Genomic DNA, 144,179 nt, shown 5'->3' with positions numbered 1-144,179 from the left:
CTCTTGGTCCCCTATCGTAGCCTCTTATTTATAAAGTGTTATACCCACCTTCTTACCCAACCATTAGGTGGCCGACCAAGCAAGCTTGGATTCCAAGCTTGGGCCGGCCAAGCCATAGGTTGAGCCATGTATAGGTGGTCGGCCCTAGCTTGGAGCCCAAGCATGGTGTGACCGACCATGTAAAGAATAAAAAGGATTTTATTTAAAATCTTTCCATATGTGGATATTATGGTTTTAAAAGAGAGTTTAAAATTTAAAACTTTCCTTTTATAGCTTTCTACAAAAGATTAAGTGAAAGGTTTGATATCTTTCCTTATTTGTAGTTAAAAGGAAGATTTTAATTTTTGATAAAACTTTTCTTTTTTGTAATCATCTTGATGATATAAAAGAGAGTTATAAAATTAAATCTTTCCTATTATAGTTTAAACAAAAGATTAAGAAAAGATTTGATATCTTTCCTTATTTGTATATTGAGAGGAAAATTTTAATTTTAAAGATAACTTTTCTTTTTGAAAATCATCCACATGTTTTAATAGAGAGATTTTAATTTATAAAATTTTCTTTTATAACCAACCATGAAGGGAAAAATTATTAGAGAAACTTTTATTTTAAAAATTTCTGGAAACAAATAAGGAAGTTTTAATTTTGTGTTTAAAACTTACCTTATTTGGAGCATGTGATATGGTCGGCCATGTAAAGGGTTAAAAGTAATTTTTAATTAAATTTTCCTTATTAACCAATGGCAAGGAGAATAAGGGAATTTTAATTATAATTAAATCTCCTTATACGCTAAGACCAGCGAATATAACAGAGGGGGTAGAGGTGTCTCACCTCACAACATATCTTCTATAGTTCTTCTCTCTTCCTTGGTGTGTGGTCGACCCTATTCTTCTCCTCTTCTCTTCTTCTTTAATGGCCGGTGCATCCCCTTCTTGGAGTTCTTGTGGTGGCCGGTTCTTGCTAGGAGAAGATGGAGAGAAAAGAGGCTTTGCTCTTGCATCCCTTGGAGCTTTGTTGGTGGCCGAGAATTGCTATCTCTTTGAGAAAGGTGCTTGGCCGAAACTTGGAAGAAGGAAGAAGGAGGCTTGGTGGATTCTCATCTCGGTAGATCGTTGCCCACACAACGTCCGAGATAATAAGAGGAATACAATAGAAGATCAAGAGGTTGTTTCTTACAAAGAAATGTATAACTAGTAATTGTTTTCCGCATCATACTAGTTTTCTTTATATAGTTTTTGAAATACCAAATACAAGAGGCATATGATTCTAGTTTTTAAATTTGTGATTCGAGTTTGTGTTTTTTTTTGTTTTTTGAATTTGAGATTCGATTGTTCCTTTTGGTTAAACCTAGGGTTATATAAGGAAGTTAAATATTAGCTTTCATTGAAAGGTTTTGTCTAGGAAGTGGTGGATGCTCCCATACCCAAGAAGGCCTAGTGCCTCGCCATGTTTAACTTGGAAGCCGATTTCTAAAATTAATATTTAATTGAATTTGTAACATGGGTGGATTTGGATTAATAATGTTAAGCATCGTTTGCGATCCAAGTCTAAACCACTAAGAACAGATAAGTTAAATTTGGAATCAATAATGTTAAGTTTTGTTTGCGATTCCTAATTTAATTTTTAAAGAACACAATAGGTTGTTAGTAAAAGGTTCAGGACTTGTACAAAATTTTTGTACAGGGGAACCGGTATGATATTCCGCATAGCAACCAACATTTTCTCCCTACTTGGATATAATCGTGGATCAAGCTATTCGCTCTCCAACTTCATGGATACTCGAGTGTTGTGAGATCGAGTTTGCTATTTTTTCTGACTTAGATATAGTCATGAATTGAGCTATTCTTTCTCTGACTCATGGGTATTCGGGGGTTGTGAGATTAAGTATATTATTGTCTCTCGACTCATACATAGTTGCGGATTGGGCTATTCTCTCTCCGACTCCATCTATATTCGAGAGTCGTGAGATCGAGTTTATTATTCTCTCTCAACTCTGACATAGTTGCAGATTAAGCTATTCTCTCTGTCAGACTTCACAACTATTTGGGAGTTTTTAGATCGAGTTATTATTTCTCCTGACTCGAACATAATCGTGGATTGAGCATTTTCTCTATCGAGGACGAAACCACCGCTTATTCTGCTGACTGGGACTTAGTCATGGATTGATTTTTGTCCTAAGCTTCTGTTGGTTAGTCCTAGGAAAACGTACCGATTCCACTGTACAAAAATTTTTGTACAAGTGTCGAACCTTTCGTTAAATAACCTATTATATTCTTTAGAAGTTAAATTAGGAATCACAGACGGAACTTAACATCATTGATTCCAAATTTAACTTATCTATTCTTAATGGTTTAGATTTGAATCGCAAGCGGAACTTGACACTATTGATTCAAATCCACCTATGTTATTAATTCTATTAAATATTAATTTCCAAAATTGGCTTCCAGGACTGCATGGCGAGGCACATGACCTTCTTGGATATGGGAGCAACCACCACTGCCTAGACAAAGCCTTTTAAGGAAAGCTAATATTTAATTTCCTTAAATAACTCTAGGTTAACAAAAAAAAACAATTGAATCACAAATTCGAAAAAGAAGAAACACAAACTTGAAAAACTAATTCAAAAAACTAGATCTAATGCCTATTGTATTTGGAATTCTTAAAAAAAAATAACTAGCATGATGTGGAAAATAATTACTAATTATACCTTCTCTTTGTAAACTAATGACCTCGAGATCTTCTGCCGTATTCCTCGCCTTGCCTTGGACGTTGTGTGGGCGACGATCCTCCAAGATGAACACCACCCAAAAACTTTCTTCCTCTTCCTCTAAAATCGGGCTACCACCACCACCAAGGAGAGAGAGCAAAAGGGAAAAGAGAAGGGGAGAGGGAGGGCCGACCACCTAGAGAGACTCCACCACGAGAATAAGAATTGTGTCTCATGAAACTTCCTCACTCCTTCTTTTATAATACTTGCCCAAGCTAAATAAGGGAAGAACTTTTACAAAAAAATTAAAATCTTCCTCTAGTTTTTCCTTTTCCCTTTTTATTTTCCTTTTCTTTCCTCTTGATTGAATCAATCACCAAATTAGTTAGATGATGATTTTATTTTAATTTTTATTTTGGTCGGCCACCTTACTTGGGCACCAAGCAAGGGTGGCCGACCCCTATAAGAGGAAGGAAATAATTTTTTTTATAAAATTTTATAAGAAGAACAACTCTTATAAAATTTTACAAGCTCTCTTTCCTAAAGTAGGAGTCAAAAAAGGAAAGTTCTAAACCATGTTTTAAAATTTAAAACTTCTCTTATAAAATTTCCTTTTTTAATATGGTGATAGAAAATTTAAATTTTAAAACTTCTCTTCCTTTTTTTAAAACCATGAGGATGGTTAAAAAAGCAAAGTTTTAAAATTTTTTAAACTTTCTTTTAAAACATGTGACCTAATTCAAATAAGGAAAGTTTTTAAAATTAAAATCTCTCTTTTAAAACTTATAGTTTTCTACAAAGAGAAGATTTTAAAAATTCAAAACAACCTTCCTTGTTTGATTAATGTGGCCGACCCCTATTAGTTTGTTCATCAAACAATAGGGCCGACCCCCATGGAAGAGGATGTGGCCGGCCCTTGCTTGGTCACCAAGCATTGGACCGATCCCCTTCTTGGACACCAAGATGGGCTTATATTTGGATGGACTTGAGGCTTTAATGAGGCTACGACAGGGATCTAGAGGAGAAATTAGTTTTGGCCTTCCGATGAGCTTGAGTATCCCGTGCTCGCCCCGAACACACAACTTAAGTTCATCAATAATAACTCATTCCACTAGAGAGTTATTATCAAAATACCGCACCAATCCCAAATTACATTATAGGCTCCTTCTTATCATGAGTGTGCTAGTCTCCTTGTGTTTAAGATAACAAATGCTCACTAATTAAGTTAAGTTACTGACAACTCACTTAATTAATATTTAGCTCCAAGAGTAGTACCACTCAACTTCATTGTCATGTCGGACTAAGTCCACCTATAGGGTTTAACATGACAATCCTTATGAGCTCCTCTTGGGGACATTCTCAACATAGATAACTAGGACACAGATTTCTTCTATAATCAATAACACACACTATAAGTAATATCATTTCCCAACTTATCGGGCATATTGATTTATCGAGCTAAATCTCACCCTTTGATAAGTCAAATAAATAAATATTAAATATATGTGCTTGTTATTATATTAGGATTAAGAGCACACACTTCCATAATAACTAAGGTCTAGTTCTTTTACTAAGTCAGTACAAAAAGAACTTACCTAAATGGTCCTACTAAATACACTTAGAGTGTACCAGTGTAATTTATTAATCAAGATAAACTAATACTTAATTACACTACGACTATTCCGATGGTTTGTTCCTTTCCATCTTAGTTGTGAGCAACTATTTATAATTTATAAAGAACTGACAACATGATCTTTTGAGTGTGACACCACACTCCATGTTATCTACTATATAAATTAATTAAACAATTACATTTAATAAATAAATACAGATATTAACCAATGTGATTCTTTTTTTTCAAAAATAAATGTTTACAAAAGCTAGACTTTTAGTATACACTCCAACAGCCTCAACAACTCTCACTTGAGATACTCAGCCACATGGACTAGGAGACTGTTAAACAGAATACCTGTCTAGAAGCCTACACCATGTTGGTGTCTCTATGCACATTTATAATTTTTTTTTTGAAAACCATGCAACAGAAACATAATACTTTTTTAAATTATTATAATACACATTACACACAATCACAAGAATACACATGTGTAGACATAATCATAGAAAAGCTTTATTTATAAATTATACCTGTTGGATAATATTTAATAGGAACGACATCAACTAGCAACTCTCACAAACATTGTCTCTATTCATATCCACATGGGGATACCTTTGTAATGACTTCTCAAATCCATAAATTTCATCTTCATTTTTGTACTATCCAAATAAGGAAGACAACACGATCTGAGAGAGAACCCTAGCTTAATTTGATACCTGGTGGCAAGGGCAACCCGACGACACCAAATTGAGGGAGAGAGAGGACAACAACCTTTTGTTATTGTTCGGTGGCACAACAAATGCTGTTGGCAGCTTTAAAGGTCGACGGCAAGGGGCTTGTGGCCGTCAAGGGGCGGTAGCAGGTGGCAAGGATCCAATGGTGGTAGTAGATGGCGTCGATGGGGTTAGGAGGTGGCGACATAAAAAGGCATTGTTTCGGTGGCGGCACAAGAGGCAGAGAGAGAGAAGAGAAAATTCCTAATTCTATATCAATATTTTTCTCCTCGTGGTGGGGGTTTATACACCTCTATTAGGGTTTGATAAGCAAGATCAAACAGATACCCATTAAGCCAACCTGATTCATTATCATTGAGGTTTAAAACCAAACTAACTTGGTTTAAAATCAATCTAATTTTGGTTTATTAAACCTAATCAATTTGGTTAATAACTAAACAAAAATGGGTCCAACTCATATACAAGAGGCGTGACCACCATTGCTTCCAGCCCAATAACTATTTTTCATATTTTCTCCTTTGTTTGGTTCTATCAGACTTAATATATCTCAATCTGAGAATTCTATTCTCAAACTTATTTTACGTCTTTCAGATATACTCATAGTGCTTGTGATCCAATAGACTTTTGGTTATGTTGACCCTTCATAATTTACCATTAATTATGAATCGGTCATGAGTGATAACTATTAGTATATTATGACCCTCAATTGACAAAAAAATCACAGTTGATCCAAGAACAAATTCCGAATCCTTTAACAGCTACATTCATTAGTGCACCAATGTCTTTCACTCATCTTATACCAATTTGGTTCTGAACATGGTCCATGTGTTATTTCCCACTAGGCTGACTACATCACACTAGCTCAAGTAATAGTTTCGTGTCCTTTGAATTCAAATTACTCAAACATGTGTTTCATAAGACCATTCTCTTGATATGTTTTACTTTGGCTAAAAACTTACGAGTAATAATCCTGATAAGAGGGTATACGTCTCCTTTATCAAAGAAATGGTGAGTCCTCTGTATAATATTCAAACACATTCAGATATATTTACTTATACCCAATTATCCCAGATTTACACCTCCTAGTAGATGTCTTACTAAGATGTCAAAATATAATCCTCCATGACTAAGGTGACTTGAATACTTTAAGTCTAGGATAACTTACACTCTAGCTGCAATGAGATCTTCATCGACATGGTATAAGAATCATATGAAGTCTCGTAGCAAGTCACTTCTAATGAACTAGCTACCCTTAACTAGCATCCATATATTTACTCTTAACATCCCAATATTTCTTGCATACGAGGATAGATTGTTTGGATAAACCAAGGAGTATAACATATGCAAGTCTTATAGAATCGATAATATACAGTCTCAACAATTCATCTACTAAGTAATATTTCAATACGTATATAATTACATATAATAAGATATTCATTAATTGTGATTCAATTACAATTTCTTTCATGTTATGCATTGTATTATAGACTTTATTAATTAAGTTTAAAATCAAATCATATACATAGAGATTATACAATCAAATAGTGAATATTTATTTATCAAATAAATAATAATATATCTCAAATATAACATACTTCCACTCAGCATAATGTCAATCGTCTTGGTACCTAATATAGAGGACTCGACATGACTCTTAAACTTACTTTATGATAGAACCTTTGTCAAAAGACTCGTTGTATTTCTCTCCTACTTATGATCTCCCTGATTAAGTGATAGAAGCGAAGCACATGTTTAGATCATTGATAAGATCTAAGTTCCTTGACTCATTCAATGACCCACCCTATTGTTGTTATAGTAAATTGTTAATGCTACAACAATGCTCAAAATAACTCCAAATTCAGCAATAAACTTCTTGATCCAAACAACTTTTTTTGCTACTTTAAAAGCTGTAATGTATTCTGTCTTAATGATAGAATTAACAACGATTTAATGTTTAGAACTTTTCTAACTTATTACACCTCCATTTAAGGTGAATATGTATCTGGACTAGGACTTTTGAGTTATCCTTGTTCGTCTGATAGCTAGCATCAATATACCCTCGTATGACCATATCATCATCTCTATAAACCAAGAAGAAATCTTTAGTTTTTTTAAAGTATTTAAGAATTATCTTGACAACAACCCAGTGCTCCATTCCTAGATCAATTGATATCAGCTCATGACACTTAAAATGTACGATACATCAGGTATAGTACATAACATAATATACATGATCAATCCTATAGCTACCACATATGAGATTTGACTTATGTGCATCCTCTCATCTTTTATGCTAGGACACATAGACTTCGAAAGGTGAAACTCATGCCTCATGGGAAGAAAACTTTCTAAACTATTTTAGCACTTTATCTATATATGTAGACTGCAAAAATCAAGCAATTTTCTCGATCTATCTCTATAGATCTTAATCCTAAGGATATATATTGCTTCTCCCATGTCATTCATGGAGAATATTTTGGACAACCAAAATTTAACCAACTATAGAATAGATTATCATTTTCTACGAGCAATATGTCATCAACATATAATACTAGGAACACTACCACACTATCACTAAGTTTCATGTACACAAAAGGTTCATCTTGATTTTGGGATAAATCAAACTATTTGATTACTTCATCAAAATGTATATTCCAACCCTTAGATGCTTGATTCAGTCCATAAATGGACCGTTAGAACTTGTATATTTTATTTTTATCAACAGATGTGAAACCCTCGGGTTGTATCATATACACATCCTCAAATAGATTTCTATTAAGGAAATCTATTTTCACATCTATTTGTCATAACTCATAATCATAATGAGCTGTTATGACTAAGAGCATTTGAATGTACTTAAGTATGGTTATTGGTGAGAAGATTTCTTTATAGTCAATATCATATTCTTGACGGTATCCTTTCATCACCAATCTTGCTTTATAGCTAATCAAATTACCTTCTATGTCAATTTTCTTCTTGAAAACTCACTTGCATCCAATAGGTGTTATACCTTTGGGTGGATCTACCAAGTTCTAAACTTGGTTTTTATACATAGAATCAATTTTCAATTTCATGGCTTCTAGCCATAAGTCCCTTTTTAAAACTATTTAGAACTTCTTCATAACTAGTAGACTCCTCATTCTCATTGAGTAACACGTCTTTCGATTCACTCATGAGAAATCCATATATTGAGAATTAGACTATTCTACTAGATTTATGAAGAGATGGTGTAATAACAAGTTTAGCTGTTACCTCATCCTTATGAGTAATCGACTATGGTTCTTAATTATACATCTCTTTTATGTCTACTGGAGTTTCTTGAACTACTCCAAGTTTAACTCCACTCCCACTGTTTTTCTATAAGATAAACTCTTTCTCTAAAAGTATAATATACCTTGAAACAAACACCTTTTATTCCAAAGGATGATAGAGTTGGTAACTGATAAATAACATTTTGATGCATTATTTCTACCCTTAATTTTCATGTTTTAATCCTTTATTAATTGTTGATTCTTATCATATTTATTGAATTGCATTCGTATTATGGGTCTTGTTATATTTCTTCCTATGTTTATAGATTTCTATTTTTAATTATGCACTTTTATCTTCTAGGGATTGAGCTCAAGTTAAACCAAATTGAACCTAAAGGCTTGAGTCAAGGAGAAGTCCAATCTAAAGATATTTGAACCATTGGATCAAATCTGAAGTAAATTAAATAAAGGATTCAGATATGATTAATTCTAGTTGTTGATCAAGATCTAGTTGATTTTGTTCAATTTGTATAGATCAGGGATGATGTGAGCCGTTCATCTTGATCCAGCTATCCTAACCAATTAATAGGTTCCAGTTGATCTCGATCGTTCACTCAAATTTGATCTCAGCCACTCCATCAGATCTAGATTGATTAGGGTTGTCAGATCAGATTGGGAGATAAAACTCACGAAGCATAGTGGATATCTTCTTGGGGAGGCTTCTGACGCTGGGAACATCGGGGGCATTGCCACCTTTTCTTCCTCGCCATCCACTCCACTAAAGGCCTGGCGGTCCACCTCCACTCCACACCCGCCGACCCACAGTCTGTAGGATTGAAAATAATTTAAATATCTCTATAATGGTATGATATTGTCCACTTTGGACCTAAGCCCTCATGGTTTTGCACTTGGGTTCTACCCAAAAGGCCTCATACCAATGGAGATATCTTTTCTCTTATAAACTCATGATCTTTTTCATGTGTTTTCAATATGGGACTATGTTTGCAACCTTGCAACCTAACAATCCCCCCTCAAACAAAGGACCATAGGCTTCCCACGTCCGATCCTCGACCCACCAGGTCTTCCTGCCCCTCGGTCCACCCGACCTACTAGGACTTCCTGCCTGGTATCTGGTCCTCTTGATCCGAATATAGGAGCCCCCACTTTCTTTATTTGAGGTCAATATTGTACCCACATGGCTTAATCAGACCATAGCTCTTGTGCACAGTCGACGGTTAAACCTTCTGGCAGTCCGTCTCTGATACCAATTGTTGGATCGAAAGCACTAGAAGCCTATGACGACTCCTACTCCAAGGTCCGCGGTTGTTGACCGCTTTCGGTGAGCAAAAACTATAGAATCGATAAAGTTTATAAGTATAGCAATTACATCTTAAATTAAAATGATGATCTTATACCGACAACAAGAGATGAAGAAACGAAGCTCCGGGTCGTCGGGAGGTTGTCGCAGCACTTTGGGATCATGTCGTTAGCAGCTTTTCGCAAAAGGATCACTTGAATGATTATTGTTTGAGTGCTGCCTCGAACTCCTCTTTTATACTATGCTGGAGGTGCCTCCAAGCCTGTCCAAGGCGCCTCCAGGATGCCGAGTTGCACGGGTGGATCAGCACAAGCCTGGTCACACCTTATCTGGTTTAAGGTGCCTCCAAGCCTCTTCAAGGCACCTTCAAGCCTCTTCAAGGCGCCTTCAAGCCTTGGTCTAAGGTGCCTCCAGCTTCATCCGAGGCGCCTCCAGCTCCTCTGGACAGCTGGCTTCAGCTTGCACCCGAGGCGCCTCCAAGCTCCATGGAGGTGCCTCGGACACTGTTCATCCGAGGCTAAACTCTAGTTTTTGGCTCTGCAAAACATGTTAGTCTACAACTACAAACATATCCTGCAAAACCAAGTTAGCATAGATATTAATAGAATATTCTAACAGTCTTCGGACTGCCTGGGTCTGATTTCGGATTTCTGACCGGAAGTCCTAGGTCGACCCGACGCCTACTGTTCCCTTTGCAGGGAATGCGTCCCCACCTACTCCACTCAGGAGATTTACCTGTTGTCAGAACGATCCTCCAGATCGACTGGACTTTTGCTCGGCGCTTGATGCTTCCGGACTTTCTGTTAGACTCCCGCTTCCTGGCTCGTCCAGTCTTCCACCTGGTTCGCGACACCAGGACTTTCCACCTAGGGTTACCACCCCCTAGGACTTTTGCCTGAAGCCCTCGACCCGCCATGACTTTTCGCATAGGGTTACCACCCCCTATGACCTAGGGTTATCACCCCTTAGGGTTTTCCACCTGCCTAACCGCAGCTAGGACTTTTGCCTAAGTACCACTTAGGACTTTCCTGCAAGCTCCATAAACCTTGTTAGATAACAACATAACCTTAACTTTGAATTCCTTTGCCATTATCAAAATAACGGTTCGATCGTCGGATGCTTCCCGTACCAACACAGTCGACGCCCAGAAGTTCTTGCGATTTTTCTTCTTCCGGATGCCGCGCATCATCTTTGATCGGGATCTTGTTGATGCCTTCATCACTACCACACCACCAGCTTCCACATCTACCCTTCATTTGCCTCTTCATTAGCAGCCCTCCTCTTCGGGTTAGAAGAGGAGGATTCATCTTCTATCTGATCCATATCTGACCACCCTTAGTAAGCAACGGTAATCTTTCAGAGAGCTCTTCACTTCATTCATAGCACTTGCTTCCCACAAACATCTCCGACCTTCATCAGATTTCGAACACCACGCTTCCTCTCCAATTGTTAATGTGCCAGGTTGCTTATTTTAATGTTTCTTATTGAATGATTATATATCAAACTTGATCTTCCTGAATTAGATTGCTTGCACTTAATCTTAATTATTTTATGTAGACAACCTGATTGATGAAATGCTCCAATCGGAGTTAGGTTCATGCATGTCATGTGTTCGATGAAATACCTCTTTTAGTAGTTAGGTTGAAATTAATGCATCTTAGTTTGCTTAACTCTGGCTTTGCATTGCTCTTTCAATTACTCAATTTTATGTCTTCATTTAAATGTAATTAGGTTAGGTTAAATTAGATTTCTTTAATACTTTAGGTTTCATTACATGCTTTAGGTTTCATTCTATATTTAGTTTCGTTAATGCTTTACTTCATGTTGTCTTTTATTTTCTGCAATTGCAATTATGATAGATTAGTTTAGATTTCATTATTTTCATTGTCTTTCATTTATTAGGTTAGTTTTATATTCACTTTGTTATTTCCTTTATTAGTCTTAGAATCCAAAATCCAAACTCCAATTTCGTGTTAAAAATCCAAAGCAATAATTAATCCTGAAGTTATCATCTTATCGTTATATTTCTTGTGAGATGAACTGAGTGATCTCTATACTACCTTAGTGTAGAGGGGTTCAGTAACTTTAATTATAATTTGATAACCTCCCGTAGCACGACACTCGAGCTCGTATCAATAATCTCTTGTTTCTTTAGGATAAATAATAAATAGATACTTATCAAACTTAGCACATAACTTATTTGATATAATCCTCTTCACATAAGTAGGACAACCTCATATCTTCAGATAAGACAAATGAGGTTTCTTACCAGTCTATATCTCATATGGAGTAATAGAGACTGCCTTAGTTGCGATTCTATTTAATAAGTAAAAAACTATCTCAAGTGTGTAACCTCAAAAAGATTTGAGAAGATTTACATGATTTATCATCAACGTAATAATATCCAATAAGATTCGGTTTCACCTTTTTGACACATCATTGTATTATGACATATAAGGTGGAGTCCATTGGGATAATATGTCATTGTCTTTAATATAATTCTGAAACTCTTGGCTTAAGTATTCATCGCCACGCTGATCAAAGTATTTTAATATCTTTTTAAGTTATTTTTCTACTTCATGTCTATATTATTTAAACTTTTCAAATATCTCAGACTTGTATCTCAAGAGATACACATAACCAAATTATGAGTGATCATCGATAAAGGTGATGAAGTAGTTATAACCTCCTTGTGTATGAGTAGACATGAGTCTACATACATCGGTATGTATAAGACCTAACACATCATTTTCTCATTTACTTTTTTCTTTAAAAGGTAACTTAGTCATCTTTACTTTTAAGAATTAAGTACATATATCAAATGAATCCAATTTAAAAGATTTTAAAATTCTGCACTTGTGCAATTTAGACATGCATTTCTTATTTATATGACTCGGGCGATAATGTCACATATAGGAAGTTAATTGATCATCTCGTTTAGCGTGTTTGTTACTCATTTCAATATTGAATACACCATTAGATATACCTAATCCTTAGATACCATTGCATAATGTTACAATTTCATAAATAATACCATTCAAAGTTATATAATAATAATTATTATTAAAAATTAAATGGAAGTCTTTTCTATTTAAGAAAAAATTGGAAATAATGTTCTTTATTAAAGAAGAAACATAGTATCAATTATCTAATTCTAAACTAGTCCGGTAGAGAGTTTCAACAAATAAGTTCCTATGATTATAACTGCAACATTTGCTTCATTACCAACTCATAAGTTTGATTCTCTCTCGACTAGTCTTCTACTATTTCTTAGGCCATGTATATCATTATATATATGCGAGGTACATTTTGTATCCAATACTCAAGTGTCTGAGAAAATAGTATGACATTCAATAAGAAAGATACCTAAAGTAGATAGGCCATCAGATGCCTTCTTTTCCTTGATAGACTCAAGATAAATTTTATAGTTTCTTCTCCAATGTCCCATCTTGTCACAATAGTGATATAGACCCTTTGGTGTTGGTTCTTCTTTCTTAGCCTTTTTCTTTCCTTTAGCCTAACTTTTTGACTTTCTTTTAAAATCTTTTTTTAAAGAATCAAACAACATCATAGCTTTCGGTTCCTTCTTAATTGATGGATAGCTCCACTATCTTAAGCATATTGATCAACTCAAGAATTATGAATTCAAATTGGTTCATTCAATAGTTCATCACAAACTATAAATAGTTATCGGGTAAACTATGTAAAATTAAGTCAATACCTAACTCTTGATTTATGATAAATCAAAATGATCCCAACCGCTTAATGTAGTCATTCATGTTTCATACAAATTACATTACATATGAACCCTCCTTCATCCTTGAGCGAAAGGGAAGCTTGGAGACCTCAAACTATTTGGTTCTCACTTGCTCATTGAACAATTCATAAAGATGATAAACAATCATACAAGCATTCATATGTTTATATTATTTTTATAGTTCATGAGACATCAGAGCTAACATGATGCAACTTACAAGTTCAGGATTAGTCATATACTTCTAATGAGCCAACAATTGGTCAGAAGTTGCATCATTAGTCAGACTCATGGGAAGAGGCTCTTTAAAGGCATATGCTATCTTCTCAACCTTGAGAACAATTATTAGGTTTTCAAGTTAATCCAAGAAGTTTGGCTGATTAGTTTCTTTGTTTATGAAATCGAGCGCAAATTAACAGAAGATATTCTTACCTTATTAACTTAGAAATACAAAATTGAGTATATAAGAGAGATAAATTGAATATGTTGCAAACCATTCACATACATAAAAATGGTCTCACTTGCTTATTAAATTTAAGAGCCCTTACTTTGAATTTGGGAGATGGTAGATGATGTAGGGTGGATGCGAAGACACGTAGAGGAGAGGGCTTTTTGGGTCATTTTTTCTTAGGTTTAACCTTTGTGAAAAGGGGGGGGGGGGGGTGTTGCCAGAGAGGAGAGAGCTCCTTCGTCTCCACCTTACAGCTGCCAGGGGGGGGGTGTTGCCAGAGAGGAGAGAGCTCCTTCGTCTCCACCTTACAGCTGCCCACGGCCATCATTATTGCTACTCCGACCGATCTCCAGCCAACCATCAGCCCATCAACCACCCCTTCCTCATGGGATTCCTCACCATTGTTGCCCGCCCCTTCAGATATCATCTCATCTCCCTTTTCATTATCACCGCTAGCTCTCATCTCACCCTCACCATTGTGGTCAGTCATTTTTGTTGGAAGACTCGAATCTGAGTTTTCTTTATGCAGCCATCACCGAAGTTCCCTCCCAGATTTTGGAGCCATTTTCTTTGTTCCACAACCCTCTCTCAATTGGGAGAGGGGTCACTCCTTGCATTTTTATTCATCAGAGTTCTGGGCTGATTGGAGGAGATTTCTACTCGCTTAGCCAGAGTCTAGCAGCCCCTTCCTACAAATCAGCCACTGATCGATAGATTTACCCTTTGGTGGCAACTTTACCTCTACGAGCTCATTTACCTATTAATTGGTGCAGCATAGTCCACCTCAACAAACTCAAGGATTTCAGAGCTTCATTTTTGCAACTACCTCCACTCCGGCAACCCACCTCCTTCCTTGTTGACAGGTCTACCGTTGAAGAAGTTCCTATCCATCATCGGAAGCCATTGGGAAATATTTCGAAGGTTGCCTCCATCCTCTTCTCACACACCTACTTCTTGCTCAGGGATCTCCAATATTTCAGACTGGACAACAACTCCACCATTTTCTATCGATTTCACATTACTGCATCCAAAGGCTTCTAATGTTGGATTATTTCTTTTCTTGTGTTAGGTTATGGTTGTTGAAGTTGAATTGTAAAGGTGTGAGACTTCGATGACCTCATTGCTATTCGCTTTGAGGAAGATTTTGTTCACGACATTTAGAACTCAGCTCCTCCAACTTCATGCCTACTACTTTTGGGTCAGCGTTTTGATTGAACCCCCGACTTCATGCCTCTTGCTTTTGGCTCAGTGCCTAGTTCATCTCTGATTAGCCCTACCATTTAAAACACCCCAACTCATAGCCCACTCCTTCATCCTATAAAAAAGTCCTATCCCCACGGGCTAAGGTATGCGTATACTTTTATGTACGACAACGTATACGCATTTAGTATTGTTCATCTTCATCTCCTCCACTAGAGACTAACTTAAGCATGAGAGTGGAAGACTGGGGCAATCTGATCTCTATTCTAACCCTCTCTTGCGTAGCTTTACTCCCCCAGGCTCTCTAGATAGTCCAGTTCTCTTGTAGTGCATGATGACATCCTTCTATAGCATTGTAGGCATCTCTAAGGTTCATCCTCCTTCTAGCTCACAACGATTCCGTCAACACAAAGGATAGCCCACCCTCTCTTTCCCCTTGGTCATGGTGATTCGGTTAATATCAGTGACACCTCATCGATAGCCCCCGAGAATAGAGGTCCTTTCTTCAACTTCTCTAATGATCTCTGAGGAGTAACGCATGTTGGCAAGTTTGTTGAATGGTGGCTTGATCATCCACGGTATTTTAGCAGAAATAGTAGGTTTTCTCTAAGTGGATTGATAGCCACTATAGATAAGAATAACCTTAGAGTGAGTACAACAAGTCATTCTTAGTTCTAATGATAGATATCACATATATATAACTATTACATTATGCTATCGACAATTGATATTTGCATAAACATCAGGTTGTTAACTCATTAACATATATACATCATATGCATATCACCAAACTTCACCTCTTTCCATATTAACTTTGGAGTGAGTTCAACCATGGATTGTTGCCATATGAGGTCTTAGAGTCAAAACTTGATGCATTCGAGCATGTCTTTCCCTATGTCTTAGTCACCTGCACTAATGACTAGTAGCCACTCGTGATTTACCTCCTTCGTATTTGTCTCAGGACGGATTGATGGAAGTACTGGGGCAAGTGAATCACCTTTTTTTTAACCATATTTGGAATGAGTTCAACAAATTAATGATTTAGGTTAAAACTAACCCATTAATCATGAGATCATATTTCAATGGTCTGAATATTTATAATTTAAAGTTAAACTTGGAGTGAGTCCAACAACTAAAACATGAAATTAAACTCTAGTTTTTACCATATTAATGGAAGATGTAAGCTTTAAAATTTATAAAGGGGTTTTCTTTTATTTTTGGTCACATCAATTTCATGAAAAAAAAGGTATACAATAACTTGTAAGCTATCTATATAAATCCAATTAGCCTCATTGACTAGACTTGGGATGACCGACCCAACTTGATAGAATTTTTTCACTGACCACCAGGGTAAATCGAGAAGCGCACGCGATGGGCAGCCCAAAAACCTAGAATCCTTTAGTTGCATACCCCATTTGAAGGAAAAATTTCTACAAATATGCCATAGTTAGGGATCAAACCATAGGTATCTGGGTTACAATCTGGATGTGCTACAGTGACACCATAAATCATGACATCTAATATGACATAGTTTATGGCATAAATCATGACATAGTTGTCATAAATTAATTAGGAAATAAATATGATAAAAAATTTAATTCCATAAACCATGATTCCTTAATTAGATTTAGGAAACAATTTCCAAAACTAATTTCATATCTTATTAGGAAATAATTCCAAATAAGGAAGTTCCTTATTAAATTAGAGACAATTTCTTAAATTAGATTTTTCTAATAAATTAAGAAATAATTTTCACAATTAGATTTCCTAACAAATTAAGATATAATTTCTAAAATTAGAATTTTTATATCAAATTAGAAAACAATTTCCATATTCAAAATTTCTTAATTTTCCAAATTAAAATTTTATGACAACCTACGACATGTGAAACAAAGATCTATGTTCTATGTTGAAACGCAAATGGGCTCTGATACCACTGTCGTTGTCTCTATGCGCGTTTAAAATTTTTATTTTCAAAAAATATACAGCAGAAGCATAATAATTTTCTAAATTATTACAACATGCATCACACACAACCACAAGGATACACATGTGTACACATAAGCATAGAAAAACTTCGTTTAGAAATTATACCTATTGGATGGCGTTTAACATGAATGACATCTACTAGCAACTCTCACAAGGATTGCATCTATTCGTATCATGCCAAGATACCTTTGAGATGACTTCTCAAAGCCATGAGTTTCAGTTTCATCTTCGTTTTGACACTAGCCAAAGAAGATAGACGACACAATCCGAGAGAGAACCCTGGCTCGATTTGATACCCAGTGGCAAGGGAAACTAGCGACACCTAATCAAGAGAAAGGATAGTAAACTTTTGTTGTTGTCTAACAACACAACAGATGTTGTCAGCGACTTTGAAGGCTGACGGTAAGGAGCTTACAATAGGGGGAGCTGGCAATAGGTGGTTGAGATCTGACGGCAACATGTGGCATTGATGGGTCTGGGAGGTACTAGCATAAAGAGGTGGCATCTATTTGTTTTGCTTATTGCACAAGAGGTGGAAAGAGAGAAGAGAAAAGCCTTAATGCTATATCAAAATTTTTCTCCTCATGGAGGGGATTTTATATACCTCCATCAAGGTTTGATAAGCAAGATCAAAGTATCTTGATATTTTTACCAAGTTATTTCTCTATTTCATTTCTGAGTTCTCTAAACTTATATTTCATTAGATACACATACCCATAACGAGAGTGATCATCAATGAAAGCAATGAAGTAGTCATAACCTCCTAGTACATGAGTTGATATTGGTCCACAGACATTGATATGTAATATTGGATCAAAATGCACGTGAGGAGGGGCGAGGGGGGGGGGGGGGTGAATCACGTGTCTTTTGAAAAATAGTCTTCTAAAAAATTAGTACACAGAAGAAAACTAAAAAGAAATGAGAACATAAGAAAACACCAGCGATTTTACTTGGTTCGGAGCCTTCGGTGACTTCTACTCTAAAACCCAGGTCCCGCAGACCTATCAATGGGTAAGTTACTAAAAGCCTCTTCCGGTAGCTCTGGAAGAGGAAGTAGAATATAAGGAAGATCGTAGAAGTGTAACAGACTACACTTCCCGTTTACAGAATTTAAGTAGAAGAAAAACTTATTATGAACACATAAGAATTGAAATGGCTTGTTCGTATGTCGATATCGGTATGTCGGTTATGATTAAAAGTCCTCGGAGCAGCCGTCAGGCACAGCAGCTTTGTAGTAGAGTCATAGCAGGAGCTTGGAGCAGTCAAAACTTCAAATGGATCCTTAGTAGCTTATATATGTGTTATATTCTGAAGCCTTCTTGAGGATTACCTTATATAGGGCATGGAAGGCGCCTACGATGGGTTAAACTTTATCCCAAAGTTTATTGTAGCTTATCATCGAAGCAGTCAAGTTTTATCCCTTGAAGGGTGCCTTCTATAGCTATGGAAGGCGCCTTCCATGAATATTACGAAGACGCCTTCACTGCTTGAAGGCGCCTTCGGACATTGTTCATCCGAAGGCTTTTGCTTCTTTTTGCCCTGCAAAATGTGTTAGTCTAATAACTAAAATATCTGTAATGCTCGCCCTTCTATTAACCCTAACATGCAGGACAAACGTTACTCTTTCCTCGTATATCTAAATTCTCGACTTTCTTACCTATTACATGCTGCTTAGTCCATAAATCTATTCTAACCTGTTACGCCTGGTAGGACATGACTTGCAGCCAAGTAGGGCCAAAGGGAGTCTGAAGCTTCTAGTGGGTCTGGGTCATGTGACCCTGACAAGTATTGTACTCCCACTGGCGCAGGGCACGGTCGTGTGAGGGTCGCGCGACCGTGACCCTTGGCAGAGGATGGGAGGGGCACGACCATGTGAGCCCACACGACCGTGTCACTTCGACCGAGAGAAAGAGAGACACAGCCGTCTGGAATCACATTGTAGGAAGGGCACGGTTATGTGCTTCCACACGACCGTGTCGCCTTGGCTGAGAGGAGGCAGTGGAAGGCCGTGCGAACCCGCACGGCCGTGCCACGGGCCGTGCGAAAGATCCCCCTTCTCTACCGGAAGAGCTTGTTCTCCTCTTTTTCACTTTCACTTGCCATTCAAAATTCTGCCAAGCCATCAAATTCATTCTAAACCAATTAGTGCCAGTATTTTATGTAAAGCGGAGAGAAGAAAGGAATACTAAAGTTCTATATGTTTCCCATAATAACAAATTCTCTGATCTCTTTCCATTGTTCCGTCACACACACACACCCCTAAGCACTGCTCATGCTGCCTCCTCCTATTCAAGTTTTCCTTTTCCTTTATCTGCAGTACAAGGGAATACAAATCTATAAGCGGATGCTTAGTAAGTACCGTCTACTCACAAAATGATACATTAAAAGAGGACATGATTTTTTTTTTAAATTGCTTGAGGAAAATGCAACGATGTAAACATGCTTTTAAAATTGTTTAGGGAAACATAAACATGCACTTGACAGTAATTCACACGAAAACCGTACTTCGAAAATATGCACATGACTTGCACTTTTAAACCAGTTTATCATGCAATCTATTAACTTAAAAACCATGCTAATAAAGCAAGGAACACAGGATTCTTAGCATACTATAGAGTTCATCAATGCTACACGATATAAGTCAACTTCTCAACTTAGGGGACCTCCACTAGGACAAATCGTAAAGTTTGAAAATATTATATTACATAATTAGTGAAAATAGTAATCACTTGCTTGGGCCTGACATTGTACCACTTTGCGCGCATCCTTAATAAGATCTGAGGTAGCTAATCCCGAACCTATCAAGGTACTACTAGGCGGTCTAGGAGCCTAGGGGCGATCTAGGAGCCCACCTAGGGACCTTGTGTCCAGTACATACCTTTCTAAAGTAAAATACTTTCCTTTAACTATTAATTTATTATACTTGCACTTGCTTGACATTTAACCAAACACCTTATGTGCACTTAATTCCCTCATACTTAGAGGGAAACACTTTAGACACTTGATTTATACTTCTTAGTCCCAAAACCTAATGGGAAGCAAATCAAAATGATCTAAACATGATCTTAATCCCAAAACTTTAGAGGGCATCAAACATATCATAGCATCTATCTCCTTTAACATGCAACACACTTAAAACATATTGTAACATGTATTAATGAAGCTACTTATACTGCAGGTGAGAGATACTTACAACTTTTCGCTAGATCTTACTACTATAAGATGTAGGGAAGACAATCCTCTCTCTTGCATGCCTTATTCTCCAAGCCACCCTTCACCCGCGTACCAATCCTTGCAAAAAAACTCTCCTTTTAGATCCTCCCCTTGAAGAACTTAGAAGCTTGGACCTAGATCTCTTGATCTTGGCCGAAACTTGAAAAGAGGAAGGAGAAGTTTCAGCTAGAGGATAAGAGGAGATGAAAATCAGGTTTTTAATCTCATCCATCTCCTTTTATACTAAGTGAAAGTTGGATCATCTCTTCGTATATAATCTACATATAATGAATTATTTCATATTGCTCATGTGATGCTTTACCACCATCCTAATGGTAACTTAAACTAATCTCAACTAAGAGGTCTCGGGTTCAAATCCTAGCCTGGGCCATTTATGAATATATTTTTATTTCTTTTCTCTGCTTTTATTTCTTTTTGTCTTTTTTGAATAGAGGAAATTTACGAGTGTTACAATTCCCCATACCTTATAAAAAGTTCGTTCTTGAACTTAGAACAGTTGCGGATACTTCCGTCTCATATCTTCCTCACGTTCCCATGTTGCTCCTTCATTCTGTTGACTTTGCCACAACACTTTGACTAATGGTATCTCTTTGTTCCTTAGCTTCTTAACTTCTCAATCTATTATCTGAATAGGTCGACTCTCATAACTGAGGTTCTCTTGAACTTGTATCGTCTATGGCTCAATCACTTGATTTACATCGGGAATATGCTTCTTCAGCATTGAGACATGGAATACGTTATGAATAGCTGACATTTCCTGAGGTAGTTCCAGCTCATAAGCTACCTTGCCAACTTTTTTAGTAATCAGGTATGCCCCCACATAACGTGCACTCAACTTTCCTTTTTTTTCAAACCGCATCACTCCTTTCATAGGAACTATTTTGAGGAATACTGAATCCCCGACCTCAAATTCTAGCAGTCTTCGACGCACATCCGTATAGCTCTTCTGCCGGCTCTGAGCAGTTTCTATTCTCTGGCGAATGTTCTGAATGGTTTTGGTAGTGTCCTCGATAAGGTCTATCTGGAGTCCCATTTATTTCTTTTGGCCACCTTCATACCAATAGATAAGAGATCTACATCTCCTCCCATATAGAGCCTCGTAGGGTATCATTCCGATAGTAGCTTGATAGCTGTTATTGTATGCGAATTCTGCTAAGCATAGGTATCGACATCAGCTTCCTTTGAAATCTAAGGCACAAGCCTGTAGCATATCCTCCAGAATTTGATTTACCTATTCTGTTTGCCCATCTATTTAAGGATGAAATGCTGTGTTAAACCGCAGCTTAGTGCCAAGAGCTCTCTGGACACTCTCCCAGAAGTGTCAAGTAAATCGACCATCTCTATCAGAAATTATGATTTTGGGAACTCCATGCAATCTGATAATCTCTTTAACATACAGTTGCACTAGTTGTTCTATAGAGTAGGATGTTCTGATAGCTAGAAAATGAGCGGATTTGGTCAATCTATCCACTATTACCCAGATAGCATCATAGTTCTAGGTAGTCCTACTATGAAGTCCATATATATATCCTCCCACTTCCATTCTGGAATCTGGATAGGCTGTAGAACTCCGCCTGATATCTGATGTTCTGCTTTAACCTGTTGACATGTCAGGCAGGTACTGACATATCTTGTAATATCTCTCTTCATTCCTGACCACCAGAAGCGTCCCTTTAAATCTTAGTACATCTTGGTGGAACCAAGATGTATAGCATAGGGTGTTCCATGGTGTTTCTCTAAAATTTTCTGTCGTAGTTCTTCTTGATTAGGGATACAGAGGCGCTCACCATAATATAGTATCCCTCTATCTGATACCCGGAACTCCCCATTTTCTCATTTCTGTATTCTCTGCTTGATCTTCTGAGTATTTGGATCTTCATCTTGCCCTTTCTGTATATCATCAAGTAGGGTTGACACTAGTGTCAAGGAAGAGAGCTGTCCAGTAATAATTTCAAGCCCAAAATTTACTATTTCTTTCTGTAGGGGATGAGGCATAGTAGCTAAGGATAATGAAGTTACGCAAGATTTCCTACTTAGTGCATCTGCCACTTTGTTAGCTTTCCCTGGATGGTAGAGGATTTCACAGTCATAGTCTTTGACCAGCTCCAGCCATCTCCGCTGTCTCATGTTTAGGTCTTTCTGAATGAAGAAATACCTAAGACTTTGGTGGTCTGTGTAAATCTTGCACTGAGCTCCGTATAAGTAATGCCTCCAAATTTTGAGAGCGAACCCTACCGCTGCTAACTTAAGATCATGAGTAGGATAGTTCTTCTCATAATCCTTGAGTTGTCTCGAGGCATAAGCGATGACTTTGCCATTTTGCACCAGTACAGTCCCGAGTCCCAATTTAGAAGCATCACTGTAAATATCGAAGCTTTCGTTATTCTTTGAGAGAGTCAGGATTGGAGCACTGGTCAGTCTCCTTTTTAGTTCGATGAAACTCTTCTCACAATCCTCTGTCCATTCAAACTTTTGGTTCTTCTTGGTAAGTGCTGTCAGTGGTGAGGCGATCCTTGAGAAGTTCTCTACAAATTTCTTGTAGTAGCTTGCTAACCTAAGGAAACTCTTGATTTCACTGGCATTCTTAGGTCTATTCCAATTACTCACAACCTCTATTTTTGTCGGGTCTACTATAACCTCATCCTTGGAAATAATGTGGCCTAGGAAGGACACTTGCTAGAGCCAGAACTCGCACTTGGAAAACTTTGCATACAACTGGCTCTGCTGAAGAATCTGTAATACTGTCTTCAGATGTTCAACATGTTCTTCCTGAGTTCCGGAGTATATAAGGATATCGCCTATGAAGACGATTACGAACTTGTCCAGATACGCCTTGAATACCCTGTTCATCAGGTCCATAAAAGTGGCAGAAGTGTTTGTCACTCCAAAAGGCATAACCACAAACTCGTAGTGCCCATACCTCGTTCGACATGTCATCTTCGGTACATCATCCGCTTTCACTTTCACTTGATGATAACCAGACCGCAAGTCTATCTTGGAAAAGACTGTGGCTCCTTTTAACTGATCAAATAGATCGTCAATTCTCAGCAGGGGATAGCTATTTTTGATGGTAACTTTGTTTAGCGCTCGGTAGTCCACACACATTCGCATGAACCCATCCTTCTTCTATACAAACATCACCGGTGCTCCCCATGGTGAGTGACTAGGGTGAATAAAACCCTTGTCAAGAAGCTCCTGTTGTTGTCCCTGAAGTTCTTTCAATTCTACCGGAGCCATGCGGTAGGGTGCTTTTGAGATTGGATGGGTACCACGAATGAGTTCAATCTCAAATTCAATTTCCCTATCCGGAGCTAAGCTTGGCAACTCATCCGGAAACACTTCCGGGTAGTCACATACGACTCTAACTTCCTCTAACTTTTGTGTTCTTTCCTGCTGGGTGTTAACCACCTAAGCTAGAAACCCGGAACATCCATCGGCTAACATTTTCTAAACTTTTATGGCCGATAAGAATTTATGGCTTCTCTTCTTGGATTCTCCGATAAACTCAAACTTAGGCTCTGCCTCGGGCTGGAATAGGACTTTTCGCTTACGACACTCGATGGAAGCACCGTACTTGCTCAAAAAGTCTATCCCAAAAATAACATCATAGTCAGACATGTTCAGCATTATCAAATCACTGTACAGTTCTCTATCTGAAATTTCGACTGGCACAGCACGTAGCCAGTGCGTAGATGTCATTATCTTTGTCGAGGGTAGTGTCGTTAAGAATTGTCTGCGTAGGACCTCCGGGGGTATACCTATACTTTCAGCAAATATTATGGAGACAAACGAATGGGTTGCCCTAGTATCAAATAACACAGTCGCATATACATTAAAAATACGTATATGACCTGTGACAATGGTGGAGGTGTTTGCTACCTCCTCTCCGGTAAGGAAGAAAACTCGAGCATTTGTAGAACTTGGTGGAGCCTCCAGTCTGCCCTGGCTAATTTGTGGACTCTCCAATGTGACATACATCTGGTGTAACTACGCCTGGTTGCCTCCATACTGAACAAGTTGTGCTGGAGGTAGGTTGCTCTTGGTTGGGCAATACTTGGCTATATGCCCCTCTTGACCACACGTATAACAACCATTAGTGACCTTGCGATAAATTCCAGGATGCATCTTTCCGCACGTGGAACACGTGACATACTTATACTACTTGCTTACGGATCCTCACTTCTTATTACTCCACTGCTTTCTCTTGGAGCTCCCCTTCTAGGTTGAACCTTGGCCCTGAGTTTTCTGAGTGTCAGAACTCCCTTGACTTTTATTCTCAATCGATATTGGCTTCTGCTGCTTGATATTGTTCAGGTAATGTTCCGTGATCAGGGTACTATTAATCAGCTCTTCTGCAGTCTGTGGTCTATTTATTCTTCTAGCTATATTCAGAGCTATCTTTGGCCTTAACATCTTGAGCATTAGCCTTACCCTTTCTCGTTCTGTGCTGACTAGCTCGGGGTATAGGCGAGCCAGTCTATTAAATTTCTTCACGGTTTCGTCCACCGATAAATTTCTTTGTCGAAATTCCGTGAACTCGTCATAATGTTTATTCGTGACTCCCATATGGAAGAACTCTTCGAAGAAATCAGTCTCGAAGTCAGGCCAGGTCATTTGATCCACTTTTCATTTTGCCTTGACCCGTTCCCACCACATTCTTGCATCACCAGTAAAGCAGAAGGAAGCACACTTAATCTTTTCTACCTCCGGCCAGTCCAGTAGTTCCACTATGCTCTCCAGGGTTTTGAACCATGCCTGAGCTTCCCATGGTTCATTGGTGCCAGAGAAATTCTCTGGTTTCAGTTTCTGCCACTGGATGAGGTATACTTCTTCCCTCACTACCTTTGTGGGTGCTACAGGTGTAACTGATGGAACTTCGACTGTAGTAGGTGTCACCATAGTGGCTTCCGATGGGACAACAGGAGGAGTTTGCTGATTAGCAGTCAGGGTGGCAATAACCTGCTGTTGCTCCGTCAATTGTCTCTATAATTGAGCTACTACTTCTAAAAGGTTGGGCTGGGTTGCAGACTCATTTTCCACTGGTTGAGGTTCATTAACTCTCGGCTGTCTAGCCGGTCATCCTCTAGCCATTCTACATATCCATAGACCAACCAATGAGATATTTCGTCAACCTATCATCATTCTTATTTACTATTATTAGTACTTCCATGTATAAGCATGCTCTCATTCTTACTTTCTATCATTAGCACTTGATAGCATTTTCATGTATAAGCATGCTAAATCTTAACAAGCATTCTTAATAATCATAACAAAACTAGATGCACAAAAGTTATGAAAACGGTAATTTCTTACTTGGAAGCTGCAAGACCAATGCTTAAGGTGTATGACGGAAGGATGGAACTGGCTCTGATACCAAACTGTAGCGCCCGCCCTTCTATTAACCTTAACATGCAGGACAAACGTTACTCTTTCCTCGTATATCTAAATTCTCGGCCTTCTTACCTATTACATGTTGTTTAGTCTACAAATCTATTCTAACTTGTTACGCCTGGTAGGACATGACTTGCAGGCAAGTAGGGCTGAAGGGAGTCTAAAGCTTCTAGTGGGTCTGGCTCGTGTGGCCCTGACAAGTATTGTACTCCCACTGGCGCAGGGCACGACCGTGTGAGGGTCGCGCGACCGTGACCCTTGGCAGAGGATGGGAGGGGCACAGTCGTGTGAGCCCACATGACCATGTCACTTCGATTGAGAGAAAGAGAGACACGACTGTGTAGCATTGGCCGAGAGGAGGAGGTGCCCGGCCGTGTGATCCCACACGGCCGTGCCACCTCGGCCGAGAGGAAGAAGGGCACGGCCGTGTGTTTTTACACGACCGTGTCACCTTGGCCGAGAGGAGGAAGGGCACAACCGTGTACTTCCACACGACTGTGTCGTCTTGGCCAAGAGGAGGCAGTGGAAGGTCGTGCGAACCCGCACGGTCGTGCCATGGGCCGTGTGGAAGATCCCCCTTCTCTACCGAAAGAGCTTGTTCTCCCCTTTTTCACTTTCACTTGCCATTTAAAATTCTGCCAAGCCGTCAAATTCATTCTAAACCAATTAGTGCCAGTATTTTATGTAAAGCGGAATCCAAGACAGGGACATTGGACTGCCGTAAAACATAGAGATTATATGCTGATTTACCAAGCATATGATTTGATTCATGTGGGTTACACGGATTTTGACTTTCAATCAGATAGGGACAATAGTAAGTCAACCTCAGTATTTTGTGTTTACTTTAGGAGGTAAAACCATAACAATGGAGGAGTGATAAGCATAGATGCTTTTCAGACTCCACCATGGAAGCTGAATATGTGACAACCTCTGAGGCAGTCATAGAAGCTGTATGGCTTAGAAACTTCATGATGGACTTAGATGTGATTCCTGTTTTGCCCAAAAATTATTACATTGTATTGTGATAATAAGTGGTGCAGTAGCAAACTTGAATGAACTATGAGCCCATAAGGCAAGTAAACACATAGAGTGCAAGTACCACCCAATACGAGACATCGTATAACGAGAAGAAGTTGTTGCCGTCTAGATTGCATCAGATGATAACCTGGGAGATCCTTTCACTAAGGCCCTTAAGGCAAGAGCTTTTGATGGGCATGTTGAATGATTGGGAATCAGATGTATGGCAGGATATATATATGGCAGCATAGTCTTTTAGTATAAGTGGGAGATTATTAGAGTATATACTATAAGTCTAACTTTTTGTATAAACATATAAGAATCACATTGGTCAAATGCCTACATTTATGCTAAGTGTAGTTGTCAATTTAATTTGTATTATAGATAACATGGTGTGAGGAGATATACAGAAGATCATGTTATCAGATCCTTATAAATTATAAACAGTTGCTCACAACCAAGATGAAATGGGACAAACCATTGGAGTGGTTGTAGTGTAATTAGGTATCAATTTATCTTGACTAAAAAATTACACTAGTACACTATGAGTGTATTGAGCAGGACCAATTGAGGTAGTATCTTTTTATACTGACTATATAAAAGAATAATACCTCTGTTATTATGGAAGTGTGTACTCTTAATCATGATATAATAACAAGCACATATACTTAGTATTTATTTCTATGATTTATCAAAGGGTGTGATTTAGCTCGTTAAATCAATAGGCCCGATAAGTTGGAAAATGATATTATTTATATGGTGTGTTGTTGATTATAGAATGAAACTGTGTCTTAGTAATCTAGGTTGATGATGCCCCTTTGAGGAGCTCATAAGGATTGTCATATAAACCCTGCAGGTGGACTTAGTCCAACATGATGATAAGGTTGAGTGGTACTACTCTTAGAGCTAGATATTAATTAAGTGAGTTGTTAGTAACTCATTTAATTAGTGAACATTCAATATCTTAAACATAGAGAAACTAACACACTCATGATAAGGAGCCCATATAGTAATATGAGATTGGTGCGGCAATGCAATAATAACTCTTTAGTGGAATAAGATATTATTGATGAACTTGAGTTGGGTGTTCGGGGCGAACACGGGAAGCTCAAGCTCATCGGGAGACCAAAACCAATTCCTCCTCTCGGTCCCTATTGTAGCCTCTTATTTATAAAGTTTTATATCCACCCAAACCAAACTTCTTACCCACCTTAAGGTGGCTGGCCAAGCCAAGCTTGGAGCACAAGCTAGGGCCGACCAAACCAAGGTTAGATGGGTTCAAGTTGTGGGCGACCCTAGCTTGGAGCCCAAGCAAGGGTGGCCGACCACATTGAATTCAAAAGGAAGTTTTATTTTATAAAATCTTTCCTTTTATAGAGCTCCATTAAAAGGATTTAAAAGGATGATTTTAATATAAAACTTTCCCGTTTTAGATCGGTCATAAAAGGAAATAAAAGGAAGTTTTTTATTTTGTTGAAAACTTTCCTTTTATGTTGATTTTAAAAGAGAATTTTAAATTTTAAAATCTTTCCATTTATAGCTTTCTACAAAGGAATAAAAGAGAGATTTGAAATCTTTCCTTATTTGTAGTTATCTATAATGTGAAAGAAAGATTTTAATTTTTTGATAAAACTTTCCTTTCTTGAAACCATATTTTATTTTAAATCTTATCTTTTATAGATATCCATAAAAGGATTTAAAAGAGAGAGATTTTAATTTATAAAACATTCCTTTTAGAACTATCCACAAAAGGAATTTTTAAAAGAGAGATTTTAATTTTTGTTTAAAATCTTTCCTTGCTTGGAGAACAAGCATGTGGCCGGCCATGACAAGAAGAAAAGGAAGTTTTAATTTTTTGTTTTAAAACTTTCCTTTTTAGTCATTGACAACGAATATAAGGAAGTTTTAATTATGTTTAAAACTTTTCTTATTTGCCAAGACCAAGGAATATAAAAGAGAGGTTAGAGGTGCCTCGCCTCATACCAATACATCTTCTATTCCTCTCCTCTTTTCCTTGGTGGTGGTCGGCCCTTACTCTTTCTCTCTTCTCCTTTGTTTTCCCTCTTGGTGGCCGGCGGTATATTGGTGTGAAGATCCATTGATGGCCGATTGCTTGAAGGAGAAGAAGAAGAGAAGGAGGTTCTCTTGTCTAGCATCCCTTAGAGGAAAGTTGGTGGCCAAACTTCATCATCTCTTGGAGAAAGTTGGTGGCCGAAACTTGAAAGGAAGAAGAAGGCTTGGGTGGATTCTCGTCTTGGTAGATCGTCGCCCACACGACGTCCGAGATAAGAAGAGGAATACAATAGAAGATCAAGAGGTCTATAAGCTACATAAGGTATAACTAGTTATTAATTTCCGTATCATAACTAGTGCATCCTTTTGTATAGATCTTGTAAAACCAAACACAAGAGGTTATCGATTTTAATTATCATTTTTGTTATCGATTTTCGTTTTGATTTCATATTTCAATAATGTGTTTCTATTGAGGTCTCTATTGTTAAACCTTGTTTATTGTGAGAAGTTTAAATATCCGATTTCTTTGAAAGGCTTTGTCTAGACAGTGTTGGATGATTGTTAGAGTGTATACTAAAAGCCTAGCTTTTGTAAACATTTATTTTAAAATAAAGAATCACATTGGTCAAAAATGTCTACATTTATATACTGAGTGTAGTTGTTCAATTAATTTATATTGTAGATAACATGGTGTGTGGTGTCACACACAGAAGATCATGTTATCAGTTCCTTATAAATTATAAACAGTAGCTCACGACTGAGATGGAAAGGAACAAACCATCAGAACAGTCGTAGTGTAATTAGGTATTAGTTTATCTTGACTATATAATTACACTAGTACATTTAGAGTGTATTGAGTAGGACCATTGAGGCAGTTTTTTTATACTGACTAAATAAAAGAATAAAACCTCAGTTATTATGGAAGTGTGTGCTCTTAATCCTAATATAATGACAAGCACATATATTTAATATTTATTTCTTTGACTTATCAAAGGGTGATATTTAGTTCGATAAATCAGAAGACCCGATAAGTTGGAAAATGATATTACTTATAGTGTGTGTTGTTGATTATAGAAGGAAACTGTGTCCTAGTAATCTATGTTGATAATGCTCCCAAGAGGAGCTCATAAGGATTGTCGTGTTAAACCCTGTAGGTGGACTTAGTCCGACATGACGACAAGGTTGAATGGTACTATGCTTGGACTAAGATATTAATTAAAATGAGTTGTCAGTAACTAAATTAATTAGTAGACATCTGATATCTTAAACACAGGGAGATTAACACACTCATGATAAGAAGGAGCCTATAATGTAATTTGGGATTGGTGCGGTAGTGCAATAATAACTCTCTAGTGGAATGAGTTATTATTGATGAACTTGAGTTGTGTGTTCAGGGCGAACACGGGATACTCAAGCTCGTCGGGAGGCCAAAACCAATTTCTTCTCTAGGTTCCTGTCGTAGCCTCATTAATGCCTCATATCCACTCATGAGAAGCCCATCTTGGTGTCCAAGATGGGACCGGCCTATGGCTTGGTGACCAAGCCAAAGGGGCCGACCACATAATTCAAATTAAGAGGGGTGTTTTGAATTTTTAAAATATTCTCTTTGTAGATATCTACAAGTTTTAAAAGAGAGATTTTAAATTATAAAACTTTCCTTATTTGAATTAGGCCACATGGTTTAAAAGAAGGTTTTAAAAGTTTTAAAACTTTTCTTTTTTAACCGTCCACATGGTTTTAAAAAGAGAGTTTTAAATTTGAAACTTTCCTTTTTTGTAACCATGATAAAAAAAAGAATTTTAGAAGAGATATTTTAAATTTTAAAACTTGGTTTTCATTTTTAGAACTTTCCTTTTTTAAACATCACATTAGGAAATTAAAAGAGAGCTTGTAAAATTTTATAAGAGCTTTCCTTCTTTGCTTATAAAATTTTTTACAAAATATTTCTTTCTTCTTTTAAGGGTCGGCCACCCTTGCTTGGTGCCCAAGCAAGGGGGCTTGCCATTCAATCAATTAAAAGGAGAAAAGGAAATTAAAAGGAGAAAAGGAAAACAAGTGGAAGATTTTATTTTTTGTAAAAAATCTTTCCTTATTTGTCTTGGGCAAGTATTATAAAAGAAGGGGAGGAGAGGCCTCATGAGGTATCAATTCTTATACTATTGCTTGTGCTCTCTCTTGTGGTCGACCCTCTCCCTTTTCCTTTCCCCTTGCTCTCTTTTTCCTTGGTGGTAGTGGTTGTTGGGACCGAAAATGGAGCTAGAGGGGGGGGGGGGGTGAATAGCTCGGCACGATCTCGTGCATGTCGTTGTTTGTTTCTTCAAAGATATGCAGCAGAAAATACAAAGAAATAAACACACAACGCTAACTCTAGGATTTACTTGGTATCCACCTCAACAAGAGGTGACTAATCCAAGGATCCACACACTCACGCATCCTTCACTATGAAAACACTCCTTTACGGTAATTACCGAAGGTGGAGAAGCCTTACAACACTCTCAATACAAGAAGTAAGGAAAGGGAAAACAAAATACAAGCAAAAGCTTACAAGATATGCACTGAAAACACTAACCCTAACTTCTTGTTGTAGCCTGCCTCTTAATCTTGGATCACGAGCAAATCTTGCTCCAAGAACCCCTCAAGAACTGGCGGTAGAGTGGAGAAGAAACTGTGGAGAGCTGCTGTGTCGCTGGAGAAGGATCACAGAAGCAGTTGCGAGAGAAACGCTCGCCAATGGCTAAATACGACACCAACGGTCGAATCCCAGGCTTCTACATTTTTGTTTCGATCTAGATTACATATACATTCCTTTGTGGAATATAAGATCGATATATGTAAAATTTTATTTTTGTCGCGGATCGTATCCTTGCAAGGTGTGGTACTTTTTGAGGACCAGAGACGCAGCAGAAAAAGAAGCAAGACAGATGCGGTGACTAGACCCGATTGCGGTGGCTAAAGATGGTAGCAACTAGGGTTGGCAGCACATGGAGGACAGTGATGGAAAATGACATAATAGTTGGAAAATTATTTCTCCATATTTGTTGCTTTATTTGCTGTGATGTGTGCTTGTATAGTTAAAATTCCTCACCTTAAATAACTAAGTGGGAGAGAGATTAGTAAATAAATTCCACGATCTCCATTACTGGTTTGTAAGTGATGCAACAAACTTGCGTGTTGACTCTGAGTGTCTCCCTCCACAATGGATGAGTTTGTTTGCGGATCACTAGATCAAACTTCCTTTATGGATGGTTATAGGAAATTATTTAGGATGTGTGTGATCTTCTCCAACTGAAGGGGCACAGTTCTATTTAATGGACTAAGTATCAAGTAATGGTATACACTTAGGCACATTTAATAGTATTCTCCCTAAAGATGTCACTGCTATTATTTGTGTGACCAAAGGAATACCAACTATTAATTTTATTTGTCATAAAGTTAGGATGACAAGATAATAAAATTAATGGGTAAGACCCTCCTCTTACAAATGTTGAATTTGTATACGTCCACCCTAACGTGGCATGTAAAATTCACGGTGTTTTGATGTGTTGGTAAGTTTAAATAGTATTATTTCAGGAATCAATATTATTCTAAAGTTAGAGTCTTGACCAAAAGTGTATTTTGTGATTCATAGGATGACTTTCAACCCGCTGGCTATTATACTGAAAGAGAACAAACTTACTGGTCTCAATTACATAGATTAGAAAAGAAACCTAGATATTGTCCTAACTGCTGAAGGCTATAAGTTTGTACTATTAGAGGCCTGCCCTAATGTGTCTAATAGTGATTCTAGTGAAGAGGAGATTAAGTATCATAGGAAATGGGTCAAGGCAGATGAGATGGCGCGGAGTAACATTTGATTTTTATATCAAATGTGTTGCAACATTAGCATCAGATCATGCCTACTGGCCATGACATGATGTACAATCTCAAGGAACTCTTCAGACACTAGAATTGGGCTGACAGGCAAGACTGTATGATCTCTAGGTACTGGACTAAAAGCAGGAATGAAGAAATCGAAAGGTAAGTGCTTCATTTACAAGCAGTCTGGACATTTGTAGGCCGACTGCCCTCATAGGAAGAGAACAATATAAGTATATCTTATTCTCTAGTAGTTGGAACATGTTTAGTGGTATTATCTACTGGTACCTGGCGTATAGATATAATAACCACTGATCTTGTATGCAAATCATTACAGGGGTTCCAAAAAACCCGACAACTACATGAAGGAGAAATCACTGTTTACATGGGCAATGCTATAGAAGTAGCAGTTGTTGCAGTGGGAGATGTTTATAGGAATAAAATATTGGGTTTAAGAAATTGTCTTTACGTACTAAGTTTTAGAAAGAACTTGATTTCAATTTCTAAACAATACAAGGATGAATATTTTGTCTATTTATGATAGCAAAGGTGTTATCAAGATAAATAGGGAAGTTATCTATTCTGGTACGTTCATTGGTAATTTGTATACTCTAAATCCAATAACTCCCACGATGCAACAAATGGAAATTAATAACACCTCTTCTAATTCTAATAAGAGAAAGGAATATTTGGAAATGAACCAAACATATCTTTAGCATCTAAGGCTTGGTCATATTAACTTAAGTAGGATTCAAAGGCTAATAGCTGATGGACTCTTGGGTTCATTAGTGTTAGAAAACTTTCCAACTTACGAATTTTGCTTGAAAGGTAAAATGACCAAGAGACCTTTTAAGATCAAGGGGTATAGAGCCAAAGATGTGTTAGAAGTGGTTTATTCTCATTTGTGTGGTCCTATGTCTATCTAGACTAGAGGTGGTTACGAATATTTTATCTCTTTTATAGACGATTATTCGAGATACGGATACATTTACTTAATGCGCCGCAAGTCTGAGTGCTTTGATATGTTCAAAGAGTACAAAGTTGATGTAGAGAAACACCATGATAAAAGTATCAAGATACTACGGTCTGATCGTGGTGGCAAATACCTATTTGGAGAGTTTAGGAATTACTTATCAGAGGTTAGAATTTAATCCCAATTATCTACACCTGGTACACCCCAACAGAATGGTGTGGTAGAACGAAGGAATAGGACTCTTATGGAAATGGTTAGATCGATGATGAGTTATTTAGAATTACCAAATTCATTTTGGGGATATGCTCTGGAAACAACAGTGTACAATCTAAATATGGTACCTTCTAAATCAGTATCCTCTACTCCCATGGAATTGTGGAATGGGCGTAAGCATGGTCTGAGTCATATACGGATATGGGGTAGTCCAGTACACGTGCTGAAGGGAGATACTGACAAGTTAGAATCACGTACAGAAGTTTGTCTATTTGTGGGATATCCTAAGGGAATGAAAGGTGGTTTGTTTTATAATCCTAAAAATCAGAAGATCATTGTAAGCACCAATGCTCGATTTTTAGAAGAAGATTATGTAATAAACCATAAACCCATGAGTGAAATTGTTCTAGAAGAAATTAGAGAGGATACGTCTACTTTAGTACCAACAGTACAAGATGAAATATCACAAGAAGCTGCAACACGTATCACAAATGATACACAACCACAGACAGTGTCTCGTCATAGTGGGAGGGTTGTGAGGCAACCTGAAAGATTCATGTTTTTGGGAGAGTCTTCGGACTTAATCCCTGGTAAACATGAACCTGATCCTCGGACATATGAAGAAGCACTCCAAGATAAAGATGCAGTATCTTGGCAAAGAGTGATGAACTCTGAAATAAAATCCATGTATTCTAATAAGGTATGGGAGCTTGTAGAACCACCTAATGGTGTAAAAGTCGTTGGATGTAAGTGGATCTACAAAAGAAAAAGAGGGATAGATGGGAAGGTGGAAACCTTCAAAGCAAGGCTTGTTGCGAAGGGGTATACTCAGAAAGAGAGAATCGATTATGAGGAAATCTTTTTGCCAGTAGTTATGCTTAAGTCTATCCGAATATTCTTATCTATTGCCGCTCATATGGATTATGAAGTTTGGCAAATGGATGTCAAGACAGCTTTCCTTAACGGAAGTCTTGAAGAAAATATTCATATGAAGCAACCAGAGGGGTTCATTGAAAAAGGCAAAGAGCATCTAGTGTGCAAGCTAAATCGATCGATTTATGGACTGAAGCAAGTTTCAAGATCTTGGAATATCCGGTTTAATGAAGTAATCCAATCATATGGATTTATTCAGTGTCCGAATGAGTCTTGTGTATACAAGAAGTGTGACGAAAACGTGGTGACATTTCTTGTACTATACGTAGATGACATTTTGTTAGTTGGAAACAATATCAAAGTGTTGTCGGAAGTAAGGGTATGGTTGTCCAAACATTCGATATGAAGGACTTAGGAGAATGCGCACATATTCTTGGGATCAAAGTAATAAGGGATCGCAAGAAAAGGATGTTGTGCTTGTCCCAAGCTTCATATATTGATATAATTCTAGCTCGTTTTAGCATGCAAGACTCCAAAAAAGGTTTTCTACCTTTTAGACATAGAGTAGCTTTATCTAAAGAGATGTCTCCGAAGACATCAAAAGAGATAGAGGATATGAAGACAGTTCCTTATGCTTCAGCTATAGGAAGCCTAATGTATGCTATGCACGAGACCAGATATATGTTTTGCCATGGACATGGTTAGCAGATATCAAAGTAACCCAGGGTCGGGACACTGAACTGCTGTAAAGCATATATTAAAGTACCTTAGAGGGGCTATAAATTATATGCTAGTTTACAAGGCAGATGATTTGCCCCTTATGGGATACACGGATTTTGACTTCCAATCAAATAGGGACAATAGTAAGTCACCCTCGGGGTTTTGTGTTTACTTTAAGAGGTAAAATCATAATAATAGAGGAGTGATAAGCATAGATGTTTTTCGGATTCCACCATGGAAGCTGAGTATGTGGCAGCCTCTGAGGCAACCATAGAAGCTGTATGGCTCAGAAACTTCATGATGGACTTAGATGTGATTCCTGGTTTGCCCAACAATTATTACAGTGTATTGTGATAATAAGTGGTGCAGTAGCAAACTCGAAGGAACCATGAGCCCATAAGGCAAGTAAATACATAGAGCGCAAGTACCACCCAATACGAGACATCGTATAACGAGGAGAAGTTGTTGCTGCCTAGATTGCATCAGATGATAACCTGAGAGATCCTTTCACTAAGGCCCTTAAGGCAAGAGTTTTTGATGGACATGTTGAAGGGTTGGGAATCATATGTATGGCAAGGTATATGGAAGCATAGTCTTTTAGTATAAGTGGGAGATTATTAGAGTGTATACTAAAAGCCTAGCTTTTTGTAAACATTTAATTTTGAAATAAAGAATCACATTGGTCAAATTGTCTAAAGTTATGCTAAGTGTAGTTGTTTAATTAATTTATATTGTAGATAACAGGTGTGTGGTGTCACACACAGGAGATAATATTATCAATTCCTTATAAATTATAAACAGTAGCTCACGACTAAGATGGAAAGGAACAAACCATTGGAATAGTCGTAGTGTAATTAGGTATTAGTTTATCTTGACTGATAAATTACACTAGCACACTCTGAGTGTATTGAGTAGGACCATTTAAGGTAAGTTCTTTTTATATTAACTGCATAAAAGAACAAGATCTTTGTTATTATGGAAGTATGTGCTCTTAATCTCGATATAATAACAAGCACGTATACTTAGTATTTATTTCTTTGACTTATCAAAGGGTGAGATTTAGCTCGATAAATCAAGAGGTCTGATAAGTTGGGAAATGATATTATTTATAGTGTGTGTTGTTGATTATAGAAGGAAACTGTGTCATAGTAATCTAGGTTGGCAATGCCCCTAAGGGGAGCTCATAAGGATTGTCATGTAAACCCTACAGGTGGACTTAGTCTGGCATGTTGATAAGGTTGAGTGGTACTACTCTTGGACTAAGATATTAATTAAAGAGAGTCGTCAGTAACTCATTTAATTAGTGGGCATTCGACATCTTAAACACAGGGAGATTAACACACTCATGATAAGAAGGAGCCCAAAATGTAATTTGGGATTAGTGCGGTAGTTCAATAATAATGTTGGTGCAATATTCCCTAGGTCAAGGTTGACCTGGTTGACTGAGCTTGAATTGGGTCAAGCTCGAGTCTTGATGTTTGAGTTTCGATATTTGACAATACATGAAGACAGTACATGGAGATTGCAAGTGCAATTGTTCATGTGGGGAGAGTATGAAGGAAAGTCAAGTAAGTCAAGGTTGACTGGATACTTGATTGGAAAATCCTGGTGAGTGAAGCCAGGTGAAAGACCTAGTGAGTGAAGCTAGGCAGTATGGAAAATCCTGGTGAGTGAAGCCAGGTGAAAGTCCTAGTAAGTGAAGTCAGGCAGATGAGAAGTCCTAGTGAGTGAAGCTAGGCAGAAGAAAAATCCTAGTGAGTGAAGCTAGGTAAAAATCCTAGTGAGTGAAGCCAGGCACAGGAAATCCAGATGGATCAAGTTTGATCAGACATCTGGTGTTGGGAAGCCTAAGTAGGTCAAAGGGATTGACAAGATACTTGGCACGGGAAATCCAGGTGGATCAAGGTTGATCGGACACTTGGTGGAGATAAGTCCAAGTGGGTCAAGGATGACCGGACACATGATACGAAAAGAAAAGTCCAAGTGGGTTAAAAGGATTGACCGGACACTTGGTGAGGGAGTTCTAGCAGGTCAAGGGTGACCAGATGCTAGGCATGATGTACCAACAGGTCATAGTTGACTGGATGTTGGTCTAGGGGACTTTAGACTTGTTTTTGGGCAAAAACAAGAGCTGAATCGATCAGCCGATCAATTGGCTCACGCCCAATCGATCGGCTGATCAATTGGATGAGTCCCCACAACAAGCCTTCTCCCAATCGATCAGTGGATCGATTGGGGAGAAGTGTCGCGCGAACAGAAAGCCTCCCAATCGATTAACTGATCGATTGGGAGCCTCCAATTGATCGGGCGATCGATTGGGAGCTGCGATTTTGCGCGATAAGCCCTGGATCGATCAGTCGATCGATCCAGACAATTTCCAAGAGCACAGAGGCGCTCTGGATCGATCAGTCGATCGATCCAAAGACTCCCCAATCGATTGGGAGCAATCCAATCTATTGGGATCCAACCGTTGGTGCAGGATATAGTCGTTGTCGAACTCTTTCTTCGCCAACGCTTGCACTGTTCAACTCCGATCTTCACAGTAGTTCTCCACAGCAATCTTCTTCACTCTCATTCCAGATCTTGAAGGTTCTTGGAGGCATTTCCAAGTCAAGAGACGAATCTATAATAAGAAGAAGAAGCTAGGGTTAGGGTTTCTTGTGTAAACCGTGTAAGCTTTCCCTTGTATTTGCTTCTCTTTGTTTCTTGTTGTATTGAGAGTATTGTAGGGCTTTTCCGCCTTCGGTAGTTACTGTAAAGGAGTGTTTTTATTAATGGAGGGTGCGTGAATGTGTGGATCCTTGGACTAGTCACCTCTTCTTGAGGTGGATACCAAGTAAATCTACGAGTTAGCGTTGTGTGGTCGTTTCTTTGTATTTTCCACTGCATTTCATCATAAGAAACAAGCAACGATGAGCACGAGATCGCGCTGAGCTATTCACCCCCCCTCTTGTTAGTTGCTACTCGGAAAACCTAATGGTTCCACTGTACAAAAATTTTGTACAAAGGTCTGAACCTTTTCCTAGCTACCATGTGTTCTTTTAAATTAAACTCGATCGCCTGCGGAACTTAACACGTTTGATCCTAAGTTTAATTTATTTGTTCTTTTAGGTTTAGACTTGGATCTCCTGCGGAACTTAACACGTTCGATCCAAATCACCTAGGTTATTAATTCCATTAAATATTAATTTCCAAAATTGGCTTCCAGGACTGCATGGCGAGACACATGGCCTTCTTGGATATGGGAACAACCACCACCGCCTAGACAAAGCCTTTTAAGGAAAGCTAATATTTAATTTCCTTAAATAACTTTAAGTCAACCAAAAGGAACAATCAAATCACAAGGAAAAGAAAAATAAAAGAACACAACATCGAAAACTAATTCGAAATACTAGAATCGCATGCCTCTTGTATTTGACATTTTTACATGGAGATAAAACTAACATGATGCAGAAAACAATATTAGTTATACCTTACTTAGTAGATAATGACCTCTTGATCTTCTACTGTATTCCTCTTCTAATCTCGGACGTTGTGTGGGCAACGATCTTCCGAGACGAGGACCACCAAGGCACCTTCTTCTTCCTTCCTTTAAGTTTCGGCCAAGCATATCTTCTAAAGGATGAAGAACTTTTTTCACCAACCAAGCTCCAAGGGATGCATGCTTTCTCTCCTTCTTCCTCAACCTAGATCCGGCCACCTCCTCCAAGCTCCAAGAGATAAAGGATTTCGGCCACACAAGAGGAAGAGAGAAAAGGAGAAGGGTCGGCCACACCAAGGAATAAAAGAGGGAGAAAATAGAATAGAGTCGTTCGTTATGAAGGCACCTCTACCCCCTCTTTTACAATCCTTGGTCTTGGCAAATAAGGAAATTTAAATAAAAACTTCCTTAATTCTTTTGCCATGAAAAGGAAAATTTATTTAATTAAAAATAATTTTCTCTTCTCCAATTTATTTGGTCGGCCACTCTTTTCCCCAAAACAAGGAAAGTGTTAATTAATTAAAACTTCCTAATTTGTCTCCAGAAATTTATAAAAAATTCTCCAATAATTTTCATCCCTTCATGATTGGTTAATAAAAAGGAAATTTTATAAATTAAAATCTTTCTTTTTAACATGTGGATAAAAAGAAAATTATCTATAAAAATTAAAATCTCTTTTAATCTACAAATAAGGAAAGATATCAAATCTTTTCTTAATCTTTTGTAGAAACTTATAAAAGAGAATATTTAATTTTTTAAACTCTCTTTTAAATCATGAACATGGTTAAAAAGGAAAGTTTTCTTAAAATTTAAAATCCACCTTTTAATCAACAAATAAGGAAAGATTTCAAATTTTAAACTCTCTTTTAAACATGTAGATGATTTACAAATAAAGAAAGTTTTTACCAAAAATTAAAACCATCCTTTTAATCTACAAATAAGGAAAGAGATTAATCTCTTCTCTTAATCTTTTGTAGAAAGCTATAAAAGGAAATTTTAAAATTTTAAACTCTCTTTTTAAAACCTTGATATCTACATAAGAAATAATTTTAATAAAAATCTTTTTTAATATTCTAATGGTCGGCCACCTAAGCTTGGGACCCAAGCTTTGGCCAGCCACCAACTTGGCTCATCCACTTGGTCTTGACCGGTCCTAGCTTGGGTTCCAAGCTAGCTTGACCGGCCCCATTGGATGGGTAAGAAGGTGAGTATGTGGTGGGTATAAATCTCTATATACTAGAGGCTACGATAGGGACCGAGAGGAGGAATTGGTTTTGGTCTCCCGATGAAATTAAGCATCCCGTGTTCGCCCCGAACACACAACTTAATTTCATCAATAATAATTCATTCCACTAAAAAACTATTATTGAACTATCGCACCAATCCCAAATTACATTTTGGGCTCCTTCTTATTATGAGTGTGTTAGTCTCCCTGTGTTTAAGATGTCGAATGTCCACTAATTAAGTGAGTTACTGACAACTTATTTAATTAATATCTTAGTCCAAGAGTAGTACCACTCAGCCTTATCGTCATGTCGGACTAAGTCCACCTGCAGGGTTTAACATGACAATCCTTATGAGCTCCTCTTGGGGACATTATCAACCTAGATCACTAGGACACAGTTTCCTTCTATAATCAACAACACACACTATAAGTGATATCATTTCTCAACTTATCGGGCTTATTGATTTATCGAACTAAATCTCACCCATTGATAAATTAAAGAAATAAATATCAAATATATGTGCTTGTTATTATATTAGGATTAAGAGCACACACTTCCATAATAACTGAGATCTTTGTTCCTTCATAAAGTCAGTATAAAAGGAACGACCTCTAATGGTCCTACTCAATACACTCTAAGTGTACTAGTGTAATTATATAGTTAAGATAAACTAATACCTAATTACACTACGACCTTCCAATGGTTTGTTCCTTTCCATCTTGGTCATGAGCTACTGTTTGTAATTTATAAGGTACTGATAACATGATCCTCTGTGTGTGACATTACGCACCATGTTATCTACAATATAAATTAATTGAACAACTACATTTATCATAAATGTAGACATTTGACCAATGTGATTCTTATTTGTAAAATACGACAACAAATAATAATTAAATAATAAGGTTAATAGACGAAAAACCTTAATGAAATTTTTAGAAATTTTCTGGAATTTAATTGGAACTCGTATGATGCATTTGGATGGGGATGCACTAATGGGCCCGATAAATGCCGGTTAGGAATACCCGGAAGTAGGAGTTGATTAAGGAATAAACTTAGGGTTTAATCATACTAAACCTAAGTTTGTTTTATAAAAACCCCCCCAGCCCTAGATTTCCTACCCGACATCTCTTCGCGCCAAACCACCACCAAGCCTCTTCTCCTGAGCCCCTTGCGACACCGCCGATCCTCTGCTCTCTCGAGCTACGGGTGCTGGCCTCTCTTCCTCCCGCAAACGCCACAACCGCTGGTCTCCTCCCCACACACAGGCACCATCTTCACCGGCGGCCTCTCCTTCCTTCCCTCGCTCGAGCACCACCACACAGCCGCCGACCTCCTCTCTTTGCGCTGCGCCCTAATTGATCCAGACGTTGATTGAAGACGGTTGACACAATCTACATATAAAGGCGGGTACTTCTTACTTTGGTTCTCTAGTTCTACGAACTTAGTGCATGAGCTATTTTGGATAAGGATTGCTTTACCTTGACTCCACTCGAAATTTTTCCTATGCTTGATACTTCCACTCAAAACCTTTGAGTTACTCATTTTTATATCCATACAGTCTCTTGTTGTTGTCTATGCTCAGTAGCAGATATTGAATATCATATTGGTATGCTTTAACTGTTGTTTATTTATGTACTATATTGAACATGCTGCCTTCATGTAGCATACATGTTTCTGCCTATATATATATGATGACTGTTGCATTGATCGCATCATGTCATTGCATGCATGCCGCATCCTCGGCCACTCGAGAGGGTGGTAGCTAGAGTTGATGCCGCTTGTCCTGTCGTGCCGCACTCGGCCATTCGTGCGAGTGGTAGCTGGAGTACGAGCAGCAGGGACTCGTCGCAGATGTAGCTAGTTAGCTACTATGCAACTGTCCCCTCGGCCATTCGTGTGAGTGGTAGCTGGAGTGGTGTACAGTCTGTCACTGACCCGGCCTCTCGACCATACAGGGGTCATGGTGCAGAGAGGTGGGCGGGAGTGACCATCCGTGCATACGCTGTTATTATATTTGCTTGGGCTGCTGTTGTTTATATATGCTGTTATTGCTTATTTACTGCTGTTGTTTACATACGCTGTTATTGCTTGTGTATACCTTGCTTGTTGTCTCTGTAGTTATGAGTAGTACTGTAGCAGATTAGTACCAGTTCTGTCCTACTATACCTAGCCTAGGATATGGTTTCAGGTATGAGTGCTTATTTTGGTTCTATTGTAGTATCTGCTATTTCTTTTATGAGACTGTATACTCTTGGCTCACTTTCTAGTTATATGTTATGTTCATGCACTATCTCTTTCCTTACCCGCTGAGTTCCAATACTCACCACCTCGCAAATTGGTTTTCTTTCGCTAGGTAACAGATAGATGAGTCATCGATGCTTGGAGAGTCTCGGCTGCCGGTCCCACGTCACACTCGAGGATAGTTTCTTTTGGGTCTTGTCACTGTTTGGATGTATATTAGTTTTGCGTATTTTGGTTTTGAACAAGTCGATGTGTTTTTAGAGTCTAGTCTGGTGGTTGTAGGTAATTTAGTTAGTGACTTTGTCGGTCATACATTTGTTTTCTTTTGTGATTTCCGCTGCGTTTACATCCAGCCGTGTAGGCTGAGTATTTATCGTTCTGTCTTCCACTGTGTGTGTTTCTATTTTGTTACAGCCGTTTAGGCTGATGGTTATAGATGGTGGTTATGTGTTATTTCATTTTATCCAGTCGGGTAGGCTGAGTATATTAAACCGCGTGTTATATTGTTTCTATTTGTGCATATATTCCAGCCGAGTGTGGCTGATGTATATTTTGTATGTAGTAATGTTTCAGATTGTCACCCGTACATGGGAGATGCTGCCGAAATTTCTTTTGGCAGGGACCCCTCTGGGGGCGTGACAATTTTAGTGGTATTAGAGCTATTTTTTCGATGCCTGTTTTTTTTCGTGTACTGGATTTTTAGTTCGGGTCAAAAGTTGTGTTTGTGTTTTAAAATTTCGATCTTATTTCGATTTATGATTTTTGGTGTTCCGATTGTTTTGTTTTCCCTTTGTAATTTGATCCCTCGATGTGACTCTCGAGTTGTGGGACCAGGCAGCGGCAAGATATCTCCGAGCTATAGGATGTAAGTGGTCTATTGCTAAATCATTTTCCTTACCTACTTATTATATTCAGGAATGGCACGAAAAGGGTCGACTGCTATGCATCACCGTGGACAAGGTCGACCATGAAAACAACCCACGGTATCGATGGGTCCCAAACCTGCTGGCCAAGAGACGGAGGTTACAGGAAACCCGAATGAGGTTGATTCAGGTAGCAGTGATCGGAATCCTCCCACCTCTACTAGGGAGCATGAGTTACGGACGCCGGGAGTACCACCTTCTATACCTGCTCCAGACACTACTGGTTGGGTGATGGATAGAGCCCGGATACCCTTGTTGGCGAAGTCTGTGAAGGATCGAACTACGTGGTTCCATGGGGGTGCTGACCCTTGGGCAGCTCGTAGCTGGTTGAAGAACTTGGAGGGTACATTTTGGTACATGAAGTGTACAGATGAAGAGAAGGTGGAGTTGGCTGCATATCATCTTCGGGATCAAGCCGTCACTTGGTGGGACATGCAGAAGTCGATCTTTGGGGAACAACATATCACGTGGCAGATGTACCGGGAGGCATTTGAGAGACAGTATTTTTCGGTTACATTTTGTCTAGCCCGTCGTCAGGAGTTTCTGAACCTCAAGCAAGGCGACCGTTCTGTGATGGAGTATAATGCAGAATTCAGTAGATTGGCCGAGTTTTGTCCGCATCTGGTGGCTCAGGATTATGATCGGATGCATCAGTTTACTCAGGGACTGGCGGCATACATACGACTCAAGATGTCCGGATTTCCCGGTAGTTCTTATCGAGAGGTCTTAGATCGGGCGTTATTCATTGAGATGACTTAGCAACAGGTGAATATGGAAAAAAGTAATAATAAACAAGTGACACAGAAGAAAGAGAAAAGAGGTCAAAGCTCACAGGTTACTTCAGGAGGGTCCTCTCCACCTCAGAAGACAAGGCGAACCTTGGATGGGGGTTCTCGTTCCTCTCAGCGAGACCGGAAGAATAACTTTGGAGGGATCATGTGTTTTCAGTGTGGCTCCAAAAGTCATACTAGGAATGAGTGCCCGTTGGATCACGCTATATGCTTCTATTGTAAGCTTCCAAGGCACGAGAGTCGGAATTGCCCTCTGAAGGCTCAATTAGAGACGACTAAAGATACCACTCAGGGAGGGCAACACACCCAGCCACGACAGCAGAAAGGACCTCAGAGGACTCAGAACGCTTCATATCAGCCGCAACTGCCGGGACCCCAGGGAAAGGTATATCATATCCAGAGTCAGGAGTATCCAGTGATGCCAGCGACCACGCAGTACTCTACTGCGGCGTCCCCTTATCAGACATATCTGGTACAGCAAGATCCTGCACTTCCATCTCAGCCTTATTCGGCATTCCAGTCGCAGACTCAGCCTCAGTACCAGCAGCAGCAGCAGGGTGACGCTCCTCCGATTCCACGTCAGCCTACCTTAAGGATGCCACCATCAAGTGCAGAGGTGGGACGGGGTTATGCCGTCACACGGGAGGAGGCACAGCGAGCTGAGGGATTGGACTTCCGAGGTACTGGTTCACTTTATACATTGATGTAGATCTAGTGATAGATACTGGTAGTTCTCGTTCGTTCGTGTCTTGGGTACCTTTGGATAAGATTGGGGGGTTACCTACATGTCGGACGCATGAGTTAACCGTATCTGTACCATCTAAAGGGGTATTTATTATTAGTCAAGAAGTCAAAAATGCTCTTTGGACTTGGATGGTCAGACACTTGTGATGGATCTATAGGTGCGGGAAAAAGGTGGGGTTTGACCTCATCCTAAGCTTAGAGTGGATGGCTATAAAACATGTCGTTTGTGGTTTAACGTGGTTAGGTCGTAAATTTGGGGACCAAATTTTTATTAGTGGGGGAGAATGTAAAATATGATAACAAATAATAATTAAATAATAAGGTTAATAGACGAAAAACTTTAATGGAATTTTTAGAAATTTTCTGGGATTTAATTGGAACTCGTATGATGCATTTGGATGGGGATGCACTAATGGGCCCGATAAATGTCGGTTAGGAATATCCGGAAGTAGGAGTTGATTAAGGAATAAACTTAGAGTTTAATCATACTAAACCTAAGTTTGTTTTATAAAAACCCCCCCAGTCCTAGATTTCCTACCCGACATCTCTTCGCGCCGAACCACCGCCAAGCCTCTTCTCTCGAGCCCCTTGCGACACCGCCGATCCTCTGCTCTCTCGAGCTACGGGTGCTGGCCTCTCTTCCTCCCGCAAACGCTACAGCCGCTGGTCTCCTCCCCACGCGCAGGCACCATCTTCACTGGCGGCCTCTCCTTCCTTCCCTCGCTCGAGCACCACCACACAGCCGCCGACCTCCTCTCTTTGCGCTGCGCCCTAATTGATCCGGACGTTGATTGAAGACGGTTGACACAATCTACGTATAAAGGCGGGTACTTCTTACTTTGGTTCTCTAGTTCTACGAACTTAGTGCATGAGCTATTTTGGATAAGAATTGCTTTACCTTGACTCTACTCGAAATTTTTCCTATGCTTGATACTTCCACTCAAAACGTTTGAGTTACTCATTTTTATATTCATACAATCTCTTGTTGTTGTCTATGATCAATAGCAGATATTGAATATCATATTGGTATACTTTAACTGTTGTTTATTTATGTACTATATTGAGCATGCTGGCTTCATGTAGCATACCTGTTTCTGCATATATATATATGATGATTGTTGCATTGATCGCATCATGTCATTGCATGCATGCCGCATCCTCGGCCACTCGTGAGGGTGGTAGCTGGAGTTGATGCCGCTTGTCCTGTCGTGCCCCACTCGGCCATTCGTGCGAGTGGTAGCTGGAGTACGAGCAGCAGGGACCCGTCGCAGATGTAGCTAGTTAGCTACTATGCAACTGTCCCCTCGGCCATTCGTGTGAGTGGTAGCTGGAGTGGTGTACAGTCTGTCACTGACCCGGCCTCTCGACCATACAGGGGTCATGGTGCAGAGAGGTGGGCGGGAGTGACCATCCGTGCATACTCTGTTATTATATTTGCTTGGGCTGCTGTTGTTTATATATGCTGTTATTGCTTATTTGCTGCTGTTGTTTACATACGCTATTATTGCTTGTGTATACCTTGCTTGTTGTCTCTGTAGTTATGAGTAGTACTGTGGCATATTAGTACCAGTTCTGTCCTACTATACCTAGCCTAGGATATGATTTCAGGTATGAGTGCTTATTTTGGTTCTATTGTAGTATCTGCTATTTCTTTTATGAGACTGTATACTCTTGCTCACTTTCTAGTTATATGTTATGTTCATGCACTATCTCTTTCCTTATCCGCTGAGTTCCAATACTCACCACCTCGCAAATTGGTTTTCTTTCGTCAGGTAATAGATAGATGAGTCATGGATGCTTGGAGAGTCTCGGCTGCCGGTCCCACGTCACACTCGAGGATAGTTTCTTTTGGGTCTTGTCACTGTTTGGATATATATTAGTTTTGCGTATTTTGGTTTTGAACAAGTCGATGTGTTTTTAGAGTTTAGTTTGGTGGTTGTAGGTAATTTAGTTAGTGACTTTGTCGGTCATACATTTGTTTTCTTTTGTGATTTCCGCTGCGTTTACATCCAGCCGTGTAGGCTGAGTATTTATCATTATGTCTTCCGCTGTGTGTGTTTCTTTTTTGTTACAGCCGTTTAGGCTGATGGTTATAGATGGTGGTTATGTGTTATTTCATTTTGTCCAGCCGGGTAGGCTGAGTATATTGAACCGCGTGTTATGTTGTTTCTATTTGTGCATATATTCCAGCCGAGTGTGGCTGATATATATTTTGTATGTAGTAATGTTTCAGATTGTCACCCGTACAAGGGAGATGCTGCCAAAATTTCTTCTGGTAGGGACCCCTCTGGGGGCGTGACATTATTTCTAGATAAATGTTTATACCAAAAGCTAGACTTTTAGTATACATCCTAACACCTCTAGCTACATTTTGATTCCAACAAGTGGTATCAAAGCGAGACCGCTCTTCACCGGAATCATCGCCGGAAGGGGCAACAAAGTTAGAGGGTGAAGAAGTTGAAGCAAATTCATCAAAGTCAAAGAATTAGAGAAGCTCAACTTCAAATGGAATTCCAAGATGGACTTGGATTTGATACAAGGGCGCCTCCACCATATGTATATACAAGCTTTGATTCTTGAAAATCAAGAATCGAGAATTTTCTTATGATGGAGATAGAGCAATGGTTTGCTCTAATGGAAGGCTTCGAAGCTCCAACAAGTTCAAAGGGCAAAATTCTCAAGAGGAGCAAGTGGAGCCAAGAACAAATTCAAAGGAGCGAGGCCAATGATAAAGTGACCAAGCTTTTGGTCAATCTATTGCCTAGACACATTTTTGGAGCAAGTTGGAGAATTCAAGGATGCCAAGTAGCTTTGGAGAAAATTGGCAACGATTCATGAGATCCCCTCCACTGTACAAGATCAAGAAAAATCCAAAGAGGGCGACTCATTGGAGCAAGATCAAAAAGAAGAGGATTCCGAAGTTGAGAGATACTCAACTTTCGAAGAAGAGGTTCAAGAAGCGTCATCTTCAAAGAAATGCAATGAAAAGAGCAAAGAGGGAGCATACTCCTTGTTCCATGTACAAGATGAAAATGATGAGGACTCCACCTCTAGGATTGAGGGGGAGCAATTTTCATTGACACCGGATCAAGAAGAAAAAGAAGTCTGCTCATCCGGGTCAAGAGAAGAAGATGATGAAGAAGTTTCCACCTCCACAAATCGAGTCAAATCTATTGGAGGAGCATCATTGTTGAATAAAGAGGAAGTCTCTACCTCCGGATCCAAAGGAGAAAATGCCACCCTTACATGTGAAGGTAAAAATATTTCAATTAGAAATAAAAATCATATCATATGTTTCGAATGTAGGGAACACGAGCATTACAAGAGCAAGTGTCCTAACTTGGCCAAGAAAAAGGGCCAAGTGGCAAAAAAGGGCAAGGAGAAGCCCAAAGAGACTGCTCCCAGAACAAAGAAGAGCAAGGAGCACATTGTGTGCTTCTCTTGCAATCAAAAGGGGCACTATCGGAGTCAATGTCCCAAGGGGAAGAAAGCGGTCAAGACTCAAGGGGGAGTCTCCAAGGTAAAACGAAAGGTATCATTTATTGAGCGTACCCCTTTAAATAATGGTAAAAAGCATGCTAATTCCAACTTTTATCATTTTAATGCTATTTATCATAAAAATAGGGAGCATGATAGCATTAAATAAAAACATATGGCTCTCCATGCTAAGACTACCACACCTAGGGTTAGGAAGGTAGGTAAAAGTTTAGGAAATAACACTAAGGATCATAGTTATAAGCCTAGAAATAAAAATGCTCAAGGATTTAAGGAAAAATCAAAATCTAGGGATTTATGGGAAGAAAATCAAGTCTTAAGGTCAAGGCTTGATAAAATGGAAAAGACCCTAAAAAGGATGGAAAGTATCCTAAAAGGGAAAAATGAGCAAAACCTAGGTTTAGCACAACAAGGGTCATCCAAAGGCCATAGGGGTTTGGGATACAAACCTAAAACCAAAAAGGATGTGCCGTCTTACCATATGGTTCCATATAATTATGGAACCAACCCTAGGTCAAAAGGTCAAGTCAACAATACAAGGGAAGTTATCCCTAGAAGTATTTTTGCAACAACAAACGTGACTAAGACTTCTAAGAAGTCTAAGAAAGTCACTAAGAATGTCACAAGGGAAGCAATTCCTAGGGTTAACTTAGAAAAAATGACCAAAGCTTCTAAGAAGCCTAACAAGGTCACTAGGATGACATTTAGGGAAGTTATTCCTAGTGAATACCTAGAGCATCCAAGGAGCACCAATATGTTTTGGGTTCCTAGGAGCATTTTCTCTACCCCTTAGATGGGATAGAGAGTGTCAACTATAATTAGAAGGGTAGTTAACCCAACTTTGATGAAGTTGACACTCGGAGAACATTTTTAAGGTTATTAATAACCTTTGAAAATTAAAAGGATAAATGGTTACTCTTGGAAGAGTAATTAGTGCCAAAATTTGAGAAATATGCTTAATTTGAATTGGTACAAATTAAGAAAAGCAAAAGAAAAGTCAAAATTGGGTTTTGACATTTTCTTGAGAAATAGTGGGCAATCTAGGTTTTAAGTTTTAATTTAGCTAAGGATTAAAGATACTTAGATAGATAATCTAGGTATTTCATTTATGTTAATTTACCATGCATTGTTTGCCCATCATATGTCATGACATCATATTTATTCTTGCACTCATGACTTATTATGAAAAATACAAAAATACCACGTCATGCCATACATACATCATGTAGTTCTAGAAAATTTTCGTTTGAAAATTATTTATCTTTGATGTATGCCATAACACATCATGCATCGTTTTTAATTTCTTGCAAACTAAGGACAAATGACATTCATTAACAAGTAACATCCTTAGTGGATGTTCATAACCTCAAAATGCCTAGATAGATATGCATGATCCCTAGATTAGGGCAAAGCCAAAGTTTTCATCTCACTAAAAAACTATAAGATGACTTGTATATGGTTTCTACACATTAAATACAAGTGAGATGTTAGGATGATGAACAAAACTCAAGATGTTGATTTAGAGCATTCTTTTGAGTTTTAAATTCATCAAAACACATAGTTATGTGTTTTCCAATCATTGGAAAAGCTAATATACAAGTCATGTGCATTGAGCCCAAGGAATATGACTGGATATTGGTTTTGAAATGACTTTAAAATACTTTAGGAAAACCTTGGTGAAGACTATCTTTTGATAGTAATCATCATTGAATAGTTGAGCACAAACTTAAAAGAAAACACTAAAGTTTTTATAAGTTTTCAAGTTTGTGTCAATCTTGGAAAATGAAAGTATTTTCATAGAAAACTCTTTTTCCTTGATAATATATATTCTAAGGAATGTCTACATGAATTTTCATGATTTTTTAATTTTTGTAGAATTTTAGGGGAGTTTATGAAATTCACTGAAATAAATTTTCAGTGTTTCAGAGCTCCAATCGATCACCCGATCGATTGGAGTGCCTCAATCGATCGGGCGATCGATTGAGAGGAGTTTTCCCGCGAGCAGAAGCTCGCTGGATCGATCAGCCGATCGATCCACGTAGTCTGAATCGATCAGTGGATCGATTCAGCAGGGTTCAATCGATTGGGACCCAACTCCAATTGATTGGGGATGCTGATTTTGGCTAGGAAAGCTTATTTTCAACAATTTAAATCATTTTTAGTCTATAAAACCATTCCTAACCCCTCAAAACATATTTGTGTCCATTTAGGGGGAGTTTTCATGATGAAAGCAAGGATGGATTGGTCAAGGAAGACTAAGTAGAGGTTTGGTTTCAATATTGGATTTTTGAATCTTAAAACTTCTAAATTTGGGTTTCCTAAAGGTTTAGGGATTCCAAGTCATTGTTGGTGCAATGACAGAAGTTACGTGCATGTCTTTAGGGGGAGTTACTCTTTAAGGACATGAAAACTATTTTTCATACACCTTGGAAGGTGGTTAACCTTCTTTAGCGAAAATACTCAAGGTTGGGCATTTGAATGTAATGGAGAGTGGATATCTTCATGATTCAAGTGGTGTATCCTCACAGATGAGCATTTGATGACAATGAAGGGTATGAGACCTTCATTTGAATCGTGTATGAATATATCAAGTGGTATATGCTCAACGATGAGCGTTCAGAATAACGAAGGGTATGGGACCTTCGTTATTGTGTTGTGAACAACGAGTGAAGTTGTAAACAACGTTAGGTAACTCTTCAGGGGGAGAGTTTTTTATGTGTGCCAATAGGGGGAGAATGTGTGTTTAAGTTAGGCCTTCATTACCTAAGAGGGAGTTTGCCCTCTAGAGAAGGAGGAGAATGAAGGACATCCTCATTCATATTGGCATGAAGGGAGTTGAGGCTATGGGATTAGCCTAACTTAAATGAGGTATTGTCAAACATCAAAAAGGGGGAGATTGTTGGTGCAATATTCCCTAGGTCAAGGTTGACCTGGTTGACTGAGCTTGAATTGGGTCAAGCTCGAGTCTTAATGTTTGGGTTTCGATGTTCGACAATATATGAAGATAGTACATGGAGATTGCAGGTGTAATTGTTCATGTGGGGAGAGTATGAAGGAGAGTCAAGTAAGTCAAGGTTGACTGGATACTTGACTAGAAAATCCTGGTGAGTGAAGCCAGGTGAAAGACCTAGTGAGTGGAGCTAGGCAGTATGGAAAATCCTGGTGAGTGAAGCCAGGTGAAAGTCCTAGTGAGTGAAGCCAGGCAGATGAGAAGTCCTAGTGAGTGAAGCTAGGCAGAAGGAAAATCCTAGTGACTGAAGCTAGGTGAAAGTCCTGGTAAGTGAAGTCAGACAAATGAGAAGTCCTAGTGAGTAAAGCTAGGCAGAAGAAAAATCCTAGTGAGTGAAGCTAAGTGAAAGTCCTGGTGAGTGAAGCCAGGCATAGGAAATCCAGATGGATCAAGTTTGATCAGACATCTGGTGCTAGGAAGCCCAAGTAGGTCAAAGGGATTGACCGGATACTTGGCACGAGAAATCCAGGTGGATCAAGGTTGATCGGGCACTGGGTGGAGATAAGTCCAAGTGGGTCAAGGATGATCGGACACGTGGTACGAAGAGAAAAGTCCAAGTGGGTTAAAGGGATTGACCGGACACTTGGTGAGGGAGTTCTAGCAGGTCAAGGGTGACAGATGCTAGGCATGATGTACCAACAGGTCATGGTTAACCGGATGTTGGTCTAGGGGACTTTGGACTTGTTTTTGGGCAAAAACAAGAGCTGAATCGATCAGCCGATCGATTTGCTCACGCCCAATCGATCGACTGATCGATTGGGCGAGTCTCCGCGACAAGCCTTCTCCCAATCGATCAGTGGATCGATTGGGGAGAAGTGTCGCGCGAACTCAAAGCCTCCCAATCGATCAACCGATCGATTGGGAGCCTCCAATCGATCGGGCGATCGATTGGGAGCTGCGATTTTGCGCGATAAGCCCTGGATCGATCAGTCGATTGATCCAGATGATTCCTAAGAGCACAGAGGTGCTCTGGATCGATCGACTGATTGATCCAAAGCCTCCCCAATTGATTGGGAGTAATCCAATCGATTGGGATCCGACCGTTGGCGCAGGATATAGTCGTTGTCGAGCTCTTTCTTCGCCAACGCTTGCACTGTTCATCTCCGATCTTCACAGCAGTTCTCCACAGCGATCTTCTTCACTCTCACGCCAGATCTTGAAGGTTCTTGGAGGCATTTCCAAGTCAAGAGGCGAATCTACAGCAAGAAGAAGAAGCTAGGGTTAGGGTTTCTTGTGTAAACCGTGTAAGCTTTTCCTTGTATTTGCTTCTCTTTGTTTCTTGTTGTATTGAGAGTATTGTATGGCTTCTCCGTCTTCAGTAGTTACTGTAAAGGAGTGTTTTTATTAGTAGAGGGTGCGTGAGTGTGTGGATCCTTGGACTAGTCACCTTTTCTTGAGGTGGATACCAGGCAAATCTACGAGTTAGCGTTGTGTGGTTGTTTCTTTGTATTTTCCGCTGCATTTCATCACAAGAAACAAGCAATGAGTGTGCCAAGCTATTCACCCCCGCTCTAGCTACATTTCGGTCCCAACAAATAATTCTTTAGTGGTATGAATTATTATTGATGAAATTAAGTTGGGTGTTCGGGGCGAACACGGGAAGCTTAATTTCATCAGGAGACCAAAACCAATTTCTCCTCTCGGTCCCTATCATAGCCTCTTATTTATAAAGTGTTATACCCGCCTATACCACCTTCCTACCCAACCTTAGGTGGCCGACCAAGTAAGCTTAGAGTCCAAGCTTGGGTCGGCCAAGCCAAAGGTTGAGCCAAGTAAAGGTGGTCGGCCCTAGCTTGGAGCCCAAGCTTGGTATGGCCGGCCATATAAAAATAAAAGGGATTTTATTTAAAATCTTTCATTTTGTGGACGCTATGATTTTAAAAGAGAGTTTAAAATTTAAATCTTTCCTTTTATAGTTTTCTACAAAAGATTAAGAGAAAGATTAGATATCTTTCCTTATTTGTAGTTAAAAGGAAGATTTTAATTTTGAAGAAAACTTTCCTTTTTGAAAATCATCCACAAGTTTTAATAGAGAGATTTTAATTTATAAAATTTCCTTTTATAACCAACCATGAAGGGAAAAATTATTAGAGAAATTTTTATTTTAAAAATTTCTGGAAACAAATAAGGAAGTTTTAATTTTATGTTTAAAACTTGCCTTATTTGGAGCACATGAGGTGTCCGGCCATGTAAAGGGTTAAAAAAAAATTTTAATTAAAATTTTCCTTATTAACCAATGGCAAGGAGAATAAGGAAAATTTAATTATAATTAAATTCCTTTATATACCAAGACCAAGGAATATAAAAGAGGGGGTAGAGGTGCCTCACCTCACGATATATCTTCTAGTATTCCCCTCCTCTCTTCCTTGGTGTGGCCGACCCTATTCTTATCCTCTTCTCTTCTTCTTTAGTGGCCGGTGCATCCCTCTCTTGGAGTTCTTATTGGTGGCCTATTCTTGCTATGAGAAGAAGGAGAGAAAGGAGGTTTTGCTCTTACATCCCTTGGAGCTTGAAGGTTGGTGGCCGAAACTTGCAAGAAGGAAGTTGTCTTGGTGGTTCTCATCTTGGTAGATCGTTGCCCACACAACGTCCGAGATAAGAAGAGGAATACGATAGAAGATCAAGAGGTTGTTACTTACAAAGAAAGGTATAACTAGTAATTATATTCCGCATCATACTAATTTTCTTTGTATAGATTTTGAAATACCAAACACAAGAGGCATATGATTCTAGGTTTCGAATTTGTGATTCGAGTTTGTGTTCTTTTCTTTTCTTTTTCGATCTTATGATTCTATTGTTCTTATTGGTTAAACCTAGGGTTACTATAAGGAGATTGAATATTGAATTTCTTTAAAAGGCTTTGTCAAGGAAGTGGTGGATGATCCCATAATCAAGAATGCCTAGTGCCTCGCCATGTTTAACTTGGAAGCCAATTTTAGAAATAAATATTTAATCAACTTTATAACATGGGTGGACTTGGATTAATAATGTTAAGCATCGTTTGCTATCCAAGTCTAAACCTCTAAGAACAGATAAGTTAAATTTGAAATCAATAATGTTAAGTTCTGCTTGTAATTCCTAATTTAATTTCTAAAAAACACAATAGGTTGTTAGGAATGGTTCAGGACTTGTACAAAATTTTTGTACAGGGGAACCGGTACGATATTTCGAATATCAACCAACATGAAGAACTTAGAAGCTTGGACCTAGATCTCTTGATCTTGGTCGAAACTTGAAAGGAGGAAGGAGAAGTTTCGGCTAGAGGAGAAGAGGAGATTAAAATTAGGTTTTTAATCTCATTCATCCCCTTTTATACTAAGTGAAAGTTGGATCATCTCTTCGTATATAATCTACATATAATGAATTGTTTCATATTGCTCATGTGATGCTTTACCACCACCCTAATGACAACTTAATCTAATCTCAACTAAGAGGTCTCGGGTTTAAATCCTAGCCTGGGCCATTTATGAATATATTTTTATTTCTTTTCTATGCTTTATTTCTTTTTGCCCTTTTTGAATAGAGGAAATTTACGGGTGTTACAATATTTACCCTGTAAAATAAAGTTAGCACAATTATACTAAGTGGTAGCAATTAGTTTCTATCCTTCCTGGACCAGGAATTAGTCAAGGTCTCAGTTTAGGGATCCAAAATGAACCTAAATTTGACCGACGCCTACTGTCCCCTCAACCAGGACACGTCCTCACTTAGTCACTCTCCTCCAGTGACTTACCTTTACTTACCAGTTTGCCAATTGTCCGGTCCACAGATCCAACTTGACTTCCTGCCAGATATTTGGTTGGCCCATCGACTTAACTGGACTTCCTGTCAGATATCTGGTTGGCACATCGACTTAACTGGACTTCTTGCTAGATATCCGGTTGGCCCGTCAACCTATCTAGACTTCTCGCCAGATATCCGGCCGGCCCGTCGACTTATTTAGATTTGTTGCCAGATTTCCTATCGGCTCGTCGACCTATCTAGACTTTTTGCTAGATATCGGGTCGGCTTATTGACCTATTTGGACTTCTCACCAGATATCCAGTTGGCCCGTCGACCTATCTGATTAACTCCTGCACACTTGGTAAAGTGGTTAGATCACAATAATACCTAACTTAACTTCCTTGTCATTCATCAAAATCTGAGTTAGATCGTTAGTGCAAACTGCACCAACATGTACGAGCCCAAGTAACTCATCAACTCATTCACCCTTTCTAGAAAAAGGTAACTTTATCATCTTGTATTTTAAACATGAATCACATGTATCTAATTCAAATGATTCGATAACTGCAATCTTTTATAATTCGAACATGCATTTCTTACTTATATGACCAAAGCGACAATGCCACGAGTAAGAGGTTAATTGATTATCTAATCAGGCGCATTTATTACTCGTATCAATATTGAATGCATCACTAGATGTATCTAGCATGTAGATGTCATTGCATAAAGTTCCAGTACCATAAAGAACACCATTCAACATTATATAACAACAATTGTTACTAAAGTCAAATGGAAACCTTTTCTATTTAAGCAAGAATAAAAATAATGTTCTTTATTAATGCGAGAACAGAATAACAATTATCTAGTTCTAAGACAAGTCTATTAGGAAGCTGTAATAAGTATGTTCCAATGGTGACTGCAGCAACTTTTGCTCTATTCCCAACTCACAGACTTGTTTCTTCTTTAACGAGTCTTCTGCTATTCCTTAGCCTCTGTATGTCATTACATATATGTGAGTCACACATAATATCCAATATCCAAGTGTCTAAGGAAAATCATGACAATTAATAACAAAAATACCTGAAGAGGATGGGGCATCAGATGCCTTATTCTTCTTCATGGACTCAAGATAAATCCTATAGTTTCTTCGCTAGTGTCCCATCTTGCCACAATGATGGCATGGGCCCTTTTGTATCGGTTCTACTGTCTTGGATTTTTTACTCTTCCCCTTAGCTTGATGTTTTGGTTTTCTCTTAAAACCTTTCTTGGAAGAGTCTATTAACATCACAGTTTTCTGTTCACCTTTAATGAAAGGCTTTATAGTCTTGAACATATTAATCATCTCGAGAATGGTTGATTCCAAATTGTTCATCTGATAGTTCATTACAAATTGTGAATAACTTTTTGATACACTATGTAGAATTAAGTCAATACTTAACTCATGATCTATTGTAAAACTAAGTGATGCTAAATGCTCTATGTAGCCATTTATCTTTAGTATATGTTGTACTACGGACGAATCCTCCTGCATCTTTGAGGAAAAGAGAAGCTTAGAGACCTCGAATCTTTCAGATCTAGCTTGCTCATCAAATAGCTTATGAAGATTATAGATAATATCATAAGCATCCAAATGTTCATGTTGTTTTTGTAGTTCAGGAGTCATATCAGCTAGCATGATACAACTTGCAAGTATAGAATCATCCTTATGATTTTGAAGGGCTAATAATTGCTCCACAGTTACATCGGCATCAAGACTTGTGAGAAGAGATTGATCAAGGACATAAGATAGTTTCTCATCTTTGAGAACAATTCTCAAATTTCAAAACCAGCCCAAGAAGTTTGGCCCAGTCAATTTATTTGAGTCCAAAATCAAACGTAGATTAACAGAAGTCATAATCAAATAGTTAAGCTAGAAATACAAAAACGAGAATGTATGAGAGACATGATATTATTTATGTAAATAATTTACATAAAAGCTCGCTTATTTATCAAATTTAAATATCCTTATTTTTGAATTCGGGAGATGGTAGGTTTTCTCCAAGTGGCTTAATATCCACTACAGATAAGAATAACCTTGACTTTGGCCAACAAGTCATTCTTAGTTATAGCGGTAGGTAACAATTTTACAGATTGCATATCACTTATATGTAACTATCACATTATACTAGCAACTGATTGATCTACGCATGAACATCGGGTTGTTAACACATTAACAAGTATATATCAAATGCATATCACCCAACTTTACCTCTATCCACATTGATCATGACTTTGGCACAACAAATCAACGCTTCAAGTTTAAAACCGACCCATTAATCATGAGATTGTATCTCTATGGTTTGAACATATTTAATTTCAAATTTGAGCTTGACTTTGGCCAACAACTCAAGCAAGAAGTTAACTTTAGTTCTTATCACATTAACAGAAGGTGTAGGTTTTAATATTAAGGGATTTGGTCTTATCTACATCATGCAAATATTTTATCTATATGACATTATACGCATGACATAAATGAGGTCACAAGCATGATATAAATAATGACATGACACATCACACGCATGACACAACATGACATATCACACATATGGTAAAATCTAATCACATCACACGCATGACAAAATCTAATCATGTCATAATCAATGCATCTACATGACACACAATATGCTATGAACATGGCATAAATTTATATATGTTATAATTCTATTTTAGAAATAAAAATATATTATAAATATGATTTTAATAAATTAAAATTTATCTAATCAAATGAGGAAACCAATTTCTAAATTTAATTAACATATTTTATCTACAATCTTTCTATTTGGAAACAAAATTTTAAATTAATTTCCTAACAATTTAGGAAATAAATAATTAATATTTCTTAATTTATTACAAAATAATTCAAATCTGGATTTTTTATGATTTTCTAAATCTTTCTAAATTTGGTATTTTCTAATAATTTAGGAAAATTTCCAAAATAGAATATTTTAATAAATATAAAATTTTAGAAAAAAATAGTTCTATAATTTAATTTAGAATATCTCAAATCTATATTTTTAATGATTTTTCAAATATTTCTAAATTTGGTCTTTCCTAACCATTTAGAAAACTTTCCAAAAATGAAATATTTTAATAAATCTAAAATTCTAGAAAAAATTAATTCTATAATTTAATTTAAAATATCTCAAATTTATTTTTTAAAAAAAAAATTATAATCTTTCCATATTTGGTATTACCTAACAAAATAGAAAAATTTCTAAAATAGAATATTTCTTAAAATTTCAGAAAAATCTAGAAATAATAATTTCTAAATTAATAGAATATTTATAATTTTTTTTAAAAAAATTATATTAGAAACTTTTCAAAAATAGAATTTCCTAACAATTTAGAAAACTTCCTATAAGATACGGTAATTTTTTTTTTAAAAAAATGTTATAGGAGTAATAACCTTATTAGATTTTTCGAAAATTTTTTGGGATTTAAACGGAGGCTGTATGACACATTTTAAGGGGTAGAGTTATTGACCTTAGAGAAAGTCTGTTTGGAATATCCCTTAAGTGGGAGTTGATTGATTTCAATTAACATAAATTGTAATCAATTAACCTAAGTTTAATATATATAAACCTATGTTTGTTGTTCATCTCTCCCAACCCCGATATCATTTCTTCCTCCAACCCGATGTCGTCGACATCGCACTCGACGCCATAGTCGGTGCCACTCGACCAACGCTGGCCTTTCGCACGAGGCCTAGAGGCAATGCAACAACCATCATGAAAGGTGACACTATTAGTGCAAGTGAGAGCCCTCTCAGTCTCTCCTCTGCTTGAACCCCTCTCGTGGATTTCCGTCGCCACTTTCAAAGCTCGCGGCGCAGAGCCACCACTGCACCCTCTGTCCACTCGATCGTCATTGAAGCTGCTTCGCCGTCAGGTGCTGCTATCGCCGAAGGAAGGATCAGCGCAAAGGGGGGGGGGGGACTAGGGATAACTCTCTTTCTCACTCACGGACCTGAGCGACGCCAGCATCTCCTTTCCCCTCTCTGTTGCGGGACACCATCATAGGAGAGTGCTCGATGTTAGAATTGCGCGCCCAACTCTCAACCGGAGATATGTGTTTTCTTTGGTTTTGGAGAGGAGGATAGCCGTTGAAGACACCATCTCTTCTTCAGACTCAAAGAGGAGAGCTCCTTGTTCATCGCAGCAACACCTGGATTTTTCACCAAGCGTTTGTGTATTGATTGGCTAAGAATTCTAGTTAAGTTGGTTTATGTTAAATTAATCTTTGATTAATGATGATGTATTGTTGGGGTACTATATGGATAATTATTGGATGTCACAAGTGGAGCAAACCACAAGTTTAATCTTGCAAACGCAAATATTAAATTGGTAGTATGGTGATTGTTGGTTGTAATTGATTATAAATGAGATTGATTTGGTAATTGATTCATGACTGATTATAGTTGATTAGAATATGATTGATGCTTATTTTTGATGATTTAGTTGAAGTAGATGGTTACATGATCATTAATAGGATTGTGGGATTGATATTATGATTTGTTATGATGGATTGTTAATTAAATTGATATTGTGAGTAATATAATCATTAAATTGGTGTTGTAAGTTAATTGGGTGGATTTCCATATATGGATTAGTCGATGAAAGGGTGATTAATAGTTGAGTTTGACGAGTTCATGATCATTATCAAGGATCATTGGATTGATTATAAGATGTAGAGTGTTTTGAATGATGGATTTGTTATCCGATTGATTCAATTAGGGTTGATGATGGATTAAATCTGATTTAATTAAGGAAATTGGAGATTAGTAGAACTTAATCATTAATTGGGGTTAATCAATGATCGTATTACAATTGGTGTTACCCTAAATAGGTTTGGAGATTTGATTTAGCTAAATCTGTATATCATGTTATTGCAGGACGTTAATACGAGACGAGCGTCTCGACGTGGGATTGATTTATCATGATCGATAGACAAAATACCAATAACGATAAAATAGCCACATGACTAAATACCAAAACAATGCCAATATTATAAGGAAAACGTGTATGAAAACTAGAGTGAAGTAAAGACCATCTTCTGATGTGACGTGGGACTGGAAGACAGGATACTCCAAGAGACTCCATAATCATTTACCTAGTACTTGAGGAAAAATATAATACACAAATGTGGCGGTGAGTGCGGGCTATTCAGCGAGTAATAGATAAGATAGTACATGGTTTATATAAAATATGGGGATCAATGTATATAGTCTCAGTAGGGAAATAAGAACATAATCATATTGACATAATCAATGCATCTAAATATAACTATATAATGAATACACATACCCAATCTGGACCTGACACATAAGATAATGATCACCTATGACATAATAAACATACAATATTAATCTGGATCTAACACATAAGGTCAAGATTGAAAATGACATAATAAATGCACAGACCTAAACTGGAATAGATACATACAATATAATGATCAATAAACTCGCCGTGGATCAGCAATAGATCTGCTCATAACACCTGAGCAATACAGTACATACATGTATAATAAATGACATGTATGAAGCATGACAACCATATGCAACAATCATAGCTCAAACAGGTACAACATATCACAATCATATGTAGCCAGTAACTACTAGATATGTATGCAAATATATCTCCACAAGATGCACCGCGCATCATATGCACATGCATACCACATGGTGTCGCTCCCGCCGGTCCCTCCACCTACCACGACCCCTATGTGGTTAAGGGGTCGGGATAATGATAACTGTACAACCCTCCAGCTAACACTACTCTCGAGTGGCTGAAACGACAGTGCGCTAAGTAGTTATCTAACTACATAGCGATGGGTCCCTGACTGCTCACAACGTCGGATATCATAACGCCTAGTGACCGGGTGGCACGACATGACAAGCGGCAACTACTCCAGCTACCACTACTCAAGTGTGGCCGAGTGTGTGGTGCTAAAAATGATTGACAACCCGCTCAACCATAAGGAAGACATTTGATTGTCAGCATGCAGTGTAAATGATGGGCATAATGGAATAATCATGATATAGACACAGTCATCATCAATGCAATAAATACCAATAACATAAATACTTCCAGTACAATGATCCATCTAGCACCTATATCTATAGGTATAGATAGATCCAATAGGTGCCTACTAAATAACAATACAGTAAATAGTCACCACAAAACACGTACACACCATACATATATGCACCCTACTGTTAGTATTAGCCCTAGTACCAATTATGAGATGATTGTAAAGGGCACATTTTGTATCATATATCACTATTAATAAAAGGCAATAGTTTTGGTTATTATATTTATTTCAGTTCAGTGTCAATTGAATAAGTATAATAATGTCCTTGGGTAGTAGGTTCTTATCTACAGTATATCAATTGGTTGAATTGATAGTGAGATATTGTAGAGAACATTACTCTTAAATATTCCTAGTCAAGTATTAATATACAAGGACAATATTAATGCATTAAGACTATCATGTTGGTTAACGGATGACTTGATCTCACAAGTCATGGATATGAGATATCAGGTTGACACATGGATATATATTAGAGAATATATACTGAATGACCCGTCATAAGAATGTTTCATGGATCGTCGTATGAGTGTCATAAACATTCTCATGTGACTATTGATATGAATAGTCCTTAGACATGAAGTCACTACGGTTCCCTACATAAGGAGTTGTATACTTTGGTATCGTCAAACGTCACCCGTAACAGAGTGGACTATAAAGTCGATCACTGGGTATACAATGAATTATGCGGAGGGATGTGAGTGATGTAGATGGGATCTATCCCTTCCATATGATGGAAGCGATATATGTAGGCCCCTTGATTAGTAGGACACTATGACTATGCATAAATGAGTCAATATGAGATATTGAGCTTATTTGATAAGTGTGTCTACTTGGATATCAAGAAACACAAAGATTGATAAGAGGATGACACGGTCTATGCCTCATTGATCAATCTAGATATCAAGGATAGAGGGACCAAGTCATACATGATGATAGCCACGGACAGGTTAGGTTGGATCTCGACTTTCTTGTCACTTGGGTAGCAATGATGCCTTGCTAGATGCCACTCATTGTTTATGTATCACAAATGTTGATTTGGGTACATTGCCAACGTTAAGAGAGTCTATAGGGTCACACACAAAGAACAAGTTGATATGGAGATGAGTTCATGTGATGAATCAATGGATTAAGTGTAATCCGAATTTGACTCATTGAGTTAGACTCAAAAGAATCCAATTGTTGGATTAAGATCAATTGCATGGGAATCAATGGGTTAGACTCATTGGGTGAACTTGAGTTCACAAAGGAAGTTGAATGGTCAAAATTGAACCATTGGATTGAATGGTTAATTTTGAGCCATTAGATTAGAAGATGAAAGGGTGATTAGAAGATGAAAGGGTGGAGACTCTTGATATACCATAACATGGTTATAAATATCATTTGGATGATATTTTTCATAAGTTTTTCTTTGCTTGAAAAGGTGAAAAGTCCCCTTGATCTTCTTCTTCCTCCTTCCCTTTTCTTGGCCGAGACACACATATAGGTTGCTAGCACAATCTTGTGTGTTTTCCCTCTCCATCTTGCTTTGTTTGTGAGACAATCAAAGACAAGGCTTATTCGTGTGGATACCGTAGAGGCGCAGACGCTTGAACGCGCTGAGATCTTCATCTAAACAAGAAGAGGTTGCTGTCGGGATTGCGAAAGACACACATCAAAGGTATAATCCTATCATGTAACTTAGTATAGATTATGAATAGAAAATGTTTCTTCCCTTCGCATGGATCTGCTGGATAAGAGGATCTAGAACTTTCCCGTTGAGTTTTTGCGCCTTTGGGCGCGCTAGATCCCAACACCTATAATGTAGGTATAATTAACATGATACCTCCAATATCACACCAGACATATATGATCACTAACATAGTTAGTATCGACATATTTCTCCAAATAGTATACATCAGCCACATGTACACACAACATAGATAGAATCAATATAGTTCCTCTAATAGTAAACGCTAGACATGTGTATACACATAACATGCAAATGGACAGTCAACAATGTGACTCCTATAATTCATACCCAACATGTGTACGCTCAACAACATATGCATAATCAACACGTTAACATAGTCAACAAAATATCTCCTACTGTACATACTCTACATGTATATACATAACAAAGTATATATATCCAAAAGCTAAGACTGTATGTGAAATAACTAGATTATCTCTAAGGTCAGGCAGATAATTCTCAAGCAGGATAACAATCCACAGTCTAATCAATCGACAATCTATCATGAATCAAAATCAAATCCAATCATTCATATTCCAAAATCAATCACCACTAATCATTATGAATCAACTTCTAAACGTACCCTAAACCCAAGTGGGTTGCTGGTAGCTCACTGTAACGACCCGGCCCTCTTGGCCCATTTGGCAGCCCATTTGGCGACCCTCGGGTCGTCGACCGTCGGCCCTTATGTCGTCGGCCCATTTGGCGACCTCTCATGTCGTCGACCAACGACCCTTGGTCGTGTCGTTACTCACTAGGACTTTCCACCCCTGGTCAGTGGATTTTTGCCTCCCCCAGGATTCGAACTCTAAACCTCCAGGCTTAAGTATTAAAGTTTATGAATCCTGGTAACCAAGTGCCGACGGTCGACGACATGAGAGGTCGCCAAATGGGCCGCCAAATGGGCCAAGAGGGTCGGGTCGTTACAATAAAAAGGCACCTTTTTATTGTAACGACCCGACCCTCTTGGCCCATTTGGCGACCTCTCATGTCGTCGACCGTCGGCCCTTATGTCGTCGGCCCATTTGGCGACCTCTAATGTCGTCGACCGACGACCCTTGGCCGTGTCGTTACTCACTAGGACTTTCCACCCCTGGTCAGTGGATTTTTGCCTCCCCCAGGATTCGAACTCTAAACCTCCAGGCTTAAGTATTAGAGTTTATGAATCTTCGTCGACCGGCCCCTTGGTCCCAGCCGGCGGCCCATTTGGCGACTTCTCATGTCGTCGACCGCCGGCCCTTATGGCCGTGTCGTTACTCACTAGGACTTTCCACCCCTGGTCAGTCGATTTTTGCCTCCCCCAGGATTCGAACTCTAAACCTCCAGGCTTAAGTATTAGAGTTTATGAATCCTGGTAACCAAGTGAGTGTAAAACCAGGATTCATAAACTCTAATATTTAAGCCTGGAGGTTTAGAGTTTGAATCCTGGGGGAGGCAAAAATCCACTGACCAGGGGTGGAAAGTCCTAGTGAGTAACGACACGGCCAAGGGTCGTCGGTCGACGACATTAGAGGTCGCCAAATGGGTCGACGACATAAGGGCCGACGGTCGACGACATGAGAGGTCGCCAAATGGGCCGCCAAATGGGCAAGAGGGTCGGGTCGTTACACTCACGATCGAAGAGTAATTTTATGTTGGAAAGATGGTCGGAGCCATGGATCGTCCACAAACAGCGACAACCAGAGTTACAATGGTTGATCTACCACTATAAACATCCTAAAACAAATCACAATCCTCAATTCACATCAACAATCAAAGCAAAATCCCAAAATTCATATCCTACAGATTCCATTACCTCTATGGAAGAAAGCTTGGCCCCTTCTCCAGAAGTGATAGATCCGTCCAACAACCTAACCACCTCAGGGATGCTGGTCTACTGTGGTGGCCAGGACATGGTACGGGATGGGGTCACTGTAAATAAGGATCTAAAATCCAGAACATGCTGATCAGGTGATAAACTATGGGGATAATCGGACAAGAAAATGGAAACAAGAATCAACAACACCTCATAACTTCTTGGGGCCGAAAGAGGGGCGACCGACCAATGAGCGTTCGGTGAGGAGACACAGAGAAGGGCAGCCGTCGGTAACGCAAGGGAAGATAAGTGACTGCGGTGATAGAGCTTGTAACGATCTAGCGAGGTGGTGTAGCGATAGAAAGCTAGGGTACAAACTGTGATCGTTGACGACGATCAGGGCGGAAATGACCATCGCTCTAGTAACGGGGCAAGATCGCGAGAAAGAAGGGACGACGACCAGGGAAGATCGAAGGGAGGATCAGCCGAGGCTATGCTGAAAGTCGAGTGCGAATGGTGGCGGGGTTGGCGTCGCTGGGAGAGAAATCGCAGGAGAGGGGGTTCGGGTAGAGGAGAAGAGATCAAGATCGGGTAGGGAATGGAATCAGGAGAAGAAATGAAAACATTAAACATTAAATATTTAGGTTAAATAATTTCAACTATAGGCTAATCAAATCAATCAACTCCCACTTTAATTGGGTATTCCAAATAGGCCTTAACTAAGCGTAATCGATTCATCCCTTTAAACATGTCATACAGACTCCGTTTAAATCTAAAAAAAATTAAAATTTTTAAACAAATCTAATAAGATTATTTCTCCAATAACACTTATTATTTAATTTATCATATCTTACACAAAGAGCGGGAGAATTGTTGGTGCAGCGGGGACCGGCAAGAGGGGGGTGAATTGCCTGCAACTAAAAGTATACCTTTCTCAAAGCTTTCCAACTCTTAAAATAATGCAACACTTAATAACAAAACAAAAAGACAGAAAGGAAATAAAACTCAGAACTTTAACCTGGTTACAACCAAGAGGGTTGTTATCCAAGGCGATGAAAAAGCGCAGTAAGAAAACTCCTTCTCTGAAGGCGGAGAAGCCTTTTACACTTTGAAATCACAGCAGTTGCTTAAATAGGAATTACAGAGTTGCTTTTTCGTATCAATTCGTTGTACCTTAAAGCTGCCCGAGACCCACCTTTATATAAGGGTTCTAGAGCTTATTGGATGACCTGATCTTTGGGATCGGGTTTTGACTCAAGAGGGATCGGTCGACCGATCCCCAGGTTCGGTCGACCGAACCTGCTGTACCTATCCAGTTTTCCATCCAGATGCAGTCTCTATGGATCGAGCTTAGGTTCGGTCGACCGATCCTTGTGTTCGGTCGACCGATCGGCCAACGGTCTCCAGTTGAGTTGGCCCGATCAAATTGCTCGACTGAGTCTCTGGATTAGCTTCGGTTCGGTCGACCGATCAGGAGGTTCAGTCAACCGATCAGCTTCACCAACGGTCAGCTTTTGACGTGGCATTCGACGTGTCTGCTGCGGTTGGCTTTGGTTAAAGAAGGATTCGGTCGACCGATCAATATGTTCGGTCGACCGAACCGTTGACAAGTCAACTTCCAGTGGACTTGCTCCGGTTTAGCTCCTTGGGTGATCACGGCCATCCGGAATAGGGCTCACCCGAACCCAGTTCCCGGCCTTCTCCTCGAGCAGGCTTCCGTCCGGCTTCTCGTCCCTCGAACGCCGCGCACGTTCTTCTCGCTCCATCGGAGTACTCTTCCGCAGCTCTCTCGTCCTTCGGACGCACCGAGCCCGTCGGCTCCCTTCCCGTGCCGTCCTTCTCGCTAGCTGCGTCTTCCGCTCGACTTCCTGCGCTCCTAAGTTCCTGCACACTCAGACATAGGGTTCAGACAAAACACAGGACCTAACCAACTTGGTTGATCACATCAAAACTGCCACGGGGTCCAACAATCTCCCCCTTTTTGATGTGCATCAACCCAAGTTCAAGTTAGGGTTAAAAATAGACAAACGTAATTTTAAGAAAATTACTAAACTAACAAGTATAGCATAAATTTGCAATAAATAAAATTGCAACATAGTTTAGAGAGAAAACAGATATATTTTAATTTTCCTAACTCCCCCTAAACTTGTACTTTTCTCTCCCCCTTTGATCACAGCAAAAACGGGGAAGCAAGTTCTTAAGATAGAAAAAATTTCTAAGCAAAATAATTTCTTAGAATTTTCAAAAGGAATTTCTAAGTAAAAATGAAGAAACATTATTTGAATAATTTTTCAAAGCATTATTCAAGTGTTATGAGAATTTTTCAAAGTTAAAAATTTTCAAAAATCCAAAACTTAGTAAAGCCAATCAAAAAAAAATGTTTGTACACTTTCAAAGCATTTTAATTCTCCTTTTAATGCTTTTTCAGAAAGTTAATTAAATATTTTTGTTTCAATATTTCAGCTTCCAAGTCGTGGCGAGGCACTAGGCCTTCTTGGTTATTGGAGCAATAACCACTTCCTTAGACAAAGCCTTCATAAAGAAAATGTTTAATTTTCTCTCTATAAAGCTTTTAATTTTGAGAGATTAGTTTAGCACAGATTTTGGAACCCAATAGAGGTTCCTTCCTACTGAATTAATCAGGAATTTAGGTGGTACATAGTTTCTTGGTAATTTCCTAATTTGACCCTAAAGATGTTTAACATACCAGTTTAATTTTCCATATAACTTTATTTTTGATTTTGAAAAAATATTTACTTTTAAACATGCATCAGATTTCAGTTCTTGAATTTCATTTTTTAACTTTGCATTTTCTAATTTTAAATTTTCATTTTCCTTTTCAAATTTATCTAACTCTTTAGAAAGTGCTTTAATAAAGCGAAAGGACTGAGTAGGGGTAAGATTGTGTACCTGACTTACCTGATTTGGTGAGGCTCCCCCTTCACTGCAACTTTCCTCTTCTGATGTTCCTCCCCTTTCATTGATGCTCATCTCTGAGCTTGACTCTTCTTCTGGCTGATGGTTAGCTAGTAGAGCTAATCCTGAAAATTCTTCAACTTCTGACTCGGAGGATGAAGAGTCATCCCATGTCGCCTTCAGGTTTTTGTACTTGGGTCGAGCTAGCTTCTTGCTTCTTTCCTTACCTTTCTGTTTGCTCTTCAATTTTGGGCAATCATCCCTGATGTGCCCTTCTTCATTGCAATTGTAGCACCGGACTGTCCTTCCTTTTTGATGATGTTTACTTGACTGTGGTCTAAACTTGTTAGATTTAAAAAACTTATTAAAACGTCTTACCATTAACGCAGCTTCGTTTTCGTCGATTGACGCTTCGGAGTCGGGATCGTCCTTTTCAGCTCGTAGGGCAACGTTGAGGTTTGACTTCTCTACTGGTTTTTCTGCAAGTCGAGACTCGTGAAGTTCGAAAGTTTAAAATAAGTTTTCTAAACTACTTACCTCAAAGTCCTTAAAGATGTAGTAAGCATCTACTAAGGACGCCCATTCTGAAGTCCTCGGGAAGGCATTGAGCGCGTATCGGATGGAATCCTGGTTGGTTACTTCTTCTTCAAGGTTCGTTAGTTGCGTTATCAGCTCCTTGATTCTCGCTTGGAGTTGCGCTACCTTCTCACCGTTGTTCATCCGGAGGTTTGTTAGTTGTGTCCGGAGGATGTCGTGCCGAGCCAGCTTCGCTTCAGAGGTACCTTCGTGAAGCTCCAGGAATTTCTCATAGAGATCTTTTGCTGAGTCGTAGCTTCCGATCCGACTTACCTCCTGAGGTGGCAGAACGCTGAGGAGGTGGAATTCAGCTTTTCCGTTGGCGACGAAATTGGCTTGCTCCTTCTTGCTCCATGTGTTTTCTTCTTTGTCTTTAGGAGCTGCAAAACCATATTTCATAGTAATTAAAATATCAAAGTCTGTTTTAAAGAATACCTCCATTTTTCGCTTCCATGTAGCGAAATCTCCGTCGAACTTCGGGGGATGAATGTTCGCGCCGGCCATTGTCTTGATCTTAGTGTTTCAGACGGCGGTTAGTCCTTCTGAGGTTGTCAGGCTCTGATACCACTTGTTGGTGCAGCGGGGACCGGCAAGAGGGGGGTGAATTGCCTGTGACTAAAATTATACCTTTCTCAAAGCTTTCCAACTCTTAAAATAAAGCAACACTTAATAACAAAACAAAAAGACAGAAAGGAAATAAAACTCAGAACTTTAACCTGGTTACAACCAAGAGGGTTGTTAATCCAGGGCGATGAAAAAGTGCAGTAAGAAAACTCCTTCTCTGAAGGCGGAGAAGTCTTTTATACTTTGAAATCACAGCGGTTGCTTAAACAGGAATTACAGAGTTGCTTTTTCGTATCAATTCGTTGTACCTTAAAGCTGCCCGAGACCCACCTTTATATAGGGGTTCTAGAGCTTATCGGATGACCTGATCTTCGGGATCGGGTTTTGACTCGAGAGGGATCGGTCGACCGATCCCCAGGTTCGGTCGACCGAACCTGCTGTACCTGTCCAGTTTTCCATCCAAATGCAATCTCTGTGGATCGAGCTCAGGTTCGGTCGACCGATCCTTGTGTTCGGTCGACCGATCGGCCAACGGTCTCCAGCTGAGTTGGCCCGATCAAATTGCTCGACTGAGTCTCTGGATTAGCTTCGGTTCGGTCAACCGATCAGGAGGTTCGGTCGACCGATCAGCTTCTGACGAGGCATTCGACGTGTCTGCTGCGGTTGGCTTCGGTTAAAGAAGGATTCGGTCGACCGATCAATATGTTCAGTCGACCGAACCGTTGACAAGTCAACTTCCAGTTGACTTGCTCCGGTTCAGATCCTTGGGTGATCGCGGTCATCCAGAATAGGGCTCACCCGAACCCAATTCCCGGCCTTCTCCTCGAGCAGGCTTCCATCCGGCTTCTCGTCCCTCGAACGCCGCACACGTTCTTCTCGCTCCACCGGAGTACTCTTCCGCAGCTCTCTCGTCCTTCGGACGCACCGAGCCCGTCGGCTCCCTTCCCGTGCCGTCCTTCTCGCTAGCTGCGTCTTCCGCTCGACTTCCTGCGCTCTTAAGTTCTTGCACACTCAGACACAGGGTTCAGACAAAACGCAGGACCTAATCAACTTGGTTGATCACATCAAAACTACCACGGGGTCCAACAATCTCCCCCTTTTTGATGTGCATCAACCCAAGTTCAAGTTAGGGTTAAAAATAGACAAACGTAATTTTAAGAAAATTACTAAACTAACAAGTATAGCATAAATTTGCAATAAATAAAATTGCAACATAGTTTAGAGATAAAACAGATATATTTTAATTTTCCTAACTCCCCCTAAACTTGTACTTTTCTCTCCCCCTTTGATCACAGCAAAAACGGGAAAGCAAGTTCTTAAGATAGAAAAAATTTCTAAGCAAAATAATTTCTTAGAATTTTCAAAAGGAATTTCTAAGTAAAAATGAAGAAACATTATTTGAATAATTTTTCAAAGCATTATTCAAGTGTTATGAGAATTTTTCTAAGTTAAAAATTTCCAAAAATCCAAAACTTCATAAAGCCAATAAAAAAAAATGTTTGTACACTTTCAAAGCATTTTAATTCTCCTTTTAATGCTTTTTAAGAAAGTTAATTAAATATTTTTGTTTCAATATTTCAGCTTCGAGGTCGTGGCGAGGCACTAGGCCTTCTTGGTTATTGGAGCAACAACCACTTTCTTAGACAAAGTTTTCATAAAGAAAATGTTTAATTTTCTCTCTATAAAGCTTTTAATTTTGAGAGATTAGTTTAGCATAGATTTTGGAACCCAATAGAGGTTCTTTCCTACTGAATAATCAGGAATTTAGGTGGTACATAGTTTCTTGATATTTTCCTAATTTGACCCTGATGATGTTTAACATACCAGTTTAATTTTCCATATAACTTTATTTTTTATTTTGAAAAAATATTTACTTTTAAACATGCATCAGATTTCAGTTCTTGAATTTCATTTTTTAACTTTGCATTTTCTAATTTTAAATTTTCATTTTCCTTTTCAAATTTATCTAACTCTTTAGAAAGTGTTTTAATAAAGCGAAAGAACTGAGTAGGGGTAAGATTGCGTACCTGACTTACCTGATTTGGTGAGGCTCCCCCTTCACTGCAACTTTCCTCTTCTGATGTTCCTCCCCCTTCATCGATGCTCATCTCTGAGCTTGACTCTTCTTCTGGCTGATGGTTGGCTAGTAGAGCTAATCCTGAGAATTCTTCGACTTCTGACTCGGGGGATGAAGAGTACGTTGGTGCAACCTTAGGTCAAGATTAACCTGGTTGACCCGACTCGAGTTGACCTGACTCGAGTTGTATTTTGATGTTTGATGAGAACAGAAGAGTTGTATTTTGATGGGAGATTGTTGGTGCAACCTTAGGTCAAGGTTGATCTGATTGACCTGACTCGAGTTGACCTGACTCAAGTTGTATCTTGATGTTTGACAAGAACAGAAACTTGGGAGGTTGTGGGTGCAACCCTTGGTCAAAGTTGACCTGGTTAACCCAAGGTGAGTTGACTTGGCACGGAAAAGTCCAAGCAGGGAGCTTGGCACGGGAAAAGTCCAAGCAGGGAGCTTGGCACGGAGAAGTCCAAGTATGGGAACTTGGCAAGTGGAAGTCGGAGAGGGTTCGGTAGCTCGTTCTCCGGACTATGGTCAGAGAGGGCTCGGTAGTTCGTTCTCTGGACCGGATGTGCTAGTCGGAGAGGGCTCGGTAGCTCGTTCTCCAAACTAGGTCAGAGAGGGCTTAGTAGCTCGTTCTCTGGATCGGACAAAGTCGGAGAGGGCTCGGTAGCTCGTTCTCCGGACTAGATCAGAGAGGGCTCGGTAGCTCGTTCTCTAGACCAGGAAGGCAGATTGGAAATCCTGGTGAGTGAAACCAGGTGAAAACCCTAGTGAGTGAAGCTAGATGAAAGTGAAAGTCCTGATGAGTGAAGCCAGGCAGTTGGTGAAAGTCCTGGTGAGTGAAGCCAGGCAAGGGAAAGTCCTGGCGAGTGAAGCCAGGCAGTTGGAAAGTCCTGGTGAGTGAAGCCGGGCAAGGAAAAATCCAGATGGATCAAGGCTGATCGGACATCTGGTGTTGTGAAGGTCAAGTAGGTCAAGGGAGTGACTGGATACTTGGCACGAAGAGAAAAGTCTAAGTGGGTCAAAGGGATTGACCGGACACTTGGTAGGGAGTCTTAGCAGGTCAAGGGAGTGACCAGATGCTAAGCATGAGATACCAATAGGTCAAGGTTGACCGGATATTGGTTTGGAAGGCGTGGGATTTGGTTTGGGCAAAAACCAAGAGCTGGACCGATCAGTGGATCGATCCAGTGATACATTGGGTTATCTGATCGGTCTGGTGATCGATCAGTAACCAACAAGATGTATCAGTTATCGATCGGTCTGCACCGATCGAAGCAACGAAGGCAAAGAGAAAGGAGGATCGATTTGTGGACCGATCCATGCACTGATCGGTCCACGGACCGATCGGAGACGATCGTAGAGTTGGGCGAGTTCTTCATGAAGAGTGCTGATCGGTCCGGGGACCGATCAAGATAGGTCTGATCGGTCCCAAGACCGATCAGGGAGGTCTCGGACCGATCAGGGTGGAGCCTGATCGGTCCAGGTATATCCGTTGAGATTCAACGGGTATCTCCGTCTTCTTCGCTGTATGCTTTGCAGGTGCAGTTGCAGGTTCAGGCTATATAAAGGAGATCGAGGGCTGCTACAGAATACTTTTTCTTCTGGTTCGAAGCTTCTGCTTCTTCTTCTTCGCTGCTGTGATTTGAGCTTTGCTGAGCTCGCTTCTGCTTGAAGCTTCGTGTGAGCTTCATCGGTTGGTTCCTGCTATTGTAGGCGTCTTGTGAAGCTGTTGCTTCATCCAGTCGAAGAGAAGAAGGCAAGCTAGTGTTGTTACATTTATGTTCTTAGCTTCTTGCTGTACTTGTACTTCTGCTTGCTGTTGCAAAGTTTGTGGCGAGGTTTCTCCACCCAGAAGGAGTGTTCATTAGCCGGTTCTCCGGGGTCTCATCCACCGACGGATTGGTAGGCTTCGTCCACCTTACGGACACGCCGAGGAGTAGGAGTTTATCTCCGAACCTCGTTACATCGCTGCATGTTGAGGTTTGATCTTCTTTTCTTTGTTTTTTTGTTTTATTTTCCGCTGCGCTAACGTCAACTTGTAGAAAGAAATGAAGATTTGGGGTCGGCTATTCACACCCCCCCTCTTTAGCCGCGACCATCGATCCTAACAAATGGTATCAGAGCAAGGTCGCTCTTCGTTGGATCAACACCCGGGGGAGCACGAGCTAGAGAATGGAGTTATTTGGAGAAGACGTCACAATTCCACCTTTCTACGATCGCGACGACTTCGCGTTTTGGAAGGTAAGAATGAAGTACTTTCTTATGACTAACCTAGAAAATTGGAGGTGTGTGCAATTAGGTTTTACTCCTCCATTGGATAAAGAAGGAGAACTTTTGGAGAAGAAGAAGTGGACGAAGGAGCAAATCCACCAATCAACCATCAATGATGAGGTAACGAAAATCATTGAATTTTCTTTACCTAATGATGTTTTGTGTAGGATAGGTGGATATCGATGCCAAGGAGTTGTGGAATAACTTGGAAAAGTTCCATGAGGAGAACTCCACTTCAAGTCATGAAGAGGAGTCAAGTGAGCCAAGTAGCTCACATCATGGAGGCATGGATTTAGAGGTTGAGGGCTACTCAACATCTAAGGAAGAAGAGGAGGAGAGTTCCTCTTCAAGATTGGAGCAAGAAGAAGAAGCTTCTATCTCCGGAAGGGATGAAGAAGAGAGCTCACATCCATCCTCAACCCTAGGTAACTCAAGCCATTTAATTTCAAATAAATTACACATAATGTGCTTTGAGTGTAGGGAATTTGGGCATTACAAGAGTAAGTGTCCAAAGAGGGTTAGGAAGACTCCACCGGCGCCAAAGGTCAAGGAAGCCGGAGTCCCGACACGCAAAGGCAAGGAGCACGTGGTGTGCTTCCAATGCAAGCGAAAGGGACACTATAGGAGTCAATGTCCGAGGGGGAGGCAACCTCACAAGGACAAGAGACCGAGCACGTCAATAGGGGGAGCTAAGGCAAACCCTAAGGTAACATTTAAGTCTCATTCTTGTAATAAGACACATGCTAGTAGTTTTGTTACAATTGTTAATAATGATAAGCATGTTAATTATAGGAATCAATATATGTGCTTAGGTGCTAAACATGTTAGCTTGAATAAGGACAACTCTAGAAATGTCAAATTTAGGATTAACTCATCTAAGGTTAAGGGAAACCTAGATAGGAATCCCAAAACTACTAGACATATGCCTAGGAGTACCTCAAAGAACAATGACAAATTAAAACTTGAGGTATTAGAAAAGGAGAATCAAGTCTTGAGGTCAAGACTTGACACTTTAGAAAAGACCCTTAAAAATTTAGAGAAGTCAACTCTAGGGTCTAAGGGTCAAAAATCAAAGCCCACTTATCATAATGTTCCATTCGATTATGGAACAAGACCTAGGGCTAGAAATACCATCACCAAGGTCACAAGGGGAGTTACCCCTAGAGTTGATCTTGTTGAGTCCCAAATGACCAAGGCTTTAAAGCCTAGGAGGGTCATTAGGAGGATTGCTAGGGAAGTCATCCCTAGTGAATATTTAGTGAACCCAATGAACTCCAATAGGTATTGGGTTCCTAAGAGTGTGATTCCATCACGCTAGATGGTTTAGGGTGTGCCAACCTTACTTGAATAGGTAGTTAACCTAATCATGGCAAAAGGTGGCACTTTAGGAATTTTCAAGGTGTAATCAAGCCTTGAAAATGAAATGAAAAGTTATTCCTAAGGTGATTAGGATGTGTCAACCACATTTGAGGAGTTTTCTAGAGTCCATCTAATTGGCACATAGTGATCTAAAAATCTTTGGTATATAATTTTAGGTCTATTACACTTAGGAATATAGAACCTATGGCAAAATGATCAAAACTATCAAAAATGGCAACTAAGGCTAGAATTAGGTATCTTCTATACCTTTACATGTTATTTGTCATATATTGTTTGTCATATGCCATGTCATGACATCATATTTAATTTATTATTATTTGAAATGTCATGATAATGCTTAGGTTAGTTAAATGTCATGCTCTATTTAAGTTTCATACTTTATGACATGACATCATGACATTGGCACATGTTTTTACTTATGATATCATTATATGCCATGTCATCATCTTTTGCATTTAAAATCAATTAATTTGATTTAAGGACAAAAACATAATTTGATATGGAGATCAAATTGTTGTTTAGAAAATGCATGAGAACTTAGCCTAAGATGACCTAAACCCATATCTCACATCAAAATTGACTTGGATGTGTTTGATACACCTTAGATATGTGTGAAATATTAGGATCATGAGTTAGGATCAAGGTGCATAGTTCTTGTACCTAGATGAGCCTAATTCGAAATTGAGGATCATAGGGAAAGCTTGTGTACAAGTCATGTACATTTAGCCCTAAGATTGTGGTCCTAAATTAAAGGGTTTAAAATTATTTTAAAATTTATTTGAAAAACCTTGATGAAGCTTTTCTAGTGATAGCATTCATCATTGAGCAAGTTGAAACAAAGTTGAGTTAAACTTGAACTATTTCAAAGTTTTTCGAACTTTGTATCAAGTTTTGAAAATGAAAGTTATTTTCATCGAAAATTATTTTTCCGTGATAATATATGTTATGAGGAATGTATCCTCAAAATTTTACAATTTTTGAAATTTTATGTGATTTTTGAGAGGTTTCTGAATTTCGGAAGTAGAAAAATCAGAAACTTCTGATATCAGAGTTGGGGACCGATCAGAGGGGATTCTGATCGGTCCAGGGCACTTTGGATCGGTCACTGGACCGATCTAGGGAAGTGTGGATCGGTCAGGTGACCGATCAGCGCGTGCCAACTTGCTGATTTTCGACTGTTTTGTCTGAAATTTCAGCTGAGAGTTGGTGCTTTGGATTTCTAAAGGCTTGAAACTCTCCAAGACATTGTTGGTGCAATGGTCAAGGGGGAGTTGACCTTTAGGGGGAGTTTTACCTATTAGTCAAGGGGGAGTTTTACCTATTAGTCAAGGGGGAGTTGACTTTTAGGGGGAGTTGACTTTTAGGGGGAGTTTTTACTCCTAAAGACTTGAGTGATATGGGATTATCACTAAGTTAATTGTTGACCTTAGTATCAAGGGGGAAATTAAGGGTTTCAATGAAAGGTATGAGACCTTCATTAGAAAGAAACTCTTGACCTTGATTCACTCTTTTTGATGTGTGTCAAAAAGGAGGAGAGTGTAGGTTTGGGGAGAATGTTCAAGGAAGAACATTAGAAAACCTAAGTTAGGTTATGGTTTTGTCAAACATCAAAAAGGGGGAGATTGTTGCTGCAACCTTAGGTCAAGGTTGACCTGGTTGACCCGACTCGAGTTGACCTGACTCGAGTTGTATTTTGATGTTTGACGAGAACAGAAGAGTTGTATTTTGATGGGAGATTGTTGGTGCAACCTTAGGTCAAGGTTGACCTGGTTGACCTGACTCGAGTTGACCTGACTCAAGTTGTATCTTGATGTTTGACAAGAACAGAAACTTGGGAGGTTGTGGGTGCAACCCTTGGTCAAAGTTGACCTGGTTGACCCGAGGTGAGTTGACTTGGCACGGAAAAGTCCAAGCAGGGAGCTTGGCACGGGAAAAGTCCAAGCAGGGGGCTTGGCACAGAGAAGCCCAAGTATGGGAACTTGGCAAGTGGAAGTCGGAGAGGGCTCGGTAGCTCGTTCTCCGGACTATGGTCAGAGAGGGCTCGGTAGCTCGTTCTCTAGACCGGATGTGCAAGTCGGAGAGGGCTCGGTAGCTCGTTCTCCGGACTAGGTCAGAGAGGGCTTGGTAGCTCGTTCTCTGGACCGGACAAAGTCGGAGAGGGCTCGGTAGCTCGTTCTCCGAACTAGGTCAGAGAGGGCTCGGTAGCTTGTTCTCTAGACCAGGAAGGCAGATTGGAAATCCTGGTGAGTGAAACCAGGTGAAAACCCTAGTGAGGGAAGCTAGGTGAAAGTGAAAGTCCTGGTGAGTGAAGTCAGGCAGTTGGTGAAAGTCCTGGTGAGTGAAGCCAGGCAGTTGGGAAGTCCTGGTGAGTGAAGCCGGGCAAGGAAAAATCCAGATGGATCAAGGCTGATCGGACATCTGGTGTTGTGAAGGTCAAGTAGGTCAAGGGAGTGACCGGATACTTGGCACGAAGAGAAAAGTCTAAGTGGGTCAAAGGGATTGACCGGACACTTGGTAGGGAGTCTTAGCAGGTCAAGGGAGTGACCAGATGCTAAGCATGAGATACCAATAGGTCAAGGTTGACCGGATATTGGTTTGGAAGGCGTGGGATTTGGTTTGGGCAAAAACCAAGAGCTGGATCGATCAGTGGATCGATCCAGTGATACACTGGGTTATCTGATCGGTCTGGTGACCGATCAGTAACCAAACAGTATGCTACTATATGTTATCTGATCGGTCTACAGACCGATCAGAAAGCGAACAGAAGGCAAAGAGAAAAGGAGGGGATCGGTCTGTGGACTGATCCACATGCACCCTGATCGGTCCACAGACCGATCAGGAGACGATCAGAGAGTTGGGCGAGTTCTCTGTGAAGAGTGCTGATCGGTCTGGGGACCGATCAGCATAGGTCCTGATCGGTCCCCAAGACCGATCAGGGAGGTCTCGGACCGATCAGGGTGGAGCCTGATCGGTCCAGGTATATCCGTTGAGATTCAATGGGTATCTCCGTCTTCTTCGCTGTCTGCTTTGCAGGTGCAGTTGCAGGTTCAGGCTATATAAAAGAGATCGAGGGCTGCTACAGAATACTTTTTCTTGTTTCTTCTTCTTCGCTGCTGTGATTTGAGCTTTGCTGAGCTCGCTTCTGCTTGAAGCTTCGTGTGAGCTTCATCGGCTGGTTCCTGCTGTTGTAGGCGTCTTGTGAAGCTGTTGCTTCATCCAGTCGAAGAGAAGAAGGCAAGCTAGTGTTGTTACATTTATGTTCTTAGCTTCTTGCTGTACTTGTACTTCTGCTTGCTGTTGCAAAGTTTGTGGCGAGGTTTCTCCACCCAGAAGGAGTGTTCATTAGCCGGTTCTCCGGGGTCTCATCCACCGACGGATTGGTAGGCTTCGTCCACCTTACGGACACGCCGAGGAGTAGGAGTTTATCTCCGAACCTCGTTACATCGCTGCGTGTTGAGGTTTGATCTTCTTGTCTTTGTTTCTTTGTTTTATTTTCCGCTGCGCTAACGTCAACTTGTAGAAAGAAACGAAGATTTGGGGTCGGCTATTCACACCCCCCTCTCTAGCCGTGACCATCGATCCTAACAGAGTCGTCCCATGTCGCCTTCAGGTTTTTGTGCTTGGGTCGAGCTGGCTTCTTGCTTCTTTCCTTATCTTTCTGTTTGCTCTTCAATTTTGGGCAATCATCCTTGATGTGCCCTTCTTCGTTGCAATTGTAGCACCGGACTGTCCTTCCTTTTTGATGACGTTTACTTGACTGCGATCTAAGCTTGTTAGATTTAAAAAACTTATTAAAACGTCTTACTATTAACGCAGCTTCGTTTTCATCGATTGACGCTTCGGAGTCGGGATCGTCCTTTTCAGCTCGTAGGGCAACGTTGAGGTTCGACTTCTCTACTGGTTTTTCTGCAAGTCGAGACTCGTGAAGTTCGAAAGTTGAAAATAAGTTTTCTAAACTACTTACCTCAAAGTCCTTAGAGATGTAGTAAGCATCTACTAAGGACGCTCATTCTGAAGTCCTCGGGAAGGCATTGAGCGCGTATCGGATGGAATCCCGGTTGGTTACTTCTTCTCCAAGGTTCGTTAGTTACGTTATCAGCTCCTTGATTCTCGCTTGGAGTTGCGCTACCTTCTCGCCGGTGTTCATCCGGAGGTTTGTTAGTTGTGTCCGGTGGATGTCGCGCCGCGCCAGCTTCGCTTCAGAGGTACCTTCGTGAAGCTCCAGGAATTTCTCCCAGAGATCTTTCGCTGAGTCGTAGCTTCCGATCCGACTTACCTCCTGAGGTGGCAGAACACTGAGGAGGTGGAATTCAGCTTTTCCGTTGGCGACGAAATCGGCTTGCTCCTTCTTGCTCCACGTGTTTTCTTCTTTGTCTTTAGGAGTTGCAAAACCATATTTCATAGTAATTAAAATATCAAAGTTTGTTTTAAAGAATACCTCCATTTTTCGCTTCCATGTAGCAAAATCTCCGTCGAACTTCGGGGGATGAATGTTCGCGCCGGCCATTGTCTTGATCTTAGTGTTTCAGACGGCGGTTAGTCCTTCTGAGGCTGTCAGGCTTTGATACCACTTGTTGGTGCAGCGGGGACCGGCAAGAGGGGGGTGAATTGCTTGCGACTAAAATTATACCTTTCTCAAAGCTTTCCAACTCTTAAAATAAAGCAACACTTAATAACAAAACAAAAAGACAGAAAGGAAATAAAACTCAGAACTTTAACCTGGTTACAACCAAGAGGGTTGTTAATTCAGGGCGATGAAAAAGCGCAGTAAGAAAACTCCTTCTCTGAAGGCGGAGAAGCCTTTTACACTTTGAAATCACAGCGGTTGATTAAATAGGAATTACAGAGTTGCTTTTTCGTATCAATTCGTTGACCTTAAAGTTACCCGAGACCCACCTTTATATAGGGGTTCTAGAGCTTATCGGATGACCTGATCTTCGGAATCGTGTTTTGACTCGAGAGGGATCGGTCAACCGATCCCCAGGTTCGATCGACCGAACCTGCTGTACCTGTTCAGTTTTCCATCTAGATGCAGTGTCTGTGGATCGAGCTCAGGTTCGGTCGACCGATCGGCCAACGGTCTCCAGCTGAGTTGGCCCGATCAAATTGCTCGACTGAGTCTCTGAATTAGCTTCGGTTCGATTGACCGATCAAGAGGTTCGGTCGACCAATTAGCTTCACCAACAGTTAGCTTCTGACGTGGCATTCGACGTGTCTGCTGCAGTTGGCTTCGGTTAAAGAAGGATTCGGTCGACCGATCAATATGTTCGGTCAACCGAACCGTTGACAAGTCAACTTCTAGTTGACTTGCTCCGGTTCAGCTCGTTGGGTATCGCGGCCATCCGGAATAGGGCTCACCCGAACCCAGTTCCCGGCCTTCTCCTCGAGCAGGCTTCCGTCTGGCTTCTCATCCCTCGAACGTCGTGCACGTTCTTCTCGCTCCACCGAAGTACTCTTCCGCAGCTCTCTCGTCTTTCGGACGCACCGAGCTCATCGACTCCCTTCTCGTGCCGTCCTTCTCGCTAGCTGCGTCTTCCGCTTGACTTCCTGTGCTCCTAAGTTCCTGCACACTCAGACACAGGGTTCAGACAAAACGCAGGACCAAACCAACTTGGTTGATCACATCAAAACTGCCACGGGGTCCAGCAAGAATATGTTAAAAGTTTTCAAAAAAGTTCAAAGTATTTTCAAAAGTTTAAGGACATTAACTTCAGCTGAGAGGTTAAGTTAAGGGGGAGCTTTTGTAAAAGTTTTGTTTTGAAAATTTTTTACTTATGCTTTATAAGTTTTTTTCTTAACTTTAAATCATGTTTCTATAAATCAAAAATGGGGAGATTATTGGTGTTGGAAGTATTGGATAATCAAACCTGATTTTGAGGTTGGCAAAGGTTCAAAGTTAAGACTAATTTGTGATCTAACGAGCTTGATAAAGTATGCAAAAAAAATCCTAGTTGAGGCTAGGTAAAGAAGTCCTGATCAAGTGGGTTGGGCAAAGAAATCCTGGTCGAGTGGACTAGATTGAAGTCTTGGCAGATTAAGAACATCCAAAAGAAGTCCTATGGTCGAGGACACTAGGCGAGAAGCCTTGGGGGTCACAGATACCAGGCAAAAGTCTAAGCGGATCGAGGATCGGACGTCTAGCGGGAAGTCCCGAAGGTTAAGATCGGATGCTGAACAAAAGTTCACACAAGTTAGGAGGACCGGATGTTTGACAATAGGTAAACTCTCCTGATAAGAGTAGGTGATGATGCATTCCCTGTTGAGGGAACAATAGGAGTTGGCCCGACCTAGGATTTCAGTGAAATTTGGAAGTCAGGACTGGACAGTCCCGAGACTGTCTAAATATTTTGTACTTATATTTCATATCATGTCTATAATGCTAACTCTATGATATAGGAAATAAAAGCTGGAGTTAAGGCATTCTAGGCACTTAGAATGGATCTAGGCGCTTGAAATGAATCCAAACGCCTGGAGGTTCGGGTGACTAGAAAGGATCCAAGTGCCTGAATGACTTGAATCCCACCACACAAGTAGCTAAGTTGGCACACCCTAGTTGGCTGACACAAGTCAGACTTGAGGCACCTGAAAGGAATCCAGCAGCTCAGGAATGGATAGAGGCGACTTGGTTAGAGGTTCATCAAGGTGCAGCCATGTCAGCAACCCAAGCACCCGATCTAGTGGTCGAAGTTGGATAAGTCAGCAACAAAGGTAGATCATATAAGCCTCAATAGAGGTGCTTGGAGATGGTCCAGGTACCTAGAAGAGGATATAAAAGAAGGGTTCGACCAACAACTTTAGACACACATTCTATATGACTTTTATATTCGTCTGCTACTCCAAAACCTGCTCTACGATGCCAAAATGCTGCTTCGACAATCGATGCTCAAGTTAATACATTCTTTATTTGTCAATATTTTGTATTTGCACTTTGTATTTAATTCATCTATATTTGTATCGAGCTTGTGTGAATTATTCAACGAAAGCACTCAATGAGTGCGAGCCTTATACTAACAGTCGTCAGGTTGTGAACCAAGTAAAAATAAAGGTGTTAGCCTTGTGTTTATTTTCATTTCTTTATTTTTGCTGCGTATTCTCATGTGTTCTCAGAAAATAAAAAAGTGATGAGAGCTATTCACACCCTCCCCCCTCTAACACTGTTTTTAATCCTACAGTCAAAGTATAAGCTTCCATGATCAAAGGTGACTTGAATTCTTTAAATCTAAGGAAACTTGCACTCAAGTTGTAATAAGATCTTTATTGACGTAGTATAAAAATTATATAAAGTCTCATAGTAGGTCACTTCTAATGAACTTATTACCCTTAACTAGCATCCATATGTTAACTCTCAACATTCCAATATTTCCAGCCAGTAAGGATCGACTACTTGGATAAACCAAAGAGTATAACATATGTCAGTCTTACAAAATTAATGATGTCCAGTCTCATGAATTCATCGATTAGAGACTATTTCAATACGTACATAATTACACATGATGAGATACATACTAATTGTTGACTTTATTAATCGAGTTTAAGATCAAATTAAATCATATATGTAGAGAATGTACACTCAAATATTAAATATTTATTTATCAAATAAATAATATAATTTCTAAGGTGATTGACATATGATATCTCTTAAATATAACACTCTTATTCGATTAAACTTGAAGGAGATACTTGTGATATGGAGGTAAGTAAGGGTTCATGTGGCGGGCCCTTGACCCGGTCAATAGGGAAGCCATGTGGCAAGGTCAAGGTTTGGTTAATACAGGGACCATGTGGCGCGCTCCAAGACTCAATAACATAGCCTTCACATAGAGTATCAACAACCTTCGACTAGTCAAGCCAAGCTGATCTGACCAAGTCCCCGATCCCTCGACTTGTTGACTCACCGAGTTCCCAGCTTGTCGACTCATTGAGTTGTCGACCTTCGAACCATCCGTACATGATGACCTTTTAATGATCCTTTAATGAGAGAAGTCTCTAGAGCTTTCTTCTCTATAAAGGTAAGGGAAAAGAGAAGGTAAAAGGGAAGAGACTATACTTCTCATTTTCTATCTTCTTTTCGCTACTATTAAATCTCCATGCTAACTTAGGAATTAGAGTGGTCTCCCCGAGGCAACTCTCAGCAAACCTTTTGATGTTTGTTATTCTCGGTAGGAAATTACAGTACTACAAAAGAAATCTAAGAAAAGATCTCGACATCATCATTTTTTATGCTGGGATGAATTTCTGCCACCACATTATCGTTTTCAAATCAAAAGATTCATCAATAACATTTTTTTTAATACACTAAATAAATAAATAAATAAACTTTATATTTTTAAAGAGAATTTAATAACATTTACATGAATGAAGCTTAAATTTGTAAAAAAAATAAATTTAAATAATTACTTTGAACAATTTAATTCATTTAAAATCCGACTTAATTTATCTATTTACTTATCAAATAAATTTAAAGAATATAAAATTTGACTTGATTTGAATCCATAATTTTTATTAGCTAGACAATTTTATTGCACGTATGCCCTCTCTTCGCGAGTGGAAAAGTCCTGAGTATTTATGGTATATATGAAGTTCTTAATTATAGTATATTATGAAGATTTTTTTTCTATTAGATAGCAAATCTAAGGATAATCAGAATGAATTTCTATATGTATTATCCTAATTTATCGATGAAAATTTTTTATAGAATTGGATTAATTACTTTTAGAATTGACTTAAATAAAAGATTAAAAGTCTTAATGGGTTCCGAAGCTATTATCTGGTAAGATATGGGATAGACTTTTTAAGCCATGAGAATTTAAATTTTACTAATGTAGGAGTTTGGAAAATTTGTGACTATCTTTGATTTTTCCTAATATCGATAAAAAAATTTCATAAGGCTTCCGTATGGATCCGTTGATCCCTTTCATCGTGGTATATATAGGTCATTTTAGTAGAGGTCTAACTACATGCCGTAAAAATTTCAAATTAAGTCCTAATCCTTAACCAAATTAATTAATACTATATATATATATATATATATATATATATATATATATATATATATATAATCCTTGTTTCCACTCAGGGAGTTGGAGCTCCGTCTGCCTTTCACCTCTTTTGGTTCGATGTGTTTTTGGACAGCAAGGAGGAGAAGAATCAATCTAAGGGGGAGGGGAGGGAATTGTTCTTGTCATTCAAGCATTTGATTCGAATGTTTATAGGAAGTAGTTTTTCCTCGCCGATAACCTCCCTGGAAACTACTTTCATGAGAATATATAAAAGGAAAATGAAAGAAAGGGAGAGAAATTGCATTTTATTTTGTTTCTTCTTCTCTTCAAACCACCAGATCAAAAGAAGCATTTGGATTGTGTGGATTGATCCCTTTTAGTTCGTGATCGGTATCTGACTATTGAGGCATCGCCGCAAGAAAGGTTAGTAAACCAACTAGAAAAGATCCTAAATCGAATGGTGTTTTATTCGATTTATCAAGTTCATTGTCTGTCATTGATGTTAGAGCATAGGTTAGTTGAATTTCTAACTTGATTTTGATGCATTTAGAATGAAATATGAGTTGAAAAAATGAAATATGAATTTGAAAAACCTGAAACTCTCAAAAATCCCTCTGCTAAAAAAAATATGTAGCGTGCCTAAATGCACCTGTTCAATGACTAAGCGCCGCTGGAGTTCCCGAGCCACGGAGAAAGGCAGCCCTCTTGCGAACCCTTCCGGCTACGCGTCAAGCGAGACGCCGGAAAATCGCGACTGAGTGTTGCGTTTTCTTCCTGAGCCGAAGACGTCGCAAGCCGTGGGAACCGCGACCACGTGGTGGATATCTCCACGTCGCCGCCGGTTGATCACGGTGTGGTTGCAGAGAAAGAAAAAAAAACGTGCTACCGGCTGGTCACAGAGAAAGGAAAAACGTGGTCGGCAGGATGTCAGGCTTAGTTTAGGGATGAGAATGAAATAAAATAAAACCATGTATTTTTTTTAAAAAAATTTTAATTTCTTTCTTTTCTTCCCAATTGACGCATGTTGCCATGGAGAAAAAAAAAACAAAAAACACATCACTTTTTTTATATTATTTTTCCCCAATTAAAACATATCACAATTAATTGGAATTATTGATGGTGTAATATGCTAATGGGCAGTGAAATATTGCATGTTGTATCAATAGTGAAATATATGATTTAATGTTTCAATTAATTGTTTTTTTTTTGGGCTATTTGATCAAAATAGATGTTTAAGATTGGCCTGATGTCCAATTTTTTTTTTTTTTTTTTATCTCTCATGGTATAGATATACTTAGAATTAAGTAAACTCTTAGTATCTATTGAAAGTAGCCAAAGTCTAAAGTGCATGTCTCGGAAAGAATAGAAAAGTTACACATATTTAAGCATTATGAAATGGATTATATGCACACGATACCTCAACATCTTAGGTTTTGGGAGGAAAAACAATTATATCTTATACATTTGGGTCATTATTTTGAACATGATGATATAATTTAAATTCTATGAGATTCTTTGTCTGGACGTTGGAAGAGCATAATTAATGAAATACTTAACCAAAGCGGATCGACGATCTACCTTGATACGATAAAATCTTCATTAAGTATAAGATGGAGGAAAGAGATTGAACTCGAGATGAAAAAGTCATTATCCAAGAAGATAAATTCTTCTGGTGCTCATCTCTTACGGTTCACTTCATCATACATACTATACATACTCTTAAGAGGAATGACCAATATGATAATCTGCATAGTTAAAGAAAAGAAATTAGATTTTATTTAGAATGGTGATGAACTTGTAAACTTGTACCTATTTCTCCCACTTTGATTATAGCAAAAAAAAAAAAGGGGTAAAATAAAAAAAAATTATATTTAAAATATTTTCAAAATAAATTCTAAGTTAACAAAGGAAGTTTCAACTGATAGCATTAAATTTCTAAGTTTATCAAATTTTCAACTGATTGACAAAATTTTAACAGCATTATCTAATTCCTATTTTCATGCTTTATCAATACGTTAATTAAATATTTGATTTCAATATTTTAACTTCCGAGTAGTGCAAGGCACAAGGCATTATTGGTTATTGGAGCAACAACCACTTTCTTAGACAAAGCTTCATAAAGAAATTAACTATTTAATTTTTCTCGTCGAAAGCGCTAATTTTCAAAAATTTAATCTAGAAAAGATTTTAGAACCCAGTATAGATTCCTTCCTATAGGATTAATCAAAAACTTAGTGGGTACATAATTTTTGAGAATTTTTTTGAGTTGTCCCTGATGTTTTCTAATGTACCAGTTTAATTTTCCATACAACTTAAGTTTTGATTTTTGAAATTTATTTAAGCATGCATGATCATTTTTCAATTTTAATTTTCAATTTTTCATTCTCTAATTTTAGATTATTGTACATTTCTAGAGGGCATGCCTTTGCTAAGTTTAATTTTAACTCGTCATTTTCCTTTTCTAATTTAACTAAATCTTTAGTAAGCACTTTAATGAACTGAAAGGACTGCTTGGGAGTTAGAGCACGTACCTTATTTACCTCAATTTCTGATGCTCCCCCTTCATCACCGCTTTCTTCTTTTGATGATCCTCCCCCTTCATCTATGCTCATCTCTGAGCTGATTTCTTCTTCAATTTGATGGTTGGCCATCAGCGCTACTCCTGAGAAGGCTTCGACTTCTGATTCGGAGGATGATGATTCATCCCATGTAGCCTTCAGACTCTTGCGTTTAGAGGACGTCGGTCTTTGAGATTTCTCCTTGTCCCTTTTCTTTAATTTTGGACAGTCATCCTTGATGTGCCCTTTCTCGTTGTAGTTGTAGCATCGGACTGTCCTTCTGTTGCGTTGATGCTTTCTTGACTGCGATCTAAATTTAATAGTCTTAATAAACTTATTTAACATTCTTACCAATAGTGTCGCTTTAGTTTCGTCGATTGACGCTTCAGAGTCGAGATCGTCCATCTCGGCTTATAGGGCAACATTGAGATTTGACTTCTCTATTTGTTTAGGTTCTGCAATTCAAGATTCGTGAAGTTCGAAGGTAGAGAATAAATTTTCTAACGTACTTACTTCAAAGTCCTTTGAGATGTAGTATGCATATACTAAGGACACTCATTCTGGAGTTCTTGGGAAGGCGTTGAGCGCATACCGGATCGAGTCTTGGTTTGTTACCAATTCTCCGAGGTTGTTCAGTTGAGTTATTAGTTTCTTAATTCTTGCTTAGAGTTGGGCTACCTTCTCTCTATTGTTCATCCGGAGATTTGTAAGCTGAGTCCGGAGAATATCGCACCTTGCTAACTTTGCTTCTGAGGTGCTTTCGTGGAGCTCCTGGAATTTTTCCTAGTTGTCTTTGGTGGAGTCGTAGCTTCCGATCCGACTTACCTCCTAGGTGGCAGAATGCTGAGCAGATGGAACTCTGCCTTTCCGTTGGCCACGAAATCAGCTTGTTTCTTTTTCATCCAGTTGTATTCTTCCTTGTCTTTAGGGACTGCAAAACCATATTTCATAACTAAAAAAAATATCAAATTCTGTTTTGAAGAATACCTCCATTAGGCGTTTCCATGTAGCGAAGTCTCCGTCGAATTTCGGGGGATGAGTACTTGCACCGGCCATCGTCTTGATCTTGATGCTTCAGTCGGCGATCAGTCCTTCTGAGGCGGTTTGGCTCTGATACCACTTGTTGGTCCAGCGGGGCCGGCAAGAGGGGAGGGGTGAATTGCCTGCAATAAGAAAATACCCTCCTCGTGCTTTCAACTCTAAAAATAGCAACAATAATAAAATAAAATAACAGAAAGAAAGAAGAGGCACAACAATTTGATTTGGTTACAATCTAGATGGTTGTTAATCCAAGGCGGTTGAACAACGCACTAAGAATCTTTTACATACTTAGAGAGCTCAAGAGTTGCTAGGAAGTTAGAACAAGAGTTGAATGAATAATTCCTAGCTCCAGGGGCCTTTATATAGCTCCTGGAAATCTTATCTCAAGTCTTGAAGGCGCCTCCAAAGGGGTTGAGGGTGCCTCCAAGGGGATAAGCGGATAAACTTTTATTCGCTCGCAAACGGTCTGTTTGACCCAGTTGAGGGCACCCTCAATGTTGTTGAAGGCGCCCTCAATGTTGTTGAAGGCGCCCTCAAGATGAGAGGGCAGAGGCACCTCCAACGATTGTTGAGGGCACCTCCAGCTGCTTTTCCAGCATTTCTTCATCTTCTCTTTAGCTTATGAAGTTCTGATTGCTTGGGTGATTGCGGCCAACCGAAATAGGGCTCATCCGAACCCAATTTCTGGCCTTCTCCCCGAAAAGGCTTCCGCCCCAGCTTCTCATCCCTCAAACGTCACACACGTTCTTCTCATCCACCGGTGTACTCTTCCGCAACTCTTTCATCATTCGGACGCACCGAGCCTGTCGACTCTCTTCCCGTGTCGTTCTTCTCGCTAGCTACATCTTCCGCTCGACTTTCTGCGCTCTTAAGCTCCTGCATACTTAGACACAGAGATCAAAACCAAATAGGACCCAATCTAACTTGGTTGATCACATCAAAACCACCACAGGGTCCAACACCTCTGATATTGGTTTGGTCAAGGTAAATAGTGATGCCTCAAATTTGATACCCTCAACTGTGGGAAATGATCTGCCTGAAACAATCACATAATCATCTTTAGTCGCACAGGATGCAAGAAGTCAGAATCTACCAGGTCAAAACTCAATCAGATCCATTGATCCCTTTTGCACCAGTTCTTGTTGACACTTCCCAGCGGAGGGCCATGGATTATTCCAAATTCTTTCCTACATTTGTTGCTACCAGTCCACCAGTTCCATACTTGGTATTTCCCTTTGGTAGTTTCACTTCCAACTCTGGAAAAATAGAGGGACATGCAGAGCAATTGGATAGGGAAGAAGTTACAGATCAATTTCAAGAAAGTTTTTAACACCACATCGATTTACTGGAGAAACTTAGCAGTCTGAGGCTGTAGTGAGCCCAATTGTTTATATGAATTCTGAGTTCTTCAAGGAATCTACTTCTTATCATTAGCAAAATCTAGTATATAGACGGTTCTGCCAAAACCCTTATAATGGAACTGTATTCTACTCTTCACCTTATGTAGGGCCAGAAATTTATCTTCCCGGTCATTATATCCATGGGATGGTCCTGGAAAATCTCTTTTTGCTAATCTGAACTATGCACAAGCTATGGGATATAGTTATTGATTGATGCCTGTTATGTCACTCCAATCAGGTCTTGATGTAGTCTCTGTTACCTTTTCTGGCATCTAAAGATCGAGTCCCAACCTCAACAAATTAACGAGTGAATTTTCTTTAATGGGAAGTTGATCTAAGAATGTTGGACTGATGAGACATCTGTTGTAAGTGCTTCCTGATTTATTCTAGTGACTGGTGGAAAACTTCATGAGGCCGGACCAATCATCCCATGATTAGCCGGTACAAGCCAGATATCCGGTGTCAACTTAAAAAAAAATAAAGCTCCGAGGCCTTGTGTTGTCGTGTTGATATTAGAACTTACCTGCCAAATCCTGTAATATTCTCACAACATTTTGATACTATAAAAAAAATCTGTAAATTTATTAGAAACTTTTATATTTGCCATGAGATTATAATAGATGTTTTATTTGAGTTGTTCTACATCTTGCATTTCTTTATTCAATTTGTTGTGCTAACAGTTGAATTTTTGTTTTCACTTAGATTTTGCATATGATCTTTGTATTGCATTATTTTGTAATTGTTATTGCCAAGAATGATAAAGCATGAACATTTGTTGTACCCATAAGAGGTTATACTAGTTCTCGGACCAGTTTATAATTGATTACTAATTCTCGTTGAAAAGAATCTTCTAATTTGCTTTAAAAGAAGAATAAGTTTGTAAATTTTTGTCTCACTTATTTTTCTTTCTTTTTTGATGAATTCCAAAATTTCTTGGCTTTGTTTTGTTTTCCTAGTCACATATAATGGGCACTTTAGGTTGAACTGTATTTTTGTCTGTTAACTCTTCCTCAATATGATGTTTTAAATTAGCTACAATTTTATAGTTTGAAAGTTTATTGATGCTTGAATCTAAAGATAAGAATAGAGTAATTTATTAGTCTAATTTACTTACATAGAAGTTTTTCAATATGCATGGGTTCCATATGTACCTTTAGCCATTTTAATGCATTATCATTTGTAAGAAAATTTTGATACATAAATACCCCTGTCACCATGCTTGCTCTTTGCACCACAAGTACACTTAGACTTTTGATACCCTCCATAGACTTCTTTGCATTTTCTTGTGTTTTGTGGGCATTAGTTGATTTATCAGCTATTTGCCTATTAATGGATAAATTTCACCCTGCCTGTACAGGCAGTGCTCCAACTTCTCACAATGAGATGGTGGGACCCACTACTTAAGTATGGGTCCCACCATTCCAATGTGAGAGGTTGGGGCACTGTCTGTGCAGGCAGAATCGAATTAACCCTATTAATATTTTCTGAAAGTTAGGTTGTACGTGGCACTGTTTCTAAAGCAACAGTTATGTTGACAGTGATTGATTATGTGTTTCCTCAAAGTTATATTCTGGGCCCAGCTTGCATACTGGCATCAACATCATCCTTTGATCAATTTTGTTCTCCTATTTAACAGTCTACTTCCTGTGAATGATATTTTTTGATCTTCTATGATTTGGAAACATATTTGTGCTTTGTTCCAAAAAGGGACAAGGGAAGTTTGATAAATAATAAAACTGTATTTTGTACTCGTATTACATGATGTGATGTAAAGGAATTTCTTTATCATTGTACAGAAGGTTTCTTTTAGAGATCGACAAAGTAGTTTGAGGAATCGAGGGAGCCGGAACTATGATTGTAATGATGCTGGGGACAGACCAAGGGCTTTTGATCTCAGTCATGGCCGCAACCAATCTGACAGAGCAAGTGTCCGGACTGGCCGGCTTTCTGCAACCAGAAATCATGAGGATAAAAGGTGGGAGTCATACAAGCACGAACCTCTTGCCCACAGAGGTCATGACCTCACATTTGCATCTACAAAATTGTCAGGTAATCTAGATAATGCACATGGCATGCAGCTGCAATTTGCTTCCCGTTCAAATGGTGTTCTTCCAGCTGCTGACCAACAAATTCCTCCTGTTGTGCTCATGTACCCATATGATCAAAGAATTGCAAATGGTTCGCCTGCTGACCAACTTGTTTTTGATTCTCCGAGGGCTGTGAATATACCTAGTGGAAATGAAGCCCATAGGTTAAGAGTTACAGAAGGTGAACATTATGATCACAAGCATGATTCACGTCACAGAGTTTCTTCTCGGCCTTCTCCAGATCAACCTTCTTCGCCTTAACTAGAAATGTCGTTCTCATTCCAATTGTAGTTGTTTTCATAAATTTATTTTCTGTGTACATATTTGTGTTGTAGCTCATTTTTGAAGGTGGAAAAAAAAAATTGAGATGCTACGTTCAAATTTGTAGCTCATTCCAATTGAACTGATAAATGTTACTTTGAAAGTACATACTAGTGGATGGATACAACACCGATCAAATTTCTGTCAGGTATCATGTATGATCAATCTCCTGTTTCTTGGTCTAACGTTCGTGAGTTCATTTGTTTCCTTTATGAGATGCTACGTTCAAATTTGTAGTTAGCTTCAGTTGTTATCCTCAGTAGACGCTTGTCATGTTAAGGCTCATTGATGCAGATACCATGATGGATTTTTAGTTGCAGTAATATTTGATAGAGCTGTTCCTATAAGTGAATTATTTTTCAATAAAATTGTACAAATGGAAATATACTTGAGAAACTATTGGAAACGTGAGAGCTGTTCCTTTTTTTGTATTTAGAAACTATTGGAAACATGAGAGCTGTTTTTTTTTTCAATATTTCACTAATGGAAATATACTTGCTACAGTTGGCAATTTCTACTTTAGCTCTTTAAGCGGAGAAGATTATATGCATTTACTCAACCACAAACATCTTTTGAAGTTTCATATCTTCTGCTTCATTTCCGTTTCCTCTGAGATCTGATGAAGTCTTCAATTCTTTGTTTCAGCTCTGTGTTTGGTATTAGCATGTCTTGAGTCAGATGACAACGGGTGAATGGATCGTTCAGGGTCTACAAGACAATATTTTAGTTTTTTCATCATCAGATATGAGAAAGAAAATGGTTAATGATAGAAAAACTATACATTGCCATTCAGCAAGTGGCTTTGGATAACTGGCCGGTCTACTGACATTCTTGATGAAGGTAGAATGACAGGATCTCTCATCAGTGTATGCTAAACAAAAGTGATAATGTTAGTCAGCATGACAAGGAGAAAATTCGTAAACTCTTCACTGCATAAACGCTAGATTAAGATTTTTTTTTTTGCAGGGACACGAGGAGGTTATACCAGAATCGGATCAAGAAATTCATCTGGTATCTCTCCAAGAATGGCCTCAGCATTCGATGCTTCATTCAATGCTTCATAAACTGCTGATTTTACTTTGAGACCAAGCTCAACAAACTCCTGGATTATGTTACGATTTTCATGAATCTTCCAGAGATTATCAGCAACATATTTAAATAGCTGTGATGTAAGCAGCTGTTCCATTTATAAACATCAGAAAACAACACTATATGAATCATGGATGGAAAAGGTTGATTCACAAGGTATCCTTGTCTATACAAGACAACTATGCATAGGAGATACCTTCTCATTGTATGACTGTCCATCCTTCGAGATTGCAGCAGGGAACACATTCATCTCTTTGTCACCTCTTGCAATATAAACATAAATCTTGGTAATCTTTCACAACAAATTCATAGATATTAATCAATAATGAAATTAAGATTAAACAAAAAGTCAAATGGATATAACACTAACTTGTTTTATCAATTGTCTGGGTCTAAATTCATATTTTTCAGGATCTTTTATATTGAGAAACCTCCATTGAGAACCAGTAAGTTGCAAGAGAAAATAATTTAGCACGATAGCTACCCTTTCAACTTGAAAAAGACAAAAGAAAGAATTAAATTAATCCAACAGTAATATTTGCTGGTGACGATAAAATTGTAATAAACAACAATAATAGGTAGTTGAAACAGTTTAAAGATCTTTAGTTTCGACTTTTGAAAATGCTGGAACTTAGTCTTGAATAATCCAAAGCTCCAACTCAACTACAATAATATTACTCTTTGAGGATGTAATATAAAACATATTAGTTATAAATTTATATTGGTTTCTCTATAGAGGACAAAATTAATATTCTAAGAAAACAAGGCTGGAAGATGAGACAACAATCTTCCCATATGCAGATGTTGAATGCATTTTGTACTTATTTGAGTAAATATTAAAATGTCTAGAATAGAATAGATGTATCACCATTTCTGGAAGCAGGAAGGGTGCAGGAATTTGTTCAGATGTGAATGCAAGCATACCAACATTCCCATTTGCCAACTTCATATTAGATCTGACAATCTGAAATGTTAAGTTTCACAAAGTACATTAAAACTCACGTGCAACATATGGGGTTATATATAGGAGCAAGTTTGTGAGTGATAGTAATGATTCGGAATATGCAATAAATGAAGAAATCTCACATTTTCTTGTGAATGAAAAAGTCTCATTATCTCTACCCTCTCCTCTACAGATCTCTGTTCCCATTTTGTAGAATTTGTCATTTCGACTTCTATTTTTTTTAGTTGACTGATATTTTTGTTTAAGCACTCATCAAGAAGATACATGCTATCATTGATAAGCAAATTCAAAAAATTCAGATACATTCCCTTCTCCTCCCTAGCAATCTGCACCATAATTAGATGATATTAGTTTACTCTATAGGTAGCTGTAAAATGTTCTATTAGTGGTAAAAGTCTTATAAATAAAGAAAATAAAAAGTTCATAACTGCAAGGCATCTTTACCTGTTTCCATGCATTGAGACGGCTAGGAATATTCCACAAATACTCTAAAAGTTCATATATATTTTTACGAATAGTGAATTTATCAGATAACTGCACAACAAGGATAAATTCAAAAGACAACAAATGGAAAGTGATTTAGAAAAAATGTCTTAAATAATAAAACTAATAAAACAACTTCTGGAATATGAATATATATATATAGAAAAACAAAATGCTACCTGTATATGTGCCACATCAACTTTAAGAAGATTGCTAACTAGATAGTCAAGGGACAACGGGTGTCTTTCAAAAAGAGTAGCACTGTAGGAATTGAAAATTTTTAAATGGTGTTAAATTTTAGAAAAAAAAAATTGAAAAGATTGAATTTCCAACCCTTTTTTTTTTATCCAATGATTTAGTACTTCAACCATTTTAGCTCTCAGACATGGGTTCTTAACATAATTATCGTTCGCCATGAACATAATTATGAAATTCAAGAAATCCTGGCAATGATATAAACAATAATGGTTTTAGGTTTTTAATGTAAAGGTTAAATGTACAATGAATCAATTATTGAAAATTAAAGAATTAACTATGGAAGAAACTCACCAAGACAACCCCTTCAGAAACCTCTGGCACTCCAAAAGCTATCTCCAGAAAGTTCATAGCATCATCGACAAAATGTTCTGGAATAGATGCAAATTTCATAGGGCATGTTGATGGCAGAGGTATTTTAAACCCACCAACAAAATCCACCAACCAGATAATAACCAATTTGTAGAAGGTCGATGCCTGTCCTAGCAGTGTATAATCCTTAAGCACAATGATAAGAAATTGGCATTAAGATGTCTTCCCACGAACAGGTAAAGTTTTACTATGGAATAAGCTAAAGATGCAACTGTTAAGTCTTTACCAACAAAATTAAAGGGTGCGTTTAAACAAAAAAATCTAAAATCATTGCTAATTTTGAGCTTTGGTATTGGTAAGATAAAAAATTAAAAACAAAAGATTAATAAGTTTGGGAAGAACCCCAATAAAGAAACAAAATTAATCTCAAATAAAAAAATAGAAAAAATAACAACAAAGAAAACAACATTTAGTTAAATAAAGTTTCACTGACAGAAATGAATCTCTAAAATTTGAATGAACAGTGGTCTGTTTGTAAAGACCCATGTTAAGGATGAAAAATAATATAAATTTTCCTTCAAAGTTTGTCAATGGCTTAGCAACGATAAGTGAAATAAAAGAACAAATGCTAACATTTAAGATTATCTTTACTTGGCTGAGAGGAGAGGAGAGGGAGAAATAAAATATCATCCCTGCTAAAATCTTCTTTGTCAATGCAAAAGGGAGGATAGCAAGTGTAAATGGACAAATTAATCCTCAAATGTTGTTGACCTCGTCGGACCCTTGTTTGACACCTCAATAGCCTCACCTGCACCGTGCAAGCCCAATGGTTGTTCCCAACACAAAAGCATAGTGAGATTGCTTACACCTTGGACACACGTCAACAACTTGGCACTTGCCCCGCCTATGCCCATGGACAATGACCATCACCAGAGGCCCATGTCTGCCTAAACCAAGGGAAAATTAAACTTTTCCTTTTCTTTGGAAAAACATGTTATAATTTTGGGCTGACACGGTTTTGAGCTAAAATTGATACACAAAGGTTTCTCATCCTCCCCATAGAAATTATGTAGGTGCACAAGGGAGAGCTCTTCAATTTCAATGCTCTCTTCTACAATCCTCTCCTCTCCACCTGTGTAAATAGAACTTAAGGACATCTTTGCGCACAAACTCATTCCATAAAGAAGAACCATTGGTCATCCATTCCATTATTTATTTCAAATGAGGTAACAAAGGAAGGGTGAACCAAACCCTTTCATGAAGTCGTTTTGGGAGTGTTTTGGTTCTGTCCAAAATCGGGCAGAAACAAAGGATCACAACAGAAGAGACTGAAAATATTTGTCTACCCCTCCTTTCACTTCATCTGGTAACCTTGCGCCCCACGTCCCATGTCATCCATCCAACATTCATCCCAATCGCTTCCCATTGACATGTCATTCCACATCCAACACCTGACCCACATCTTGTGTACAGCCTTGTCTACCATCCCCCCGAGCTAAAAGGATTACTTAGTCAGAGTAGACAACGTAGTGGTGGTTGTACCACCATATGAGAAGGGCAAGGGAACCTCCTTTGTTGAACTCAAACAAAAAGGGTGATTAAGAAGAAATGATAGTGGTGAAAACCGCATCAACAAGGTCACAGTCACTAGCAACTAGAAACACGAACCTTGAACAAGAACAATTGCTCCTAGAACCATAGTATTTGAGCTAGAGCATGCTAAGGAAGTTTAAGTGGTCGCTATTTCAATGGAATCCAACAAAGAAGCAAAATGAAAAGGCAATGCAAGAACACACATGAATGATGTAAGATAGATGAGAAAGAGGAATGCTATCTCATAATTTATCTTCTTCCCGCCCACTTTCCATCTTCCTCTTACCCAAGATAAGAAATTTATTTTCTCCTCTCCCCACCTCCTCTGCCCCCTTTTCAATTTTCTCCTTTGCCTCCTTTCTATCCTGCTTCCTTCTTAGGGAGTAAACAAAGCTAGAAACTTGTAAAATATATAACAATCTCAAGATGAAAACAGGTTATTAATGCAGTTTATTTTAATGCAAATTATTTTCAAAGTTACTTCATGTCTACTCTAGTCCACCACATCTCAACTATGGGATATAACCTTACTCTAAACTTCATAGGAGGGAAGGAATTAACCAGGATGATTGACACTAGCACTTGACAAAGCCAACATGTCTCATTCTAACTGGGACTAAAACCTTGATAACAACTGTATATGTTGAATTTGCAACATATCTGCCCTTCTCTTTCTTCCTTTCTTTTTTCTCATCCTATTTGATCTTCTCTCAAAGGTTAAATGACAGTAATGTTCATTTTGATAAATTGTATTCTTTAGTTGTTAACATTAACTATTGTAGGCTATTGCTATGGTACTGTTGAATCAAAAGAATGAACTCCATCAGGAACAAACTACAAGATATGGTGGCAATCTTTTGTTAGAATCATTAACTATCAAGTGTAAATTATATGTATAAATCTAAGTGTCCTGAGTGGCATTCACAATTCTCTCCATTAGCTTCCCTTTTAATTTTATAAATTACTAGATGATATTAGATAAATGTTGTTGAACTTGCAACCAAATAATTGAATCCATCAATGAAGCCAGAAAATAGAAAAAAATAAAATTGTCAGAAGAAAACAAGGCAAAAGTTTGTCTACACAATAAATTTTATAGAAACTTGTGAAATAACAAACATTGTAACCAAACCTAAGGAGTTGATAGGTCAAACATACTTGAAAAATTTGAACTTCATAACATGACTTGGATTGTGTCAATATATCAATTTCTTTCCTCAGATGTTTTATATTTGCATCCAGCAGTGGAGAAGCTCCTTGTTACCTCATGGCTTTGAGGATAGACAGGTCTTCTTCATAACTTCTCAGTTTCTATAAAAGTTTAAGAGAGAGAAAGGTTACTTAATATCTTCACAAAGAAATAGAATAGAAATTCAATAGCTAGCTCAACCATTTTTGCTAGATTAGAGATGTGAACACAAATGCTTAAATGTACTTCCATATACTGGTACAACCAGAGCTTCGAAAAAAAAGCTTAGTACCTCACAATATTGATGATATTTATAGGTCCACTGGTGCATGAAATACCCAACTTTGGATAGATTGTGATTTAATAAATATGTATGTATGTTACAGTACCATACCAACACTTAGTATATAAATGCATAGTTTGTAGTTCATTTATTATTTGTTCTAAATAATATTTTATTGTTATAATTTTGGCATGCTACGATCCAAGCGAACTCTATCAAACTTTGTCAAAAATCATGAAGCATAGTGACTGCCAACAGGGCTTTTAAACTATATAGTAGCAACCAAAGATCCCACAAAAAAAAAAAAGATTACCTAACATCATCTTCGAAGCTGTTAAACCATGTAGGTTGATTCAGTGTTGCATGGATAAATATTCTTAATATACTAGAGCATTCAATTTTCTCCTAAAATATAGTCTCGATTCATCCAGATCAAAACTTAAATTTCTTATCTGCCTTGATGAGTCTATAATTAAATGTCTTTCCTATCACTTGCATGTAGACAACATTCTCAAGAAAAAGATATAACACAATGTAGGTCTACATGGAGTTCAAATAAGCAATATATGTCAAAATTAATAGGGTAAATTGCCAAACTTCAGGTTTGAGAATGCCCAAATGGCACATTAAAATTTTATTTTTCCCAAAAAGCACACCTGATTACCATTTTACCCTTCTGACAACTATTGACTTTTTCTTTTTTCTTTCCTCTCATTTATATGCAACATTTAAATGTATTCTCTTTCCTCTCTCACTTCCATGCAATATATTGTTGTGATGCTGGTTTCCGAAGCCTAGACACCTCTGCAAGTTTCAAATCATTTGAAGAACTATTGGAAAGGCTTTAAAATAGTAAACGAGGGCTTATTTGACCAAAACCCATTGATGGACCCAGACGACTTGATTTATGAAATTTTGCAATGAGATGGAAGTGTGGAGTGTGTAGAAGGTAGATTTGTTGTGAAATCTTGATTCTGAGTCTCCTACACAAAATTATAGGATTGTGTCAATTGGCACAAAGTCTAAAATTTTCTAAATCTTTTGAGTAATATTAGGAATCCTTTACGATGATAACGGAAGTCACCCTTGGATTCCAGGGCACTACAGAAACTTTTAGAAGTTGGAATGAGTCCGATCAAAGTTCTCAAAGTCCATCAATGGGTTTTGACCGAAATCCATTGATGGACCTAGACGACTTGGATTTTTGAAATTTTGCAATGAGATGGAAGTGTGGAGTATGTAAAAGCTAGATATAGTGTCCAATTCTGATCCTAATACACATAAGCGAAGTTATGATCATGTGCCAACTAACACATACTATGGTGCTAGTTTCCGAAACTAGCACCATAGCCAATTGACACAGTGTTTTCTTTTATCGCCCTTTTTCTTACTATTGTTCTATCCTCCTCTTTTTCTTGACCTGTATTTGTATCAAACTTTACTACTGTGTGATTAAATTATAGTTTGCTTTAATTTGTAGCTTATAGTGTGGTCATCTATGTTGATTAAACTAAGCAAAGAATTATAGCACTACTGATAAAGTCAGATAGGTGGATCACTTTAAGAAGCAAAAATGTTATTCGGGACAAAATTAGTGTGAGATCGAATATATTTTATAAACTATGTTCTCCAATATCCAATCAAACTTGAGAAAATGCATAATCATAATTATGGGTGTAAATAATTTCAATACAAATTACAAAATTTGAGAAAATGTAACACCTCATAGATTTTTGCAAATAATAAAAGAATTGATGCAAGCATGGTACTTTTGTCATAAGTTGGTTCAATATCCAAAGGAATAAAAAAAACACGATTAACAATTTATTCAAACTCTTTGCAAACTTGGAAAACATATTCTGAATCTAGCCTACAAATGACATGTGCAAAGACAGAAGTCAGAGGTCACTACAAAGTAGAACCCACAAATCGAAAAGAATGTATATTAGGTAACATTGTCAACAATCACAATAGCATTACAACTTCCAATGATAAAAAAGAAGGTTTCTAGATTCTGATATAAAAGAAATAAACATTTTCACAAACAGAGAAGGAAAGTATATAATAGGATACCTCAAAAAGATGTTCAAATTCCGATATTGCTTTCATCAATCCCAAGTTAAGTACTCTTGTAGTTATAAAGAAGCATTCACAAGTTAAAGAATACTCCTTTCTTGTACCACTACTCATGCCTTCTTGAGCCTCCAACTCATGAGTATCCTTTGAGGAATTTTCCTCCTCTAACCATGCCGAGACTTCTTCAGACGATGCGTGCATGGTTGTCAATTGTCTAGCACAACCAACTGAAATGATTAGATGCAAAATATAGACAAATCAACTAGCACAGTCAATTTTCTGGACTCACCTGAAATCTAAACGAGTATTATGAAATAAATATTTATGATCAATTTGTTCTCTCCATTTTGCAGCACCATCTAACAAAGGTTGACAGAGGCGAAGCATCACCGAACTAAGATTCACAAGCATGCCATAACTTGCAAATGATAATGGATCAACCTATAAACATGATTAACAAATCAATATCTATTAAGAACAAATAAATATAGGAAAAAAGCCAAATAAGAATAAGAAATATCCATACATGGAGAATTTACTTTTTATTGGGAAGATTACCTGCATGCACGACCTTGCTGAATTTTTCTTGATAACTTCTGCAAGATATTCTAAAACTCTTTCTTGTGTATCTTGATTATTAAGTAATTTGTGAAACACCGCAACGAGGCCATCGTACAAAATATTCATAGCTTTCTTAATTGTTGTAAGGGATGACAAATCAACCGACCGACGATTAGACGCTTCTGAGAAACATTGTTGTCTGTAATTTTTAGAAGGATCTCATTAAAGGTGAAGCAATTTATTTATCTATAGAAACAAAAAATTAAACAAGAAAAATAGTTACTGATGATAATTAGACACTTGGTCAATTGTGAAACAAAATACCAAAAATACTTCAAACAAGAGTGAACATATCATAGAAATTTTTTTAAGAAAAGTTTGCGAGAATAAAAGACCACAATCAACTTCTGGAGTTAGAAAAGCGAAAATGCTCTAAAACTATCAAGAAAGGGCACAAAAGAATAAAAAATAAAATACTAACACATGCACCAAATAATACATAGGAAAGAAACAATTTTAGACATTTCTTTGTATAAAAAATGGCAGTCCGGTGCACGAAACTCCAGCTAATGCTGAGTCTCGAGAAAGGGTTGGACCACATTGGATCTATTGTACGCAGTTTTATCTTATATTTTGCAAGAGGTTATTTCTGTGACCTCAAATCATCCCGTGACCTCAAGATCACATGACAACAACTTTACCGTTGCTCAAAAACTCCCCTTCTGCATTTCTTTATATAACATGCAATGATTTTCAAAACATGACATATACCACAACTGTAACTAAATATAAAAAGCAAGCATATTGGTAAACCTAAAATGTTTTGTTTCCAATAAATTTAGAATCTAAAACTTTTGAAAAACAGAGTAGAGGTTGTCCATTCAGATTAAATCAAATCAAAACTAAATTGAATTTCAAATGACACTCGAATTATGTTATGAATTTAACTATTTAATAAAACCAACTGATAAACCAAGTTAGGTGGTATTAATATCCATTTGCATGTAAGGTTCATGACTAAAATACAAAAGTAAAACCAGTACAAATATCCAAAAAAAATTGAGAGGCATGGAATCTAAATGTTATTTCCTATATATTGTTAGGTTAATTTCCATATAATATTAATATAGTCTAACTAACATATATATAATTGAGAAGGAAAAAGGAAAAGCAAAAAAAAATCGCAGCAAGCAGGTATATCAAAAGTTCAGAAATTTCACTAACCCGACATCTGGTGTACTCTTAAATTCCTTAGAATCAGGCAATGCACTAACACGAAGAAAGGCTCCTAAAATGCTTTCAATCTCAATCATCCTTCCTTCACCAATCGGCAAGTTAGTCTTCTTAGGTATCCACCTTGGGTGATTCACCAAAATTTTGGCATTGTTAGGGTATTCAATTAACCACAGCAGTGCTCTCATCGGCTGCTGAAAGTTTCCTAATGGTGATATTCCGTCCACACTCTGCCTCAGTTTTTCAAACAAATCCTGCACAACAAGTTCCAAATTGCCATCATCGCCATCCCTGAAGAACTCATTAATAAAACCTGGAGGGCTGTCGAAAGTATCATCTCCGAACTCATCTCCAAACTCATCCATATGGGTTGAGACCTTTGCGAAGATCATCGACATCAAATAAGACGCCCCTGAAACATGCCCAGAGGTCTTGAACATATTTGGATTCCCCACATATAACCTACAATACGAGATGACTAATTTCCGCGCTTGCTTGATTGTAAACACAATTTCCGATCTAAAGGAGGCATTCTTCACTAAGACAACCCTTTTCAACTCATCACAGGCACGGCGGTAGCAGCCAACTAAATAGCGGAAGGGAGGCTCTGCGGAGGGGAAATCACCAGATAGCCGATCGATGAGAACCCTGTCCATCATAGTGCAGGAAAGGACAAGAGTTCTGCCTTCACTGAGGATCTTGGCTGCCGTGAGCGCTAAAAAAACGATATTAGGATCATTCTTGGAGGGCTGTTGGAGGACGACGAGAAAGATCTTCCGGAGGATGATGTCAATGATATCCTGTAGAGATCGTTGCGTTTTCGCCGCCATTGCGCTATGAATAACGAGAGCTAGGAGGCGGGATGAAAGTGTCCGAGGAAAGAACCGGCGTATTTTCTATACATGTTTCTCTTACATAGCAGATAATATATATATATAGCGTATTAAGTTTTTTTTTTACGTTAAAATCGAACAACCGAATTAATCATAAACGATCGAATTTTTTTAATAAAAATTTAATAGATAAAATATCAATTAAATTAAATTTCGATAACTTTTCATTTTTATCCGATTAATTCAGAATTAGTAATTCCAATTTTTAAATTTAAAATTGATATATTCAGTTTATTTAATTTAATTGAATTAGACATTTTTAAATTGAATTAACTAAAATAACTGGTATTTTTTAAAAAAAAATAAATCTACAAAATAATCTAATTGAACTTTTAAATTTTAATCAGTATTTATTTATCTAAATTTTTGCTCCCTACTTATCCAGTAAATAATATATGGATAATGCTAAATGATGACCAGCTAGAAGGATTTTTTCAAAAAAAAAAAATTAGAGCCATTATTAAATATGCCTATCTTTTCTTATCTATTTTATATTTAATTTTTAAAATAATACTTAATTACTTTTTATTAATAATAATTAGTTAATTTTTTAATTAGCTTAATTAAATTTTTTAGTTAGATAAATTCAATTCTGGCCAGCCTCTGGCCAGACAGATTTACGATAATATATATATATACCTAATACACATCAACGAGAGCGGTGGAAAATGATGCAGTGCTGTAGGGGTGATAATGGACTCTAAACTGAATTAGAGCATGCCAATTAACCATGGCATCATCGTTAATTCTGTCTGCCATTCAAATTCCAACTTGCCCCCTCGCGACAACGTGAACGCCGCCATCGCCAGCTGGCAAAGCTCCAAAGAGTCACCTGATTTTAGCTTCTCCATGTCGGCTCAGAGATATCCTTTCAAAACCGTCTCAATCTTACCTGAAGTCCTAGATAATAATAATAATAATAATAATAATAATAATAATAATAATAATTAGATTTTTAATATATATTTTTTAAAAAAAATTCTTATCTTTTTTTTATTCGGATGTGGGATCGATAATGGTGGACTTAAATTTTTTTTAAAATAAATATTAATTTAAAATAATTTTTTATGTAAAATTTAGTTTTCTAATTTTGTTAGATGCAAAATTTTTAATTAAATCTTTATATTCGAGTTTAGAAAATATTTTTTCTAATTAATAAAATTATTAAATTATTTAATCTTTTTTAGAACATTGTTAAACGTAAATAAAAATTTATTAATTTTAATTTAAAAAAAAAAAAAATTCTGAAACTACACTAACACTAACAGGTATAATTAATAATATTCTATAAACTATCAATGCATTAAAAAAAGAATTTAATTTTTTTATAAGGTTCAATACAGCGGAGTTTTTAATTCTGGATTTATTATTTTTTTTATAATTTTTAATTCTAAAATAAATCTAAACCATCAATATCAAATAACATGTCATGTGTTAAAATTTTTTCAAAATTTAAATATTTTTTTTAAAAACTCATCATCAAGTAATTTTAACTTTTCTATGTCATATAAAAAATTAAAATTATCTTAATATATTTTGAAGTGAAGAAATGACATGGCCAATAATATAATTAAAGTAATTAATTTTAAAAAAAAAATTAGGTAAAAACTTCACTTCATTAATTTTATTTTTATCAAATCGTTTATTTCTTCTAATCACACATTTTTTAATGAAATTTTGGTTCTATATTCATTTCATTTACAATTTCTTTGACAAAAATCACAGCATATATAAATTCATTTTCTTTATAATCATTAAAAAAAACACCTTTTAACTTATCTAATGCAATTGCAATGTTCATATCTTTATATTATAAAAATTTCCTAACAGTATTAACCGCAAATAATATATCATACCAAATAACCATAACTAATAAAAATTCAAAATTTTCAAACTCATATGTTGCTAAAGAATTTGCTTCACTTTTTGTTTTAGGATGATCACTAGTTTTTACAAGTTATATAAAGTTTCTTTTATCTGTGGAACTTGATATTTTATTACTTTAACGCTTTCAAGATGACTTTCTCAATGTGTTTGTGATAATGGTTTAAGAGTTAAATTAGAAACATGATCTTGTAAAATTTTTCATCTTTTTGTAGAAGAAAAAAATAATGAGTAAATACGTTGTATCACACCAAAAAATGTTATAGCACTAGGACAAGAATTAGTCATATCACATAGTACTAAATTAAGACTATGATAACCACATGATGTATAAAAAGCCCTAGAATTTATATCTAACAATCTCTTTTATACACCTTGTTTACCTTTCATATTAGCCTCATTATCATATCCTTGTCCTCTAATGTTATTTACCTCCAATTCAATTTTCTTTATTATATTAATAAGCGTATCAAAAAGACTTTTTTCTGATATATCATCTACTTTTAAAAATTCTATAAAATATTATTTTATTTTGATTGGAATTTTTGAAATATCTACACCTTAATATAAGAGACATTTATTCTTAATAACTTACATTAGGAGTGCAATCAAGTATAACTAAAAAGTATTTTGCTTCTTTTATTTTTTTAAATTATAATACTATTTACTCTTTTTTTAATATATTTATTAACTCATTTTGTATATTATGACCAAGATAATGATTATAAATTTTATCATTTTGAATACGTTTAAGGTGTTCTTGCATTACAGGATCAAATTCTATCATTTCAATTAAACCTAAAAAATTACCATTGTTTTCTTGATAAATTTTCTCATTTGTACCATGAAATGCCAAATTATTTTTTGCAAGATTTTTAACTATAGCAATAATTATTATTAATACATTCTTCCAATGTTCTTTTCCCTTATTTATTGTTTCTTGTAAATTTTGATCAATGGTTTTATTTTTAAGCAATCTCATTTCAATATCAAACCAAATATTCATATTTATAATATGTTACTGCTTGTTTCATAACTTTTAAGCTTGGCACTAAGATTTTTCCAATCACGACACCTTTAGTTTGCTAATTAAATTGTAATTAATTTTTGACTAAATAATTTACAACAAAAACAAAATACATTATATAATTCTTTTGAATATATTAACTATTTTCTATCATGTTTTTCTCCATTTGGTAATTTTCAAATGTAATGAATCATAAAAAAATGTCTAGAATTTTCATCATTTGAAAAAGAATTATTGATTTCTCTAATTGGACTTTTTCAACTAATAAATCTATTAAATTTGTATTTATATTTTTCTATTGTATTGGAACATATATATTTTTGAATAATAGTTTCATCAATATTATTAAAAACTTATCTTCATGATTTATTAAGTCATCTTTATTTTCTTCTGAATTATAATTATTTTCTTCATTAATATTAATATTTGATGAATTCGATTTGTGATCATTAGAAAATTCTTGATAGATTTCTTTTTGTCCTAAAGTATTATCTTCCAGTAAAAATTCAATTAGTTTTTCATTTAAATTTTCAATTATATTATTTTCTGAGTTTTGATTTTGATTATTAATAATAAATCTATTGAGTGCGCCCTTTTGAAACTGAATAAATTCTTCTATTTTCTTTTTTTTATACGTTCATATATCCAAAATCATATTTTTTTTCCATAGACATATTTATATTAAAATAATAATAAAAATGAAAATATAAGTCCCTATTATTTTATCAAAATAAAATGACTTACGCCGTGTAGTTTTAATTTGATAATATTTCAAATTGATTGGCGAGTATTACCTGCACAAATATAATAAAAAATATATTAAATATTAAATTTGATTTAAATTGATAATTTAAGTAGTTTATATTTTATAATAAACTATACTTAACAAATATATAATAAATCAATTAAATTTGATTTAAATTGATAATTTAAGTAGTTTATATTTTATAATAAACTATACTTAACAAATATATAATAAATCAGATAAGTGCACTTAACGATTATTAAAAATATATGAATCATATTTTATGATTTTTTAAGTGCATAAATCAGGTTTGTGATGACAGTAATTTGTTTGCATCGAGAGAGGAAAAATGAGAAAAAAAAATTAAGAAAAAAATTTCATACAATTGCTAATAATATATTTTTCCAACGATACTTGGTCCATTTCATCCATAATTTATTATTTATACAGAACAATAAAGAACATTTCAAGAATGAAGAAAAATTGAAAAAATATTATCCGGCGATTGAGGAATGCAAAGGGCGTCTTGTCGCATTCTAAGACTGAAAGAATCATTGACGAGGCGATGAGGGACAAAAAAATACAAATTACAGAGGATGAGACTTAGAGAATGAGAATATGAGAAGAAGAATGTGATGAAAAAAAAACAAATTATGTAGTGGTAGTTTTATATAGGATTCTATGAGAATATAATAATTATAATTAATTGAAGTTTCTTTTCCTGTTGGAATAGATGGTTGTGCAGTGTGCATTACTGTGCATGGAAATCGAAGCAGCATTCTTAAAATCGAAACGTCAATACTAAATAGCGGTTCTAATTAGAATTAAGTTTCAATTATTAAATCTATTTTTAAAAAATTTAATACTAATGGCCCCCATTTTTATTGGGGTCCTAGGGATAAGCCTTATTGGCCTATGTCTTCAGCCGGGTCGGACTCCTTTGGAACACCCACCTCAACACCCTCTCTTCCTCTTCACGCCCTTACAAAGCCCTCACACTCTTCCTTCGCTTTTGCCGATGTCCATATTGACACTTTTACCTTATCCTTCATGTTAATAGCCTGCACCCGCTCTCCCCTTTCGCTGCTCCTCGCCCATTCCGTCCATGCCCTTGTTGAGAAGCTCGGCTTCTGCTTTGACATTTTCCCCTGAAAACCCTCCACATGTATGCCTTCCTCGGTGACACGACTTCCACGATGCTTCTCTTCAATGTCACTATAAAAATATCTTCAAATAGCGACGAAATTAGTGACGGGATGAAATTCGATGGCTAATTTTATGATCGATATAGTATTTCAGTTGATAAATAATGCTAATTTTAGGGGTAAAATCCCCCAACGAGCCCTGCCACCTCTCACCCTATCCCTAATCTCCCCTCTCCAATCTTCGATCTTCGGCTGTCTCTTCTCCTTCACGATCTCTTCTCCGATGCATGATCTCCTCTCTAGCGTGGTCTCCTCTCCAACCCTAGTAAACTTCTCTACCTCTCCTCTCCTCTCCATCTCGTCGTTGCAAGGTGGTTGGCAACGGGGCCGGCGGTAGGGCTAGCCATGGGACCGGTCGCAAAGTCAGCTCCAGGGCTACCGGTGGGGCCAACCACGGGGTTGGTCGTGGGGCCAATTGAGGGGCTTGCTGCGATATAAGGTCAAGTCAGTTGCATGGCTACCAGCATAGCTAATTGCAAGCTCGACCTTGACAGAAATGCTGAGCTTGAACATGGGTGCAACTATGTTCAGATGCACGTGCAGCCTTGCCATGAGACCGGGTGCGCAAACAGTCGTATATAATTAAAAGAATTTTATTGTTGTATTTAAAAATGTGGAACCGCCACATCAGTATCCTCCTAGAGTCGGTCCCACGAATTTGGAGGAAGGTAAATTAATTGTTGTATTTAAAAAATATGAAACCACCACATCAGCGATCCCCTAGAATCAGTCCCACGGATATAGAAGGAGGTAAATGTAAGTACACAACTGAAAAGGCATGGCTGGAACGCTAACCCCTGATATTTAAGACAGTATGTAATGTGAGTGATGCCAATTTTGGATTTTTTTTTTTTGTTATCTTCATGTATACTGCATTTTCTGAGCATTTATTTCCAGCCCGTTTGCTATATTCTCTTTCAGTGGTACTATTTATTTTTAGGTTCAAACTTCATATTTAATAGCTAGTTTAAGCGCTATTGATAATATTATGTTTTAATGATTTAATTAAGTTTATGTTATAATTATATGTGTGAGATATGACAAATTAAATATCAAGTGTTATTAGAGAAATAATCTTATTGAATTTTACAATAATTTTTAAAAAAATTTCAACATCTAAACGAAACCTGTATGATATGATTTAAGAGGATAAATCTAGAAAACATGTGTGAAATATTAATTAGGTTGGGAGTTTATTTACCTAATTAACCTAAGTATATTAATGAAAATCTAAGTTTTCATTTCCTTGGCCATTTTATTTCACCCGATTCTTCTCTCCCGATTTCCTTTTCTCTTCGCTTGCCGCCACCAATCCTCTCCTTCTCTTCATCGGCAACGTGGATTCGTGGTCACCTCTTCACAGGAGATCGGACAAGCAATGCTGGTACCGACCATCACCTCCTCCTATCCACTGAATCTCGTTTCCCCTTTCCCACATGTGAATATGCCCAACGCTACTACCTGATCGCGCCAGCGCCATTAGACTATCGTCATCTCCTCGTATCGGAGCATTGTCATCCATTCACAGTGCCAAGGCCGGCCTAGTAGCATGGTCAGTTTCCCCTGCTCCGAGCAGTCCCCTAACCTTCGCCGATTCTCCTCTTCATTGTCACTGACCCCTCTTTGGCCACGAGCAACCATTTGTCGGCTCTCTTGTTCGGCGACGCCATCTCCGCTGCTCTCTTGGTTGGCGCCGAGACTGTCGACTACATCCCTGCCTCACCTCTACTTCGACTGTCACAGCCACCCTGGCCAGCTTGCGGCCACCACCACTAGCCACCACCGTGGCTAGCCTCGTGAACATCAACAATGCTCCATCAGATCTGGATAGCAAATCTATCGCCGTTGAATTGCTACTTGAGAAGAGGAGAAACATGGGTAAGGAAACCTCTTACCTCCTATGCTTTGTCCATTAAATTCATTTTGGAAATCTAGGTTAACATGTGAACAAAATATGGGGAGATTAAATGGATTCAATTATGATTTTGTTTCATCTAATGTTGTAATCTGTGATTTCAATCAATTTGGTTAGGAAATTGACAGTTGATTTAATTACTATATTGAGAGGGATTAAAGGATTCGTAGATTGATTGGATACAATTGATATCCAGATTGGAAGAGTAGATGTGATCGAATAGGGGATTGATTGAAGTTAATCATTAATTAAGATTAATTAATGATCGTTTGATTAGGATTTTCTTCTAATTAGTTGGGTTTAACTAATTATTGCATATGTAGTTAGTTAAATTGTACATCATGTTTTTTGTAAGGCGTTGATTTGAGACGAGCGTCTCGACATGGAGTGTTTAACATGATCGACAGATAAAGGTGGGTACTTTCTGCCTTATTCCGGTGTAGATCCCGGCCCCGGTGCAGATCTGCCCGCTAACACGACCTCCGATGTATATCCCATCGCTACTGCTAGAAATCCCGATGTCGCCGATCTAGCCGTTCTCCGCCTCCCAGAACCCTCTGGCAGGGATTCACCTCTCAAAGCCCTCCGACTTTAGGAGCCCTTGCCACCGCTCGCCCCTGTCATACTCCTCCTAGATCCCTCAGCACCTAGCCATCCGTTGCCAAACTATCGCTCCGTCGATGCGTCTCGGACCAAGATACCCATATACTTTATTCCTCATCTCTTCTGTTTGAGATTGACTTGACCGTCGGAGTTTCCGTGTCGTCCATTCTCTATTGTAATCCTCTCTTGCGCTTCAATACTCCCCGTAGAGTCTTTCGAACTATTCGATTCTCCCTACGGCGCACGGTAACACCCTTTTATGGCTCCACAGACATATCTGATGGCCCCACCACCCTCTAGCTCATGGTGGCTTGGTCAACATAGACGATAGTTCAAGTCTATTTTTTCCCAGGTCATGACGACTTAGCCAATCTTGAAGCCATCTATGAGAACATTGAGTTAAAACCTAATTTGAGATGTTGAGATGGATGATATCAAAAAACTCCTCACCATAATCCCGGATGATTTCAACCAACTCATCACCGCCCAGCTAAAAGAACAAGTAAGCGGAATCTCTTAGGTAGAATCGACCCCGGGCTGGGTCCGACTCGGATCAAAGACCCCGTAAACAGGTCAACGAGTCGGTTGCCTATTGACCCACCCAATTCGCCAAGTTGAATCGAAATTGGCCTGGGAATCAACCCAGCTGGGTGTCGAGCCTGTTCCGATTCCAGGGGTCAAAAATTGGCGGACCGTCGGTTAACCGTCGTTAGTTCAGCCAACCAATTAATCGTCAATTCAGCCCACCAATTAATTGTTGATTCGGTCCGTCGATTCGCCCTAAAAAATATTTATTATTTTTTTTTTTTGCCTATTGGAATCGGCTGTTCCGGTGGTTCATAGCCGGTGAGGGGGGTGGGGATTTTTTTGGGTATTTTTTAACTGTTAAGATCATTTGATCGTTTTTTATCAATGACTATGATTATTTAGTGTTCGTTACTATCCAATGTGGCAAAAAAGTGATTCACTTGCCCCTAGCGCCCCTGTCAACTCGTCCCTAGGCCAATATGGAGAAGGTAAATTACGGGTTGCTACTAATCATTAGTGCAGCTGGCCAATGCATGGGGGAAGACATGCTTGGACGTGCCAAGTTTCGATTCCAAGACCTCATGTGACAACATTCCATGTCTCAACCACCGCATCACCCAGAGGGACATACTCGCTACTATCTAAACTCTATAAATAGAAAGTTAATTTCATCATTTTCACACATATTCCCCACTCATAATCTCAATTTCGCATTCTCTTATATGTTTTCATCTCCATTTCTATAATCTTTGATTTCCAATGTTCAATTATAATAGAAGGAAGTCATGGAGGTACATCATCTCGAGCTCGGAAAGAAAAAAAGAAATAGTGAATCTGTGCGAGGACCCCAACAATCAATCCACCGATAATGAGATCGAGCACCCTCTGAATCCAATACCCGAAACACAAGGAAGTACCGAAGCAATTACTTCTAAGATTCAGAAAATTTTCTTCTAAAATCTTCTATTTTCACTAAACATTTTGAGAATATCACTCTTTCGTCAGGAGAATTACGTGCAAATGTAAACATTGTAATGCTTCCTATAAATTCCAAGTCGTCATCAGTTATGGGTCGTTAAAATGACATGTAAAAATGAAGCATCCGATGGAATATAGACTTGACCATTCTCATATACAATTATCTAAATTTTCTTCAACTAACGGTAATACTGATTTCGATTTATTTTTATATTCAGATAATAAATTAAAAAAATCATTAGTTAAATTTGTCTTTGTAAAACATCTTTCTTTTAGTTTTAGATCTAAATGTATATTTGAAAAATTTTATAAAAAATCTCTTAATCCATGTGCTAAACGTGTTTCTAGAACTATACATACTCGTACAATTAAAAAATTAATAAAACAGTAGGAAAAATTTTAATTAATGAATTTAATAAATTATATAATAAAATTTCTTTATGTTTTGATATTTAGAATAATCATTGGTAAATACATTCGTATGTGACTTGTTATTGAATCGATAACTCTTAAAGTCATTAAAAAAATATTATTAACTTATAGGGTGTGTTTGGTTCAAATTATCATGTATAATCTTGGTTATGTGATTACTTAATAATTACATAATCAAGGTTATGGGAAATAAAATATAACCTAATGTTATTTGATCCAACCTTTATTTGTTTGAAGGCTTTAATGTATAACCTCGTTTAATATTTTACTATATTACTCTCCGTTACAAAACTAACCATTTACGTTTTTCCCTTTGTTTTTTTGTTTTATTTTATTTTTGATTTTTTTTTTGAACTGTACGTGTTTTTTTTTAACTCTACGTTTTAAGTTTTTTCGAACTTTTTTTTACTTTATGTATATCATATTTTTTAAAAAATACAATTTTATTTTCTAAATAAAATCTCACATATTTTCATTTTTATTTAATTTTTATAATTTAAAATTAATTTTTTATTATAGAAAAGTTTACGGGTGTTTTTGGTAAAAAAAATTCGTTAATCCTTGAATCAAGAAAAACCTCACTTTTCTAAGATTTTCCGATTCCCGGTTGCATGCCCCTTTTGCTGACATGTCGAGCATGTATCATTGCTCAAGAATCGTCAATTACCTAAACCAAACAAGGTTTTCGTTAATGACTTTTGATGGATAATCAAGGTAATCAAAGATAATCCCCAATAAAACGCACCCATGGAGTATTTGATGAATCACATAATGTTCAATACATCGCACAATTATTATATTTAATTTTAGAAAAATATAGATTAACTTATAAAATATTTTCAATAGCATTAGATAGTGCTAGTTCAAATTCTACTTGTATAGATGATCTTAAATTTATTTGTAGTATATTATTGGTAATTTATTTTTTCATATAACGTTTTAAATTTATGTATTCAAAATGAATTAAAAATTTTAGAAAATTATATTAAATCAATTAAAATTACAATTTCTTGCTTATGATTGCATCCATTTATAATAAAACAATAGGGTAGGTATTATAAAATTAATAGAATGAGACCTAAAAAAATTTTCATATGATGTACCAACACGTTAGAATTCAACATATCAATTATTACAAGATTCATTTTTATATAAAAAAGTATTATGTTCATTTTTTACACAATATATTAATACTAATATATATTTATTTTTAGAATAATGAAATATTTATAGCAGTATTTGTGAAATTTTAAAAATATTCAACCATGAAAAAATAATTTTTGATGTTTATTAAATTAATTAATAAATTTTAATTATTTCTAATATTTAGTTTGTAATAGAAATTAATAATAAATCTTTATATTCTTGCATATTAATTATGAAAACTAAATAGATTTTTTTTTATTTTTGAAATTTATTTAATTATATTTTTAAATTCTAAATTTAAATTAAAAGTTTTATCAGAAATATTAATTTTATATTATGATGCTTTAATTCCAATTAAATATTCTTATTAATAATAAATCTTTATATTCTTGCATATTAATTATGAAAACTAAATAGATTTTTTTTTTATTTTTGAAATTTATTTAATTATATTTTTAAATTCTAAATTTAAATTAACAGTTTTATCTGAAATATTAATTTTATATTATGATGCTTTAATTCCAATTAAAAATTATTCTTCTCTTAATCCAATTAATATTATATATAATGTTAAAATTTATTTATATGATAGTTATAATCAATATTATGTAAAATATAGAACACAAACTAATATTTCCGCAATACAACAAACTACTAATAGTAATTTAAAACTTATAAAAGCACAATTTTTATTGAATGAACAACACGTCCACGAGGATCTCAAGTTCCACATGTACTTGAGAATATTTTATAACTTCTTTTGATTTTAATGAAGCAGATAGCGAAAATTTCGATAATTTAAAATTGTGGTCACAGAACGCTCAAAGTTTTCCCGTGCTCTTTATGATCACGAAAGAAATTTTAGCTTGTACCATATCAACCGTTGATATGGAGCAAACGTTCAATGTCGGTGGTAACATAATAGATGAACGACGATGAACTTTATCTCCCGACTCATTAGAAGCTCAAGCATTACTCGACAATTGAACCAAAGTCAAGAAAAGAATCTAAGGAATGCAACTTTCAAATAACGAAGTTGAAAATTTTGATACCGAAGAAACAAATACAATAGGAACAGGAAATGGAAGTGAATGACAATGTCACTTTCAAAGGTATATGGGTAAAAATGTAAAAGAACTACGTGAGCTTTGATTCCCCTATACCCTAAAGGAATACGTAGGCAACTTAACTGAGCGAATCCCTGTTTTTAAATAAATTTAAAAAATTTTAATATAGTAATCTTGAACCGTAGTGAACCGTGTTAGAAATCGTCGAACCAGCAGTTCTGAAACGTCGAACCGTCGATTCTGAATGGTGGTCAGATTTACTCTTAGGTGTTATAGTTTTCTATTATATTCTCTCTCCAACTCCGTAGATAGTTGGGAGTCAAGGGATTGAGTTATTCTCTCACTCAGTGAAGTCAAGTCTTATTATATTATTTCCCTGTCTCCGCAGATGCTTGAGAGTCGAGGGATCGAGTTATCCTCTCTCTCAGCAGGATCAATCGGATTATCCTCTCTCAATGGGATCAAGCGTGTTATTATTCTCTCTCTCAACAAGATTGAGTTATTCTTTACTTCAATGGGATCGACCAAAATATTTTATCCCCAACTCCGCGGGCATTCGGGAGTTGAGGGATCGAGTTATTCACCTTCAGACGGATCAAATCGAACTATTCTCTCCCTCTGCAAGATCGAGTCCTATCCTATTATCTCTCCGACTATGTGGATACTTGAGTCGACGGATCGAGTTATTTTCTCTATGATTTATATTATTCTCTCCTCGACTCTGCGGATATTCAGAAATCATAGGATCGAGTTATTATCCCCCTCATCCGGATCGAGCTTATTCTCTCTCTCGAACAGTAGCAGGATCACCTCAAAACTATGTGTCATGTTTGAACACATCCAGCTAGTTCTATAGTTTGAATATAAATTGTATCTTGTCCTCGCAGCTTCACTCGAAGGTAATTCATTGTGATTGTTGACTATATCTCTTGGTCTCAAAGCAGCGATCTCCATCAGCAATTGTCCTTTTCAAGGCTCAAGCTCCTCCGACTTGGACATAGTCATTTGATAACTAATGTTTGTCCTTAATTACAAAGAATTAAAATAATACACGATAATTTATGACATACATCAAAATGAATATTTTTCAAAAGAAAAATTATTTTAACTACATGATATATGTAAAACATGACATAGTATTTTTGATATTTTCATAAAAATATGAATACAAAATATGATATCATGACATATGATGAACAAACAATCATGGCAATTTAACACAAAAATATACCTAGATTATCTAAGTATGCCTAATTAATTGCTAAACCCCCAAAGTAATCCTAAGTTGCCCTTTTCTTCTTTAAAAAAATGTCAAAATCTCAACTTGTAATTTTTTTTATCACAACTGTGTCAATTTAGTTTAAGTCCATATTTTAAAATTTTGACACATTTTACTCTTCCAAAGAGTAAACAATTAATCTTTTTTATTTTCAAGGTATAACAACACCTTGAAAATATCTCCAAATGTCAACTTTAACAAAGTTGGGTTAAAAACCCTTCCAATTCGAGTTGACACCCTCTACACTAATCTAAGGCGAAGAGAACACTCTCCTAAGAACCCAAAATCGATTGGTGCTCCTTGAGTGTTCTAGGTATTCACTAGGAATAACTTTCCTTGAAACATTCCTAATGACCTTCTCAGGCTTCTTAGAAGCCTTGATCATACTCATCCTCTTTAGGTCAATTCTAGGGATAACTTCCTGTATGACCTTCTTAGTGACTTTTTTAGGTTTCTTTGAAGCCTTAGTCACATTGGTCTTTGCAAGATTAGTTCTAGGGATGGTCTCCCTTATAACCTTGGTTTAGGAATAGTTTCATAATTATAATGGACCCTATGATATGAAGACATATTCTGTTGGATAGAGAAGTGCTAGAGGAGGGGGAGAATAGCGCTCGTGACTTTCACTCGTTTCAGAATCGTAAAACTCGAGTAATAAACGCAACATAAATTAAAATAACAATCACACACAAAGACACGAGGAGTTACTTGGTTCGGAGCCTGTGACGACTCCTACTCCAAGGCCCGCGATCGTTGATCACTTCTGGTGGACAACAACTATAAACTCGAAAAGTTATTACAAACTAATTACAATTTGAACTATAAAGAAAAGTAATACCGACAACAAGAATATCAAATCTGAAGCTCGGGGTTGTCGGGATGATGTTGTAGCACTTTGGGATCGTCTCGTTAGCAACTTGTAGTGTAAGGATTGCTCGGAAGTTGATATTTTGAGCTGCTGGTCGAGACTCCCTTATAAAGGGTGTTCAAGGCGTCTCCATCAAGATCCAAGGCGCCTTAAACCCTAAGTTTTATCCCGCTTCAATCGTTGTCGATCAAGCTTTGACCGCTGCTCATTATCCACCTGAAGGCACCTTCAATGCCGCTCCAAGGCGCCTTCGAGCAGTGATCTAAGGCGCCTTCAGTCCCCATGAAGGCGCCTCTAGCTCCTCTGGACAGTGGCTTCGACTTGCACCCGAGGCGCCTCCAAGCTCTATAGAGACGCCTCGGACACTGTTCATCTGAGGTGAAAGTTTGCTCCTTTGTTCCTGCAAAATGTGTTAGTCCCAAACACATACCCTACAAAACAAAGTTAACACACAATAGACATAGTAAATAAAATATTGATAGTCTCTGAACTATCCTGGGTCTGACTTCGGATTTTCGTCCGGAAACCCTAGGTCGACCCGACGCCTACTGTTCTCTCTACGGGGAACTCGTCCTCACCTACTCCACTCAAGAGAGTTACCTGATGTCAGTACGGTCCTCCAGACTTGACTGGACTTTCCGCCTAGGGTTTCCACCCCCTAGGACCTAGGGTTACCGCCCCTAGGACCTAGGGTTACCGCCCCTAGGGTTTTTCTCCACCTAGGGTTACCACCCCCTAGGATCTAAGGTTACCCCCCTTAGGATTTTCCTCCACTTAGGGTTACCGCCCCCTAGGACCTAAGATTGCCGCCCCTTAGGGTTTTTCTCCACCTAGGGTTACCACCCCCTAGGACCTAAGATTACCCCCCCTTAGGATTTTTCCTTCCCCTAGGGTTACCACCCCCTAGGACCTATGATTACCACCCCATAAGATTTTCCTGAAACCTCATTTAAGCACGTTAGATAATAAGGAATCCTAACTTTGAATTTCTTTGTCATTATCAAAACTTGGGTTCGATCGTCGGATGCTTCCCGCACCAACACATTCTTCTTGGCTTTAGGTTTGTAATTCAAACCTCTATGGTCATTGAATGACTCTTGCCTATCTATTCTTAAGTTTGACTTCTTTGCTCCTTTGACACTAATTGTCAATTTTTCTAAGGTCCTCTCCAATTTTTCAAGTCTTGACCTCAAAACTTGATTTTCTTTCCATAAGCCTCAAATTTAGATTTTTCCTTAAATCCTTGAGTTTTCTTTTTCTTAGACATATATTTAAAATTCTTAGAGTTATTGCCTATATTATAACCTACCTTCCTAGACTTAGGTATGGTAGTTCTAACATGATATAAAACATATTTTTCTTTAATGCTATCATGCTTTCTATTTTTATGATAAATTGTATTAAAATGATATAAATTAGACCTAGCATGTTTTTTTATCATGACTCAAAGGAATTGGGTCAATAAATGATACCTTTGGTTTGCTCTTAGGAGCTCCCCTTGAATCAATCTCCCTCCTTTATTCTTAACCGAATCTTTCCTCTTAGGACATTGACTCTAATAATGTCCTTTTTTGGTTAGACAAGAAACACACAATGTATTTCTTGCCTTTGCGTACTCCGGGACTGACTTCCTTAGATTTCTCCTTATCCTTGGATGTCACTTGTCCTTTCTTCTTGGGCATATTAGAGTATTTCCGATTATAATGCCTTTTCTCTCTACACTCAAAGCAAATAATATGATCTTTATTATTACAACTTGAAATTTTTATACCTTCATTGCTTGTAGGGTGGACATTTTCTTCTCTATTTGATCTAGATGAAAATGCTTCTTCTTGATCCAGCATTGATGATCCACACTCCCCCTCAATCCTTGAACTGGATGCTTCCTCCTCTTCACCCTTAAATGTTGTGCATCTCTCAACCTCCAAATCCTCATGTACATGAAACAAAGAGTATGCTCCCTCTTTGTCTTTATTGTTGCACTCCATTGAGGATGGATCTCCTTTGTTTTCTTCTTTATGATCCCGTGAGTTTCCCTCCTTGGATTCTTCTTGATATGGTGTAGAGGAGGGTTCTTCATAGATTCTTGTCAATTTACTCCAAAGCTCCTTGGCATCTTCAAATTCTCCTATTTTGCTCAAGATATGACTTGGCAATTAATAGACCAATAATTTAGTCACCTTGTCATTTGTCTCACATCTTTGAAATTGCTTCTTGCTCCAATTGCTTTTCTTGATGATTTTGTCGTTACAATCATTTGGAGCTTCAAAGACTTCTATTAGAGCAAACCATTGCTTTATCTCCATCATAAGAAAATTTTCTATCCTTCATTTCCAAAGATCAAAACTCTCAAATCCGTACGATGGAGGTGCTCATGCATCAAATCCGAGTCCATCTCGGAAATCCATTTGAAGTTAAACTCTTTTAATGAAGTTTTAACTTTGAAATTAGGCTTCAACTTCTTCCTCTAACTCGTTGCCCTTCCGGCGATGAGTCCGATAAAGAGTGGTCTCGCTCTGATATCACTTGTTGGGACACTTCGAAACTAGAGGGGGTGAATAACTTGTCTAGCTCGCTTGCTCGCTTCATAGATGTTGTTGCAGTAGAGAAAATTAAAGCGGCAAAACCCTCAATGCTAATACAGTAGATTTTCTTGGTATCCACCTCAAGAAGAGATGACTAATCCAATAATACACACCGAGCTCACTCTCCACTATGAAATGCTCCTTCTCGGAAACAACTGGAGGTACAAAAACCTCGTACAATACTCACACAAGCATATAATTCAAAACAAGAAGTAAATGCACACAAATACAAAAAAAAAAACCTCTCTTTCTTTGATCTCATATTGCTTGTGAATGCCTCTTATAAGTTTGGAAGTGCAACAACACTTCAGCCCTAAGCTTCCAAGAATTGGCGGAGAAGATGGAATGAAGAATTTTAACATTTGAACTCGTAGAAGGCTTGATATTTGTGCTTTTAGAGCTCTCAATCAATTGTCACGTCAGATCCCAGCGATTCCAGCTGTCCAAACCTCGCATCCTGCGCAACGATCATCTCCCAAGCGATCAGCCAATCGATTGGGAGCAGCTGGATCGATCGGCTGATCAATCCAGAAGCATTCTGTGCTCTCATAGAAAACCCCGAAATTGATTGATCAATTGATTCCGACCTCCTCGCGTCATCGCGAGAAAACTGAGCCCAATCGATCAACTTGTTGATCGGCGTGTCCCAACTAATCGATTGGGGAGCACACTGTGTTCATGAGAATCCTTTCAATCGATCACCCAATCGATTAAGCTCCTTGTGTCAAAAAGCGCTGCCCAATCGATCAATCGATCGATTGGTGCAGTTCTCAATTGATCGGTCGATCAATTGGATTGTCTTTGCTCGTAGTACTCACCCAATCAATCGGCTGATCGATTGGGGTTTGGTTCAATCGATCACTTGATCGATTGACCAACCCTAAACTTGCTCAACTCAAATCTAGGGTTCCCTTACCCAACATTCGATTAACCGTAATCTGTTAAGACTTCCTCATGCCTAGCATCTGGTCAACCTTGACCTGCTATGACTTCGTCATCAAGTGTCCGGTCAATCCTTTTATCCACTTGGACTTTTCTCCTTGTGTCAAGTGTCCGATCCTCCATGACCCACTTGGACTTCCAAACACCAAGTGTTCCGTCAACCTTGCCCCACCTGATTTTCACATGTCTGGCTTCACTCACCGGGACTTTTCATCACCTGGCTTCACTCACCAAGACTTTTATCTGTCTGGCTTCACTCACCAGGACTTTCCAACTGTCCGACTTCACTCACTGGGGCTTTCACACCAAGTGTCCGGTCAACACTGACTTACTTGGATTTTCATCTTCTATCAACCTTCCCGTTGAACTTGCCCTTACCTAACCTCCAGTTAGGACTTCACAATCAAATATCTGGCCAACCTTGACCTACTTGACTCTTCTTCACATCAAACTGATCAGGCCTTGACCAGAGTGGAATTACACCAACAATATCTCCAATCGGACAATTGTACCTGCAATCACCATATATTGTCAAACATCAAAATTCAAACATCACAACTCAATCTTGAGCCAACTCAGGCTTAGTCAACCTTTACCTAGGAAAATTGCACCAACATCTAGGAGTTGATTGATTCAATTAATTAAAGTTTTAATAAAAACCTAAGTTAAAAAAAAAACAACATCCCTGTCCCTCAGATCGTGCTCCCACCACCGTTGTCACATGTCACCTCTGCCCCAACGAGCCTTTCATACGAAGGAACGGCGACGACACCTAATCGGCATCACCCTTGCTACTCGTGCTCGACGATCGGCCCTTAGCGAGCCTTCCACATGAAGCAATGACGACGATGCTGAGCCGACACCTCCCTCACTACTCGCTTTCGACGACCAACCCCCAACGAGCCTTCAACACGAAGGAACGATAGCGACGTCAAGCCAGCACTGCCCTCACTGCTTGCTGCTCGCGCTCAATGACCGACCACGACTAGATTCTAGTAAACCTCGAAATCAAGAAAAATATCGCTCTTCCGAGGTAATCACATTCTAGGTTTATAAGCTATTTTGCTGACGTTTGCTAATGTCACGGGCATCCTTCATTACTCAAGAATCGCTCATTACCTAAACCAAACAGGGATAAATAATATATCCTTGGATAGATGACTAAGGTTATCAACGAACCAAACACCTCCTAAATGTAAAATGTTGGCTCTTGATAAGACAATAGGACCTCATGCAGTATAGGACCTTGATGCCTTAAAATGCCAAGCGCTTAAAAAAAAACTACATCTATGATGGTTATCCACCTATATGGTTGATGATTGAGGCATAGTATGAACTATATTTTTTTTAGTTGATATTAAGTATTTAATTGATGCCGATTAATCCTGGGAGTGATTGGTCTAGTCTCACAAAAAATTTTCACTAATCACTAAGATAAATCGTGAAACGTAGATGACGATCTAGCCCAATAACCAACGTTCTCGTATCCGTTACCTAAAACACTAGTATGGACTATGCTTCCTTGAAGTAAAAGAGGATCATTTACAATTGATATTGTCAAGAAAGACAACATAACAATGATGGAAATTATCACCCTTATCCATAACAATAGTGAGGTTACCATTTGAGGGAATCTAGTACCCTCTCTTAAAAGAGGTCTAATATAGTTTAATTCCTTTTATACTACATAATCTGAGGGGAATTTATCAATTGCCTCAAGAAAGCATGCTATAGTACTAAGAGCGAGTCCATTATTCTAAAGCAGAAAAAACATACCTGATGCTCATTGCTTCTCACGCAAGATAGAATAATGTAATCAATCTCTCTGCCTTGGAAGGAGTCGACACTTGTAGCCTGCAAGACTTAAATTTGTTACTAAAGATCAATGAAACAAAACAAACAGCCTATTCGATTAACTGCGATTGGCACCAACCTCAATTTCCTTGTAAAGCTGTTGTCTAAGTGCACCATTCCTTTGACATGTAATTCACAATATATGCCCGTTGCCCTTCATATGGAGTGATAACTCCTATCTGCATTATTCAGCCAAAAGTCAGCAGATAACTCCAAGTTATGAATAGGAGTACCTGACTAGGTATGACACCACTTCTTAGGAACGTAGTAACAATTTTTTCCACATTTGCAGCCTCAGTTATATTGAGATAAGATGTGCCACTTGCACTAATTTCTTCTTGTCCCATCTAAATAAACATCTTAGAACACAAATAAAGATAACAGACAATCGATTAAGTTTCCAAACTAGAAAAATAGGTTATTCAATTGACTAGTATACACATATATACATACATATATAATTTTTACGTAAATGGATGAATCAAAATAGCTAGTTGCATATGTATGATACCTGCAATAGAAGAACATAGGACAGTTGGGAACCAGCCAAGGAAAATAGATGCCAGACGATTGCCTCTCATTGATTGTCACTCCATTTGGAAGTGTGCCTTCATAGAAGCTATTAGAAGGGAATTCAGAGAGGGAAGGGTGCATTTAATACAAACAAAATCATAAGAAAAACTTCAAAAGACATCAGGCATGAAAAAATATTAATTTTCAACCATTGATCGAGAAAGTCTTTTTTGTTTTTGTTAGTGTTTGATGTTAATTTGTAATTCCACGACCAGTCATGACAGATCCCAAGCCGAAATAAAGGAAGAGGGTTGTATTAGGTTGCCAGTCAACGTTAAACTATGTCAAATGTTCAATGAATAGATCCATTAACCTATTGTATTAATGCTAGGTTGTTATCCTAAATGAATACGTTGTAGGATCCGACTCTAACATCTCGGCAAGAACCACTAAATATCTAGAATTCTAATATTAAATATGTAATAGTTCACATTGCAGGGTCCGACTGTAACATATCGGCAAGGACCACTACATCTCTAGACCTCGAATGTAGTACTAAATATGCAAGAGTTCGCGTTGCAGGATCCGACTGCAATGTATCGACAAGGACCGCTACATCTCCATAAGAACTTGGGTGTAGTGTTAAATATGCAATAGTTCTCGCACCATAGATTGGATAAGAACAAAAATTATAAAAAGATTAATAGCCTAAGATTTGAATCAAACAACATAGAAACCCTCACTATTAAAGCAATGGAGGCAGTAGATGTGATGATTAAAAAAAGAATTAATATTTTGTGTGTACAAAAGACAAAATGGATAGGCGAGAAAGCAAAGATGATAGAGAACTCGGATTTTAAGTTATGGTACAAAGAAAAGAGTAAAATAAGAAATGGAGTGAATATTTTTATAGATAGTTCGTTAAAGCATAAAGTTGTTGTAGTAGTTAGAAAAAAGATAGAATTATAATTCTCAAGATAGTAATAGTGAAAGAAATTATGGATGTAATTAGTGTATATGCATCTCAAGTAGGATTAGATAAAGATACCAAATTAAGACTTTGGGCGACCTAGATGAGTTATGATCCTGTCTGACGAACGCTTGTCCGATAAAGATGAGCTTCTGGAGACCTGGAGGAGTTCGTCCAAGACCCTGCACATAACGAGACGAACCAACAAAATGTCGATGACCTAAGACCGGGTGGGAATCCCTGACCAGGCCCTCCGACGCTCAAGTCAGTTTTTCTCTTAGGTGGAAGAAGAAGTACAGTAGTAACGAAGTGAAGTGGAATAGTGTTTCAACTGAATCACTTCCCCCTTTTATACTACCTCATGTAACCTCCACGATCATGAGGTGGTCCCCGGTTTGTTAGAGTTTGTTAGGAGATGGAGAAAGTGTAGCTTAGACGTTGTGTCATAATTCTCCGAGGAATCTTTTTTGTATCCCAGATGTACCTCTTTTTTCATTTATAACTTGCATTTTAGATGACATATGCAAAAGAATATATTTATACTTTTGAGGAAGCTTCGAGAGAATTTTTCTCACCAAACTTGTCAGGCTGTCATAAAGTTATCTACCATTTGAACGTTATATGTATCACGACCGGCCCTTCAAACCGATCTTGGGTATCTTCTGCTAACTATGTTTCGCTCGGTTATTTACTAGAAACTTTATAAGGCTTAGTGCCTTTATACTCCGTCGGGCTTGGCCGCTCGAGCATATACGAGTATTCTTGTGCTCGTCCGGCCTTCGCTTGACCGACCATATGCTAAACGTTTTATAAAACTTAGTGCCTTTACGCCCGATTGGACTTGGCTGCCCAAGCATATACGAGCATCCTTGTGCTCGTTCGGCCTTCATTCGGTCGATCATATACTAACAGTTCTATAAGGCTTAGTGCCTTTATGCTCGGTCGGATTTAGCTGCTGCCCGAGCGTATACAAGCATCCTTGCGCTCGTTCGGCCTTCACTCGGCCGATCATATACTAAGAGTTCTATAAGGCTTAGTGTCTTTACGCTCGATCGGACTTGGCCGTTCAAGCGTATACGAGCATCCTTGTGCTCGTTAGGCCTTCACTCGACCGTTCATATACTAAAAGTTCTATAAGGCTTAATGCCTTTATACTCGACTTGGATGTCCGACCGTATACGAGCATCCTTGTGCTCGTTCAGCTTTCACTCTGCCGATCATATACTAAGAGTTCTATAAGGCTTAATGCCTTTATACTCGGTCGGGCTTGATTGCCCGAGTGTATATGAGCATCCTTGTGCTCATTCAGCCTTCCTTCGGTCGATCATGTGTTGAACGTTTTATAAGGCTTAGTGCCTTAACGCGCCGGTTGGGCTTGGCCGCCCGAGCGTATACGAGCATCCTTGTGCTCATTAGGCCTTCACTCGACCGTTCATATATTAAAAGTTATATAAGGCTTAATGCCTTTATACTTGGTCGGGCTTGGATGCCCGAGCGTATACGAGCATCCTTGTGCTCGTTCGGCCTTCACTTGGCCGATCATATACTAAGAGTTTTATAAGGCTTAATGTCTTTATACTCGGTCGGGCTTGGCTGCCCAAGCGTATATGAGTATCCTTGTGCTCGTTCAACCTTCACTCGGCCGATTCTGTGCTAAACATTTTATAAGGCTTAGTGCCTTTACGCCCGGTTGGACTTGGCCGCCCGAGTGTAGACGAGCACATTTATGCTCGTTCGGCCTTTTCTCGGCCATTCATATACTAAAAATTCTATAAGGCTTAATGCCTTTATACTCGGTCGGGATTGGTTGCCCGAGCGTAGACAAGCATCCTTGTGCTCGTTCAGCCTTCACTCGGTCGATCGTGTGCTGAACGTTTTATAAGGCTTAGTGCCTTTACGCCCGATTGGACTTGGCCACCCGAGTGTAGACAAGCACACTTGTCCTTGTCCGACTCTTGCCCTACTGCTAATATATTTCCCTAACTATATTCACCTTCTTATCTTTCCATCCCTAACCTTCACCTTGCTTAAGGGACCCGATAATCATCACCCGTATAGGTATTACAAAACATTCCGCTAAATGAAATGTTTTTAATAGGAGATGATTTAAATGATCATGTCGGGATGAAAAATGAGGAATATGAGAGTGCATTGGTGTTATGGATTTGGAACAAGAAATGAAGAAGGGGTGTTATGAATTTTGCGATAACATCTGATCTTATACTAGCTAATACATATTTTAAGAAAAAAGAACACTTGGTCATATTCAAAAGTAAGAATAATAAATTGCAAATTGACTTTCTTATGGTTAGGAAGAGAGATAGAAAGATTAGTAAAAATTATAAGGTCATCCCTGGAGATAGTTTAACTACCAACATAAATTAGTAGCGTTGGATATACGCCTCAATCATAGTATCAATAAAAGGAAAATATATATAACTCCTAGAATTAAGTGGTAGAAGTTAAAGGATAGGAAGCAAAACATGTTAAGGAAAAAGTAGGATTACAGACATAGGTGAAATATAATGTGACTCTAATACGACATGGAATAAGATAGTATCAAAGTTGAAAATAATAACAAAGTGTACTCGGTGAATCAAAGGGGTATGCACCACCAAGTAAGGAATCTTGGTAGTGAAATGAGAAAGTACAAAAGAAAGTAAAGGAAAAAAACCAATAGCCTATACATCCTCAATTATCCAAAATTGAGCTAATAAACTAGAGCTCCATCTACCTCCATCTTTGTCCTTCCTCGTCTATCCTCAATCATCCACCACCGGAACTCCATCTTCATCAACCCGATGCCATCTCCACTGCGAGCCACCGCCAGAGAGCAAAGAGTTTTCCCTTCTTCAACCAGTTATCCATTGACCATATTTATCTTCTACCACCAGCAGTAATTGGGGGATCACCCGAGAGTTGCCTCCACTCTCCATCAGATTGACCATCTTATTCAACATCAGTCATCAATGAGCTGTCTTTTGCGGAGCTTTGGGGTTTCCCATCACTGGAAAGCAATCGGACATCCTGCAATGCCATCTTCTTCTATCCCTCAGCCACAGCTTCTTCGACTACAAAATCATCTTCGCTCATCATCATCAGAGTTGATCATCCCTCTGCCGAGCTTTCTTCCTCTTCGAAGTAATTACCACAAGCTTAGGGATGCCCTAGCTTGATTTGTGAGCATGAACTCTGATTAAGCATTTCCTCCATGATCAATTTGTAGTTCTTGTTCTCTTGAATCTATCGCAATTCATGTTGTTTCCATTTGAACTCTTGTATGCTTAGTTAACACATCATGGGTCACAATGATTGTTGTTCAAGTTAGTTTCTTTCAATGCAGTAGTTTAGGTTAGTTTAGATTCCTTGTTTTCAATTTCCATGAGTTGATTTGTGTTTGTAGTTTAGTTTCCTTAATTTTATATTCAATGCAGTAGGTTAGATTCGATTTGATTATTGTGCTTACATTTCCATGAATTCCCCTACAATCAAAGTGAGTTCGATTATGTCTCCATTAATTTCATCCTGCTTGTAGTTTCGTGAATTTCCATTTCTGTCAATTGCATTTGTTTCTCTTAAAGCACAACCCCAAAACTATTTATAATAACAATTCGATCCTAAGATTTATGCTGCATTCCATATGAGAGACGATCCAAGTTACCCTATACTGAACTAGTGTAGAGGGATTTCGGTAATTGTTTGATACCGCGGCATGACACAAAATGATATTTGTCAGGGATATCTAGCACCAAGACATGTACAACAAATAACATCAGCACTTTGCAATCTCTCTCTTTCAATAGCCCAAAATTTCTTCTCATCATTGCTTAATAATTCACTTGTAAAATTATAGCACACGATCACAGTGAGACAGAATTTAAATATTTAGAAATCACAATCATTCTTGAAAAGCAACCCTAAATACTAGAAATATTTAAGAATAAATTGAGTATAAAAACTCTAATATATCAAGGGAAAATGTCAGAATAATGCCCTTCAAACATCAAAAGAATAAACTTGGAATGAGAAGTTAAATAAAAATAAGGGGACGAGTTCTTAATTCATATATCATAGTGATTCGGTGGTATGTAATGAGACTTCATCTTAATTAAAATTTGGAATGTCAAATTTCTTTCTGATGAAACATAGCTCATTCAAATGGAGTGTGTTTGAAAGCACAGCCCTTCTTGGACACTAGGTATTCAAAAGAGAAAATTTCAAAGAAAGTGATGAAATAAATATTAAAATAAGAAATTCACCATCACAAGACACTCCATTATAAGAAAATTACTACATACCTTGTTCATCTTTTAACAGCTGCAGCTTATGAAGTTCACTTTTTTCAGATGGTTCAGGATGATGGACCTAAGACATTATATTATGCCCATGTTAAGATCAGAAGAATCTAGCAATGTATGTAAGAACAAAAAGGTCTGTTTATTTAACATAAAATGATTTATGTATATTTGTTAGTAAAATTTGCATAGGGAAAGACAATTATTTTCTATGTTTGGTCAAGGGGGATATATTTTTCCCTCTTCAATAACAAGGGCAGAGGGGACTCATGGATGAAGGCAGACGACACACATCCAAGAACAGAGGTTCGCTGATAAGCGCGTGGGTAAAAAGATGACTTGCCAACAAGGGGTGAAAGACAAAAGGAGGCTCACAAACAAGGGCAAAGAGTGGAGGAGGTTTCCCTGAGGAGGGAAGAGGGCTCAAGAATGAGGGTGGAAGGCTTGTAGACAAGAGACAAAGATGGATGGGGGACTCACAGATACAGATGTAGGAAGGACCTGACAGGTGGGAGAAAATGGCTTCTATTTGTTTTTGAGAGGGAGTCATTTTCCCTTAATTGGTCATATTTTCCATTGACCAGGAAAGGATTTTTCGTTGTCTATGATTTATCATAGCACCAAATGTTGAAAAAAAAAAAATCAAGAGAATAATTTATGTAAAATGAACAAACCCCAAAGCAATCATCCCTTTCAACATACCTGGAAATGAAGTGTTAGATGCTCAACAGGAGACATAACGGCTTGTCTTGATTTAGCACAGGGTCTGACGATCTGAGAATTTCCAGGAGTATAATATGATTCATAAATATAGTACCCATAACAAACAAAAAAAGTTCCTTAACACATTTCATGTAGAACATGCATAACACATGGGTATATAACTAGTCTAATGGTGCTAAAGGGAAAAAATGAGGCGTCCATGGTTTAGTTTCTTAAGAAAATGTCCATCTTTCCCTACCCAAGTAGTAGCCATTCTCATGTGACACGTCCAAATAAGATGGAATTGGTGTTTATATACACCTGAAATTTTCAATTAATATCACGCTAGTATTTTGTCATATCCAAAAGTGATCAATCAAAAACAATTGACTATAACACAACACTCTGCAAAAGGAACAGCCATATGACAATGGCAACATATGCCCATGAAATATACGTAAGACACAAGTTAAAGAGAAGTATAAGATCAATTCATGGTGCATCATGCAATTATGATTTAGAATACTTCACATATTTTCTTTCATAATGCTAGATATGCAAAAGGGTCAGATTGTGATTTCTTATGGAGAGTTTATAAGATATTCTGCAAAACTAAATCCCCAAAGAAAACACAATTGTATAAATCCCACCCATATTGTTCCATATAGTATATTGCACAGAAATATCACAATAATATCCTAATTAAAATACATCCATCTTCATAACCCTATAACATATCTACTATATAGTCCAAATCCAGAAAAACCCAAAAAAAATTAAGAAAATGATGTCATATAACAGAATCACACATATTAATCTTTCCGTTAAGCCGGATACCTTTAATATAACCCATGCAACCTAGTGGCAAGGAACCAATACTAAGGATTGTAAGGTAGATAGGTACATAGTAGACCAATAATTTACAATAATATACTTGTTAAAACATGTAAAGAAAATCAAAGACTAATCTGTTCAAAATAGGTTCATGAAAAATAGATTTTCTTACCTTCAAACCTGTGGAACTTATCCACCAGTTAGTCAACAGCAACATTGCTTGGAACACATACTAAGACCTGAAACAAATGAACTATAGATTTGCACAATGCACATACAATATGCTATTAAACATACTCTCGTACCTGTCCTTATCCTTGTCCTTGTTTAGACATGTGATATACAATTGCAGCAGATGTGACCGTCTTTCCTGTACCAGGTGGGCCCTGTATCAAACTTATTGGTTTCAGGACACTCTTAACAGCAAAAACCTGTCTGAGAAAGAAAGTGATTGAACAAAATTGACGGAAAATACAAAAGCATCTCAGCACAGATCGCAATGAAAAATGAAGAAACCAAATCTAATAACTGGCACCAATGCAAAAGAAAAATGTAGCGTTCAAAAATTTCACTACTAAATCGGATGCTCTAGTATTATTGTTAGTAGTAGTATTACAAATTTTATTCCATTATCATATTATTTGAATTATTTAAATTGTTTAATGACGAGTTTTTTAGAATTTTAGTTTTGATGATACAAGACTCGAAAGAAGAGGACGGGAACACCGAGGTAAAAGCTATTTTATAAAATGTATTCTTGAGCTTGCTTTTCTTGCCTTGGGGAATTTTAAAAGTAGTGGGGGTAAATTTAAGAGATTTTAGAGTTAATTTCACAAATTAGTGCTTAGAAGGGGGTTAATGGCTAGGCTTTTTGATTAGCACTCTTATAATTATCGTATAGCAACTTTATTTAAAAAAAAAAAAAAAATAGCAACAACAACCCCTAAAACCACTTAGTCACCTCTTATATACATCTAATTGATTGGCCATATAAAGGTGTACACCAAATCATTCCATTGGAAAGAAAAAAAAAAGAGAGAAGGAGCCAACCCTAGAACCTTTGGCTGCCCCCGCCCCCGGGAGCGATTTGGCTGTCTAGGGTCGTGTGGGTTCAAACCGGGAGCGATTTGGATTAGAAATGAATTAGTTATGAATTTTATAGTCAGAACATGCGCTGATTTGCTGCCTGTGCACGACCAGTGAGTTTGTTTGAGTCATACATGCTGTTTCTTAGGTCTGCACGGTTAGGATCAAGTCCAAGTGATAGCCCTTCAAGTTAGGATCGTGTGGGTTCAAACGGGGAGCGATTTGGATTAGAAATGAATTAGTTATGAATTTTATGGTCAGAACATGCGCTATTTTGTTGCCTGTGCACGACCAGTGAGTTTGTTTGAGTCATACATGCTATTTCTTGGGTCTACACGGTTAGGATCAAGTCCAGGTGATAGCCCTTCGAGTTAGGATCGTGTGGGTTCAAACGGGGAGAGATTTGATTTAGAAATTAATAAGTTATGAATTTTTATGGTGAAACCGCTCAAACAGCGTCTTGTCAGGGCAAAATTGAGCAAGTCGAGTTTTTTGGGTTCGTAGGGGCAGCCAATTGACTCGAAATGATTATTTTGATTTTAAGCATATTTTATGATGTTACAGTACTTATTTCAAAAATTTAGTTTGAGGCAAGAAAAGAGTTTTGAGATTTGAGGCGAGGAATTTTGAATGAGGTGACTTGACTGTGGTTGCTCTTTGACGGATATGGGGCCGAGAGAGGTCTCGTTTGGCCATATCAAATTGATGCGTAGTGGACTTCGGAAAAGTACCGAGGTGCCCTACACTTGACGAGTATGGATTCCAGATAAGGACTAGGATGCCATACCAACCTAGTACTATGGTTAGACGGAGCTTGATCAAGCGACTTAAGGTTGAGTAGCCACAGTTGGGTAGGTAACTTCCTAAGGAAAAAAAAAGAGATTCATTTGAGCAAGTCCATTCATATTTCTCTTTGCTTAAGAACATTTAATCAAGTGCACTCGGATTAAAACTACATATGTTTGCATATTTAGTTCTAGCTAATTACAAATTTTGTACTTGTTGAGTCATTAGACTCACTATGGTTATTATGTGCAGGTGAGCATGAGTCAAAGGCTGAGGGGCAGGATTCATGAGCAGACTGCATTACAACAAAAGGCACTCGACCCAATGACCGTTACGTTTCCGCATGATTTATATGGAGGTGATAAGGGAGGATTAAGAGTAATAATAATAATAATAATGAAACTATTCTTGTTGCAGGAAGATACTTTTAATTGTTTGGATTGATAGAAAATACTATTTTTATGGGTTGTAGCATTTATTTTGAGTTTTGACTATTTCATCCCTAGACTTGGTATTTATTGATTCGATGATTTATCTTATAAAATATTTAATTCCTTGACATTAATTTCACGATGCGAGATAACTTAAAATAATTTCATTTTTCTTTTATCCAAGTCACTATTCGCATGAATAGTGGCGTAAAAAAAATTGGAGCATTTACAAAAAATCAGTGTCCTCCTATGTTCAAAACTAATCTACTACTAACTAACATTTAACCTCTAAAATCAGCAACCATGCAGTTCATTTTAGAACTCATGGTGTGTATCAATCAACCCCTCTATCAGTATAAGGTTTAAAAGAAAAATTCCTTGCTGGTATCTCGGTTGCTAGCCAGAATGAGATATATATATATAAGGTATCAGTGCCAACTAACATAATGTTTGTCGTTATGAAGTAGTATTGTTCAGCACTGGTTAAGTGGAGGAGAAAGAAGAAAAAAAGAGACAGCTGACAATTATTCAAAATTCTACCATCAAATTTGCATTTTTTTTCTTCAGTTGAAACCTCATCGACTTTTCACCAGCCAGTGTTGAGTTCTCTAGCATCAATTCATCCTCTGGATAAAGATCATATGCACCTCCCCTTGCTCATCAATTTCATCTCCATACCAAAGATATCCCTTTGACAAAGATGTTATGGGAAAGAAATTACTAAAAGGCATAGCATTCGTCACTAGCTTTGACTTTTGCTTCCATTTCAACATCAAGGCCAGCAGAAAGATTTTCTAAATGAGCAGAACAGAATGAGAATTTGGCACACGGTATAGAGCACAAAAGAACATATATACTACAGGCCACGATTTCCTTGTCCATTTCCTTCATTCAAAATATCTTTATCCACCATCACTATCACTTTTTGTCATACATATGTGAAAAGCAAACAAGAGCACAAAGTACAACTTGAACCAACATTATCCAATCACAATAAGTGCAAATGCCAACAAACAAGTGCAAATACACATTATAAAAATTGAAATCATTTGGATTAATATATTAAGAAAATGGTAGTTGAAACCTGGGGTGTATTTAGTTCAGGAAGCCTAGGAGCACCAAAACTGCGAGGTAGAGTATTTCAAACTTTTGATTGTTCAACTTCATGGCCCAAAAGGTGATGATATATGTATCTTCATAAAAGGAAATAGATAATTTTCAGTTAACTGACTCTTAATAAGGTTGTGATTTATTCAAACTCAAAATACATGTTCTAATCCAGAAAAAGGGTGAAAAAGGTTGAAAACACCTTTGCAGGCAGAAATAACATCAGAGAATTATATCTTACCTAACACTTTTAGATAAATAAAAAGTTGTGCAGGTAATTCATGGACGACATTTTGCACATTATTGAGGCACTAAGTTACAACACCGATAACATGAGATACAATAGAATAACTCATAACATTCACTAAAGATGAAACTTACCCACAAACAGTCGTTACATCCACTGCAAAAGTCTTCATAGCACCTTGCATTTGGTCAAAGTTAGTAATTTTCCGGACAAAGTCCACGCTAAAGCCATGACTCAGATCAACAGGGACTCCATAACAATAATAAGATGGTATTAGCATGTTTCTCCAAGCAAACAACAATCATATACAATGGAAATTTGGTATAACATGGCTTGCACGAAGTTCAAGTGCAACCTCTTCTCAGGCAGTTAGCTCAATCTACATAGAAGAACAAGAAGCTGTAATACCCCAACTATAGGGGGTAAGCTCAATCTAAATAGAAAACATAAAATCTGAAACAGTTTTGAATAAGGGGTTAATAGAGATAAAAATGGTTTCATTTGAGCTAATAAATTTGGGCACTGACAATAAGAACTTGAATTCATGTAACACCTTCTACTTCTTAATCCATGTATACAATTTACTAGCATACCACATGTCCAACAGATTGCTATGCAGGATTAGCTATGTCACCAGAGCATTTGATAAGCTCGTGTGTCGTACCGCAAGTATCAAACATAATTAAGTATTGAATCCCTTCTACGCTAATATAGAATAGAGATGACTCAAGTCGTCTCTCACAAGGAATGTAACGGTAAAGTGATAAGCTTAGGATCCAATATTATTGCTTAGGGTTTTTTTATATGAAAATGGGGGTTTGGGTCAGAGCACTAAGACTACGAAATGAAATAGCAATGAAAGTAATAAATCTAACCATAATAAATGAAAGACAATGCAATTAAAGGAAATCTAATCTAACCTAAACTACGATTGCAAGAAAATGAACGACAACATAAAGTAAGCATTTAATGAAATGGAGCATTAATGAAACCTAATCTCATCTACCTAATTGCATTAAAATGAAAGGCATAACTATGAGAAAACGTAAACATTCAACTAATTAAGCATTGCATGAATTTAACGAACTCAAAGGCAACAATGACATAAATGGTTGGGGAATTTCATCGAACATGTAATGAGCATGAAGCAAGACAGCCTAAGTGCATGTGATTTGAAATATGAGGGGCTAATTCCATTACAATTCATAAATCAACAAAGACAAACAACACATGAAGAGAACCCAAAACATAAGAATTCCAACCAACACATCAAAAGGAGCTGCTGCCCGGTGGAGGCAGCTACCGAAGACAAATCTGCCTGAAGTGTGGAGGAGTGGATGTGGAAGACCGGGCTGCCGGAAGCAAAGGGGTGGACTCTCCTCTTGTAACCGGAAGAGGAGGATGGCCGAAGAATGGAAGAAGCTCCTTTTCTAACCCGAAGAGGAGACCCTTGGCTCTCTTCCCTGATAACCCGAAAAGAAGAGGTGGAGAGGAGAGGGAGAACTCCGGCTGGCGGATGGAGGAGACGGAAGTACGGCGGCTTCGTCGGGGTGTTCTGTGCGTCAGGATGAGAAGCTTGCCTTCGGGCGTCCGTATGCGTGAGGGATAAGGGGATGAGGGTGAGGGAGCTGGTCGGCCGGCTGTGGTGGAGTGGAGGTGGACCGCCGGCCGTTGCGAGATGGAGACGATGGCGGCGTAGAGATGGGCGTTGGACTGAAGGCTTGACCAGATCCCCTCGCGATCCGGTTGTTGTAGCTTTCTTAATAGGTTTAATAGGTTTGGGTTTTGGGTTGAGTGGAGTGGATGCTAAATCTGGATCCATTATGGAATGGCTTGTTTTGATTTGGATCCGGATTTTGGGTTGAGGATCCGGATTTTGATTCGATTCGTTAAGGATGAAGAGGATCCATTAGGAAGTAAAATTGAGATTGGCTTAACTCTGGCTCTGTTTACTTGGGAGAGTGGAAAGCAAAATTAAGGAAAAGTTTCCACGGTGAAAAAATTTTCGTCGTTTACTTTATTAAAATTTTACGAAGGAAAAGTAACGCAATCCATCAGCGGATAATTTTGGAGCCAAAATCGATCACCTCAAAATCGGACGGAAAACAGCAGATGGAAAAAAAAAATAACGCATGTACCCCTTTTGCATTCACAAAATTACACCATATACAAAAAAAAATGACGCATGTAGCCTTTTTAACTCACAAAATTACACTATGTACTAAAAAAATGACGCATGCATCCTTTTTTATTTACAAAATTACATCACAAGTTTTCTCCTTCCTCTATCAAGGTAAATAAGTTTGCAAAGGAAAAGATTTCTTCACCCTTTCTTTTCTCTTCCTCCAATGATAACTTTCTATCGTTGATTCCTTTTTTTTTCCTCATCCACACCCTAGAGTAAACGTAGCATCAAGATCCCATTTGAGCTCTTCTTGGATAAATTGGATCTCAATGGATGAGATTTTTTTGCTTGGATGACCTCTCAACTCTTAGATTACTTGATTTTCATCTACGGCCCAAATATTCCAAATCTGAATAAAGAGTCCAGATCTCTATTAAGGGATTAGATCGCTCCATATCTCCATCAAGGACTTAGATCGCTCCAAATCGAGGTGGATGATCAGAATGCATCCAGATTTCCATTAGCGTTATAGATCACCCTAGATCGGGATGGATGATCAAGATGCTTTAGATTTTCATCAACCACTCAGATCGTCTTCGTACGAAATGAGATGCAAATTCTTAAATATAATTTTATAAAATATAGCGAGGGAAATTACATCAATGCACTAAATAATTTCTAACTCGAAACATGATATGAAGTAGGATTTATGTATACGAGAGGATAAAATTATTTAATATAAGAATCAAAATAATACATCGAAATATGAGTTATCAGTATCGAAGACGTAATTCAGAATAAGTTTGGATTCATTATCTTCCTATGATAATGTTATCAAAGATTTTGTTTAAGGATTGACTACGAGATCAGATTCTCTAGTTCAAAATCTTCTGAACTAGAAAAGGTCCTGTAAATTTATTGGTAAGGTGAGTTAGACCCATCTGTTTAACAGATAAGGTACAATCTATCCCATTAATGAATAGATAGAGTCTAAAATTGATTTAAAAACTCTAGACGAGAGAATCCCTATCCATTGATTATAGAAAAAAAATAAAACAAATAACAATCAAAATAAATGATATCAATTAAAATATAAAATAAAGTCGATACAACATTAGGAAAGACAAAGTCGATCGGCTACATGCTTTTTATTAAGGTAGTCATCCTAGCGTACACTAACGTTGTCTTTGCTTTTGTGACTCTTTCATCAAAATTAAACATGGTTAGAGTATTTTCAATACCAGCTTTGTTAAAGATTTTTAAAATTAAAAAATCTCTCCAAAAAAGTTTTTATAATTATATTAGGTGAGCTTTGGGGTTTTTAATTCATGAGCAAGTTTGAATTTTTAAATCTATTTTTTTTCTCTTGAAGGCGGAGCTAATAATTAATGTGTATGATTGACACTTTCTAAATAATTAAAAAAAATATTTAATGAAACAATTAATTATAATATTTCATTTTATAAATAATTAGTAATAATTAAAATAATATTTTTTTCTTTTAAAAATAAATATATTTGAGATAAGTTAAAAAATATACAAATGACTATAATTAAATTAGATTTATAAGTTAATTAAATATTAAATAAAAATAATAAATTATATTAAATTACAAATTATAAATTAATTAATTTATTAATTGTTAATTATAAATAAATTAAATTAAAGATCATAATTAATTAAAATATTAAATGAAAATTATATAGAGATATTAAATAAAAAAAATTATATGAAGGTTTTTTTATTTGGAGAGAATAGTAGATTTATATTGAAATTGATGTAATATGTATGGAGCCATGCAATTACATATGGAGAGAATTATAGAGCTTTAACTATTAGGAATATTTCAATGAATTTTTATAATATTGATGTGACATGTTGAAATCTTAAAAAAAAATTATTCAGAACTTGAATCATTGAAGATGCCCTTAGTTATTAACATAGTCAAACTATAAGCAAACATATTTATTAAAGAATGGAGAAACAATTGAAACTTGAACTAACACAACTTGAGGGTAATCATGAGAAATAACTAAAAGTAAAATCATGATGTACGTATATTATCTTCCATGTTGCCTGGGCAGGCTGACAGACACACTGATAGGTTTGTTTACTACATAATCTGCATATATTAATTACATATGCCTTATTATTAGGTATGACTATGTGCATAGAAAAATAGATATATATATATAATATATTTCAGAAGTTCTTCTAACTTAAGTTAAATTGACATGAATATTATGGTCGTGTAAAAAAATTGACAAGCAGGTCAGGACAAATAGAAATTCCTTATTATAATCACTTATGGCATGTGTGTTACATGGAAGAAGTTCAATCCATTTGATTTTAATCAAACAATTTAGACAACACAAATAATGGCACATACCTTATCATAGTTATCTTCAAGCTTGATCAGTGGAATATATATATATATATATAGTGATAGTTTTGCGGTTTTACGCGGTTTGGTGATGTGGCAAGTTCCACGACATCATCCATTGTAGTGAGAAATCGCTAACGTGTGCAGAAAAGTTTTGACACGTAAAAAATTTTTGACACACAAAAACTCATTCCTCGCGTTTTCCTCTTCGCATAACCCTAGCCGCGCGCTCCTCCCTCTCTGAATCGCCTCTCTCGCTACGATTTACCAGTGATCTTTGTTCTTGCCTACATGAGCTCTCCCTACATCGCGGCCAGTCCTCCACACCAAACCACACATCTAGGCTATCTCTCGCCCGGAAAATCCTTCTCATGTAAAAGTTTTTATACTTTCTGTTGAGTGGCTTTCTTAGGTAAAATCTAAATTTGAGGGCTTATGGAAATAAAATCAAGTTTTGAGGTCAAAGACTTGAAAAATTGGAGAGGACCCTAGAAAAATTGACAATTAGTGTCAAAGGGGCAAAGAAGTCAAACCTAGGAATAGATAGACAAGAGTCATTCAATAGCCATAGAGATTTGAGTTACAAACCTAAAGCCAAGAAAAATATGCTTTCATATCATAGGGTTTCATATAATTATGGAACTAACCCTAGTTTCAGGGGTCAAACCAAGGTTACAAGGGAGGTCTTCCCTAGAACTAACCTTACAAAGACCAATGTGACTTAGGCTTCAAAGAAGCCTAAGAAAGTCACTAAGAAGGTCACAATGAAAGTTATTTCTAGAATTGACCTAGAGAGGATGAGTGTGACCAAGGCTTTAAGAAGCCTAAGAAGGTCGTTAGGAAGGTTTCAAGAAAAAGTTATTCTTAGCGAATACCTAGAACACTTAAGGAGCACCAATCAGTTTCGGGTTCTTAGGAGTATGTTCTTTGCGCCCTAGATGGGTTTAGAGAGTGTCAACTTGAATTGAAAGGGTAGTTAAACTGTTGGTCCAATCGACCTAGGTTTGATCGGTGCGATTATAGTTTTGATATGTGTGGCAAAGAGTTTGAGTTAGGGTTTCATATGTATTTGATATGTGTTTAAGTCATGCAGGACTTGGTGAAATACATGAGGAACTTGGTGCGGCCAAGTTTGGGAAAGCCCATCTTAGGACTCGGATCCTTGAGTCGGTGAAGGATGATGTGGAAGACATCCGAGGGACCATTGGACGAAGAGCAATGGAGTGAAACCAAGGGAAGCAGACTTCAAGGCAATGCGAAAGTGCATGAAGACTAGCCACGGGTTTGGGTGCATCTGAGGGAGAAGGTCGAGGAAGAGGGCTTCAAAGGCAATTCCGGAAAGGAAGAGTGTGTGTGAATGTAAGGTACCAGTCGACTGGTCCAATTTCACGAAGAGCATAGAGGGCTCTATGCTCGTTGGCTACAGGGATCAGTCGACTGGTCTCAGGACCAGTCAACTGGTAGATAGCCGTTAGCAGGATCACGGATTTTGCGGAGTGTCGTTGGTTGTGTCCAACGGTCACACCAGTCAACTGATGTCAGGTTGAGTTGATTTGATTGATAAACTCTCTTCTTATAAAAGGAGAGCTTTGGGGCATGAAGGAGGTTATTCATGCTTGTTGAATAACTCCTTAGTCATTGCCTAAAGCTTCCAAGCCACACTCTTCTTCCCATTCTTGATCTCCATCTTGTAAGAGAAGAAGAGTAACTTGTGAGAGGTTTGCTCCACCGAGAAAGAGAAAGCTCTAGCCGGAGATTGTCGGGGACTAATCCACCGAAGGATTAAGGGAGCGTCCACCTCAAGGACAAGCCGTGGAGTAGGAGCAAGCAATCTCCGAACCATGTTACATCGAACGTGTTAGAGTTTGTGTTTATTCTTATTGCTTTCATTGCTTTAGTTTTATTCTGCTACGCAACTAACAAATTGTTGAGAAGTAATCGACTTGGAGGTGTCCAAGCTATTTAACCCCCTTCTAGCCGGCCATAAGATCCACTACAAGTGGTATCAGAGCGAGGACGCCCTTCAACGGACTAATCGCCAAGAAGAGCACTTCAGCATAATGGTTGGCTCAAGCATCCATCCACCCAAATTCGAAGGAGATTTTTCTTGGTTGAAGAAGAGAATGGAGACATTTTTCGAAATCGATTTTGATATTATGCTAATCATGGAAAATGATTTCAAAATGTTTAAGGATCAAAACAATGAGATACTCAAGAAAATAAGATAAAATTCTTGCAACAAATGATTTTAAATAATATCTCAAATAATTTCATATTCATCAAAGTATCTTTCTTGTATCTCAATTCCAAAATCTTCCCTCAATACAATATATATATCACGATCCCAAAGAGCCCAAAACAACCAATTTGCAAAATGCAATACAAGAAAATTTTGAACCAATTCCTTTCCCAGATATTTCGCGCGATTAGGGAGAAGGGAGGACACGTACGAGATGGGACAAGGAAAGCGGCGTCTGCGCTGGCGTAGGCTGTCATGCGGCAAGTAGAGAGTTGCGTGCGTTGTCGTTGTGGGTCTGTGGCAGCGTCGTTGTGGAGGCGATGGCGTGATATGAAGTAGTCGTTGTGGGCCTGTAGCAGCGTCGTTGTGGAGGCGGTATCGTGAGATGAAGCAGTCGTTGGCAGCGTCGTTGTGGAGGCAGCGGCGGCGTGAGATGAAGGTAAAAAATAGGTTTAATTTGGTGGAAGCATAGGGCTAAAAAAAATTTCTATTTTTTTTTAAAATGGGTGGGGTTGGAGCCCACCTTAGCCCAAGGGTGGCTCCGCCCCTGGGACCGATTATCTAGGAATAATTAATAAGGTTAACTAGAATTATTATTATTTTATTTTTTTAATAAGAATTTCACTAGAAGCAAGATACCTTATGTTGCAACAGCTTTTCTCTATCTTGGTAGCAAAAGATGAATACACTCGCCCCCAGCGCCCCTATCAATCCGTCCTAGGACTTATATATGAGAAATAGATGCTAATGTTTGTTTATGATTAAGTCATACCACCACTATAATGACCTCAATAATAATAATAATAATAATAATAATAATAATAATAATAATAATAATAATAATAATAAAAAAGTATTTGTATGCACTTTTTTATCATTACAGACATCCCCTTTTTTCTCCACTACCAACCATGGATAAAAAATATCCAAATTTTTTAATATAAACATATTAATAAATTGTGATGGATTCACTTATACTAGCATTCAGAATTGTGCATCAGACTTTTCCTCTTTCCATATGGCAAAGGTTCATACCTGATTCCTTATTCAAATTTGACTTTTTTTTTATTTTTTATTTTGGCATTCCGAAGGATAGACTCAGTCACAATTATAGTACTTTCCAAAAAAAAAATCTTTTTTCCCGCCTCCTGATCCTATTTTGGAAAACTTGAGATTTTTTAATTTCGAATTTTGATTATGCTAGATGATGTTAGTTTTTTACAATAGCTTGAGAGAATAATTTCCTATCTAAATTCTTGTCTTCCTTAATTCAAAGTCTAATTAACAAGTTCCTCCACACCCATCTCCGTCGGCCTATACCGTTTCTAGTAGTTTTTGAAATCCTTCCATCCGGAGGATAGTTTTTCAATGATAGTTGTCGCTTGAAAGATTTCATTCAACATCATGCCTTAATAACAATGTAATTTGTAACTATCGGTTGGACTTGAAAGGTTTCCATCCAAAGGGAGCTTATAATATTTTTTTCTCTTTTAATTTCAATGTAATTTATAATTGTCAGTCTTAATAACATCCTCACATTAACTGGTTCAAATTTTACTTAATAAAAATGTTAGGACCAAAAGTAGCTAGAGGGGGGGGTGAATAGCTCGTCGCGTTCGCTCGGTGCTCGGCGTTGCTTGTTCCTTCAAAGATGTGCAGTGGAAAATACAGAAACAAACACACAACGCTAACACGGTTGGTTTTACTTGGTATCCACCTCACAAGAGGTGACTAATCCAAGGATCCACACCAACACACACACCCTCCACTAAATAAAACTCTCCTTTATGGTAACTACCAAGGGCGGAGAAGCCCTACAAGACTCAATACAAGAAGAGAGGGAAAGGATACAAGAAATACAAGCTTACAAGCTTACAATGAGTACAAAACCCTAACCCTAGCTTCTCTTCTTGGCTTTGATCCGCCTCTTGACTTGGAGAGCTTCCAAGATCCTTCAAGAACTGGCGATCTGAGCTTTGTGAGCGCTGTGGAGGAGTTGGCGAGAGCTCTGGAGTGAATCGGAGAAGTTCTCATCAAGGAATCGCACGCCAACAGCCTATAAACGACGCCAACGGTCGGATCCCGATCGATTCGAATGTTCCCAATCGACGGGAGGCTTTGGATCGATCCATGGATCGATCCAGCGCCTGCTCGAAACCTGCCGATCGATCCACGGATCGATCCGGCCATTCCAGGGAACCCCCAATCGATCCATCGATCGATTGACTCTCGATCGATCCACGGATCGATCCAAGCGTTCTGTTCGCGGGGACTCATCCATCGATCCAGACTTGGTTTTTGTCCAAAACCAAGTCCTAAACCTCCAAACCAACATCCGGTCAACCTTGACTGTTGGTATGTCATGCCTAGCATCTAGTCACCCTTGACCTGCTAGGACTCCCTTACCAAGTGTCCGGTCAATCCTTCGACCCACTTGGACTTTTCTCTTTGGCAAGTATCCGGTCAATCCTTTGACCTACTTGGACTTTTCTTTCATGCCAAGTATCCAACAATCCTTTGACCTACTTGGACTTCCCAACACCGATGTCCGATCATCCTCGATCCATCTGGATTTTCCCTTGCCTCGGCTTCACTCACTGGGACTTTCACCTAGCTTCACTCACTAGGGTTTTCCATCCGCCTAGCTTCACTCAGGACTTTCACCGGCTTCACTCACCGGATTTCCATCCGCCAGCTTCACCACTAGGACTTCCTACGCTCGGCTTCACTCACTGGACTTTTCTTCCGCCCGGCTTCACTCACCAGACTTTCATTTTGCCTAACATCCCAGTTAGGACTTCCCATCAAGTATCCAGTCAACCTTGACCTACTTGACTCTTCTTCAATCAATATCTTATTGTCAAACATCTAAACCCAAACCAAGACTCAGCTTGGTTACCCAGGTCAACCTTGACCTGAGGGATATTGCACCAACAATCTCCCCTTTTTGATGTTTGACAATACCACAATAACACTTACAATCCCATATGTAAGTTAGGTTAATCCCATAGCCTCCTTCTTCATGCTACTAGGTAATGAAAGCATAAATTAAGCTCTTCATTCTCCCCCTAAGAGGGCAAACTCCCTCTAGGTAATGAAAGCCTAACTTACTCCCTTTCATGAGTCCTTTCATTCTCCCCCTATGACCTTCCCATAGGTAATGAAGGACTAAGCTTAACCATACATTCTCCCCCTATTGGCACACATCAACCCATCGTTGGACACACATCAACCTATGCTCCAATTCTGGGCACACTTCAACAAATCCATTTGTTGAAGACTCTCCCCCTGAAGAGTTGCTCATCGTTGTTCACAACATCACTCGTTGTGATCAACACGATAATGAAGGTCTCATACCCTTCATTTATCCTTAACTTCTCCCTCAATGTAGACAACTACCCAACCTTGAGCATTATCTACCACTTGAGTGTCCACTTGAAATAATGAGGATATCCACTCCCCATTTTTCCCCATTTCAAGTTTAAATGCTCAACCTTGAGCAAGTCCACAATAGAAGGTTAACCACCTTCCAAGGTTCATGAAAAATAATTTTCATGTCTTTAAAGAGTCCCTCCCCCTAAAGACATGGTGGTAACTTCTGTCATTGCACCAACAATGACTTGGAATCCCTAAAACATTAGGAAACCCAAATTTAGAAGTTTTGAGGTTCAAATATTCAAAATTTGAAACAACCTCAACCTAAACTTCTACTTAGTCGTCGTTAACCAATCCATCCTTGTTTTCAACATGAAAACACCCTTTGTATGTATACAAATGTATTTAAGGGGTTTGGAATGGTTACCTAGACTCAAAGAGGTTCAAAGATGCTGAGATCAGGCCTTCCCAGCCAAAATCAGCAACTTGGATCGATTGGAGTTGGGTTCCAATCGATTGAACCTTTCTGAATCGATCCACGGATCGATTCAGACTCCCTGGATCGATCGGCTGATCGATCCAGCGAGCTTCTGCTCGCGGGAATTGCCGTTTGAATCGATCCATGGATCGATTCATGGAACTCCAATCGATCCATGGATCGATCGGAGCTCTGATAGTTGCTGAAATTCCATTTCAGTCAACTTCAGAAACCCCTAGAAAATTCTACAAAAATCCAAAAATTATGAAATTTCGTGTAGACATTATTTAGGGCATACTTAATCATGGAAAAATAGCTTTCTATGAAAATACATCATATTTTCAAAGATTGACACAAACTTGAAAACTTACAAAAACTTTAGTGTTTTTCTTCAAGTTTGTGTCTAACTATTCAATGGTGATTACTATCAAAAGATAGCCTTCACCAAGGTTTTCCAAAAACATTTTAAAACATTTTCAAAACCAATATCCCATCATGTTCCTTGGGCATAATGCACATGACTTGTACATTAGCTTTCCCAATGATGGGAAAACACATAACTATGTGTTTTGATGAACCTAAAAACTCAAAAGAATGCACTAAATCAACATCTTGAGCTTTGTTCATCATCCTAACATCTCACTTGTATATAATATGCACTAAAACACATACAAGTCACCTTAGAGGTCTTTGTGAGATGTAAAATTTGGTTTTGCCCTATTCTAGGGATCATGCATATCTATCTAGGCATTTTAGAGATATTAGACATCCACCCAGGATGTCACTTGTCAATAAGTGTCGTTAGATGCCATTTGTCCTTAATTACAAGGAATTAAACTTAATGCATGATTATGTTATGGCATACATCAAAAGAAAATAATTTTCAAAAGAAAATATTCTATTGCTACATGATGTATGAATGTCATGACATGGTATTTGTTGGATTTTTCATAATAAAACATGAATGTAAAAATAGACATGATGTCATGGCATATGATGGGCAAACAATCATGGCAAGATTTAGCATAAATAAAATATACCTAGATTAACTATCTAAGTATCCTTAAAGTCTTAGCTAAACTTACACCTTAAACCTAGATTGCCCTAAAGTGCTTCAAGAAAATGCCAAAGCCTAAGTTTGCATTTCTTATTCCCTTGATTAATTTATGCCAATTAAAATAAGCATGTCCTCAAATGTTGGCATATTCCATTTTTCCTCAAGAGTAGCACTTTTAAATTTAAGGCCCGGATTGCCTTAAATTGCCTAAGAACATACCAAAAACCCAACTTGATAGTTCTTATTAATTTTCCAATATGTGCCATTTAAGATTAAAATCAATTCTTCCACCATTAGGCACATTTTACTCTTTCAAGGAGTAATCAAAAATTCCATTTCATTTTCAAAGGTTAACAAAAACCTTGAAAATGCTCCTTGAGTGTCAATTTCCTCAAAGTTGGGTTAACTACCCTTCTAATCGGAGTTGACACTCTCTAACCCATCTATGGGGTAGAGAAGATGCTCCTAGGAACCCAACACCTATTGGTGCTCCTTGGATGCTCTAGGTACTCACTAGGGATAACTTCCCTAGATACCTTCCTAGTGACCTTGTTGGGCTTCTTAGAAGCCTTGGTCACATTTTCTAGGTCAACTCTAGGGATAACCTCCCTTGTGACCTTGTTTGTGACTTTCTTAGACTTCTTAGAAGTCTTAGTCACATTTATTATTGCAAAATACTCTTAGGGATGACTTCCCTAGTATTTTTGGCTTGACCACTAGACCTAGGGTTTGTTTCATAACTATATGGAACTCTATGGTAAGAGGGCACATCCT

General features: G+C 37.9%; 1 long non-coding RNA gene and 1 pseudogene across 1 annotated transcript; both read right to left on the bottom strand.

Annotated features, from left to right (window-relative positions):
• Positions 1-91,230: 91,230 nt before the first annotated feature.
• On the bottom strand, positions 91,231-101,950 carry LOC122019352 (annotated as a pseudogene).
• A 1,343-nt stretch (positions 101,951-103,293) lies between these two features.
• LOC122019759 lies at positions 103,294-133,502 on the bottom strand. The gene is made up of 9 exons (XR_006122024.1): positions 131,883-133,502; positions 131,479-131,587; positions 128,397-128,477; positions 128,264-128,330; positions 127,258-127,329; positions 126,559-126,625; positions 120,857-121,396; positions 120,700-120,777; positions 103,294-105,424 (listed from the first exon to the last, which is right to left on the bottom strand). It is a non-coding gene; the product is annotated as an uncharacterized LOC122019759 (long non-coding RNA).
• Between the last annotated feature and the right edge of the window lie 10,677 nt (positions 133,503-144,179).

Source organism: Zingiber officinale, chromosome 9A (genome assembly GCF_018446385.1).
Source record: "Zingiber officinale cultivar Zhangliang chromosome 9A, Zo_v1.1, whole genome shotgun sequence".
Classification (NCBI taxonomy): Eukaryota; Viridiplantae; Streptophyta; class Magnoliopsida; order Zingiberales; family Zingiberaceae; genus Zingiber; species Zingiber officinale.
This window is presented reverse-complemented; position numbering and strand designations above follow the sequence as displayed.